Source organism: Lynx rufus, unplaced genomic scaffold (assembly GCF_022079265.1).
Source record: "Lynx rufus isolate CCGP_SWC_20201006 ecotype Redwood Valley unplaced genomic scaffold, mLynRuf1.p SCAF_22, whole genome shotgun sequence".
Taxonomy (NCBI): Eukaryota; Metazoa; Chordata; class Mammalia; order Carnivora; family Felidae; genus Lynx; species Lynx rufus.
Window position 1 is genome coordinate 2,555,964 of NW_025814837.1, and position 144,179 is coordinate 2,700,142.

Sequence of the window (144,179 nt, forward strand, 5' to 3'; positions counted from 1 at the left end):
AGTTAGTGTCTTAAAGTTCTTCTTATGATGTTCACACAATTCTGTCTTGTTCTCCAGGAACATAGAGTGTCATATATAATTTTAGGGACAAATATGGTTGTCATTATTTGGGACACTTTTTTTAAAAGTCAAAGGGAATCTAATATAGGCATGCTAACAAAAAATCATTGTCAAAGTATAGCCTTCATTTAGGAAACCTCACTCTATATATTTGTATGCAAGAAGTTTATAAAGCAATGTAAATTAATGTGTGACTGATATATACATTTATCCTCCCTTTACTTTTCGAAACTGTGATCCAGGAATAATCCAAATGTCTTCTTTATAAGGCTTTATAATCTTTCAAAACCACTGGAATCTTTGAATTTGCTACTTAACATTCTTAAAAAGGAACTTTGATACCATCTTGTTCTAATTTGTGTATGTGTGTGTATAACTTAAGTTTTATTTCCTCACTTGCTCTCTAAGCTTGCTGAGGTCAGTGACCATTATAAGAATTCCCCTTGTATACTCCACAGGGCACTCAATATGAATACACACTTTCAAAATTCCTTTTTTTCAGCTGCAAATTGAAAAAACAACAGGCATTTATATTCACAAAACCAGTAACCACCTGATTAAGTTTTTATGAAATGCTATAATATCATATTGATAAATATGTTTTGCTACAATATTATATTGACAAATCTGTGAATTATAAAATATGCATTTGAAGATAGGATGTTTTATTATTATCACAGTTATTTCTTATATTAAGTTTTAACATATAATATTTCCCTTAAAATTATTGGTATAATTAAGTTATTTTTGTAGTGTCCTTTTTAAGGTGTTGTTACCTCCTATCCTGGTCTTCTAGGAGCTCAACATTATAGAATAGTTTTCAATTTTTTCTTAAAGGAACTCTATTCAAAGAATTTTACTCAGATGTCAACTGTATGAAACAGTTGAAAATAAAACTCTTTTGCTTGAAGAAGGAGTTGGGCCCAAGAGCCCTATTTGGCTCCCCAGCCTCCTCTAAGACCTGTGAATGTAATATTACCACAATTTAAAAATTGCTGCTCTGTGTCTTGAAAGGACTGCTCAAATTAGTTACCTGAAAATTACCTATTGAAACAAGAGGACTTCTGTCCTGGGCTTTTATATTCACTACATTTACTGGTTTATTTTAATACACAGAGTGACCACTCAATGGTTTTTTGAATAGCTTGATTTAATTCTTTCTCCACCACTTTTTTTTTTCTGCTCCAACTTTTCTCCTCTTCTATCTCTGAACTGTCTTCCTGAAGTCCCACCAAACATCCACATGCACCCGTGCTAACACACACAGACTCACACACATCCAAGTGCACAGCAAACAATCAGCTGGGTCACTGTGTCTATGATGAGAATTAGTTGTTCGTAAAGGAAACCAGAAGTACTTATGCACATTGCTTTGCAATCTGGTACTTTCAGTTGTTTCAACCATAGATCATATCAACCTCTGGAAACCCATTCCTAGGTTATCTGCCTACAATGGTCAATTTTGAAATCCAAACCAACAGAAAGGCTGAGAATAGCCATAATCACAGCATACTGAAAAATGAAAGAGCAGTAAATGCTCATGTCAGTGAGACCAAAGGCATTTGATTCTGAAAGAGCCTGAGAAAATTCAAAATAAAAGCTAAGAAAACCAGTATGCTATGTATAATTAGCTCTGATTAGTTATCACTGAATTGTCATTGAAATGACTGAATGGAATTTCTGAATTTGTCATCACTGAAATATTTTTTAATAACTTAAGGTCATTACATGATTAAGGTTGTTCATACCTTACCTAATATATTATATTCAATATATTTAAACTCATATTTTTAGGATTGAATGTGAACATTATGAACTTGATCAAGCAAACCAATCAAATTAATTGAGCCTTGAAACTTCCAGTAATGGTAGCAAAGCAAAGTGGATACATGGATACTCCCACAGATAACATAAAATTTTGGATAGAATATTTTATAAAACTAAGGCTCTGAAAAACATTTCAAAGCAGAGTAAAACAAGAGGAGAGTTGACTCAAAAAAAAAATGAAAATGGAAGGGAAAAGCTCTACAGGTCATTTCTTTCTTATTTGAGGATGTTGTCTATCCCCCAGCTTCGCTTTGGCGTAAGTAAAAAACTTCAAGCAGTTGCATGCTATTATCCATAGCCTCAAATTATCTCCCTAAGTATTTAATAAATACTATAGTGTTTTTAACATATATGTCCAATTTTTTTTATATACTTCCTTCCAGAAAGTGGAGCTTAAATTCAACTTAATTCCCCTTCTTTTGTAAATGTTGTCTCATTTACAAAAAATGTAGTACAGAAAGAGAAAAACAATAACTCTACAGTGGAGAAATCTTGTGGACATCATTTCAACCAAGTTACAAAGTTAGTGTCACCAGTTATAAGTCATGTTTGACATTTATTCATTCAAACGATATAATGAGAAGGGTGCTTTAACTCTGTGGTATTCTTCCCTAAAATCCATAACCCCAGTCCAATCATGATAAAGCAATAGACAAACCAAAATTAAGAAACATTATACAAGATACTTAGCCAGTAATCTTTAAGTGTCAAGGTCACAAAAAAGAAAAAAAAATGGAGATACTGTCACAGGAGGAAACTATGAAGTCCTAGCTGACATGGGGAACAAAGGCAAAAGAAAAAATATTAAATTTCCTTGCAACTAACAGCCCACTGACAAGTCCTTGAGACAAGCAGAGTGACCTTCCTCCAGGAACTCCAACTGCCTCAATGTTAGTACTTTGCTAAGGGCAAAAGGAAACCTTATCTTAATATTAACCCAACCTCCGGGATCCTGTAAGTCTTCTTTAACATAAAAAAAAATTCCCTTGGAAACTTCCTTTATCTCCACACCCCGAAGATATATATTAGCAATCATCCTCCAAGCATATGGCCCACCTATTACATCTGAAGGGTCTCATGACTAAGGTTTTATTAAACAATAATAAATGACCTTTTCCTAACAATAGCTAACTAGCCCCCTCAAGGTCCTGGAAACTATGCTTCCAAAATTCCTTAGAGACTTATATTATCTATAACCCCCTCCCAACTTGAAAATACATAATCACTACCCCTCACAACCCCCATGCACCTTTCCGCCTACAGGTCCTGTCCCATGCTTTAATAAAACCACCTATTTGCATTGAAGACACCTCAAGAATTCTTTCTTGACCAGTTGCACTCTACCCCAACATTTTCACATCACTAGCAACTGAATGTAATTTGAGTTCCTGGCTTTGATTTGATCCTGAAACAGAAAAAAGACATTAGTAGGAAAAAAAAAAAGTAAAATGCAAATACAGTCTATTGTAAATTAATAGTATTGTACCAATATTATTATTTTTTAGGTTTTACCATTGTACCATGCTTTTGGTAACATCCCAAGAGGCTAGGTGAAAGATATACGGTGAAGCTCTATACTATTGTTGCAACTCTTCTGTGAGTCTAAAATTTTAAAATGGAAAGTAAAAAACCCCAAAACATCATCTTTTATCTCATGTCACACATTCTGAATGAGCCGAAAACCCAGTGCTCTTACTAATGTCTCAACTGAAAGCAACCAAAATTAAGTCCATTACTTCTGGCTCCACATCTGCAGAAGGAGCAGATGCTATATGGGGTATCTGAAAGTCCCAAAATATATTGTTGACTTGATTTTGGATGGGATATTTGCAGCTTCACAGATAGGCTAACATCTTGACCAGTACCAGAAAAGGACAAGATTTAAAAACTAGCAAAAGAATAGAGAAAAGCATGGCTATTTTCTGATTGGTCAAAATAGCACCAGATGAGAGTGAGTGATAAAGAATTTTAGAAGGTTAAGAGTAATTTGACCTAAAAAAGAATCCAAATAGGACAGGCAGATTTCTTCCTTCAGACCCAGATAGTTGTGCTCTCTCATATTCTCCTTTAAGTAAGGAGCCCTATGCCACTTGCCCTGAATTCAGGGAGGCTCTCAGCTTGGCAGGGCTGAAAAAGGAAAGGGATCTGTATTTGACTTAGTCTCTGAAAAGCAAATCCTTTTTGGAATGCAGGGGCCCTCTGTCTAAGGAAGTCACGGAAAGGACAAACTCTTATTAAGCAATACAAAATCAAATGAGCAGATACATTCTTAGAAATTTCATACAAATGTATTAGCATAAGAAAAATACTTTTAAAGAAGATAGAGCAATTGAGGCAGGAAAGTAGGCAAATAAAAATACAGAAAACTAATCCTCTGTTATTTGTTGAGAAAAAAAAAAACAAAAGCAAATCCTAATCATAGAATTTTTTAGTTTGATACAATCACAAAGGGTGGCTAAACCTCATCTATGTTATGGGTATTTCTGTATTATAAGACATAAAGGAAAGCTAAAATATAGTCAAGTCTATCTGGCTTATTGGGGAGATGAAAATTGCCAGTTGTGACTTCCCTTAGATCATGCAATCAGTAAATTATGGAGCAAGTTCTCTGGTCTCGGTTTCATAACTTGGTTAATGCTAGATAATGTTAGCCTAGCTTTCACATTAAAGAAGAATAAAAAATGATTGTTAATAAGCACAAGAATGTACCATTTTTACTATTTCCACTGTGTATTTTTCATATGGAAATAGCTATTTCTAGAGTTTTCCAAAAGTGTTTGTTCTTTTAAGTAAATATTCTACTTTACAAACATTTTTTTAAAAATTCCTATATTTAAGATAAATCCAGTTCACCCCATTCCTAAATTAACACACAGTCTAAATAAGCAAAGTCTGAACTTTTCTGATTTTTAAAATTTTCTGATAAGGAGGACAGGAAGAAAAATAAGAAAAAGGAAAGGAAGGAAGAGAGGAAAAAAGGAGTAAGAACAAAAGGGGGTGGAGAAAAAAGGAAAGGAAGCAGTTATAAAGGAAGTAGATGTAGTTTTTTAAGGATGACTATCCATGTTATATGCACATACATATTAGCTGCTTTCTTATTCTTTTTATTCAAAATTCAAAAGTATACAGACCAAAGATATGCTTTCAAACTGTGGTTTGAAATCTCTGTTCCCCAAAGAGGATGAGATAATGCAAAATGAATTAAAATTTCCAAATACTCACTGGCCCTTTATGTAGAGTTCTAGTATAATGAATCCAGAATATGCCACCTCAAAATATGCCTCTTTGGCATAGGGATTATTTTGAGCTAATGGCCATTGAGAATCAGCAGAGGCAGGAAAAACTAAAAAACAGCAGCAAGTTTTCCTTTTGTAAAGGAAATTTCCATTCATAAAAGAAATTTCCATTTGTAAAAGCATCTCTTTCACCCTTACCTAGAAGAGGAAGACTCTTAATAACAATCATCAATGGAAAAGGCAATGATGTAAATTTGCACAACAAACCTTACTAAACAACCATAGATTACCATACTATTCTTGTCTTCTTTCCTTAGGTTTCATCCCCAGTCCGGAAGCCCAAACCTCTTTTCTTTAGTTTACTGTAAAGTGGTAGATAAGCCCAACTCTAAGAAATTTTTGGGCTACTCATCACTGAGTGCTCTCATATGTCTGTGTGCGTGTGTGTGTGTGTATGTGGGGTGTGTGTGTGTGTGTGTGTGTATATATATATATATATATGCATGATGAGCATGTTAACTTTTTTCCCTTGTTAATCTGCCTTTTGCACTTTAATTTATAGGACCCCAAGGAAAGAACCCAAAATGGGTAGAAGAGAAAGGTTTATGTTTTCCCCCCTACAACATACAACATTCACAATATAATTTAGATCATGATTCTCATTTGAAAGATGAGGAAACTGACAGATGAAATTCCTGGAATATAAGTAATAGAACTTGTTAACATAAGATTTTCATGTGATATATTTTCAGTGATAACTACTGCTGATATTACTAGAATTTACGTAATGGGGATGTCGTCAAAGATTCAGGTTGCTTCTTGTTTGTAAAATATTTTAAAAATAAAAGTAGCTTATTTTGGAATTTGTAATAAACTGCCAGTAAATCATTATGACCAACTATGAATTTTAGTTAAATTGTTACGGAACCAGGCTGGAGCGCTGGCTGAAAAACCAAGCAGCACTCGGAGGTCTTGGTGAATCGGAGATTTATTTAACACCCACAGGCTCAGAGGAGACCATTTCTCCAAAGATCTGAGCCAAGAGCACAAGCAAGGGAGACAATTTATAGTCTGTTACTTCCGCATTCCTCATTAGTAGTAATTTGGCGCACTGGCAAGCAGGGCAGGAAAAAGAACCTGAAAGAGGGGTCTCTAAGCTAGAAACTAGAGCTTGTTTTAGTCCCATGGGCCATCTTATGGTGCAGAACTTTACTTATTTTCCCAACAAAATTAACTGTGTGAAGACATTCCCAAAGTAATTATTTTTTAATACATTTACTTGTGATTCTTTTTTTCCCTAGATTTATTGGGGTATAATTGACAAAAATTATACATATTTAAGGTGTGCAATGTGATATTTTGCTGTATTTATTATGAAATCAGGCTAATTAATATACCTGTCACTTCCCATAATTGCCTTTTCTTGTATGTGTGGTGAGAATACTTGAGATCTACTCTCAGCAAATTTTAAGTACACAGTACATTGCTATTACCTATAGTTACCATGATGAGGGAGCATAAGGCAGGCTGACAGCAAAGTACAGTCTAGCAACCTCCCTCTCCCTGCTTCCAGGTGGGATATGTGTGATAGTCCTCAGGAACTCCAGGCTGCCCAAGGATAAAGGACAGGACAGAAAACTAATGGTTAAACTGATTAGAGTCTCCATCAGTTTACAAATATCTTAGTAAATTATAAGAAAAAGGCAATCTTATTAATAGCCTAATCTCCAGAAACCTATAGACTTGGTTTCCTAGAGCCCCAACATCACCCTCCCCTCCATAGTGATGTGGGAACAAAGGCAAGAAAGAAATGACAGATAAAATTGAATTTCCTGATAACCTGCAGCCCATTGACAAATACTTGAGGCTGGCAGAGTAAAACATTTCTCCAGGAACTCCCTACTGTCTTAATGTTAATGCTTTGCTAGAGGGAAAAAACAACCTTAGCTTGACAATAGCTAGGCCTCCAGTAATCTGTGAGTAGTTAGCATATGGAAAATCCCTTTAAGAAACTTCCTCTTGACTTTACCTCCCCCAGTCCCATGGTATATAACTAGACACTCTTCACAACCCCAGTGCAGCTCTTTCTGTCCACGGGTCCTGTCCCGTGCTTTAATAAAATCACCTTTTTGCACCAAAGACATCTTCAAGAATTCTTTCTTGCCCATAAGCACTGAACCCTACCACCACCCAAAACTTCATCAACCATGCTGTATGTTTGGTTCCCAGAATTTGTTATAACTGAAGGTTTGTGCCCTTTGACCAACATGTCTCCTTTCCCACACATTCCACATCTTTGTGATTCTAATTATCTCTCCAACACTTCTTTCTCCTCACTACTTTCAGAGTCTGGTAGGTTACGGGTGACAGTGTAGAACACTATCATTAGTGTGCTGTTTAATCACTGCATGGATATTGTAATATTCCTTACACATCCCTACCTAGGTCTCTCTCCATTTCATATTTCTTTGCTTGCCTAGGTATTCTACCACATGGGTTTTTGTCGTTGTGGGTTTTTGTTGTTGTTGTTGTTGTTTTGTTGTTTTATTTTTTACTATTTCAACCCAGAGGAAGTTCTGCTTCTTCAAAACCTCATACCGTGTCTAAGATCTTCATTATTGCCAATTAATTGCCAATCAATTAAGATTGATTATTGCCAATCGTGTATAAAAATGCTGTCTATACATTGCAGACTAATCAGACTTTGAGATCAGATTGATTTTCTTTGTTCATTGGACAAGCAAGATTAAAAAAAAAAAACTGTTGTCACTATCTGTCATCTACATAAAGTAATAACAAAGAGTTTAACCTTTCCAATAAACATGGTGAAAGCATGAGCTTAGTAGTTGGTGGTGATGGTGGCGGTAATGGATATCATGAGGATGAATTGCAATTTTCATGTCGGCAATAAAATTATATATGTTTCATTTAAGTAATTAAAAGGTAATTTTCATAGCAAAATTTAGAGGCTGTGTTTAAATTTTTCACAGCTTAAACATAGAAGGCATCACTAGTTTCCCTGATGCAAGAGGCAAAGAACTAGCTTCTCCTCTCAACTTCAGTGAGCTACATCATTAATGCCACACATCAGACTTTAGAGTCATTTCCCATTCAATCTTCCTAGCTTTTCCTTATAATTCCTCCCCGCATTTCCCACTTGAGCTGATATTTTATATTGCTTCGGCTCAACACAAGAAGTTAACTTGGGTACAGGAAATGTTCATTTTTTTTAAATGAAAGTATTTTGCTTAGAAGGATGATTTAAAAAGGGCTCAGATGGATTCAGAGAGAGTATATGCTTTGATATGTTGAAAGAAATCTGCTTCACAAATAAGATGAGATGTTTTTGAAAAAAATGCAAATGACCTCATACTGATATATGTTGCAGTGAGTATACTATTGGATGCTTTTTAAAAGAATTTCAGCATGGAAAGAGAGATCTGGAAGGTAGTAGAAAGCCAAGGAATCACACAAATGCAATTCTAATAATCCTTAGCCTGAGAAATGTGGGAATCATGATTCAGAAATAGAGTGCCATTTCTAGAAGTAAAAGCCATTTACTTCAAATGCTTCATATTGCATATAGGAAAAAAAATCACAAAAGCCAACACATATTCTGCCACTCCCACTCCAATAAACATGGCAGATACAACATCAAAAAAATGTTTAGTGCTCATTTGCAGTTAATCCTTGTCTCCATCTCTAGCTGTAGAAAACCACCTATCTGCTTACTCTCTACATACAAATTTGCTTTTTCTGTTCATTCCATAAAAATGAGATGATGTAATCTGTGGTCTTCTACCCCTGGCTTTTTTCACTTGGCATAATGACTTTGCAGTACATCCCTGTTGTACATGTCAGTAGCTTGGTCCTCTTTTTGGTATATTGTATTCAATTATATTAATATAAAACATTTTGTTTATGCATTCATCATTTGATTGACATTTGGATTCGTTCTAATTTGGGGCTATTATGAATAACACTCCTATAAATATCTTTGCGTGGATATATATTTAATTTATCTTGAGTAGATTCCCAGGTGTGGAATTACTGGGTCATATAATATGTTTGTGTTTAATTTTTTTAAGGATGCCAGGTTCCACATTTAGCATTCCCATTTAAACATTTAACCATCAATCTGTGAGGGTTGTAGTTTTTCTACATTCTCCCCAATTCTTCTTCTTGTCTATATTTTTGAGTATATCTATTCTAGTTGGGTGTGAGGTGGCATCTCATTGTTGCTTTAACTTCCATTTCCATGTTACTAAAAATATTGCATACCTGTTAATGTGCTTAATATATATTCCTATAATTTCATTGTTGAAATGATTAGACAAATCTTTGCCCATTTTGAATTTGAATTTTTGTCATATTATTAGACTTTAAAAAATATTTATGTATTCTCAATGCAAGTCCTTTATCAGATATATGATTTGCAAATAATCTCTCCCAATTTGTGGCTTGCCTTTCTTTTCCTAATGGTTTCTTCTGATAAAATCTTTTATGAATTTATTCTTTTATGGATTTTCTTTTGGAATTGTACTTAAAAACTCCATCAAATCCAAGCTACTAAAGATTTTCTCTTTTGTATTCTTTTAGACATTTTATCTTATTAACTCTTCATTTAATCAGTGGTCCACTTTGAATTAATATTTATGTGTAATGTAAGGTAAGGGTTTAATTTCATCTTTTCGCATATAGATATACATTTGGGTAAGTATTTTTTGTTGAAAAGACTTGTCTTCCATTAAATTGTCTTAAGATCTTTGTCAAAAATCAATTGACCCTAAATACAAATACTTTATTCTGGTCTCCCAATTCTGTTTCATTGATTTATGTATCTACCTTTATGCCAATATCACATTGTCTTTATAGGGTAAAAAATACAAGAATAGTAAAAATTAAAACCAGATCAGTAAAATAGTATTTAGTAAGAGTTTGTTGTATGCAAAAAAACACTGTGCAAACTGAGTCTTCAAATCCAAAACTGGTATGAAGACCAGAGCCTGATGTTACAGGATGGCTTATAAAATGAAAATGAGAAAGTTGTTTAACCTTTACAATGATTGGTTATTACAGTAGGGTTTTCTAGATGGCAACAGATTGGTTAAAGCGATTATCTTGCACCATTTTAGGAAGAGGACTTGTTTTGTAATTATCAGAGCTATTTCCAAAAATAAACTAACCTAAGTCTCAGTTATGTTCATGAAATATGATAGGCTTAGTTTGCTTGTAGGGCTTACTTAATTTTGTCTGCTTGGGGATTTTCAAGCCTGGCCTCCATTTTATTTTATTTTAACAATTGTAAGTTTTGAAACCAGATATGTAAATTCTCCACCTCTTCTTCTTCTTCCTCCTCCTCTATCCTTCTTCTTCTCCTCTTTAATTTTTTGCACCACTTCAAGATGCTTTTCATTTGTCTTCTGTCCTTATGTTTTTTTTACCTCTTGTGACAACTCAGACATTTATTTTGTTTCTTGTATATATGTCTTTTTCTCTGAACACCTCCAAGATTTTCTCTTCAGTGTGTGTGGGTGTGGGTGTGTGTTGTTTGCTTTTCAACCAATATTTCCTGTGGTATTTTTTTCATCCCATTGCCTCTCCTTCTCATTCTGGGTCTTTAGTTATGAAAATTTTAGGCCAATTTATTTATCAAAAATATTATATCTGTTTTCCTTTTTCCTTTTTTTTTGGATACTTTTCACTGCTTTATCTTTGCATTTACTGATTCTTTCAAGTGCTATATACATTCAAGCCCATTAAAATTATTCTTCATCTCTTTTGCCATTTTTTAGTTTTACATTTTTAGCTGAAATTACTCATTGTATCATTCATGTTTTACATATTTTTGTTAGATCTTTTATTATATTATTATAATTTTAATGTTCCTCTTGGATAATTTCAACATTTGGGCTGCTTCTACTTTGATGATGGTTCGCATCTTTTTTTTTTTTTAATTATCTCATAATTTGATTGCATAGAGGCATTACGTGGAAAAGAATTAGAAAGAATTAAGTAAATAATATTGTGTCTATACAAGTTCAGAGCTCTTTTGTTCACCCTGTTATAGAGGCTACTCACCCTGAGAAGAGGCTACTGAGTCGATCTAGTCTATTGTTGAGCTTGGTCTGGTCTTTGAGTTACTGTATGGTTGGCTTGATCTAGTCTCTATTCTCTCATTAATTAGGTTCAATTCAACAAATAATTCAAATGATTTGAGGGTAGAATCTTAACCTTCCATTTAGCAGGGGTTGGCATCTGAGTGCTTAGAGGTTTTGTCTCCTTTCATGTTCTCTACCTTCGGCATTCAGTTGACCCTGTGTACCCTGTACCTCAGGCTGTTCTCTAAACTCTGCCAACTCTTCTCAGCCCTGGGCTACCATGGGCTAGGTCTTAGTGTAAGTTAGAGAGCACCTGGAGTGATTTTCTCTGTCCTCATGCTCTTCTCCCAGGCTCTGTTTAGTACCCTGGAGTACCTGCTATTTAGCACATGGTGACAGAGGTGGTTCTCTCTTATCACCATCCCCCACTCCTCACAGATTGTTACTATCTTGTACTGATTCTAAATACCTGAAAGTTTACCTGAATATTGTGTACAACTCCTTCAACTTTCCTACATTTAAGTCATTTGCAATCATCTTTATAAGCATTTATCAGAATATTCTCTCTTCCCTCTAATTCCATAACTAGTTCCTTAATGTAATCTTTGCCTGCCAATAAATATATACATGTATTTACTTAATCATTCAAGTTTATTAAGTTCTTCTTCCATGTCAAGTTCATGTTAAATACTTTTGGTACATTGATACATAATATGCAATATCTAAACCTAGGAAATCTGTAGTCACATACTTGTAGAAAAAATATTTAGGTAAATACTTATATTATAGTTCATAAACACATACCAAAAAAACTCTCATTTTGGGGGATGCCTAGGTGGCATAGTTGGTTAAGCATCTGACTCTTGATTTCAGCACAGGTCATGATCTCACTATGCATGAGATTGAGCCCCAGGTCGGGCTCTGCACTGACAGCATGGAGCCTGCTTGGAATTCTCTCTTTCCCTGTCCTTCTGCCCCTCCACTGTGCATGCTCTTGCTCTCTCAAAATAAATAAATAAAGTTAAAAAACCTGTCATTTTGTATGTGCATGTCATTTTTACTGAACAAGTTCAAAGTGATTATAAAGTAGAATACTTAAAAAATTTTAATTTGATTTACTTATTTTGAGAGAGAGAGAGCATGAGCAGGGGAGGGGCAGAGAGAGGGAGAGAGAGAATCTCAAACAGGCTCTGTGGCTTTAGCACAGAGCCTAACGTGGGGCTCAAATTCACACACCAGGAAATCATGACTTGAGCCAAAATCAAGAGTGGAGCCCCTAACCCACTGGGCCACCCAGGCACCCCTAAAGTAGGATATTTTTAATAGAACACATACAGTGTTCCCCCCATACTCTTGCAACATCATTATTGTGTTCTGAATATAGTAGATAATTATGGAATAGATAAATACTTCTGAAGTCTGGTACAGCAGAACTCTCACGGTCCTGGAAGCTTTATGTTTTGAAAACCAGGTAATCTTCAATTATTGAATGCTTCTATCTACTAAAGGTTGCAACATATATTCAAAAGGTAGATGTTGCCGCTGTTACCTTTCAGTTGTATTGTAAATTGGCAGATTAATAACGGTAGCACAATAAAAATTTTACACTTTCAAATCCAATTCTATATGTTAAAACAGGAAAACTGAGGTCTAATTTATGTTTATCCAGAGATATATAAGAGTACTATTAAAATAATAAATACTAAAGTTTTCTTTGTTTTGTATTTTAAGTGTTTATTCTACTAGGGCTATTCAGGAGCAGAAATTAAATCAACAACTAAATCAATTAAATTAAGAATTACTGATATTACTACATTTTGTATAATGTATACTATACCAATATATAAATACCCTGGTACTACTTGCCACACCTCGTATATATGTAAGAAATGCCAAGACAATGTAAGACCATATATAAATTCTGTTAATCATGAAACAGTAATAATAAAAAATATAGGAAATAAGAATATAGATTAAAAATATGCTGTCTTAAAAGTTGGATATTTTATAATCATATTATTGTTCTCCAGAAACTCATTTATGATGCATAGAAGGTATCAGTCTCATGGATTCTTGGCATTACATGATTTTCCTATATTAGTTCATTATAGCTTGACATGATTTCCTAAAGTTGTCCTCTTGTGATCTTCAGCCTTCTTGACTCCCTAATTTTTACTTAATAATCTGACCTTTTCTACTTAGCCATCTTCCACTAAATAGTCAGTATTTTACTCTGAGATACAGAAAATGTCACCATATGCATACTGTTAAATGGCTGAATGTATAAAATAATACTGTCTCTATCTGCTATTATATATATGGCTTCATTCAGAGAATTATATTTGAAAAAAGAAAAGTTCCTGAAAGACTGTCAGTCATACTCTGAAATTATTCACATTTTCAAGCCCAGAACTAAAAACGTGGTCAGTACTCAATATCTACTTTTGAAGGGGTATGGACAGAATGGACATAAAACCTTCCTTTCCTGGAGTAGAAGATAACTGCTCCATACATATTCAGTTTAAGAACCATTGTATCAGAATAGAAAAATTTTCATGCATTGTAAAATTCATTAGAGTGGAATTATTATGTCTATTGATGAATTAAAATCTACCACACTAGTGATCTGAAAATATGCCTAAGCCTAGAACAGTTTTTCCTTTTGCTATAGTAAGTTTACCCATTTATTTATTTTTTTGTTCAGCACCTTCTCACTCTTCAGACCAGTTTAAATGTCACCCTGAGATGATGCTTTTCCTGCATTTCCCAGGTAGTTGGCATGTTTCCACTGTGATTCCCAAGTACTTTCTTCATCTATATATTATTAGCCATGTAATGTGCACGTTGTGTTGTGAGCCTGTTTTTTAATCTCCTCTATCATTTTTATATCTTTAATACCTTCAAATATGCCTAATAAAATAAAGTGATACAGAGAAGACTCTTCATAATTTTTGCTGAATTACTGAACAGATACAAATGGAATAACTATTCAACAGGCTCTAATTCTTTTTGTTGTGTAAGTTTCAAAAATTCAATTTTATTAGTTTGCTCCTGAGAGCTAACCCTGGACTATTAGACTATTAAGATTAACAACCTAATTTGAAAGATGTATCAAAACACAATTTGGTCATTGATAAAGAGAAAATTTCTGACACCATTTACATGAAAAAGAAAATTTCTTCTGACTAATGAGTAACTCATCCCACAAAGTCAAAACAATATATATGTGCCTGGAAAGCTACAGTGAGAATTCAAGAAAGTCCTGGAGGAGGAAGGGGGAAGATGGCGGGGTAGGAGGACGCTGGGCTCACCACGTGTCCTGCTGATCACTTGGATTCCACCTACACCTGCCTAAATAACCCAGAAAACCGCCAGAGGATTAGCAGAACGGAGTCTCCGGAGCCAAGCGCAGTCGAGAGGTCCACAGAAGAGGGTAGGAAGGGCGGCAAGGCAGTGCGCGCTCCACGGACTGGTGGGAGGGAGCCGGGGCGGAGGGGCGGCTCCCCGGCCAAGCCAGCCCCCAGTCTGGCTTGCAAAAGCGGAGGGGCCTGATGGACTGTGTTCCGACAGCAAGCGCGACTTAGCGTCTGGGAGGTCATAAGTTAACAGCTCTGCTCAGAAAGCGGGAAGGCTGGAGGACAAAGGGAGGGAGAGCTGCTGAGCCCCCGGACGACAGAGCTCAGTTTGGTGGGGAACAAAGGCGCTCGCCAGCGCCATCTCCCCTGCCTATCCCCCAGCCAAAATCCCAAAGAGAACCAGTTCCTGCCAGGGAACTTGCTCGCTCCACGCAAACACCTAACTCTGTGCTTCTGCGGAGCCAAACCTCCGGCAGCGATCTGACTCCCTCCGGCTGCCCCAGGGCCCCTCCTAAAGTGGATCACCTAAGGAGAAGCGAGCTAAGCCTGCCCCTCCTGCCCCCCGTGCACCTTGCCTACCCACCCCAGCTAATACGCCAGATCCCCAGCATCACAAGCCTGGCAGTGTGCAAGTAGCCCAGACAGGCCACGCCACCCCACAGTGACTCCCGCCCCTAGGAGAGGGGAAGAGGAGGCACACACCAGTCTGACTGTGGCCCCAGCGGTGGGCTGGGGGCAGACATCAGGTCGGACTGCGGCCCCGCCCACCAACTCCAGTTATACACCACAGCACAGGGGAAGTGCCCTGCAGGCCCTCACCACACCAGGGACTATCCAAAATGACCAAGCGGAAGAATTCCCCTCAGAAGAATCTCCAGGAAATAACAACAGCTAATGAGCTGATCAAAAAGGATTTAAATAATATAACAGAAAGTGAATTTAGAATAATAGTCATAAAATTAATCGCTGGGCTGGAAAACAGTATACAGGACAGCAGAGATGCTCTTGCGACAGAGATCAAGGGACTAAGGAACAGTCACCAGGAGCTGAAAAACGCTTTAAAGGAAATGCAAAACAAAATGGAAACCACCACGGCTCGGATTGAAGAGGCAGAGGAGAGAATAGGTAAACTAGAAGATAAAGTTATGGAAAAAGAGGAAGCTGAGAAAAAGAGAGATAAAAAAATCCAGGAGTATGAGGGGAAAATTAGAGAACTAAGTGATACACTAAAAAGAAATAATATACGCATAATTGGTATCCCAGAGGAGGAAGAGAGAGGGAAAGGTGCTGAAGGAGTACTTGAAGAAATCATAGCTGAGAACTTCCCTGAACTAGGGAAGGAAAAAGGCATTGAAATCCAAGAGGCACAGAGAACTCCCTTCAGACGTAACTTGAATCGATCTTCTGCACGACATATCATAGTGAAACTGGCAAAATACAAGGCTAAAGAGAAAATTCTGAAAGCAGCAAGGGGTAAACGTGCCCTCACATATAAAGGGAGACCTATAAGACTTGTGACTGATCTCTCTTTTGAACCTTGGCAGGCCAGAAAGAATTGGCACGAGATTTTCAGGGTGCTAGACAGCAAAAATATGCAACCGAGAATCCTTTATCCAGCAAGTCTGTCATTTAGAATAGAAGGAGAGATAAAGGTCTTCCCAAACAAACAAAAACTGAAGGAATTTGTCACCACTAAACCAGCCCTACAAGAGATCCTAAGGGGGACCCTGTGAGACAAAGTACCAGAGACATCACTACAAGCATAAAATATACAGACATCACAATGACTCTAAACCCGTATCTTTCTATAATAACACTGAATGTAAATGGATTAAATGCGCCAACCAAAAGACATAGGGTATCAGAATGGATAAAAAAACAAGACCCATCTATTTGCAGTCTACAAGAGACTCATTTTAGACCTGAGGACACCTTTAGATTGAGAGTGAGGGGATGGAGAACTATTTATCATGCTACTGGAAGCCAAAAGAAAGCTGGAGTAGCCATACTTATATCAGACAAACTAGACTTTAAATTAAAGGCTGTAACAAGAGATGAAGAAGGGCATTACATAATAATCACAGGGTCTATCCATCAGGAAGAGCTAACAATTATAAATGTCTATGCGCCGAATACCGGAGCCCCCAAATATATAAAACACTTACTCATAAACATAAGCAACCTTATTGAGAATAGTGTGGTAATTGCAGGGGACTTTAACACCCCACTTACAGAAATGGATAGATCATCTAGACACATGGTCAATAAAGAAACAAGGGCCCTGAATGAGACATTGGATCAGATGGACTTGACAGATATATTTAGAACTCTGCATCCCAAAGCAACAGAATATACTTTCTTCTCGAGTGCACATGGAACATTCTCCAAGATAGATCATATACTGGGTCACAAAACAGCCCTTCATAAGTTTACAAGAATTGAAATCATACCATGCATACTTTCAGACCACAATGCTATGAAGCTTGAAATCAACCACAGGAAAAAGTCTGGAAAACCTCCAAAAGCATGGAGGTTAAAGAACACCCTACTAACGAATGAGTGGGTCAACCAGACAATTAGAGAAGAAATTAAAAAATATATGGAAACAAACGAAAATGAAAATACAACAATCCAAACGCTTTGGGACGCAGCAAAGGCAGTCCTGAGAGGAAAATACATTGCAATCCAGGCCTATCTCAAGAAACAAGAAAAATCCCAAATACAAAATCTAACAGCACACCTAAAGGAAATAGAAGCAGAACAGCAAATACAGCCTAAACCCAGCAGAAGAAGAGAAATAACAAAGATCAGAGCAGAAATAAACAATATAGAATCTAAAAAAACTGTAGAGCAGATCAACAAAACCAAGAGTTGGTTTTTTGAAAAAATAAACAAAATTGACAAACCTCTAGCCAGGCTTCTCAAAAAGAAAAGGAAGATGACCCAAATAGATAAAATCGTGAATGAAAATGGAATTATTACAACCAATCCCTCAGAGATACAAGCAATTATCAGGGAATACTATGAAAAGTTATATGCCAACAAATTGGACAACCTGGAAGAAATGGACAAATTCCTGAACACCCACACTCTTCCAAAACTCAATCAGGAGGAAAGAGAAAGCTTGAACAGACCCATAACCAGCGAAGAAATTGAATCGGTTATCAAAAATCTCCCAACAAATAAGAGTCCAGGACCAGATGGCTTCCCAGGGGAGTTCTACCAGACATTTAAAGCAGAGATAATACCTATCCTTCTCAAGCTATTCCAAGAAATAGAAAGGGAAGGAAAACTTCCAGACTCATTCTATGAAGCCAGTATTACTTTGATTCCTAAACCAGACAGAGATCCAGTAAAAAAAGAGAACTACAGGCCAATATCCCTGATGAATATGGATGCAAAAATTCTCAATAAGATACTAGCAAATCGAATTCAATGGCATATAAAAAGAATTATTTACCATGATCAAGTGGGATTCATTCCTGGGATGCAGGGCTGGTTCAACATTGGCAAATCAATCAATGTGATACATCACATTAACAAAAAAAAAGAGAAGAACCATATGATCCTGTCAATCGAGGCAGAAAAGGCCTTTGACAAAATCCAGCACCCTTTCTTAATAAAAACCCTTGAGAAAGTGGGGATAGAAGGAACATACTTAAAGATCATAAAAGCCATTTATGAAAAGCCCACAGCTAACATCATCCTCAATGGGGAAAAACTGAGAGCTTTTTCCCTGAGATCAGGAACACGACAGGGATGCCCACTCTCACCGCTGTTGTTTAACATAGTGCTGGAAGTTCTAGCATCAGCAATCAGACAACAAAAGGAAATCAAAGGCATCGAAATTGGCAAAGATGAAGTCAAGCTTTCGCTTTTTGCAGATGACATGATATTATACATGGAAAATCTGATAGACTCCACCAAAAGTCTGCTAGAACTGATACATGAATTCAGCAAATTTGCAGGATACAAAATCAATGTACAGAAATCAGTTGCATTCTTATACACTAACAATGAAGCAACAGAAAGACAAATAAAGAAACTGATCCCATTCACAATTGCACCAAGAAGCATAAAATACCTAGGAATAAATCTAACCAAAGATGTAAAGGATCTGTATGCTGAAAACTATAGGAAGCTTATGAAGGTAATTGAAGAAGATTTAAAGAAATGGAAAGACATTCCCTGCTCATGGATTGGAAGAATAAATATTGCCAAAATGTCAATATTACCCAAAGCTATCTACACATTCAATGCAATCCCAATCAAAATTGCACCAGCATTCTTCTCAAAACTAGAACAAGCAATCCTAAAATTCATATGGAACCACAAAAGGCCCCGAATAGCCAAAGGAATTTTGAAGAAGAAGACCAAAGCAGGAGGCATCACAATCCCAGACTTTAGCCTCTACTACAAAGCTGTCATCATCAAGACAGCATCATATTGGCACAAAAACAGACACATAGACCAATGGAATAGAATAGAAACCCCAGAACTAGACCCACAAACGTATGGCCAACTCATCTTTGACAAAGCAGGAAAGAACATCCAATGGAAAAAAGACAGCCTCTTTAACAAATGGTGCTGGGAGAACTGGACAGCAACATGCAGAAGATTGAAACTAGACCACTTTCTCACACCATTCACAAAAATAAACTCAAAATGGATAAAGGATCTGAATGTGAGACAGGAAACCATCAAAACCTTAGAGGAGAAAGCAGGAAAAGACCTCTCTGACCTCAGCCGTAGCAATCTCTTACTCGACACATCCCCAAAGGCAAGGGAATTAAAAGCAAAAGTGAATTACTGGGACCTTATGAAGATAAAAAGCTTCTGCACTGCCAAGGAAACAACCAACAAAACTAAAAGGCAACCAACGGAATGGGAAAAGATATTTGCAAATGACAAATCGGACAAAGGGCTAGTAGCCAAAATCTATAAAGAGCTCGCCAAACTCCACACCCGAAAAACAAATAACCCAGTGAAGAAATGGGCAGAAAACATGAATAGACACTTCTCTAAAGAAGACATCCGGATGGCCAACAGGCACATGAAAAGATGTTCAGCATCGCTCCTTATCAGGGAAATACAAATCAAAACCACACTCAGGTATCACCTCACGCCAGTCAGAGTGGCCAAAATGAACAAATCAGGAGACTATAGATGCTGGAGAGGATGTGGAGAAACGGGAACCCTCTTGCACTGTTGGTGGGAATGCAAATTGGTGCAGCCGCTCTGGAAAGCAGTGTGGAGGTTCCTCAGAAAATTAAAAATAGACCTACCCTATGACCCAGCAATAGCACTGCTAGGAATTTACCCAAGGGATACAGGAGTACTGATGCATAGGGGCACTTGTACCCCAATGTTTATAGCAGCACTCTCAACAATAGCCAAAGTATGGAAGGAGGCTAAATGTCCATCAACTGACGAATGGATAAAGAAATTGTGGTTTATATACACAATGGAATACTACGTGGCAATGAGAAAAAATGAAATATGGCCTTTTGTAGCAACGTGAATGGAACTGGAGAGTGTGATGCTAAGTGAAATAAGGCATACAGAGAAAGACAGATACCATATGGTTTCACTCTTATGTGGATCCTGAGAAACTTAACAGGAACCCATGGGGGAGGGGAAGAAAAAAAAAAAAAAGAGGTTAGAGTGGGAGAGAGCCAAAGCATAAGAGACTGTTAAAAACTGAGAACAAACTGAGGGTTGATGGGGGGTGGGAGGGAGGAGAGGGTGGGTTATGGGTATTGAGGAGGGCACCTTTTGGGATGAGCACTGGGTGTTGTATGGAAACCAATATGAGAATAAATTTCATATATTAAAAAAAAAAAAAGAATTCAAGAAAGTCCTAATGGAAATTACTATATCTTCAACATTTATTGGAATGAAAGTGTTTAACCTTTCTATCTCTGATATGTAAATATATGTGATATAAATACATATGTAACATAAAATTCAGTATTGTTCCTATGCCAATGAGAAAGTATCTTTCTTTTGTTTTAGTTTGGCACACACATTTATTGCCTTAGCAGTTTGTATTTCTCTTCTTCTTTGCTTCTTTCCTTCTTTCCTTCTTTCCTTCCTTCCTTCCTTCCTTCCTTCCTTCCTTCCTTCCTTCCTTCTTTCCTTCCTAATTTTCTCCATGAATACTTATTGAGAAAACATAGATATCAGGATCTCATTTCTATTCTTGTAATTCTACTCAGACAAGGCTCAATAATGCAAAGAATAAAGCCTCTAGTGGGGCTTTTAAGGTGTCAATTTAAAAGACACATCTTCTGGGGTGCCTGGGTGGCTCAGTTGGTTAAGTGTCTTTAAATGTCCGATTCTTGATTTTGGCTCAAGTCATGATCCCACAGTTTGTGAGTCTGAGCTTTGCATTGGGCTCTGTGCTGGTAGCATGGAGCCTGCTTGGGATTCTCTGTCTCCCTCTCTCTTTGTCTTTCCTCCACTCACATCCTCTCTCTCAAAAATAAATAAATAAATATGTAAAAAAAAAATAAAAGTCACTTTTCCAATTTTTTTTTTTAAGAAAGAAAGAGCACCTTAGCAGGGGAGAGGGGCAGAGAAAGAGAGAGAGGGAGAATCTCAAGCAGGTTCCACACTCAGCATAGAGCCTGATGCAGGGCTCCTACCACCACCCTGGGATCCTGACCTGAGCTGAAATCACAAGTTGGACACTCAACCAAATGAGCCACCCAGGCACCCCTAAAAGTCACTTCTTCAGGTAAAATCATCCATTTTTTCATGAACGAGGTTATACCTCCAAGTATATGTTTTGGGGGGCTCAATAATCATCTATAATTAGCACTTGCCACAAATGAATACTTGGTGAAATTTTTTATGTAAAATATCTGTTTCCTGCAATAGCATGTTTATTTTCTCTGATATGAACTCAGGAGTTTTGTTTTGTTTTGTTTGTTTATTTTTTATCATTTATATATTCTCAGGATCCAGTACAGGAATTTGATATCAGAAAGCTAATGTCGTACTATAAAGTGTCCTTAGTTTCCTGAGACTGCCATAATAGAGTACCACAAACTGTGTGGCTTAAAACATGATAAATTTATTCTTTTATAGTTTTGGAGCCTACAATTCTGAAATCAAGATGTTGGTAGAGTCATGTTCCTTTTGAAACCTCCAAGGGAGGATCTGTCCTTGCCTCTTCCAGCTTCTATTAACACTAGGGATTCCATAGTATATGGCAGCATAATTGTAATCTTTGCCTTCATCTTCTCATGGTCATATTCTCCCTGTGTGTCTCCACATTGTTTTGCTTTTGTGCATATCTGTGTCCATATTTCCTTCTTCTCATACAGACACCAGTCATATTGGATTAGGGGTCAAACCTCCCATATCACTTCCTATTAACTAATTACATCAACAACTCTATTTCCAAATAAAAGTCATATTCTGAGGTACTAAAACATGGAATTTCAGCATACCCTTTTGGAGATACAATTTACCCCTAACAGGTGTGTTTCTGAACTATCACTGTTCGTTTTCTTTCATGTGATGTCTACTTTACTTCCCAAGGGAAGACCACTCTGATAACTGCCATCATTCTCAATTAGGTCAAAGCCTAATGTTCTGTGCTTCTCCATAGAAAATACCACCACAGTGGGAAAGAAATCTTTGGGATTAATTTCTTAATACATTTGATCATTTTTATTCTCCCTATGAATGAAGGATCCATGTCCCTTTTGTAAACACAATTTCACAGGACTCAGAACAGTGTCCTAACTATACCATACTTTGAATTATCATGTGTTCAGTGAACAGTTCTTTTTTTAGAGGATGAATCCTCTTTAACTAACCTGAGTCACTTTCAAATGGCTTTCTAAAACCTAAACTGTGCTTCTTCTTGCTTAGGGCCTATTGGTCTATTTCCACTTGTTACCCAATGAAGGCCAAACCCTGCTGAGGGCTATATGAGTATCAGCTGCTATTTTTAATGACAGCCTTCAACAATAGCTAAGAGCAGATTAGAGCCCAGAGCTCTTTGAATGCATGAAAGGTGGAGGAGAAAGTGTCAATTGATATTAGAAATTACAATCCTCATCACTCACCAGCTTTAACACCATTTCCAAAAGCATCACAGCTTCAAATGTTAGCAGAGTTTTAATACTCTGCCATATACTTTGATATCAATGATGACAATAAGAGAGAAAAGCGAAAACCACAGAAAAGAAAAATAAAGGGTAAAAAGAATGTACTCTGTAGTTTCTTCATCAACCATACTACCCATATTTTCTGCAGAATGATTTTTACCCCAACAATATAATAAATATATCCTTCTCAATAAAGTCTCCTGGGAAACCTAATTTGCAAATAAACTAAGAATGTCAGTGAGTTAACACATTGTTTCCCTACTTTAATGGCTTGGCATTAGAATGAAAGAGTATTACACAGTGCATTCTCTCTCCCTTCTCGCCCCTCCCCCCTTCTCTTTCTCTCTCACATTCTCAAAGAAATGTGGATATACATTGAATTGTTTCAGCTATATAGTATCTACTCTTTCTATTTAATAAATCCAACCACTGTTTAATGTTCCATACTTTTGAACAAAGAGAGATTAGGTCATTGTTCAAAATAACTGTAACAAACACATGGATATTCAATCACTTTATTTTTCCTGAAAATTGGAAATATTCATTCAGTTTCCTTAATGCCTTTTAAATTGTAACCACCTTCCTTGACATTAACTCATTAGTTGCTCTTTTACCTGTGTGAAAACTAGTTGATTTAAATAAACGTTGATGGATGTGAAATGGTACATTTGGAATAAAATTCACCTGTAGAGGAAAGATGAGTTTTTCCTTATGTCTGCTCTTTGCTCTCAAACTTAGAATCAAGACACTTATTTAGATAATGTAGGCATAAGTCTTAGGGCTTTGAGTTGAGCTGAATGAACTTTATTATGTTATTTTTCATTTGTAATTGGGTTTCTATTGTCTTGGTATTTTTTCTTTTAGTTTGAGCTTTTGAGTCTTGGAAGTGCTTTAAATTAAAGTCATATTTTAATTTAATTTAATTTTTTAAAATTTATTTTGAGAGAGAGAAAGCACACATGAGCAAGAGAGAGGAGACAAAGAAGATACCCCAGCAGGCTCCACGCTCAGTGCAGAGCCCAATGAGGGGCTCAGTCTCACATCTGTGAGATCATGACCTGACCTAAAATCAAGAGTTACAACCAACTGTGCCCCTCCCAGGCACCTCTAAATTAAAATGATAAATTGAGCATTACAAACATTTATATTTCACCTCCTGCTCTATATGGAAGTATGCTTGCAAAAAAAGGGGGGAGGGGCTAAGTTAAATCCAGTAAGACATGACTCTTTCTTAAGATAATAATACTAAAATTATTTCTACTCATTCTACCTCTATTTTCCATAATGTTTCTAGTTTTTGGCTTAGTCCAGATTAGCTCCTAAGTCCTTTTTGGTCTGAGTTTTTATTCAACTCTCCTTATGCTGTTTGTTCAATGCTCTCCTAGACTTAAATTCTTCCCATTTCAGTCACTTTAAGGTTCATTACTTCGGGCTGCCTTCTAATTCTTCACCTCTTACCAGGTAGCAATAGCCATGTACACATAAGAATTCAGATTCCAGATTTGAAACAAAACTGCAACTTAAAAGGTGGTTTTATTTATACCATTTCATTCATTGTCAAATGGCTAGAATAGTTTATGAAAATGAAAATTAAGATTCAGGAAGATCAAATGATTAACTAGGTAGGTCAAATGACTAACCACAATAATAGAACTTCTAAATATAGGACTGGGTCTGGGACTAAGAATTTAGTATTTCTCAATCCAAACCCTTGTTTATTTTTTATTATATTATAGTTTTCTTACAACCAGATCATCACTGTGTATACTGCTAATATACTTATGGCTGGTGGGTGAAGATGATTTCAGGACATGAAAGGAGAAAAAAGAACTGATTTCCTATCACTGAGTCTAGGATAGCAGAGCTATCCTTACACTCTATTATTTAATACTGGGTAATTTGATTACAAAATAGAAATGCAAATCAGGGGCACCTGGGTGGCTCAGTTGGTTAAGCATCCGGCTCCTGCTCAGATAATGATCTCATGGTTTGTGAGTTCGAGCCCCACGTCAGTCTCTGTGCTGACAGCTCAGAGCCTGGAACCTGCTTCAGATTCTGTGTCTCCCTCTCTCTGTGTTCCTCCCCCACTCACACTCTGTCTCTCAAAAAAACAAACATTAAAAAAAATAAACATCTCATTAAAAAAAAAAGAAATACAGATCAGAAAACTGACTAGAAAAGAAGACAATGACTGGTTTGGGAAAAAAGAAATACTTGGAAAGACGTGGAAGTGATGAAAAAAAATTGTAAAATTTCCCTCTCTTACCTTTCTGAAATTTGGAGAGGCTCTACATGTTTTCACCAATGCATTTTTTTTCTTTTTTTATTTTGTTTTGTTTTGAGAATGAAGAATGTATGTGAATGAGAAAACTCATTTGGCCATGTGGACCAAAGATTTCCACAGGTGGACAAAGTAACCTAATTACTTTTGGCTCAAAAAGGCAACTACCTATTGGGAGACCTTAAATGGAGGAACTTCTTTCATGTTCATTCCTTGCACACCAGTGGGCAACACATGTAAAATCAGGGACATGTCCCATGGCACAACAACAAGCAACAAAAAATATTTGCCAGATTCCTGTAACAGCCATTGTATTCATGTCAGTTACATGTGTGCATGCACATACACACACATTTGATTACATTTTCTAATTTAATTCTTTATCCGTAGTGTCCCTAAGACTTATGTAATACTCTCCTTCCCACATGGATTAATGTGATGGATATTCCCCAGTATAATATGTACGAACAAATGGGATATTTATAAGATTCTCATTCAGAGTTCTCTGTGCCTGCCTCAAGAGGGACAGAGGTTACACTGGCAATTTCATGTAGATATTCCCAAAGGAAAGAAACATTGAGGGCATTCAGATATCCTTGCCCCTCGTGTTCTTTTTTCTGCCCTCATCTTTGGCCTCAATGAAAGTGAGAAATGGCTTTTTTATTCCTCAGAAAAGGTTGCCTTGATATTGAAGAGAAATCAACTTACAGAACTTAGAGAAGAGTTTGTTGTGCCCTACATGAATGAACTAAAATCTACTTTTAGAATCATTTTCTCCATGATACTGTTTCTGATTTCAATAGCCTAAAAATAAAACCTTTCTTGTGAATATGACTCATTTGGAGCCAATGTTCTAAAGACATATGAATGTGAGTGCCATTGAATAATTTAATGCGAATGTGCAAAGCAAATAGAGCAGTTAGAGTCCTTGCCAGTGGAGTGGAGAAAAACTGAACACATGATGCTTAATCTGCACAAGTAAACTGTCCTACTCAAACACGTACAGAAAGAATCAGACGATTAGCCAGCGGCTGCTTTTTATATATAGCAAACAAACCCAATTACATGGGGAGGAATATTCGAGCACGGCATAAAAAGTTATCAGAGGGCCTGCAGAGATTCCCCCTGGAGCTTCCAAGCACAGATTCAGTAGCCAGTAATTTCTACTTTCTTAGATAATGTGCAAGGACCATGGTGCTGATTAGCCCTTAAATCACACTCTCTCAGGAAAAGTAAAGCCTCTAATTTCATTAATGGGCAGAGACATGTCCCTGGTTTCCTCTTTTTCACCTTCAACACTTTCCTGACAGTTGTAAGACACAATGTGAGGATGTGTGTTTTTGTGTCTGTGTGTCCATCTGTGTAAGAAGCACGTTGAAGAGTTTGCTCTTCTGAGATCTATACTAAGACTCTTTATTAAATTAGTAAGAAAACATTCTTCATTAATTTCAATTTGGAATCAGTCTTTGAGTGAGTGATGGGGAAAACAATATTTTGTTTTTTTTATTTGTCATCCATAACTAACCTCTCAAACCCTGCTTATATATAAGTCCTCTGTGGCCTACATGGCAGAGGACAGAGGAAAAAGGAAAATAAAGTTAATTGTTGACATGTCTATCAATGTTATATTGATGGGAGCCTCTTGATAGAAGGTTCTTGCCTTGGTTGCCCATGAATAACCAAAAGCTATCATAATTCCCACTGTCTAGTAGATACTTGATAGAAACATGTTTTACTACTCCCAATTCAGGAAGAAGAAAAAGTGTTCAAACTATAGAAGTGAAGGAATAAGTCAAAAGGAGAAAAGTTAACAATTTGACTCAAAATTTTGTACATGAAAACTGTAAATAAAATAAAGAATAATGGGGCCCCTGGGTGGCTCAGTCGGTTGAGCATCTGACTTAGGCTCAGGTCATGATCTTGCAGTTCATGGGTTCAGGCCCTGCATCGGGCTCTGTGCTGACAGCTCAGAGCCTGAAGCCTGCTTTGGATTCTGTGTCTCCCTCTCTCTCTGCCCCTTCCCTTCTCGTGCTTTGTCTGTCTCTCAAAAACAAATAAACATTAAAAAAGATAAAGAAAGAAAATAAAGAATAACCTAGGAGCAATAATTACAACAATAAGACAAATGTTTTATCATCTTAATATATAATGGATCCACAAAACTCATTAACATCTCAGTGATATGAATGAATAATCACAGGGGAGATAAAAATAAACATAAAAAATCCTCAGCCTCACTATCAATAGAGTGTCATTTTCATTTTTCAAGGTAGAGTTACCATCAATTGAGATATATCAAGTTAACATACCATCATCTGACATCCCACTAACATATGGGCAAATATAAGTAAAAACTGTGACAATTATCTACAATTTGCAAAGAAATAACTAAAGGTATTAGATATGGTATATGGCCACTAAACAATGTCAATTATCATATATTAATATAAGAGATTATAATATTTAAAAAAAATTTAATGTTTATTTTTGAGACAGAGAGAGAGACAGAGTGTGAGCAGGGGGAGGGGCAGAGAGAGAGGGAGATACAATCTGAAGCAGGCTCCAGGCTCTGAGCTGTCAGCACAGAGCCCGATGCAGGGCCTGAACCCATGAACCACAAGATCATGACCTGAGCGGAAGTGGGATGCTTAACTGACTGAGCCACCCAGGTGCCCTTTAATAACTATTTTGATAACTGTTTTTTCACTTATTTCCAACTGGCCTATAAATTCACAAATTTAACAGACATATTTATTTTCCAAGGGTTTAAATTCTTCTCATGGACAGAGATTTGTCTTTCTCTGTCTCTTTTTCTGTCTCTCTCTCTCTCTCTCTCTATGTAATTATAGATTTCATTATATATATAATCATTTGTATGTATAAAACATATAAATAAAAATAAATAAAAAATATAAAATAGCTTCACAGATACATCTGCCTTTCTTCCCTCACACTGAGCATGGTCCAGTTACCTGCATCTACAGAGAACATTACTGAGAACTTAGCTCAGGAAAAATAATAGAGTGAAAACATATATCAAGTCAGCCCTCTGGAGTTTTCATGGTCTATTTCTTTGCTGGAAGCAAAGATGGATAAAAGTATTTACCTCTTAAATGTTTACCTAATACTGTATGAAGCAGTGACCTTAAGTGGTCTTTACAGCTCATAGACCACACACACAAAATTATGAATGAGCAATTTTTATTCCCCTGAAACTAATGGTTCTGGCACTCTCTCCTCCTCTTCTCAGGGATTGCAAGTAATATTCTCTGGTCAAATTACTATAATTCATAGATGGCAGTGACCAGGTTTCTGAATTTAGGCTAAGCTGGGAGATGTAGAGAAGTAAATAGCAAAGATAAACGGTGAGAGCTTTATTAGAAAAGGTTGATTCAGTTGATTTGGGGCTCTAAACTTGACCTTGGGTAATCAATCAACTAGCAAATATTCAAATTTTCAGCCAGGGCCTCTTATATGTGAGGATATAAACTCATACTCCTTTGGGTGCTACGTAGTCAATGAGATGAAGTATGGTAGGTATTTCTACTGAAGGCTTAGTAAGTGTTCCATAGACAGATAGCAGCAGTCAATCAACTGGTTTTTCTCCCCCCTCATGTAGGAGTAGATATAGGTCCACTGATGTCATAATGTCTGAGTTTTAAAAGAAGTAAGAAATTGAAAAAAACATGTGTCAAATATCCATTAAAATAAACTTTGGAAATAAATTTATTTTTTAAAGTTTATTTATTTATTTATTTCTAGCATGTGAGTGAGTTGGGGAGGGGCAGAGAGAGAGGAGCGTGAGAGAATCTCAGGCAGGTTTCACACTGTCAGTGCAGAGCCAATGTGGGGCTCAAATTCATGAACTGCGAGATGGTGACCTGAGCCGAAGTTGGATGCTTAACCGATTGAGCCACCCAGGTGCCCTTAAATATGCATCAGTTAAATAAACCAGGTGTATTGGTAGAATTAGCCCATAGTTTTCCACTTTCAAATTTTGGATAAGGCACTGTGGTAGATATTTTGGAGAGACACAATGAAGTATAAGATTTAATTTGGGGGGCACCTGGGTGGCTCAGTTGGTTGAGCGTCCAACTCCAGCTCAGGTCATGATCTTATGGTTTGTGAGTTTGAGCCCCGCATTGAGCTCTGCACTGATAGCTCAGGGCCTGGAGCCTGCTTCGGATTCTGCGTCTCCATCTCTCTCTGCTCCATCCCTGCTCACACTCTGTCTCTCTCTCAAAGATTAAAAAAAATTTTTTTAATACTTAATTTTTGTAATAAAAATCTCTCCCCAGAGACAAAAAGGGCATACATAGAAAAATACCATAAAAAATACAGAACTCCTTTCTTTCTTCCTTCCTTTCCTTTCTTTCTTCTTTCCTGTCAAATTGGCATCAGTGGGGCCCACAGGAAGATAAGACCCTGATGCAATTAACCCCATTTCTAAACTGGTTGGTAGATTGTGGTTAATGGGAATCAAGTACCTCATTGTTGAATTTGGGAGTTACAAAAATGGAAAAGGGGGACCATTAGAATGAACCCAGGATATTGGATTAGAATTAAAGATAATGGTGTAATGTCATGCTTTAAAAAATATATCCATATTCTTCTGTTTAAATATGGATATGAGGATGGGTTTACAAATAAGTATAGGTTTGTGTGTGTATATGTGTGTGTGTGTGTGTGTGTGTGTGTGTGTGTGTGTGTTTGTGTATGCTTATTTCCTAGCTCTCTTCACTGAAATCACTGGAAATAATTACATTTCAGTAGCAATGAGAACAATGAATGTTCAGATCTTGGTTTCCATATACCATTCCCAGTGGTAGAAACCAAGGGGAGGAGAGGGAAACTACAAAATAAGCCTGGAAAATTTTGCTCAGTCAGAAAAAACATGCTCAAAAAATAAAAGAGGTAAGTTAAAAGGAAGAAGAAGCTATCCTGAAGAGTGTATTACCAATTAAAGCAATTTGAGAATCTTCTTAATTTTTATTTTAAATAATAGGATGAAAAGGAATAAGTGGATTGAGAAATACTGTAGAGGGGTTCAACAACAAATGAGGCAAAGCAGAATAAATGATAATTGAACTTGAAGAAAGAGCAGAGGAACTCAGCCAAACAGAGCATCATAGAGAAAAAAATAATGAAAAAAAATGAAGATAGCTGACTTATGAGACAACATGAAACAGATTAAGATTTGCACTACAGGAGTCCCAGAAGGAAGGGAGAGAGAGAGAGAGAGAGAGAGAGAGAGAGAGAAATGAGTAGAAAACTTATTTGAAAAAATAATGGCTGAAAATGTTTCTAACCTGGGGAAAAAAACAGACATCCGGATCTAGGAAGCCCAGAGCGTTCCAAATAACATGAATGTAAACAGGCCAATGCCAAAATACATTATAAATAAAATGTCAAAAGTTAAAGACAAAGAGATAGGAGAAAAGCAACTTGTTACATTTAAGGGAACTCCCATAAGACTATCAGTAGATTTTTCAGTGGAAACTTTGCAGGCCGGAAGGGAACAACATGATATATTCAAAGTGCTGAAATAAGGGGGTGAAAAAAAGACAAAACTTCCAACCAAGTGTACCTTAACTGGTAAAATTACCATTTAGAACTGAAGGAAAGATAAGGAGTTTTACAGACAAGCAAAAGATGAAATAATTCATTACCATTAAGCCAGCCTTACATGAAACATTAAAGAGTCTTCTTTAAGAAAAAGATAAAAGGTGGGGTACCTGGGTGGCTCAGTCAGTTAAGTGTCTGACTTTGGCTCAGGTCATGATCTCGCAGTTTGTGAGTTTGAGCCCCATGTCGGGTTCTGTGCTGATAGCTCAAAGCCTGGAGCCAGCTTTGGATTCTTTGTCTCCCTCTCTCTCTGCCCCTCCTCTGCTTGCACTCTGTCTGTCTGTCTGTCTGTCTCTCAAAAATAAATAACATTAAAAATGTATATAAAACTTGGCAGTTATAACAAGAAAACATATGAAAGTATTAAAGTCACTAGTAAAGATAAATATATAATAAAGGTAATGAATTAATCACATAAATTATTATGAAGGTTAAAAGATGAAAGTAGTAAAAAATAACTGTAATTATACGAATTAGTTAAGAAATACACAGGATAAAAAGATGTAAAATGTGATATCAAAAAGGTCAAACATGGGAAGAGAATACAAATGTGGAAATTTTGAATAAATTCAAGTTGCTATCATTTAAAATAGACTGTTATAAATATATGTTGTTCTATGTAAGCCTCATGGCAACCACCAGGCAAAATCTATAGGAGTTACTCAAAAGATAATGAGAAAGAGATTTAAACATGCTACAAAAGAAAGTCATCAACCATAAGGGAATAGAGCAATGGAAGAAGAAAGGAACAGAAGAACTACAAAACAGCGAGGAAACAGCAAAATGGTAATAAGTACATACTTATCAATAATGACATTAGGTAAAAAAATGATTTAGGTGTAAATAGAATAAGTTCTCCAATCAATGTACATAGAGTGGCTAAATGGAAAATAATCAAGACCCATCTATAAGATTTGTACAATTTACATGAGACAAAATAGACTTTAAATCAAAGACTGTAATTTGAGACAAAGAAGGGTATTATATAATGATAAAAGTGACAATCGAACCAGAGGATATAACATTTGTAAATATTTATGCACCCAACATAGAAACCTCTAAATATAAAAACAAATATTAACATACCTAAAGGGAGAAACAGCAATACACTAATAGTAGGGGACTTTAATGTCCCACTTACATCAGTGGATAGATCATCCAGACAGAAAATCATTGAGGAAATTTTGGCCTTAAACTATACATTAGACCAGATGGACTTAAGATATATACAGAATCTTCCATCTAAAAGCAACAGAATACACATTCTTTTCAAGTGAACATGGAACATTCTCCAGGAAAAGTTGCATGTTAGACTACAAAACAAGTCTTAACAAATTTAATAATACTGAAATGACATTAAGCATTTTTTCCAAACACAAAGCTATGAAACTAGAAAACAATTATAAGAAGAAAACTGAAAAAATCACAAATGTTTGAAGTTAAACAACATGCTATGGAATAAATAATGAGCCAGTTAATGAATCAAAAGGGAAATCAAAAAGCACCTTGACAAATGAAAATAGAAACAAAGTATACCAAAACTTATGGGATGCACCAAAAGCAGTTCTAAGAGGGAAGTTCATAGGAATTATTGCCTACCTCAAGACATAAGAAAAAACCTCAAATAAACAGTCTAAATTTACACCTGAAGGAACTAGAAAAGTAGGAGTAAACAAAGCTAAAGATTAGTAGAAGTAAGGAAATAAAAATATCAGAGTGGAAATAAATGAAATAGCAAAAAGACGTAGAAAAGATGAATAAAACCAAGAGCTTGTTCTTCAAAAAGAAGAACAAAGTTGATAAACATTTAACTAGACACACCAAAAGAGAGAGAGGACTCAATTAAATAAACCAGAAATGAAAGAGGAGACTTTACAACTAAAACCACAGAAACACAAAGGATCATAACAGACTACTATGAAAAATTATACACTAAAAATTTTACAACCTAGAGGAAATGCACAAATTCCTAGAAACATACAACCTTCTAAGACTGAAGCATGAAAATACAGAAAATCTAAACAGACCAATTACTGGTAAGAATATTGAATCAGTAAGCAAGAAACTTCTAACAAACAAAAGTCAAGGACCAGGTGGCTTCACTGGTGAATTCTACCAAATATTCAGAAAAGAATTAATACCAATCCTTTTCAAACTCTTTCAAAAAATATAAAGAGGGGAATGCTGCCAAACTCATCTTACAAGGCCAGCATTACCCTGATGACAAAATCAGACAGGGGTGCCACGAGAAAAAAATCACAGACCAATATCCCTGATGAACATAGATGCAAAAATTCTCAATGAAACAAATTCAACAATACTTTAAAGACTCATACACTGTGACCAAGTGGGACATATTCCAGGGATGCAAGGCTGGTTCAACACCTGCAAATCAATTTCTGCATTAACAAAATGAAGAACAAAAATCATATGATCATCTCAATAGATGTAGCAAGAGCATTTAATCGAATCCAACATCAATTCATTATCAAAACTCTCAACAAAGTGAGTATTAGTGAGAATGTAACTCAACATAGTCAAGGCCTTTCATGACAAGCCAACAGATAACATCATACTCAAGGAAAAAAGACAAAGATACCTATTTTTTTTGTTGAATATTTTATTCAACATAGCATTGAAAGTCCTAGCCACAGCAAATTGGCGAGTAAAAGATGCCCAAATTGGAAAAGAAGTAAAACTGTCAGTATTTACAGATGACATGATATTATATATAGAAAATTGTTAACACTTCACCAAAAAATGTTAGAGTTAATAAATAAATTCAGTCAAGTTGCAGGATACAAAATCAATATGCAGATATTTGTTTTGTTTCTGTACACTAATAAAAAGTGATCAAAGAAAGAAAAGAACAATCCCAATTGCATCAAAAAGAAGGAACTACTAGGAATAAATTAAACCAAGGAGCTGAAAGACCTCTACACTGAAAACTGCAAAAAGTTTACCTCTACACTGATAAAAAGAAGTTGAAGAAGACACCAATAAATGGAAAGATATTTTGTGCTCATGGATTGGAAGAGTTAATATTGTTAAAATGTCACAGCACCCAAAGTGATCTATAGATTCATTGCAATATCTATCAAAATTCCAAAGGCATTTTTACACAGAGAGAACAAACAATCCTAAAATTTGTATAAACCCACAAACGACTAAATCAAATCTTGAGAATGAAGAACAAAGCAGGACTTATGATGCTCCTTGACGTCAAAATATATTACAAATCTATAGTAATGAAAATAGTATGGTATTGACAGAAAAACAGACACATAGATCAATAGAACAGAATAAGAACCCAGAAATAAACCCGCACATATATGGTCAATTAGTTTATGACAGTGGAGCCAAGAATGTACAATGGGGAAGTGACAGTCTCCTCAATAAATGGTGTTGTAAAAACTGAACAACCACATATGTAGGAATAAAACTGGACCACTATTTTGCAACATATACAAAAAGTAATTAAAAATGGATTGAAGATGAGTGTCAGACCTGAAAGCATAAAACTCAGAAGAAGTCATAGGCAGTAAGCTTCTTGGCATTGGTCTTGGCAGTAATTTTTTGAATTTGACACCAATGGTAAAGGCCGCAAAAGCAAAAATAAACAAGTGGGACAACATCAAACTAAAAAGTTTCTGTGTAGCAAAGGAAGCCATCAACAAAATTAAAGGCAACCCACTGAATGGGAGAAAATATTTTTAAATCATATATTTGATAAGGGGTTAATATCCAAAATATGCAATGAACTCATACAAATGAATATCAAAATGAACAATTTGATTAAAAAATGGGCAGAGGATCTGAGTGGCCATTTTTATAAAGAAGATATACAGATAGATAACAGTTACATGAAGAGATGCTCAACATCACTAATCATCAGGGAAATGCAAATCAAAACCACAGCGAGATATCACCTTAAAACTTGTCAGAATGGCTCTTATGAGAAAGACAAGAAATAACAAACTTTGGTGAAGATGTGGAGAAAAGGAAACTTTGTGTACTGTTGGTGGCAATGTAAATTGTTGCAGCTACTGTGGAAAACAGTATGGAGGTTCTTTTAAAAATTAAAAATAGTGGGGCACCTGGGTGGCTCAGGTTCAGGCCACAATCTCACAGTTCATCGGTTTGAACCGCATGTCAGGTTCTGTGCTGATGGCTCAGAGCCTGGAGCCTGCTTCAGATCCTGTGTCTCCCTCTCTCTCTGCCCCTCCACCACTCGTGCTTTGTCTCTCTCTTTTTCTCAAAAATGAATAAACATTTAAAAAATTTTAATTAAAAACAGAGCTACCATATGATACAGCAATTCCATTTCTGGGTATTTATCCAAAGAAAATGAAAACATTAATGCAAAAGTACACATGCATTCCCATGTTCACTGTAGCATTATTTATGATAGTCAGATGTGGAAACAACCTAAGTGTCTACCAACACATGAATGGATAAAAAAAAATGTGGCATACATGTGCAGCGGAATATTATTCGTCCATAAAAAAGAATGAAATCTTGCCATTTGCTACAACATAGACGAAACTTGGGGATACTATTGCTGAGTGAAATAAGCCAGAGGAAGACAAATACCATACGATCTTACTTATACGTGGAATCTAGTAAGAACAACAAAAACCAAGCTCATAGATATAGAAAACGGATTGGTGGTTGCTAGAGTTGGGGAGTAGGGCATGAGCAAAATAGATGAAAGAAGTCAAGAGGATCAAATGTTCATTATATAATAAATAAGCCATCAGTATGTAATGCACAGCATGGCAACTATATTACTGTATTGTATATTTGAAGGTTGCTGAGAGAATAGATCTTAAAAATTGTCATCAGAAGGAAAGAAATTCTTGACAGATGTTAACTAGACTTATTGTGTGATCATTTTGCAATATATACAAATAGCAAATTATTATGGTGTACATCTAAAACTAATATATACCAAATATACCTCAATTTAACATTTATTTCATAAGTAATCAGAGATATGAAAATCTGATGAAGTACATCACTTCTGTAATACTGATGCCAAAATCATAATATAAGTCTAATTGTGAGGAAACATCATGTACATAATGCCATTAATAGCACCTTTTTCTTTTTCCCCATCTTCAAATTCTCTTATACAGTAGTTTAAATGTCTCTTTCTGTTGCCCTTATTACTTTCTCCTAACATACTCTTCTAAGACTAGCTCCTCCTAGCCAATGTTTTTATCATCCATCATCATGACTTTGATTTCCACATTTGATTCACTAGCTCACAGATTCAGACCCACATGTCTGACTTTCTACTGGGCAGTTTCTCCTGGACATCTAATGGAGGGTTGAAGGCCATTTCTCTCTGTCTCTTTTTTTAAGTTTATTAATTTATTTTGAGAGAGAGAGCATGAGCAGGGAAAGGGAGAGAGAGGGAGAGAGGGAGAGAGAGAGAGAGAATGAATCCCAAGCAGCCTAGTGCAGAGCAAACTCACAAAACCACAAGATCATGACCTGAGCTGAAATCAAGAGTCAGTTCCTCAAACTGACCGAGCCACCCAGGCACCCCAGGCCATTTGTCTTTTATTTTGTCTCATAGGCTGTATGTCCTCCTGCCTTCCCTATTTTAGGATATGGTACTACTCTGTCAGTTGCCTAAGCCTGAAACCTCATCCACTTTGGAACTCCCACACTGTTATAACCACAATGCAACCAATCACCATGTCTTCTACATTTTCCTTAATACCTATTGTAACTACCAGCTCAAGTGGATTCCTTCAAAACCTCAAATCCATTCTCCCTGCTTAGAGTTTTGCACCTCTCTGATCCATTTTCTACCCTATAACCAAGGTGACATTTCTCAAAGGCAATTTCCCCAATAACTACCCCCATATACTTAAAGTACAAAGTTAAACTTAATAATTGATGCTATAAGACTTACCTAACACTCCTATCAACCCCACATAATATGTTCCACCCTGTTCCCTTTATGCTGTGGTTTTTCACAAGCTGATCTTTACCTCCTCTTACCCCTCCCCGCCCCGGCCAACCTTTCTTTCCTAACTCTAGTATCACTTTTACTAGAGATCTTTCCCTAATTCTCTAAAGCTAGATCAGGTTTCTCTTCTATAAATTTATCTGTCTCAGTAGACTGCCTTTCTTAAGGTTTTCTAATTCTTCTGACTATATCAGGGATAAAATTTATAGTCAATAGAAGTTTGGCTTGGACATTTAATAATATCTGTATTTTTAAAGGCGTGGCTCAGGAACAAGCCATTTACAGGGGAAGCAGCAGTCACTGAAGGACACGAAATATACTTGGACAGGGTTAACACTCTGGATTGAGGGCTGATTCCTAAGGCAAATAGCACTTACTCCACATCAATGTCCAAATAATATACAACTTAATGTTTTAAGAACAATTTGGAAAAAAATATTTTCATGTCTGTATGAATGACTTTTATGCATCTTTAGAGTCAGATAATTCCCTGAACTCCATGGTAAAATAGAAAAGCTTTCTCATTTTGAGCAAACAGAAAGCACACATGAGATGATACAATTTTTAAATTTCTATAAATGTTGCTTTTTCTAAGGGACCAGTCCAGCCTTTCTGATCACACCTTGAGTCAATAGTATCTTAGCATGTAGATTTTAATCATAGCCTATTCTGTATTGTTACATATTACATGTATCATTCACTGGACATGTTACCCCCATGTCATTCTCAGGTCTGTTATCCTGAAAAACTCCAACTAACTCAAGTGTCAAGTTGAAAGGTCAAATCTCTGTGCTTGACTCTGATTTGTCCCTCATTCCAATTACTTCTCAGTACATTTCAACATAGTATATATTCTATAATGAAAATTAATAAATAATAACAGGTGTATTTGTTGCTATCTTCTACATGATTGTGGGCTCATGAAAGGCAAAAATTTCAAATTTATCCTTGCACCCATTGGTTGCCAGTAATTGCCTGGCATATGGACAGCAATTTAAAAGTGTTTATCAAATTAAGGAGTGCCTGAGTGGCTCAGGCAGTTGAGCATTGGACTTTGGCTCAGGTCACGATCTCTGGATTCCTGAGTTTGAGCCCCACATTGGGCTTTGTGCTGACAGCTAAGAGCCTGGAACTTACTTCAGATTCTGTCTCCCTCTCTCTCAGCCCCTCCCCCACTCATGCTCTGTTTCTCTTTCAAAAATAAACATTAAAAAAAATGAAAAAGTGTTTATCAAATTCAAGTTGAACTAAAATCTTATTTGTGTGTATCCAGTGATACACTGCTCTCTTTTTAGGTAGCAAGTGTGCTTATTTGTAACAGTTTTATTAAGATATACTTGATATATCGTACATCCACTCTCTTAAGTATACACTGCAGTGGTTTTTAGTGTATTCACAGAGTTCTATAATGACCATCACTATCAAGTTTTCTAATTTTAGCACAATTTCAACATCCCTAAAATAAATTCTGTATACTTTACCAGGTACATTTCATCCCTCTTTGCTCAGCTCCTGAAAACTAATTATTTACTCTGTGTCTTTATGGATTTGCTGATTCTGGACTTTTCTTATAACTGGGTCAATGCAATATGTGACCTTTCACGTCCAGCTTCTTTTACTTAATATAATAGTTTTTAGGGTTCATCCATGATGTAGCATGTGTTAGTATTTCATTCCTTAAATGGCCAAATAACATTCCATTGTACGATATACCACATTTGTTCACCCCTTCATGAGTTGATGTACATTGGTGTTGTCTTTACTTTTTGGCTATTATGAATAATGCTACACGAACATTTGTGTATAATCTCTTGTGTAGACATACATTTTCCTTTCCTTTGGATATATAACTAGGAATATAATTTCTGGGTTATAGGGTAGCTCTTCATTTAACATTTTGAGCAGTTGCCAAACTTTTTTTTTTTAATTGCTGTACTATTTTTCGTTGATACCAATGATGTTTAAGAATTCCAACTTCACGGGGTGCCTGGGTGGCTCGGTCGGTTAAGCATCCGACTTCGGCTCAGGTCATGATCTCACGGTCCGTGAGTTCGAGCCCCGCGTCGGGCTCTGTACTGACAGCTCAGAGCCTGGAGTCAGTTTCAGATTCTGTGTCTCCCTCTCTCTCTGCCCCTCCGCTGTTCATGCTCTGTCTCTCTCCGTCTCAAAAATAAATAAACGTTAAAAAAAAAATTTTAAAAAGAATTCCAACTTCATATCTTCACCAAAACTTGTCCATTTTTTTACATGGTAGACATCCTAGTGATGTGAAGTGGTATCTCATTTTGGCTTCAATTTGCATTTCAATAATGATTAATATTGAGTCTATTTTCATGTATTTATTGGACATTTATATATTTTCTTCAGAGAACTATATATTAAAGTCTTTTGCCAGTTTTCTGAGTTTTAACTAGATTGTCTGTCTTTTTAATATTGAACTGTAAGTCCTCTATATATCCTGTATATAAATCTCTTATCAGTATTTCCAAATATTTTCATTGATTCAGTTATTTTATACATGTACATATATTTATATTTAAAAACATATAATTATAATATGTATTGCCATATAGAAAAGTCTTGATTAAGTTAAAACTTCACAAAGGGACCCCTTTGTTTGCCTGATCCTAGTCTCCAACTTGCTTTACTTGCCCAAAGTTTTCACCTCTTCCAAAAATCCCCCTATTTTTAACCATCTTATGTGAATCTCTATAGACTATTCAGAAAATACTATCATATATACACAGTGACATTGTCACCCCATGATTCTTGCCCTCTATACAACAGTAAACTCCCTGAGTTCTGAATCATCTAAGGATGTGGCAAGGAGCTCTCAAAAGAAAAAATGCAACTAGATTTTGACAAGCTATATTCTTCATAATATTTTGAGTTTGTCTAGGTTTATTTTTTAATCTTACAAGATGACTAAGGATAGTTATGGTCTCTCTGAGTCTGATCCCGGTTGGCTAAAATGGTCAGGATGGTTTGCTTATTTTTTCAGATATTTTGTGTCTGAGTTTTGGATATTTAGTCCAAAAAACAAATATGAATCATCAGAAACATCAAAATCAAAACCTCAGAAGGTATTTTTCCAACAGAGTTATCATCTGGCTATCCTCTCCACAGAGCCCTATAGTTGTGCAAACATATATTTAGTTCAAATACTTTATTTCACTTCTCTTGAGGTATGTATCTTTAGGTCCATTGAAAATGATAAAAGGCTTTCATTACTGAGTGATATACCTATTAATGCCCATTGCTTTAGATTATATTCAGAGTGAAATGCCTTTGTTTAATTTTCCATTTAGTTTTAATCTTTTGGTTATACTTGCATCTTCTGCTGACTATAATGTGGACTGGAAGACATAGCAGCTGATTAATAATTACACACTGACTTAAAGAGATGTCACAAGAATGAGATTTTCCTCATTTGTTTAAATCTCATCGTTGTGACTGTCCTTTAGATTTTATTAATGAGAAAACTAGTCTTGGGCAATTTGTAAAAAGAGAAAAGTTCTTCTTTGTTTGGTTTTATTTTCTGTTACCTTTCTTTGCCGTTAGCATTTTGTCTTCTTATCTAAATTCCCACTTTTATAGGTGGTGCCTTCCCATTCTAGTGTTCAATACATGATATCATACAAAAATTTTGGTATATGTTATTTTGAACCATTTTCCCAATATTTATTGTCAGTTCTATCATTCTTACTTTTGCCAAAATAATAATTGTTATTATTATGGAGAGTGAACTACCCAGAAAGAATTTCCACAAAACAAATTTGATGAAGGCTGACTCCTGAAGATGATTTTGGTGACTTCCAGACACTTTTGAATCATAATTACCAGATTATTCTCTGATCCACCTTAGCAAGGGCCGTGCCCTTTTAGTCTAAAGTTGCCACTGGATTCGTTGAGCTTGGCACCTTTTGGCAAATGATCCCTCAAAGAACATGCCAGGCAGAGGGTTCAGAGAAAATTCATCTACAAACCACACATATAACCCTGCAGCTACTTTATTTGAGGACTTTGACAAGAATCCTTTTATGGAAGAAAATCTACAGTGTACTTTAAAAAAAACCTTTTTTTTCTCTGCCTCTTTCTGCTCTCTTCTTTGATCTTCTTTGCTTCTCATGTTTCCACAATTTTTTTGCTTCTTTCAACCTATGGAAACAGTAATGAATACTTATGAGAGGGAGCTTAGACTAGCTCAGACCTTCATTTTCAGTAAATTAGCTAAGAGGACACAAGTCTGGTAAGCTCTTGGGTGAATACTGGGTTGGATTTGTATAAAGAATTCTCGGACTGTGTTCAGAGAATGGAGGTTTTTATCCCTGAATGTCAATCTCTAAGAAATGAGGGAGGAAAGCACTGTGCAGTGATTTGGCCAAATTAGTTAATCTCTTTACTTCTCTAGTTATTCACCAACAAGTCAGAAGGCAGTGATGCTTTGATCACTGATAATGGGGTAATATGTTATCTTCTTTAAATGAATGAGAATATTTACTAGCTGAGAAATAATAATTAAGTAGTTATATAGAAGACAGACATATTGAGTGCCAATTTAAAGTTATAGTTCATGAGTATAAATTATGATATGTTAAATGATTTTAGAAATTTGGAGACCTACACATCATAGTTAATGCACCAGGATTCTTATATTTCATAATAACAGCTCATATGTACTGAAAATTTAATTTTATGACAGGTATTTAAATTTAATTCCCAATACTTTGGGGTAAATACTATTATTTTCACTATATATAGTTGAGGAAACATAGGCTCCTAGATTTAGTAATTTGTTCAATCTCACACATTTTGGAATTTAAGAAGGTAAATTTTGAAACAATTTAATTCTTTTCCTGTTTTAAGGATATCCAGGATTTGTTTTAATGAAGTATGGTAAGACACACAAGTATAGAAGTGACTGCCATGAATGAAGAAGTTTCCCTACAGTGCCCTGGAAACAAGAGACATGGAACTCCATGCAAGGGGACCACATGGCCCAGAAGCACCAGAGTTAGTCAGGGGGCAGGAAAAGCAGGGGGAAATGTAGGCAACAGCCTATATTGTAGTTTCTTTGGGAAGGAATAGATGAAGCAGGCCAAGCCAGTTTAAGATTGTCTAGTTTGAATTATTTCATCACTCCCTACACACAGGGGTTTTCCATATGTCTGGTGTCAGGCCTCTGGATAATTGAGGCAGGTGGATAGTGGCCTGAGATGTGACAGTCTGGTAAAGAAAGTTGTGGCATATGGGCTCTAAATTGGCTGGTTTTCACTTGAAATTCATTCTCCTAGGAGAGTTGTTTATAATTTCAAGGAATATCTAAGACCCTGGGAAGGATAGTCCCTTCAGAGTCAGTTAGAATCTAGACATCAAAGTATCAGAGTATGGAAAATATAAGTCATGCTTAATATTTCCATTTCCAACCTCCACAGTGCTGTAAACTTCTCATATCAAAACCCAGTGTCCATGGGGCTCCTGGGTAGCTCAATCAGTTAAGCATCTGACTCTTAATTTTGGCTCACGTCATGATCTTATGGTTTGTGAGACTGAGCCCCACACTGGGCTCTGTGCTGACAGCTTGGAACCTGCTTTGGATTCTCTCTCTCTCTCTCTCTCTCTCTCTCTCTCTCTGCCCCTCCCCTGCTTTCACGTGTGTTCTCTCTCTCTCTCTCTCAAAATAAATAAACATTTTAAAAAAGTGCCTTGTCTTATTTATCCTTGGCCTTTTGAATAAATATCTTCATTTAGGTGGAAAACTTTGATAGATCACTTAAGTCCACCTTGCTGTGAGATTACACAGTAAAAGTCTTAAATATATGGAATATATAAAAGGAAAACAAAAATTAAAACAATATACATTGAAACTATACACACATTTTTACACATGCTTATTTCTTATTCATAAGTTTGCTTAGCCATTATTCTCATTTCATGGAAAAAAGAAAGGTCATAGAATATGGTAGGATAATGTTTCCTCCTCAGGTGTTCCCTGTGTTTGTGTTCTCAGCTAGTGTCAATATAATGTCCAGTTAAAATAATCAGTCTTCTTTGCAATGCTAGTTAAAACTTTAATCTGCTCTCTCACTAATAGCCAAAGTTACTTGAAAGGGCATTCCTACATGAGTTGAAATATTGCACTAGATCAGTGGTTTTCTGAAGAAATTTCAGAAAGATTTTCTTCACAATATCTTACTCAGTAATTTATCATATAAAATACGTAAAAGCAAAATTATTCATACTTAATTTTGAAAATAAAGGGGAAGCCTAGCTGCTTTACCTTTTTTAGAAAACTGTTCCTTGGTGGATGTGGAGGAAGATATTTCCCAAGAAACAGGTTGGGGTGAAAGGCACTCTCTGGGAGATACAAGTTGCAAACCATTAGAATAGATCTTTAATAACTCATCCAACTCTAAATTCCAGGATCTTCTTCCTAACTTCTTGGTGTCAATGATGGTTAGTGACTGTAAAAAACTAAAAAAATATATGGTAGAGGAGGGAAATGTAGACTTAGACAAGTTCTAGAGGTCATTCTGGGTTAGTGGTTTTAATCAGTAGTGACCCCAATACTACCTTAGCTTTGTCATATGAGGCAGCCTGTCTTCCCAATTTATATCTTGGTGCCCTAGATCTTGCACAAACCTCAAACTAATTCTAATCAGCTTCTTGGTCTATGGTACTAAGAGACATATAATCAAATTTCTACTTATCACTAATCTCCCTTGGTGTTTATAAAGGCAACAGATAAATTAGGTGTTATATAAACACTTTAAAATTATAGATATAACCAAAATGCTTAATATAAATGTGCCAGGTATCAAAATTACATTTGGATAATGTGCAGCATACTAAGGTAGTTATGGACCACATTAAGTCATCATCTTAGAAAACCTCATGTGGACAGCCCTTAGTAGGTTTGCGTTACTACTGCCAAATAAAAACACTAAGTTCATACATTTTTATGAAACTAAATCTGTGAGCATTCTTTCTTTCAGAATTTTACCATAACAACACTGGCATTCTTTTAACTACAGAGTGAAATGTCTATGCAAATTTCAATACAGTTAGCTTAAGTAAAAATATAATGAGCCGTATCAGATACAATGAATTTCAGTTATAAATATGTACCATTCTTCATCAAAAAATTGGGAAAATATTTAGCCAAGTAGACTTAATCCAAAAGATTTTGTCCTTTTATTATTCTGTTTGGGTACCAATAGCTGATGCTCTTTAAGATATCTATGTTGATCTGGGCTGGAAAGAGCACTTAGTGTAGCAATTATAGAGAACTGTCAGTTAATTCTGTTTGCAGTTCTCTGTGCTTATTCTTTACTTAGTGCATTGCTAACTTCTGTTTCTCTAGCTTTACCAACCACACTCATGTATGAAATGCCAGAGTTTAGAATTGGCCGTTCATTAATATTTTAATTGCAAAAAAGACAAATGCTTGTTTTATTTTTGAGAAGCATTTATAGAACTTTCTCTGTGATTCTGGAACTTGCTCTGTTCTCCCTTTCTGGGATGCTGTACTTCTCTCTCACAAGCTGATAGATAGATAGATAGATAGATAGATAGATAGTTAATTTTTCCTGCTTCTCTGTGTTTTCACTTATCTTTCTCTTCCCACTTTTCCCCACCTTTGCTCTATGGAACATCAGTTAATTTTAGAACAGATGGTAAAAATCCCTTACTGTTTGGAAGCAGACAGTAATGTACAGTTTGAAAAAGACACCCTCATCTAATACAAAAGTCTTTAAATTATAGCATACATTATTTATATTCCTCTCAATACTCCCTCTGCTTGTTGTGACATGGGATAGTCCATACTTCCGAACACATAGGCCATCTGTACCCCTTAATTGTCTTTTATTGATGTTAATACTAGCTCTCCGGAATTTTATGGGTTTTTTTGATATTTGTTTATTCTGAGAGAGAGGGAGGGAGTGTGCATGCAAGGGGGGAAGGGCAGAGCGAGAGAGAGGGAGAGAGAATTTCAAACAGGCTCTGTGTGTGTGCTGTCAGCACAGAACCCAATGCAGGGCTCACTTACACGAACCCTGAGATCATGACCTGAGCCAAAAATCAAGAGTCAGACTCCTAACCCACTGAGCCACCCAGGCGCCCCTGGAATTTTCTTTCTTTGAAGCACAGAAAATTAAGTTTCAATGAAGCTCTTAATTTTCCAAAGCCTGTATCTTGTCCACTATTTAGCATTGTACTGAAACACCCAAATGTTTACTACACTGAATATGGATTTTGGTGTTCAAATCAATACTACCCACCATTTCCAGTAGTTTTCTAAGCAGGAAAAAGGTGATCAGATAAACCTGGGAATAAGAAGATATGTATGTCAGGCACAGAATAGAAAAGAAAAAAGAAGGTCTTCAGAGTAAGAGGGAAAGAGAGGTAGATAAGGTAATAGAGGTGAGGGCTGAATTGTTCAGTCTCGGTGAGCTACAGAATGAAATCTCTGGAAGCTAAGGCTGCCTCTAAGGGAGGGGCCGTGGCTGAAGATGGATATTCTCCTGGTGGACAGTAGTGTAGCTCTGAAAACAACAAGGGGTCTACTGTGTCCACCTGATTATGAGATGGCTTTGTATTTGCAGGTCCTTTGGAAGAAGGGAAATTTTGACCAGGGGACCACTAGGACTTGGGATGAAAATAATTAAATTAATGTCATAGAAGAATTAACAGGACCTGAATTATAGGTTTTGTTGTAGAGACTGAAAAGAAAGAATGGATGTTTTTTGTTCCAAGATCACACTATTTATAAAAAGCACAGGAAGAAAAATGAACCCATTGCTAAAGGCTGATTAAATCCCTTCTGCCATCATCCTTGGTCTGCTGGTGACCTGCCCTTTTTATTGCAGCTTTTAATGATGACTCTCCAGTTTAGTAGGGAACACTACACTGTGTTTGTGTGGTCATTTAAGTTCTTCTTTGCTAAACACAGCATGCTTTATACCCATAACTACCAAAGGGGTTGCTGCCTGGCAGCATTTCTTTTTATAAGTCATTTAAAATGTCTTAGGTATCATTTTATGACAACTTTACAAGGTTTTCCTAGGTGACCATAGTCATCCCCTGAAGATATAACTAATGATTTTACTTCCTAATCCTCAAATTTCTGTGGATTCACATTATAATGAAACCTATAAAACTCATAAGATTTGTAATGAAAGTAACCCTGGTGTTCTAGGAAAAAAAAAATCCAAATGTCAAGATAGAGTTGGTGGGACATTACAATACTGCTGTGTTATAGTTTCTCAGATATTCATGTAGGCTGCCAATTGCATAGAATTCATAAAATCGTAAATTATCATTAGGTGGATAGGGTGAAGAAAAATGGTCAGGAGACAGTGGCTGGCTCCTTAGAGGTGAGTAGTGGGTCAAATCTCAATCATGGTGTCTTGAAAGCAAGTAGAAAGACCATGAGGCATAAATTCTTATGTGATTCCACTTACGTTGCCAATCACTAATCAGGTTTTTCATGGAAAATTCCAGGAACAATTATGTAATAGCATACAGTTTTTTGGGCTATATGCTAGGCTCCGTGAGGGATGCAAACACAGTTTAGAGTTGGAAATATAAATCTAGATGTATTATATATGACTCAATCATGGGAAGTAGAAAGCAATGAAAGAAAATATATTATGTCATGTTAAATTGAATCCAATTGACAGGAAAAGGTACAGGGATTGAACAAACTAAACATGAATTCTGGTTGCAGATGAGCTACTTTCTTTTATTGTCTTTGACGCATCACTTTATTTCAATTTTCTCTGTTATTAAAAATAAGATGAAAAGATCTGGGATATTAATACAAAATAATCTAATAAGATCTTTTTGAAACAATAATATTTTATTTTTCACTCTTCATAATTAAAATTATTGATAGAATAGCATGGATGTATAAACATTTGTGTCCAAATTAATGCTAGGCTACTTGTGCATATATTTCAGAACTCTAACTATATAATGGCATAACTTAGTTTCTGACTCTAAAGAACAGGCTATATAAAATCACACCAGTTAGTAAAAAATGACTATTTAATATGACTTCACATACCTGGTCCAAGTATATGAAGCTGACTTAACTTCTTTAAAATACAGTCCCACAGTTGGATGATGAATGGCAATAAGAACATGCATGTTGTTGAATTTCCTTGTTCCTACAGTATTATACTTCATGGCTTAGAATCATTATGTTCAATACAGAAACCAGTGAAGGAAATCTGTTGACTAACTTAAAAGTAACCAATGTTTCATTCAGTGGACCATTCTGAAGAGTTTTAGTGGATTGACAAGAACACTCAAGAACTTCTCAACAGTGTTTTAACTGATTAAGAGAGTGATGTGGACCAACTGAAAAATGATATAATCTGGTACAAGCAAAAAAAAAAAAAAAAAGACAACAGATGGCCTGGTAGTAGTGTCTTTTTGTTAATACATGAAGTAAAATCATTTGTACATTGTTTCTAAAGCAATCAGGGGGTATTCGTATCTCTAGGATTATCTAACAACCTTTTCATCAAGACAGAGAGGAAGAAACTAAAGGAGTAAAATGAACTTCTAAGATACTTTTCAGGTTTCAAATTTAAAAAAAAGATTTTTTTTCTCAACCGCATCATTTACGTACTGAAGTTAGATCCAACATTATCTACAAATATACAAACCTCCAATAATGTGTAATCATAGAAATACTGAGAAGGTTGGAAAGGCATTGCCCACAGTCTTCTCATCACAGTGACTAAAAGTCAGCCTTTCAAGAATAATCCTTTTGAGTTATTGATTTATGGTAATAAATCCTAATTAGATTCCACATTTCTAGAAGAATATAATCCATATTTTATCAGCTATGAACATTTTAGTGTAGGTAGAGTGAGTTAAAGAAGATCGCGTGTGTTTCTTGCTTTGATAGAAAGCTCATCCCAAGTACCTGCACAAGAAGTTACAGGATAAAGTCATCTCATTGTTAGAGATTATGTGAGAAAGAGAAGGGGAGAAAGAGGACCACAGGCAAAGTTCTACTTGTTGCCTACTAGCGTTGCTACCACAGTGATAAGTCATATATTCTCTTGCCCCTGGATCCACCCTTTCCACAAAAAAACATTGTATGGGAGAGAATTACATCCTCATCATGGCAGGGGAAGGGCTTTCTCCCATCTTTCTCCCAAGAATACGGATCTTGACAATGACCCACAGACAAGAGTGTCCTGTGGAATTCCAGGATTCTAGCAGAGAAGATACAGCACAGAGTTGGAGAAAAAAAAATCGAATTGGATGCATTGATTTCAGTAAGAAGAATAGTTTTATTTTACCCACAGCATCACTACTTAGGGTGGCACAGTTCAGTGCCAAGAGGAACTTTCTTGGCCTGCAATTTCTCATACAGGGAAAAGTAAGAGTATTTGAGTGAGCTCCCTCGGCTGTGGGTGTGGGGGACAGGGAAAGAGACCTGAAAAAATAGAGATGACTCAAATAAATAAAATCAGCAGTGAAAGAGAAGACATTACAACTGATACCACAGAAACAGAAAGCATCCTAACAGACTACTATGGGCAACGGTGTGGCCTCCCAAAAAGTATAACCTAGAAAAAATAGAAAAATTCCTAGAAACATAGAACTTTCCAAGGCTGACTCATGAAGAAATAGAAAATCTGAACACACCAATATTGAGTAAGGAGATTGATTCAGTAATCAAAAACCATCCAACAAGGAAAAGCTCATTACCAGGTGGTTTCACTGGTGAATTCACACAAATATTTAAAGAACTAACTCCAATCATTTTCAAACTCTTCCAGAAATGTGAAGAGGAGGGAACATTCCCAAACTCATTCTACAAGGAAAGCATTATTGTGCCAGAATAAGACACTACAAGAAAAGAAAACTACAGGCCAATATTCCTGATGAATATAGGTGCAAAAATTCTAAACAAAATACTAGAAAAACCAAATTCAACACACATGGCCAACAGGTACATGAAGACACTCAACATCACTAATCATCAAGGAAGTGTACATCAAAACCAGGAGATAACACCTTACACCTGTTAGTATCAAAAAGACAAAAGGTAACACATGCTCATGAAGATGCAGAGAAAAGCAAATTCTTCTACACTATTAATGGGAGTATAAATTGATGTAGCCATGTATGGATGCTATGAAGATTCCTCAAAAAATTAAAAATACAACTATTATATCAATCAGCAGTTCTACTTCTGGGTATATATTCAGTGGAAATAAAATCACTAATTTGAAATATCTGTACCTCATGCTTATTGCAACATTATTCACAACAGTCAAAACATGGAAACAACATAAGTATTTTCATTGAAAGATGAATGGATATGGGGCACTTGGGTGGCTCAGTCAGTTAAGCGTCCAACTTTGGTTCAGGTCATGATCTCACGGTTCATGAGTTTGAGCCCCATGCTGGGCTCTGTGCTGAGAGCTCAGAGCCTGGAATCTGCTTTGGATTATGTGTCTCCCTCTCTCTCTGCCCCTCCACTACTCTCTCTCTCTCAAAAGTAAATAAACATTAAAAATATTAAAAAGAAGAAAGATTAATGGATAAAGAAAATGTTTGGGTTGTGTATACAGACACACACACAGTGGAATATTATTCAGCCATAAAAATGAAAGAAATACCGCCATTCATGACACTATGGATGGACCTTGAGGGCATATGATAAGTAAAATAAATCAAACAGAGAAAGACATGTACTGTTTGATCTCACTTATATAGGGAATCTAAAAAACCTGAACTCACAGAGACAGCGTGGAATAGTGGTTACCAGGAGCTAGGAAGTGGGGAAAATGAAGAAATGCTGATCAAAGGATACAAACTTCTAGTTATAAGATGAATAAGTTCTGGGTATATAGTATGTAGCAGGGGTGACTATAATTAACTATACTGAATTATATACCTGAAAGTTACAAAGACAGTAGATCTTAAATGTTCTCATCACATGCATACACACACACACACACACACACACACACACACACACACACACGTAATTATGTGTGATGATGGAGGTATTAATTAACTTTGTTGTGGTAATTATTTTACAAGATATACTTGTATCTAATCATCACATTTGACACCTTAAAAATTCTGCAATGTTATATGTCAGTTATCTCTCAATAAAGCTGGGGGAAATAGAAGCATTGTGTGGGAGCTTAGCCATCTGTATAGAACATTCTTTACTTTAAAAGTCAAGGTTTTAATATAGCAAACTTATTTACTATCTCTTGGGGATGCTATTAGGGTGACTTAGAAATGGTAGCAAGCTTACCCATTGTGAGTTAAATTGTTTCTATATATTGTACACTATAGGACATACTTCTCAATCCATAGCAATTTTATTTTAATATCTTGCCTATTATAGTGATAATGAGCACACAAGAGAAGGAAAGACATTTGTGCACACGAAAATATATTATTGTCTATTAATTACAGTAGTAACATAGGCATTGCAAAAGAAGGATGCATCTTTGATATCTTGCTAACAATTCAATAAAATAAAAATTCTATTTGTGTCACGTTTTGGTGTACATATTTTTATAATATCCTAGTCAAGAAGAAAGTGGAAAACACTATGTTCTGCTGAATTCTGAAGTTATTCTTCTTTTGCTTGGCCTCAAATGATTTGACTTTACTGGTAACCCAGCAACTTGATAAATCTATTGACTTGTTGGTTAGAGTCTCACATTGTGAGATGGTGTGACCTAAGTTAAACCTTTCTGCTCTGATCTTTTAGTAATCATCTGAGTTACTAAAGACATGAAGAGACTGAGAATTTTAATGGAATGTTATGAATTGTTTAAAATTTAATTATTAGTGGGCAATTGTTTTAATATCATCCTTCAGGGGTGCCTGAGTGGCTCAGTCAGTTAAGCATCTGACTTAGGCTCAGGTTATGATTGCACCGTTCGTGGGTTCGAACCCTGCGCTGGGCTCTGTGCTGACAGCTCAGAGCCTGGAGCCTGCTTCGGATGTTGCGTCTCCCTCTCTCTGCCCCTCCCCTTCTCATACTCTGTGTCTTTCTCTCTCTCTCAAGAATAAATAAACATTAAAAAATTAAAAAAATATATCATCCTTCAGTAATTGTGTTGCATACACAGATTGTCAATATAAATATTTAGCCTACTTAGCATGGAGTAACTGAGTACAGTATTATTTCATTAATATACACAAATCAGAGATGATCTCATCAGACACTATCTCCATTTTCAACTTAGTGGGTGAATTTAATGTGTGCAAAACTCTCTCATCTATTATACTTTTAAGTGTAGACATGATTTTTTAATGTGAATCCCAGAGAAATCAGAAATTTGCCTTGTGAGATTAGAAACTTCTTTACAGTAGAGGAAAAAAGGAAACTAACATCATTTGATTTTATTCCAGAATCATATTGAATCATATTGGAACTGCACTTCAGGGAGGCTGCGCCAGGTTGGACATGTTCAAAAGAAAAACATCTTGTTTAGAATCCTTGGACTTGTTGTTTGGGTGAAGCCTGTTGGGAGTAGGTAGATGTAATTGAAAAAGAGAGACTGAGCTATACTTTTCCCCCTGAGTTCCTTCACCAGGGAGAAGGAATTAGACCAGTATCTTTGGGAATGGAGTTACCTATTGGTCAGAGGCCAAACAGAATGTTGCTTTGGAGAGAGACTTATATTTGTTAATTATCTCCAGGAGAGTTTAAAAATCAGGTAGACAAGAATTCATGTTTTGACTGTTGCTTACCATGAACAAGGACATCTTCTCCGTGTGTGTGTGTGTGTGTGTGTGTGTGTGTGTGTGTGTGTGCATTATGATTTTTTTTTTAACTGCTTACAAAAACAACTCTCTTTTAGGCCTTTAGACATTCTTTTCCTTACCCCAAGCCATTCTTTTTCTTTCTGAAATAGATACAATTATCCTGTCATTATTTATTTTTAAGTTTATTTATTTTGAGAGAGAGAGAGAGAGCGCACACAAGCAGGAGAGGAGCAGAGAGAGAGGAAGACAGGGGATCCCAAGCAGACTCTGTGCAGTCAGCACAGAGCCTGACTCAGGCCTCGAACCCACGAACTGTGAGACCAAGACCCGAGCCAAAACCAAGAGTCAGTTGCTTAAGTGACTGAGCCACCCTGGGCATCCCATATCCTTTCATTATTTTTATACTACTTTTCAGTGTGTTACAATTTTATTGTGTCATTGTTCTAGTTGAAATATGCTAACTAACCATGGTTCAGGAGAATAGATGGGTCATACCTGGAGCATCCCTCTGCGTAAGAATATTAGGAGTTATACTGGGCTCTAAGTCGTCACGACAGGCAATAAGAAATCAATTGGAGAAAATATGATTGGTAAGCCTGATGCTGAGCTCTAAAGGTTAGTGCCCATCAAAACATACATAATTCCTCTCAGCTTGCTCATTTTGAATTTATCAAATATGAGGAGGGAAAATTATTTTCAATCATTTAATTTTCGACTTATAAAAGCACTGGACATAGTGAGTTCTATATACTCCCCCCACTGTCTCCATCGCCTTATCCAATTTGAGGAATGACTCATATGGTTAATTAAATTCAAATCCAGTTCATAGCATGTTCCAGTGTAACCTGTTTTAATAGAGTGATTCTGATTTTTCTTCAGAGAGGGGTTCCTGATACTGGTGGGGTGGAGAAGAAGAAAAATAAATTGATTGTTGCCATAAAGGGTTGGTACTGAAGACTGGATACAATCAGACAGACCTTCTCAGAGAATGAGTGACTTTAAACTACTTCATCACTAAAATATTAATGAATATAAATTGATTAGGCTGTGAACTTGGAAAGATAGAAAAGAATTTCTTTGAAGTAAAAAAAGGAGAAAAGGGGAATAAACAAAAAGTCAAAATTAATGAAATAGAGAATAAACATTTATTAATAGTATTGTATTTTAAAACGTTTTTAAATTAAATCATAAAGTATAAAATAATGGTTAATTTAATGAAAAAAAAGGGGGAAAAGTAAACACACACTACCCGCTATGCTGATAGGGGAATAAACTCAGACACACATTATTCAATATGGAGAATATTTTAATCAATAATATGCAAAACTTTAAAATCTATAATGAAAATGAATCATTTTGTAATGAAATATAACTGACCAAAATTAATCAAAGAAAACACAGAATCTCAAATAACTATTGCCATTTAAAATTTAAAAATTGTTTAAAGAAAGAAGGAAGGGAAGCAGGGAGGGAAGACAAAAGGAGCTACTACTCCTTCCAGACAAAACAAACAAATAGATCCTGATGGGGCTCCTGGATGGCTCAGTCAGTTAAGTGTCTGACTTCGGCTCAAGTCATTATCTCGCACCTAGTTTGTGAGTTCAAGCCCCGTGTCCGGCTCTCTGCTGACAGCTCAGAGCCTGGAGCCTGTTTTGGGTTCTGTGTCTCTCTTGCTCTCTGCCTCTCCCCCACTCATGCTCTGTCTCTCTCTTTCTCCCTCTCTCAAAAATAAATGAACATAAAAAAAATTTAAAAAAAAAGATCCTTGTAATACATTCACTTCTGATTACTAACAGAAATGTCAAATAGTTTAAACTTTAAAAGAGAAAAAGAATGCTTTGGTAAAAAAGGATTAACATATGCTACCCAAAAAACTGCATAGCAATGTAATTGATGAATATCAAGCAAATATTAAGCACATTTTAAAATTCTGCTGAGAAACATAGAAACACTTGAAAAAAATGAAAAAAAAATTATTTCATGTGCCTGGATTAGAAGCTTAGTATTTTAAGGGGTATAAGCTCCTTGAATTACATTATAAACTTTTAATATTAACAATTAAAAGAAAAAAACAAAGATCACTGTGGGCTTACTTATGGCCATGAAGTAACAACAGAGTCTGGAATTACATTTCCACCGTAAACAACCAGGAAACTGGATGAAATATGTAAAAAGCATTGTTTCATGTCTTGGACAATGGGAAAGCAAAATTGTGATCTATGAGAAAAGAATAACCAATCAAGTATGCCCAGAATTGGCTCAGTTTCCTAAGAGATAATTTCTATATTATCAGAGGGAGTTTTGCACAGTCAAGACCAATATACTGAAATCAATTGCATTTCAATCAGAATAAGTTATTGAAACTTAAATTACAAAAAAAAAAAACACCTAAGAGTAAATTTAACAAAACATTTGCAAGATATGTACTGATGAGTACAAAACCCTGACAAAGCAAAGATTTGCATACATAAAATGACAGATATAGTATTTTCATGGATTATTAGCCATCTTTAAAATTTTTTTCCCAAAGTTATTCATACATTCGAAGTAATCCCAAATAAAACTCAACAGTATTTCTTTAGAAATTGACAAGCTGCTTTAGAATCATATGGAAATGATAATGGTCCGAAATAGCGAAAACAATATTGGAAAGGAACAAAGTTGGTAATTTTGCCTTCTCTGAAGACTTAAATAAGTCAAGAGTAAATAAGACAATGTATTATCGAAGTAAGAACGCATACATTTATCAAGGTAACAGAATAGAGACTCCAGAAATCCACCCACCAGTATGTGTGAGTCCACACTCAATACATGATCAATTAATTTTCAGTAAAAGTGCCAAAGTAATTTAAATAAGGAAGAGCATCTTTACAACAAAGAGTGCTAGGATTTCTGGATATACGTATGAAAAATAAGGAATCTCAAGCTTTATCTCCTCACATAAATGAAAGAAAGTTAAGTCAAAATAAATCTTAGTTCTTAAATGTAAAAACTACTATTATAAAACTTTTAGAAGAAAACAATAAACTGCTGTGTCCTTGTAGAAAGAAAGAATTTCTTACATAGAACTCAGAAAGAACTAATCATAAAATAAAAACATGATAAATTGACCTTTATTCAAATTGAAAATTCTGCTCTTTCAAAGACATTATTAAGAAAATGAAAAGTTAAATCACAGACTAGGGGGAAATGTGTGCAACTCATATACATGACAAAGAACTAGTTCCCAGAAATATATTTTTAAAATCTTCTATAACCCCATACTAATGACACAAACCCAATTTTTTAAATGAGGAAGAGTTAAACAGACACTTCAGAAATAGATATTCAAATGGCCATAAGCAAATGAAATGACACTCAACAACATTAACCTTAAGGGAAATGCAAATAAAATTAATATAGACCTACACCCTTGTTAGAATGAGTAAAATTAAGACACACACACACACACACACACACACTTCTGTGTTGGTGGGGATGTATAGTAACTACACCTCATATAATGCTGGTGAAAATGTAAAATGGTTTAACCAATTTTGAAAATAATTTTATGAATAGAGCAATTATACAATTAAGTAGAAAAGAAATAACAATGTGTCCTTATAAAGACTTATATATGTTTACTTAGAGAAGCTTTATTCCTAATGGCCCCAAATTGGAAACCCTAATATTGCCCACCAATATATGAGTGAATAAACAAATTGCGATATATCATGCAATGAAATAGAACTCAGAAATAAAAGGAAACAAACTATTGGTAGACGATCACGTGATCAATCTATAATCATGTCAAAGAATCCAGACACAAATGAGGTCATGCTGTATCATTCTATTTATGTGAAACTCTAGCAAAGACAAATTTATTCTGAAGTGATAGAAGGCAGAGCAGCAGTTGCCTGGGGCCAAAAGCGGATGGTTTGTAGTTAGCAAAGCAGTTGAAAATGCAAAAAATGAAGAGATGAGAGGTAACTAATAGTACGGGATACACAGTGATAGTGATTACAACAGGTTGAAAGTATGTATGAATGGATCAGAACGGAGAGGCCTTTCACTCCTGTCATTATAATTAATTGAATGAGTGTGTAAATCTTACAAATAATACTGTATGCACTTGACTTCAGAATTAGGTTTTGAGTTTTCTTGCATTATTCAGGGTAAAGCAAATTTGACAATGTTACAGGTACCTCAAAAAGTTTTAAAAAACTAGGGGATATACCCAGGGTGCATTTGTGCTTGCTGAAGAACAAATCCATAAAAATCAGGAATTAGTTGCACATGATAGTCAAACAGCATTAAAAAAAATTCTAGCTGTATAATGTGCCAATATTAAATTGATGCAATTCTTATTTTTATCTCTATTTAAACAGTTTTCTTACTCTGATACTATGGTGTATCAAAACATATTTCTATAACAAGTGAAATTCATATATCCCAGTTTTCCTTTAGGAAAGCTCACTTACCTTTTTAAATTTAGATATAGAGCTCCCTTTAATATTGGCAGTAGTATACACAATGTGAACGAGGTCAAAACATTTTGAACCATGCAAACTTTCAGGAAGACTTGTCTTATAAACTTGCTGGGAGGGGATTGAGAAGGCAGATGACTAAAAAAGTACTGGGCTTCAAGGGGAAAGGAACTAAATTCCCAGTGTTATTATTCCTCTTTGGAAACCTGAATGCATTCTCATGGTCCTGGTTTTTGTAACTCGAGAAAGAATCATGGTGAAGAAAGCTGACAGGATGGTCAAGGTGACAGACAAAGAAAGAAAGAGATATTGACTTCAGAGTTTCAGGCAAACATCTGAGGTTTGCATCCTGGCCTTGTCCCTGATTTTTGAACATATCAGGCACACCCCAGCCTTGGGATCTTTGCACTGGCTGCTCCTGCTACCTGGAAAATTCTTCTCATGGGTTTACATTCTCACTTCCTTCCCATCTTCAACCAATTATCCACCTAGTCCAAAAAGCCTGGTCATGCTACCTAAAACTGCAATCCGCACACCAGCATGCTCCCTCTTCCTCCAGAGCCCATACATACTTGCTATTTTCTGTTCCTGCCTTAGTTTCCCCTTAACATTTTTATGTGCTCTGGCATAATTAGATGAATAGATGGTAGACAGAGAGATCGGTAGATAGGTAGGTAGGTGGGTAGGTAGATAGATAAATTTATATGTCAGCTTATTGTCTGTCTCCCCTTCAGAATAGCTTTTGAGGGCAGAGACTTGCATGTTTTGTCACTGCTCAATCCCAGCATCTAAAATGATGCATGGCATATAATGCTACTTAATAAACATTGATTGATTGACTGACTAACCAAATGAATTAATTAGTGATTGACTGAAGACTGGAAATTAGGAACAGGGCTTGAAGTCTGCAACTGCTATATGGGGTGGGAAGAAAATATATGTGCCAGTGTCATGGATTACCCTACCCAGAAAGCCCTTCTCTAACATTTTTAAAGTAGTATATATGGGGTTAGTAAAGAGTTTTTATTATACACTAGAACAAGGTCTATGTGAAAGTACCTTAATAAAATTTTAGATAAATCAATGAGGACAATGCATAATGGGCCAGAAATGAGTATTTTTCATAAAGCTAATCTCTGAATTGTCACCATGATAGATATTCCTGTAACTCTAAAACAACATCTGATACTACTGATGGAAGCCAATTCTTGGGCTAAATGAAGCATGATGCCCCACTGTGACAAATCCACTTAATCTATTTATTCAACAACATTGATTGACTACTTTTAATAAATAGCATTCCTGGGCAACAGTAGGAGTTACTGTATCAAGAGGTGCTTCTGAAGTGACCTGCATATTCTGAGTTCCAAAATTTGACTTTAGTTCTCAGCAGGTCCTCCTTGGAGTAAACATTTAGCCTCTTGAGATCTTAAGGGTTTGTGAAAACAAAATAAATATAATACAAATCATAACTTAAACTGGAGTCCACAGTCACAAGGAAGATAGCATGAATGGACCCTCATCTGTTTTTATCACGTTGATGCTACGTCATTCTCAGATACTGTCTTTTATTCCACTAGATCGACGTTACACAGAAGTTTGAGTTTGAAAGGTCACTGCCTTATGGCTTTTATGCTGCTTGCTGTGAAGTCTCTGCTGATCTTTAAGTGTCCAAAGTTGAAAAATAAAATAAACTTTGTCAACAGTCGTGGCATAACTTTAACTAATATCCTATTTGTATTTCTTGCTGGATAAATCTTTACTATTAAAAAAGAAAGAAAAAAGAGAAAAGAAATATGAGTAGGCACTCTGTCCTTTAATGTATGTTACAGAATGTCTGCAACACTTAGAAATAATCTAGGAAACGGTTTCCTTTTTTAAAGTTTGAGAGATTATAGGAAACACATCTATTTAATATACAACTAATTTTTTCGAGGACACTATGAACTAAAGTTCCTGGCACAGGGCAAAATCATTTCACCAGTAACACACATTTCATGTGTTTATTTTCATAGAACATCTACCTCCACATTCCAGCTATTTGTTTCTAGTACATGATATACAAGGTAGATAGGCTGCTGAGGCTAAGGAAAAGATGAGTGATACATTGTTTCATGCAAAGGTGGGTTTCTTATAACTTGGGAGAATCTAGGCTGTCAAGACACCTGTGGCAAAAGTTATTTGTGAGGGCTCCTGGGTGGCTCAGTTGGTTAAGCTGCTGACTCTTGGTTTTGGCTCAGGCCATGATCTCATTGTTTGTGAGTTCGGGGCCCTGCATCAGGCTCCTCACTGACAGTGCAGAGTTGGCTGGGGATTCTGTCTCTGTCCCTCCCCTGTTCATTCTCATTCTCTCTCTCTCTCTCTCTCTCTCTCTCTCTCAAAATAAATAAACTGAAAAAGTTATTTGTAAGGACATATTTAAAATATAAGATTTGAAGAAAGAAAAAGAAAGAAAAAGAAAGAAGGAAGGAAGGAAGGAAGGAAGGAAGGAAGGAAGGAAAGAAAGAAAGAGAAAAAAGAAAGAGAGAAAGAAAAAGAAAATAACCCTTTCTGGAACCAACAAATGCCCATGCCTTGAAAGAGATCCTGGCTCTGGTTAGCTAAAACAATATAGTTGAACAAATAACTATACTTGATATAGAGGATGATATTAAGAAACACTTTGGTAGATACCAGGTTAATGACATAAACATTTTGACATATCCACTTTGAAACTTTTGCTTAGGGAAGCAACATACTAGATTCCTCTAGAAAAGAGGAAAAGCCTGTCTCAACACTGATGTGCGTTATTGTTTTTTACTACATATGTACGTATATGGAACAATGTAAAGTATTAGTCTCATATATTTAAAATTATGTAATTGACATCATACAGCTCCTTCAACAACTTTTTTTCAATTTTATGTTTTTGAAATTTATCATTTCATATATGTACCTCCATCATTTTATATGTATATCTATCAAGAATTCCATTGCAAGAATATATCACAATTTATTTATCCCTTCTCCTGTTTATAGACATTTAGGTAGTTTCAATTTTTTCTCTGGGCTGCAATAATCACTCACGTACATTCTTCACCAAGTCATGAGTTATGGTTTCTCTGGAGTATATGCTTGTGAGTGGAATTACTTGGTCTTAGAGGATGAAGCCTTTAAATTTATTATAAATTAACAAACTGCCCTTGTAAGTTGTACCGATTTATATCACAATCAATGCACTGAAAGAGTCCTTGCCATAGTCAGAGCTTCTCCTAGGTGGGGTGGTACATTCTGAGAGTCATTGGAATTTCTGGGGAAGTTTTGGGTGTCATAATGATTTGAAAGTGCTACTGGCATTAACTGGGCAAGAGTGGGGTGGGGGGAAGGGGTCAGGAATGTGTGATGACTAAAAATGCAGGTGACAGACTCATGACAAGAATTGTCCTGCTCCTCAAAGACCTTTTGAAAATGTAACTGGACATTTATGAAGATCAGCAAAACGGAACAAAACAAACCAAAAATCCAAACTTGTGTGTAACTATCAGAGCTATAAATTGGCTTCATATAAGTCCAAAGAATTTTTTGCTTCGTTTTAACTTATGTTGAATTTTCAGTGACCAGAATCACTGTATAAATTGTACAAAGGTATACTGGGTTGTTGTTTCTTTTGTTTTGTTTGGTTTTGTTTTGTTTTGCTGGGAGATCCTGATATGTATAAAAATTGGTACTTAAAAAGCTTTACAAGGCACATTACTAATGACAACAATTCCCATGATCAGGAAATTCTCTACTAAAAAAGCCAGGTTTTGTTCTATACTCTTCACTGTCCTTTTCACCATGATATTGGTGCAAATGCCTAACATTATGCTGTCATGCCCAAGTATTTATGTATTAAACTATATAATTATATTGTACACCACTTCCTTTTAGTCCTTCTTTCATATTTTATAATATTGTATATTATGATACTATGATATATTATTGGGTTTTTCAAAGTATATGTATAGGTAGGTAATATTACCTATGAGTTTTATAGTAGGCTAGTAAATGAGACATTATGCCCAACATATGGTATTGGCAGATATTTTAGGTTTTGTCAGTCAGATGCAGGTAAAATATTTTGTTTTTCATTTTCCTTATAATATTTAGGTTGAACACCTTTTCATATCCTTAAGGAGCTACTTTTTGTCTTTTACGTATCCTATTCATAACCTTTGAATTTTTTGTATTTTCCATACTGATTTGCTAGATTTTTTAAAGATTTTATTTTATTTATTTAAAAAAATTTTTTGATGTTTATTTATTTTCGAAGAGAGAGGGTGGGTGAGGGGTAGGTAGAGAGAGAGAGGGAGACAGAGAATCCGAAGCAGGCTCTGTGCTGTCAGAATGACAGAACAACAGAAGCACTTTAAGCAGGAGATCATGACCTGAGCTGAAGTCGGATCCTCCACCCCCAGGGAGCCCTAAAATATTTTATTTTTAAGTAATCACTACACCTAAGGTGGGGCTCGAACTTGAGACCTCATGATCAAGAGTCACATGCTCTACTGACTGAGCCAGCCAGGTACCCTGCTGGTCCTTAATATATACTGTACAATAAGCATTTGTCACTTGGATGCGTTATAAATATTTTCTTGCCATGTGTTGTCCTTTAACTTTGCTTATTATGCCTTTTCTATAGAGAAGTTTAAATTTTACTGTATTATAACTTAGCATGTTTACACTATTCTGAGACTGTTACACAAAATTAATGCTATCTGGGATAAATCTTTTTTTTTCCCCCCAGGAATTTATAATATATCTATATGTCTTTGGTTTTTCATTTGTTTTTGCTCTTTTGGAGGAAATGCTAATTTTGTGTGGGAAGTTTTGTGTTGTTTCTCCTTTTCCCCATTCTCCCTTTTCTTACCTGTTTTTGTCTTATGATTTTGGCTTTGACCCCTGCTCACTGAACCTCAGTCCTTACAGTTGTGGGTCAGGTGTCTTTCCTGCTGAACTACCCAGGATTTTGCACTTCCCGTCATCCAGCCAGCTATAGTCTGTTGCCGTTTCTGATCATATAGCTTTGACCTTTTCTTCATTCTTCCCTAGATTCTTAAGTTTCTGCTTTTTCAAGCCATCTCAGAGTAGACTCAGAGTAGACCACTGAGCTGCAGGTGGCTTTAAGCAGATGATCCATTACTGAATATCATTGCCATTATCTGTTCACAGTCTTGGAACCAGCAGGCCTGACACCATAGCTGTGCTCACTGTTCTCTGCATCTGTTCCATTTCTGGTCCGTGAAAGTATATCATCTGGTTTTTGAGCCTGCTTAAAGTGCTTCTGTTGTTGCCATTGCTGTTTACTCTTTTACATTATCATGCTATGTATTTGAACCATGAGCTTCACCTCCAGTTGCAAACTTACACCCTCTAGTAGAATTTGCATACACATTTTGAGAAATAGGAAGTGGATTGAGCATTTGGTAAATGCCACACATTAATATGTATGTGTACTATACCTGTGATGAGGAAGCGAGATCCCAGGCTTATGAACAAGCATAACTCCATCCCTTCCTGAGGCAAGACTGTAATTTCTTAATAACAACCCAAGGTTTCAAGTTAATGGAGCTGCCACAGAGGCAGTGAGTATAACTGAGACCCCCTAAGTGTTTATGTGCTCTTGTCTTACCTATTTATTTTCATTTGTGAGTCTAGGTTGAGAGTGATAATTGTTTAATTGTGCATATTGGCTTTTTCATTTTTTAAATTTAACGTTTCACAATGTTTTTAATCTAAAAGAATGCCTCATGCTGTGATAATCAACATGATAAAATGTAAAAATAAATAAATAGCCCACATTTAAGAGATTCCTCTTATCTACCAACAAGCCCTATCTGCTGAATGTAAACTTAATTGCAATATATTTCCTTAATGGTCTCCTTTAATTGGTTACCCTGCTATGGTATCTTTGGAAGGTTGAAGTTCTGTAACAAAGCATTAGTGGTTAGTTCTCACGGAGAAGCTTATAATGATCGGAGCACATCAAAATAACATTTCTTCAACATTTAGACATTTAACAATATTTGTTCTTCCAGTCCATGAGCATGGAATGTCTTCCCAATTCTTTGTGTCATCTCCAATTTCTTTCATCTGTGTTTTATAGTTTGTAGAGGTCTTTTACCACTTTGGTTAGGTTTACTCATAAGTATCTTATTATTTTGGTGCCATTTCTTCAATATCTAACCATTAAGTGAAAATGAATATACTTTGATTTTCCTCAGGTTGAATTTGTTTTTACAATGATATTAAAATTTATAGCAAAAAGAACATGGCTGAAGCAGACTGAAGCTATTTAAAAATGCCATAAAAAACAGAAGACTTTGCCTAGAATTTTACCCTCTTTCAATTTTCTTTGATCAGGTGGGGCTTTGAAACTGCAAACTCTTTGGGGCACCTGGGTGACTGAGCTGGTTGAGAGTCTGAATCTTGGCCCAGGTCATGATCTCACGGTTTGTGAGTTTGAGGCCCACATCAGGCTCTGCGCTGTCAACCTGTTTGGGAATCTCTCTCTCCTTCTCTCTCTGCCCCTCTCCAACTTGTGCTTTCTCTCTCAAAATAAATAAATGAACATCTTTTTAAAGAAAAAACTGCAAACTCTTTGAAGACAGAATGTATCAGTTATCTATAATGCACATTCAACCTAGTGCTCAACTCACAGGGGTCAGGAAACGCTTGCCCAAATAAATGACGAAATTAGCATAGCATTCTCTTCTGCTTGGCTCAGAGACAGACCTATATGGCATCACTTTCTTTGTTTCTTCAACATTTTTTAAAGTTTATTTATTAATTTTGTGAGAGAGAGAAAAGCAGCGGAGGGGCAGAGAGAGAGGGAAAACAGAGAATCCCAAGTAGGTTCTACTCTGTCAGCCCAGAGCAACATGCAGGCCTTGAACCCAGGAGCCATGAGATGGAGATCTGAGCCAAAACCAAGAGTTAGAAGCTCAACCAACTGAGCCACTCAGGTGCCCCTGTTCCTTCAACTTCTTAAACATTATAATTTTCCAAAAATAAAATGATCTGATGGACCTCTAGAAATTAAGCATTAAAAAATAATAATTTGAATATTTAAATCACATGTGATTTCAGTCAAGTTAATTTTTATAGAAATCACCTTTGTACTCCCTTCTCAATACATTCTCCGCCATTGCCTAGAGAACTTCCTATGCTAACGTATTCATAAGCCATAAATTGTTTGCTTTAAGCTTTATATAAATATTCTCATTCTGTTCTTACTATTCTGCAACTTTCTTTTTTCACCCAACATTAAAATTTTCAAAATAAATCTGTATTTATACATTACATGTTCATTCATTTATCAACACATGAAAAAATATTTTTATTTATTTTTTTAGTAATCTCTACACCCAATGTGGGGCTCAAACTCAAACCCAAGATCAGGAGTCAGATGTTCTTCTGACTGAGCCAGCCAGGTGCCACTTAATATGTGAAAATTTTAAATTCTTCTCTCAATGACATTTTCAAGCTTTTGGTATTGCAAAGACATTTACTTTTCTCATGTCGTGGAAACTGGAAGCACTATGCCAACAGTGTGTGATAACTCTTGACTTTCATATCCTTTATAGCCCTTTGCACAGTTGTGCTTCTAAAGGTCAGTGACTAAATTTGTGCACAAAGTCAAGTCCATCCCAATTTATGATTGATAAAGCCTGTTTTTGTATCTTTTTCTTTTCTTTTTAAATTTCTAAACATGTCTGCCTTTGTTTTGTATCAAGTGCCATCTTAGATTTCATAATCATTGAGATAACTGAGCATGCATTTGGATTGTGTGGTGGTATTTCTATTTAACTATTTTTGTCATCATTAAGTGTTTTTTCCTAGATCAATGAATTCTAGTTCTTTTTCTCCTAACCACATCTTTCTGTCTTCTTTTAGGAGTCATCTCCAAATACCAAATAAGGAATATGTTTTCTTTTTGAGTCATCTTGATGGGTGATTAAGCTGTTTATCAACATTTAGCAATATTGCTTTTTGTTGACTTTTTTTGTTTGTTTGTTTTTGATAGCCAACTGGTGACTGGAACACATGGTCCCTCACTAATTTGATGAAATCTAAAGTCTTTTTTTTTTGAGATCTTGATGAAATATGCTAAATTTGACAGAATCTGACATCTTTTGAGAACATGGTAACATATGCTAAATATGTTCTGTTTTTATACACAGGTGGAGATGACATCTTAAACAATCAGCTCCTTGCTCTCAACTCCATGAAATAGTTTAGTTGAAGCTATCGTGTAAATCCCACTGAAAGCAACATACAATACAAGGAGTTGCACTGTAGCAAGTAGAGTGTTTTTGAGATTGAATCCATGTGCACCTTTCCCACAAAGGATCTCCCCTCCTTTTCATCTACGTCTTTATTCCTTCAAGTTATTTTCTTCCTTTTCTCTTGGTAAAGGAGAAAAAGAAGGAAAGTATTCTTCCACAAACCATGTGCCAAAATTAATTATTACTTCTCATTTTCTGCTGATGTTTAGGTGTCTTATATCCACAGTCTTAAAAATTAGGGGAAAAATCTCTTCCCCAGACTAATTAAACTGTCACAGGTAGTCTTCCGTATTTCCATTCACATTGTTATAATGATCAGAATATGGGTATGAAAGATTGAGGGGAGAGGTGGTTTCTCCCTTGTTAGTGAAATGCTGTTAGTTGCTGATGGCAGATTCATAATTATGTGACTGAGAGGATTAAAGGTTAGTGGCCATATGAACAGAAAGTAACTGCAATGATGAAATAAACTGATGTCTGCTAAACTTCATGATAACTGGTTCAGAACAGAAAAATCTAGTCAATAGACATCTGCTTGTTGCCAGTTGCCAAAGTGGACAGATTCCATCTTTTGACCAAAATGCATCTAGTCAATATTATTTCAAAACAGCCTGTCAATTAAATAAAACAATACTGAAAAGACTACATCAAATCTTTTGCTAGACTAAATTTACTTGAGCTCAATAAAAATATCCTTTCATTTTCTCTTTCATCCCATAAATGTTTATTGAGAGCTAATCTGCTAAATTCACACTCAGTAATGAACAAGACAGATGAGCTTCTGCACACACATAGCTTTTGTTCTAGAAGCTGAAGAGATAATGTGGAATATCACCTGTTAGAGTTTTAAACTAAAGGTTGTACAATGGCTGACTTTTAAAAATTGAGTAATTCTTAGTTTAAGAAGGGTAATACAGAACTTATTTAAAGCATCTATAAATATATTGTCTTGTTAGTCTCAGCTTACTTTGGCTGCAACACGTTAACCCTGTAGACCTGACATGTGGGACCCAAACCAGCAGCATCAACAGCACATGGAAACCAGTTAGAAATACAGATTCTTGAGCCTCACCCCAAACCTACTATATCAGAAATTTGGATTCCGATGCAGGCTAAAGTTAGAGGAACAATTAGTGTATATCAAAGTCACCTGCAGATTTACCGTGTTACAGACCATTGAACCTCACACCCAGAGGTTCAGATTCAGTAGGACTACAGTGGAGTTTGATAATTTACATTTTTAACAAGTTTCTTGGTGATGCTGAGCTGGTGGTATGAGGACCACACTTGAAGAACAACTAGCTTATTGGATATGCATCCAATAAGCATATGAACATTACATGAAAATTATCTGGGGCGCCTGGGTGGCTCAGTCGGTTGAGCATCCGACTTTGGCTCAGGTCATGATCTTGGAGTCTGTGAGTTTGAGCCCCACGTCGGGCTCTGTGCTGAGAGCTTGGAGCCTGGAGCCTGCTTCGGATTCTGTGTCTCCCTCTCTCTCTGCCCCTCCCCCACTCATGCTCTGTCTCTCTCTGTCTCAAAAATAAATAAAAACATTTAAAAAAAATTAAAAAAAAATTATCTGCAAGCATCTAAAACCACCAGTGTTTGGACTCTACCCCAGAACAATTAAAGCAGAATCTCTGCATGTGTGCCCAGACTTTGCATTTAAAAAATGCATTCCATGTAATTCTGATGTATATCCAAGGTTAAGGAAGCATGCTTTAAGAAAATCATTCCATCTCCCTGTGCTACCCTTTAACACACAAGTAGAATGCTATCCTTCCTAAAAACCACTGGGAATTTGAAGCAGAACTTATTTTAAGTTGTTTCTACATAATGCTCCCCCGAAAGCAATAGTAAAATGAAAAAAAAAATCAATGAAACATATTATCTAGCATTATCTAGGTCAAAATAATATATTAAAACCCTAGGTATTCTGCAGAATTCAACTTAATAAGCAACTCTCAACTATATTGAAACTTTTTCCAACTGGGACATATGTGTAAATACAACTCTTAACAGTTTTCATTTTTTAGGAAGACATGAATATGGGTCGTGTCATAAACCTTAATCACAGTCTTAGATCTTGGGTTGTGGTGGAGTAGAAATACAAAAAATATTTACTTTACTGATGTACTGGAATAAATGATAAATCCCTTACCTGGCACTGAGGCCATTACTTCTACTAGTCAAGATGAAGTTTGTAACCTGTTCTTGGAGTGAGGAGCAAATGGCAATTTATCTAGGGGAGGTAATTCTTGTGGTGTCCAGGAGAATGTGGCTTCTCTTATCAGGATCTTCTGTTCTGAGGGGAGCTAGTGGGCCTTGGGAGTCTCTTTGTTTACTATCTTAGTCCTTTTCCATTACAATAAGCATCAGGCCTGTAAGTTATTCTGTTCCCCAGACTAGTCTCCTGTGGCTTTAAAGCCCTCCAAATGCCACAAGTTCTCAATACCCCCACCTCCCAACTCCCCTGCAGAATTTTTAAGTGACAAGAAGCTGAAAAAATACAGATGGCATAATTATATATTTTGCAGTTGATTAATCACCACAAAACATTAATCACATTTTGTATAACAATACATAATCAAATTCTTTATAGTAGAAATTAAGTTTCTTTCGGATAGAGAATGGATTCCTTTAGGATATTGACAGGGTTTTTCAGCATCTGTTTGGCTCCCATTCCACATCTGCATTTGATTTTTGTCTGCTTTAGGGCTTAGTAAAGTGTGGCTTAAAGGTTGTTTTATGACTATAAATGAACGTGCTAATAGAAGAATTTGTTGAAAAGAAAATATTTGCACAAGTTAGATACCATAAATATATTTTTTCCAGGCTATAACATGTTTCTTTAGTGAAAACCATTGGATTTTGTTTTCCTAAAGAGTAATCCCACCGAAATCAAATATAAATTATACACTTTTTTTTTCTTAATAGCTACTGAGATAAATTCTTAATCTTGTAATTAGCTTTATATTATTATAAGACAAAATCCATGTGTAACTTTTAGAAATTATGTTTTTATAGTATAAGTGCCTAATAAGTGCCTAATCTGTAAAATAATTGTACAGATGGTATGTTATCAATTTGTGTGTGCATTAGGTGTTCATAATCATTTGCCAAATAACTATAAATGTATACACATCACATATATTATACACAAGCATATACAAACTTAAAGTTGTCACATTCTTTTACCATTTGGAAATTACAAACTAAAATTATCACACCTTTTAGTAATTTCTATCACTCAAAAATGGTTTTATATATCCATCTGTATTTATATCTTTATTATGTACCCAGAAAAAATTACAGAACAAAGATATACATCCTCTCCTTTCATGTGTTTAATCAGAAGAACATAAGCAAATGAAGCAAGGAAATTTTCCAAAGCAACATATTATCAATAATATAATAATTTCATATGTACCTTATTAAGTGTGTGTGTGTTTGTATGTGTGTGTGTGAGAGAGAGATGCTACTTTTATTACACTGTGATTACATGGCCGGCCTGTAGAACTCAAATAGAAATTCACATGATCAAGTTATTCTAGCCTAATATCGAAACTCATACACATCTGTTACAGCATAGGTACACATGTGTGAATATTAATTTATCTCTATAAGTACTACTAAAGAAAAAGTATAAGGGAAACATAAATTTAGTTTGGATTATTTGGATTAGAGAAAGGAATCATGCCATGTAATCTGATTACCAGAAACTCAAGTAAACTATGCTAATAATAATTGGGAAGAATGGTCCCATGGAAAGAAGAGGATAGAAGAGAAAAGAAGATGAGACTCGTAGAGAAAGAGCGAGAAGATAAACCTTACCCAAGCAGAGGAGCCATGTTGAAGAATGGTTTAAAAAAGCATGATTATACATTTTTCTAATACATGACATTTGTATCAATTTTGTTTAAAATTACCTTAACCGCTGAAACTTGGTTACCAAATGCTGCCCCTGGAATGGTTAATACTACATGTCAATTTTCATCCCCCCGATTTGGGTTTCCTGGCAGTGTGTTATCTATGAAAGGCTGTTGGAGAAACTGGCATGTCCCCTTCTTTACCTGCAGGTACATATGGCCTCCCAGACCCCAGGAGCCTGCAGCCTGCATTTCCAAGAGGCCACTGCAGAGACTTCCACAGCACCTCTGTTTGTCTAATGACATGGGCACCAGATTCCACACTTATTTCACATTCAGCAGTACAGCTCTGCACACAGAAAGGTAAGCAGTGCAGGCTTGATAAGCTTGCCTTTTGAACAAATAATTTGTCAGTCTGTGTTGGGAACTGGGATGTTACTAGTTCTGTGAAGCACTTTTAGTGCTGTGAAAAGTGGTATACAAATAAAATGATTGATGTCCTGTCAATAGGAACTTCAGGAAGAGGATCAAACAGAGCAGTTTCTTTTGAAGTAGGGATGGATGTGGGGGGAAAGGTGTTAGATTTTACTTTTCTATCTATCATAAACCCCAAAGCATCATTCCAGCAAGAAAAGAACCTGGTATCTGAACAAGGCAGAACACAATTTCTTAGCAGTAGACACATCCCAGTGAAAAATACAAAAGCTGGATTTGTAAAAATCCATTCACAAGGATTTTATTGTAAATTTTTCCCATCACTGGAATGATGTTGGCTGGAGAGCTTATATATCTTCAGGCTTTTTTCTTTTTGCCTCCATTTTTCATAGGCTTTTAAACTTTCCTTTAAAATGGCCAGATTACCATTTCTAAGAACATTTAGATGTGAAAATACCAATAAGATAATTTAGGAAATTGCTGGATATAAAATAAATATATGCAATAAATTGCATTTCTGTAGAATAGGTATATTAAAAATATAAAATAGAAAAAAAACCTATATGACCAAAACTGAAATAATTAAGTATGATTCTTTTAAAAAATACAGAATTTGTAAGACCCTTCCCTTATGAAAATATATAGAGAGATCTTTATTAGAAGATATTAGAAAATATTTAAATAAATGGAGTCATATACAATGCTTATAGATAAGAGGATGCAATTGTTGAAAAAATGTAATTTCACCCAAATATATTATAGTTTAAACACAACTATGGTAAAAATTCTCACTGGGCTTTTTTTTTTCTTTAATGACAAGTTGATTCTAAAACAGATATGCAAGAGCAAAGTATAAGAATAAACAACATACAGTACATTTCAGACATCAAGAATGGTCAAGACATTACCAAATATCAAGAATTATTGTAAAGTTATAGTAATTAGTCTAGAGGGTCAATGGAAGTGAGATACTGAAGAGAGAAAAAACACTGTAAAGTTAGAAACAGACCCAGGTCTAGGGGGAAGTTGGTAATGACCAGGTACACTGTTGAGTAGTAGGGGAAAACACATCTTCAATAACGTTTTCCACAAAAATCACTTGTTCATAAAAAAAAAATGTATTTGAATCTCTACCTCACACTATTCATAGGAATCATTGAGCTAGGTTAAAAAAGTAAATGTTAATGTCTAAGTTATAAAGACAAAATTACCAAATAATATAAAAAGATATTGTAAAGACCTTGGCATAAAAAAATAATTTCTGAAACAAGACTTAATAAATGCAACCCATGAAAGATAAATAAATATAATTATCTGAAAATTAACATTTCAATCCTCCAAAAGGTTATTCAGCAAATAAAGACATACTACAAACTAGAGGAAGATATTATATACACATGTAACTAGTGAAGATTAGATATATAATATGTAAAGAACTCCTTTTAATAAGAATATGATTTTAAGAGTTTTTCTTTGTTTGCTTGTTTGTTTAGAGAAGATTTTTGCAACACACACACACACACACACACACTATGGCCAACTAATTGGCATTTCTCAGAAGAGGAAGGAGAGATATTGCATAATCATATGAAGAGACCCTCAATTTGTCAATAATCAGCACACTGAAATGTAAAATCTCTGTTGAGCTGTATTATATGCCCAACACACTGGTAGAAAATCAGAATTCAGTAAACACAGGGTCTATCCATCAGGAAGAGCTAACAATTATAAATGTCTATGCGCCAAATACAGGAGCCCCCAAATATATAAAACAATTACTCACAAACATAAGCAACCTTATGGATAAGAATGTGGTAATTGCAGGGGACTTTAACACTCCACTTACAGAAATGGATAGATCATCTAGACACATGGTCAATAAAGAAACAAGGGCCCTGAATGATACATTGGATCAGATGGACTTGACAGATATATTTAGAACTCTGCATCCCAAAACAACAGAATATACTTTCTTCTTGAGTGCACATGGATCATTCTCCAAGATAGATCACATACTGGGTCACAAAACAGCCCTTCATAAGTGTAAAGAATTGAAATCATACCATGCATACTTTCAGACCACAATGCTATGAAGCTTGAAATCAACCACAGGAAAAAGTCTGGAAAACCTCCAAAAATATGGAAGTTAAAGAACACCCTATGAAAGAATGAATGGGTCAACCAGGCAATTAGAGAAGAAATTAAAAAATATATGGAAACAAATGAAAATGAAAATACAACAATCCAAACACTTTGGGATGCAGCAAAGGCAGTCCTGAGAGGAAAATACATTGCAATCCAGGCCTATCTCAAGAAACAAGAAAAATCCCAAATACAAAATCTAACAGCACACCTAAAGGAAATAGAAGCAGAACAGCAAAGGCAGCCTAAACCTAGCAAAAGAAGAGAAATAACAAAGATCAGAGCAGAAATAAACAATATAGAATCTAAAAAAACTGTAGAGCAGATCAACGAAACCAAGAGTTGGTTTTTTGAAAAAATAAACAAAATTGACAAACCTCTAGCCAGGCTTCTCAAAAAGAAAAGGGAGATTATCCAAATAGATAAAATCATGAATGAAAATGGAATTATTACAACCAATCCCTCAGAGATACAAGCAATTATCAGGGAATACTATGAAAAATTATATGCCAACAAACTGGGCAACCTGGAAGAAATGGACAAATTCCTGAACACCCACACTCTTCCGAAACTCAATCAGGAGGAAATAGAAAGCTTGAACAGACCCATAACCAGCAAAGAAATTGAATCAGTCATCAAAAATCTCCCAACAAATAAGAGTCCAGGACCAGATGGCTTCCCAGGGGAGTTCTACCAGACGTTTAAAGCAGAGATAATACCTATCCTTCTCAAACTATTCCAAGAAATAGAAAGGGAAGGAAAACTTCCAGACTCATTCTATGAAGCCAGTATTACTTTGATTCCTAAACCAGACAGAGACCCAGTAAAAAAAGAGAACTACAGGCCAATATCCCTGATGAATATGGATGCAAAAATTCTCAATAAGATACTAGCAAATCGAATTCAACAGCATATAAAAAGAATTATTCACCATGATGAAGTGGGATTCATTCCTGGGATGCAGGGCTGGTTCAACATTTGCAAATCAATCAACGTGATACATCACATTAATAAAAGAAAAGATAAGAACCATATGATCCTGTCAATCGATGCAGAAAAGGGCTTTGACAAAATTCAGCAACCTTTTATTAGGATAAAAACCCTCGAGAAAGTGGGGATAGAAGGAACATACTTAAAGATCATAAAAGCCATTTATGAAAAGCCCACAGCTAACGTCATCCTCAATGGGGAAAAACTGAGAGCTTTTTCCCTGAGATCAGGAACACGACAGGGATGTCCACTCTCACTGCTGTTGTTTAACATGGTGTTGGAAGTTCTAGCATCAGCAATCAGACAACAAAAGGAAATCAAAGGCATCAAAATTGGCAAAGATGAAGTCAAGCTTTCGCTTTTTGCAGATGACATGATATTATACATGGAAAATCTGATAGACTCCACCAGAAGTCTGCTAGACCTGATACATGAATTTAGCAAAGTTGCAGGATACAAAATCAATGTACAGAAATCAGTTGCATTCTTATACACTAATAATGAAGCAACAGAAAGACAAGTAAAGAAACTGATCCCATTCACAATTGCACCAAGAAGCATAAAATACCTAGGAATAAATCTAACCAAAGATGTAAAAGACCTGTATGCTGAAAACTATAGAAAGCTTATGAAGAAAATTGAAGAAGATATAAAGAAATGGAAAAACATTCCATTCTCATGGATTGGAAGAATAAATATTGTTAAAATGTCAATACTACCCAAAGCTATCTACACATTCAATGCAATCCCAATCAAAATTGCACCAGCATTCTTCTCAAAACTAGAACAAGCAATCCTAAAATTCATATGGAACCACAAAAGGCCCCAAATAGCCAAAGTAATTTTGAAGAAGACCAAAGCAGGAGGCATCACAATCCCAGACTTTAGCCTCTACTACAAAGCTGTCATCATCAAGACAGCATGGTATTGGCACAAAAACAGACACATAGACCAATGGAATAAAATAGAAACCCCAGAACTAGACCCACAAACGTATGGCCAACTCATCTTTGACAAAGCAGGAAAGAACATCCAATGGAAAAAAGACAGTCTCTTTAACAAATGGTGCTGGGAGAACTGGACAGCAACATGCAGAAGATTGAAACTAGACCACTTTCTCACACCATTCACAAAAATAAGCTCAAAATGGATAAAGGACCTGAATGTGAGACAGGAAACCATCAAAACCTTAGAGGAGAAAGCAGGAAAAGACCTCTCTGACCTCAGCCGTAGCAATTTCTTACTTGACACATCCCCAAAGGCAAGGGAATTAAAAGCAAAAATGAACTTCTGGGACCTTAGGAAGATAAAAAGCTTCTGCACAGCAAAGGAAACAACCAACAAAACTAAAAGGCAACCAATGGAATGGGAAAAGATATTTGCAAATGACATATCAGACAAAGGGCTAGTAGCCAAAATCTATAAAGAGCTCGCCAAACTCCACACCCGAAAAACAAATAACCCAGTGAAGAAATGGGCAGAAAACATGAATAGACACTTCTCTAAAGAAGACATCCAGATGGCCAACAGGCACATGAAAAGATGCTCAACGTCGCTCCTTATCAGGGAAATACAAATCAAAACCACACTCAGGTATCACCTCACGCCAGTCAGAGTGGCCAAAATGAACAAATCAGGAGACTATAGATGCTGGAGAGGATGTGGAGAAATGGGAAACTCTTGCACTGTTGGTGGGAATGCAAATTGGTGCAGCCACTCTGGAAAACAGTGTGGAGGTTCCTCAAAAAATTAAAAATAGACCTACCCTATGACCCAGCAATAGCACTGCTAGGAATTTACCCAAGGGACACAGGAGTACTGATGCATAGGGGCACTTGTACCCCAATGTTTATAGCAACACTCTCAACAATAGCCAAATTATGGAAAGAGCCTAAATGTCCATCAACTGATGAATGGATAAGGAATTGTGGTTTATATACACAATGGAGTACTACGTGGCAATGAGAAAGAATGAAATATAGCCCTTTGTAGCAACATGGATGGAACTGGAGAGTGTGATGCTAAGTGAAATAAGCAAACGGAGAAAGACAGATACCATATGGTTTCACTCCTATGTGGGTCCTGAGAAACTTAACAAAAACCCATGGGAGAGGGGAAGGAAAAAAAAAGAGGTTAGAGTGGGAGAGAGCCAAAGCAGAAGAGACTCTTAAAAACTGAGAACAAACTGAGGGCTGATGGGGGGTGGGAGGGAGGGAGGGTGGGTGATGGGTATTGAGGAGGGCACCTTTGTGAATGAGCACTGTGTGTTGTATAGAAACCAATTTGACAATAAACTTCATATATTGAAAAAATAAATAAAATAAAATAAAATAAAATAAAATAAAATAAAATAAAATAAAATAAAATAAAAAGAACTTTTGCTGCATGAATGGAACCTGGAAAAAAAATCAGAACTCAGGCAACTGACTTTTACATATTGTTGGTGGGAGTGAATATTGATACAATAACTTTGGCAAACATTTGGTATTTTCTATTATAAGATGATCCTCACACTTTGAGACCTAGCCATGCCATTCTTAGTTATGTATCCTAGAGAAATTCTTACACATGTGCACTTAGGGACATCCACAAAAATATATATAGCAGCAATGTGTGTACTAACCACAAAAAATGTTTGGCCTTTCCTCAAAGAAAATGATAAGTACATTGTCCTACATGAATACAATGTGGTTCTCCAAAACAGTGAAAATAAAAGCATTAAAGGTATGGTGCTGTTTTATCATAGATAGAACATCTGTATCCGTATCACCAACTACCAAACTAGCATACAAATTTATCTATCCATTTATTTCACATGAATATATTTTGGTGCACATGTTTCTCTTTCTGTGTAGGGAACCATGCTGTTTAGCTATGAACTTCAAATTGAGACTCTCCCTTGTCTACCACTATAATGTTGCAAAATCAGAGCAGGACAAGTCCTTGGCTGTCAGCTCTCTGAACCTCAGCACAATGCAAGTATCTCTTCCACAATATTCCTGACTTCTTCTGGTCACCTTCATTCCAGTTTGTCCTGTGCATTCAAAACCTCACAGGATATATTTTTCTAATTGTGAGACATCTCTGTTGCTAATGAGCAGGAAATGCAGCTTGATAATATCCATTCCTTGTATCTTTATATGTCCAATGTGACTTCATTTTCTTAGTGCTAAATCTACTTCTTCTTTAAATATTTTATGTATATGAGATTGGCTGCTTGGTCCTCCATAATCTAAATCATCTTTCTCCTATTTTGGAATCTCTCTAGCTGTCCTTCTTAGAGAAGATACTCAAATCTAGGTCCAAAATTTCAGAAGACAGCCGAGCAGCTCAAAAACCAATGGCAATATTCGGCAGGGCCTTTGATCTGGATGATACAGGTCGTTCTCTCCCATCAGTCATTATACATTCATCTACTCATTCATACTGTTTTATCACAGACAGTTACCGGGAGCTAGACTCTGAACCAGAAATTCGTTTACAGAAAGTTTATTACATAGCATCTTTAGGAACAACAATTTTAAGGGAGTGAGGGAAGAAGAATTGAGTTCAAGGAGAAGTTAAACTCTGATGTGGTTTTAACAGAACCTTCAGCCAACCTCATGGAGAGTTCTGGAGCTGAGATGAGTCTTCAGAGGTGTCTTGACTCAAGGTGCACAGACAGGCCTCTGTCCTCTGACATTGAATAGTCATTGGATGTGTGCTGACCCCAGGAGCAGTGCTAACTTTGAGTGTTAGATTCCCTTCATTGCAGGGAGACTTCAGAGAAGAAAATGCTTCTGGGAGCCAGGAAAATGAGACGTGGGTCTGGCACACCACTGCACTCATTTGCTATAATTTTTTTTTTTTACATATAACAATACATATAAAATAAAAATAGACAAAAAATAAACATTTTTAGAAAATTATGAAGTCAAAAGCAGTGTAAAGATAACTTTCTATAAATGTATGCAAGTTATTCCATGATATGTATAAAACATCCTGTCTTAAAGAATTTCCTTTGTAAACACAACTCTCAAAGTCAAATCTCGTTTCTCTTTGTTTTGCTTTGTTTCAAAGGAACACATTATTCTGGAATGAATTTATGTGAATGTATCATGGGGATGGGAGAGACAGTGTGAAAAGGAATGATACTGGTCTCAAGAAAAAAGATATACTTACTTGATGTGACAAACTTAAAATCTCACTTTAATGGATTTGAAAATTTGTTGCCCATTTGAAAATAATAATTAAGTACCTGAATCTCAGAAATAAAATGATATGAGATTATGAAAAACAGCAAGGAACATTCTAGATCTCTCTCTTACACATCTTTAAGCTAACTAACTCTTACATATCTTTAGGGCTCTGCAATTCAATATTTCCAGGAATTATTTCTTAATCCAACACCAAATATGAGACATCACATATCACCTCTGCATATTCTTGCAGCATCAGGAAAACCATTATCCCACATTTTTGGAAATACCTGTTTATGTTTCTCTTTTCCCCTTTAACTGAAAATTCCTAAAAGATAGGGAGTGTGTCTTTTTCTTTTTCTTTTTAAAATTTTTTTTAATGTTTGTTTATTTTTGAGAGAGAGAGAGACAGACAAGAATGTGAGTGGAGAAGAGGCAGAGAGAGAGGGATACACAGAATCCAAAGCAGGCTCCAGGCTCTGAGCTGTCAGCACAGAACCCAACGCGTGGCTCGAACCCACAGACCATGAGATCATGACCTGAGCCGAAGTTGGACACTTAACCAAATGAGCCATCTAGGTGCCCCAGAGGTGTGTCTTTTTCAAATAGGTAACTACCGCGTGTATCACTGTTTCTGACATAGCATAGGTATTCAGCAAATATTTATTTGGATGGATAGATGAATTCCCTGAATTCCAAATTTCTACATCCAAATGCCCATTTTTTTTTCTACCTGGATGTCTTACAGGCATTTTAAGCTTAACATGTCCCAAACTTATTTCCAATTATCCTCCTTTACCCCAAACCTCTTTTTCCCATAGACTTTAGTCAGTCTCTATAACTGGCAATTCCATCCTCCTAAGGGATCATGTCAAAAATCTAAGTTATCCTAAGCCCTTTCTTTTTTCACATTGTACATTTATGCCATCAACAAAGTCCATTTGCTGCCACTTCAAAATATATCTAGAATCTGACTGCTTCTCCTAACCTATACTGCTAATATCCTGATCCAAATCAATGACACCTAGGAAGCAGTAAAAACTTGGTTTGTGATCCTAATTCATTCCAGAAACGTGCTTGTAATGGAAAGCACTTTTATATCAAAGCAAATTTCAAGAACCATTGTCTTGGTTGTGATCATGTGACATTTGGTGTCACATCCTACTTCTATTGCAAGACATCGCTCATTTATCAATTTAAAATGTATTAGAAATGTTTGCTTGTCTTGTGGAACACTCCCAGAACAAGTTACTCACAATTCAAAGTTTTACTTGTATTACATACTTCCTACCTTGATCTCCTTACTTCTACCCGATCCTGTCTCCCTACAGAGTACATTCAATATGATAACCTGAATGATTTTTGTACAATAAGAGTCAGATCACCCCACTCCTGTTTAAAACTTCCAATGTACTTCACATTTTAATCACCATAAAAACTTCATTTCTTCAGGGTTTTGCTCAAGTGTGATGTTCTACTTAAGGTCTTCCTATATTTATACTAATATACTAATATACTAATAGCATGGCAATCCCTTTCCAAATGAAACCCATTCATCTGTGACCTATATTTTCTCCACAACACTTATCACTATCTTAAATGTTATCGTGTCTCTTAGTTTTATGTTTGTCTTCATCTCTGGACTGCAGTGTTAATAAGAGCAGAGATTTTTGCCTTTGTGTTTACTCCTGTTCCCCATGCCTTAAAAAAACAGCCTGACATATAATAAGTGCTCATTAAATGTTTATTAATGAATGAGTGAATATATAGATGAATGAATAGATGCATAAAAAATTATTCAACAAGTATAAAATGCCAATTATGGGCCAATTTCTCTGGAAATAATAGATAAAAGCAAGGAAATATCACTCTCCTATTGGAGCTTAAATTCTAGCTGGGGAAGACAGGTAATAAATAAGTACACAAGTGAATAAACAAGTTATATAGGTAGTGGTAAGCATTATCTATATTATAAAGGGAAGAAGCACAGTGATCTAATAGAGATTAACTAGAGTAGGATGTTGGCTGATTTAGAGGGGGTCTTCAGGGAAGTCCTCTGTACAGTAGTGATGTTAAAGTCCAAATTGGAAAGATAGCAGGGAGAGCATCCCCACACAAGAGAGAGGAAAAGGGAAATACAAAGAGATCAAGGAAGGAGCAAACTAGAGGAGCAAGATGTCCAAAATGCATGGATGTGATAAGGAAGGTGTCCTGAAAGGATTTGAGGAACATGGGAGGTGGAAGGGTTTGCTGGGCAATAATATTTGCTTCTTCTTCACCGTTTAACTGCAGTGCTTTGTAACCAACTTCAGTTAAAGCAGAAAATCCATTATATAGCAATTTTGTTATTTGTTTAGTTTTTCATCTCCACACTTGACCACAAGCCCCTGGTAAACAGAGCCCATGTCTCCAACCACCAGGAAATATACCCGATATAAAGTCTTACTCAAAAATCTGTTGAGTCAATGTGATGGGTAAAATTTCCGAACCAGGTAAGAACAATATATACATGAGGCAAGTCACTTGAGGTAAGGAGCAGTTCTGTACAATTAAGTGATAGATTATCAAAATAGTCCAAAACGTTTTGTTCCATATTGTGTTTTATGACATAGGAACTGAAAACAATCCAATCTAGTTGCACTGTTGCTGCTATTCTTTTTTATTTTGTTTGATGGTTGGTCACTGGTGGTATATTTTGGCTTTAAGGGTGTTGGTAACTATGGAAGGAACAAAGAAATAATTCAGCAAAGAATCCATTAACCCAATGTATAATGTGCTAATGATTTTAATTGCTGTTTCCCCAAGTTTTAATAGGAATTTCAATTCAGATTAATAATAATTAAATCCACTTTTTCTAAATACTAACTAAAGTTGAAATGTTAACAAAAAAGTAGTGAAATAAACTTATACACAATAAAGAATATAAAACAGATCGGCATGTTAAATTAATTAAATATGGAGGCCATTAGACCGAGGTGACTCTAATGTCCTTGGGGCCTACATAGGCAAAACAAAATCTAAGCCTGTACATGCCTGAAGTTTACAAACTCAAAACGCTGAGGACAACCAATCACAAATAACTAGGCTTTCAGATATAGCCAATCAAGAATTTCCACCTTTTCTCTCTAAAAGTATCCAAATGTCTTTCCCTGAGCTCCTGTCAGCGGAGGGCACCTAACCTCTTCCAGTTTGGTGCTGCCTGGTTGATTTTTGTTCAAATAAACTCTTAAAATTTGTAATATGTCTCAACTCATCTGTTAGCAGTTCACATTGAAAAATCCACAAAACATCTTCTCAATTAAGATTTTCACATTTTATTTGGATTGTCTTAGCTATTTCTTTTTGTTTTGAGAAGTTTTTAATATTTTTTGAAATTTTTAAAGGTTAAACACTTTTAGATTTTATTCTCTTATTCTTAAAATAGCCTATTAGCCTAGCTGTTATATTTCTAATGATCAGAATAATACTAAATTTAATTTAGTATTTAAATTTAAGTATTGGATTAAAATAAAGTAAAATTAATGTTGATGCACAGCTAAATTAAGATTTTCCTTAAATATAAAAGAATTTGAACAACTGAATTTTAAATTATGTGAAAATAAATTCAAACTTAAAATTTTACCTGAATTTAATTATATTAAATTTAAAATTCATTTTGCTTTATATTAAATGTTAAATTAAATTACTTTTAATTTCAAAAGTATTTGAAAGAAATAACCAGGAAAACTCTCACAAGTTAGAATGAGTTTTAACTCTCACTAAGTTTTGGATGCCAGCAAAGACAGTTGGACTAATTTCATTTAGTATTAGTTCACATTAAGCTCCAACATAAGACATTTCAATCATTCAAAAGAGGAAGCAAATATATTCAGAAATAATTACTATATCCCCCTACATGATTACAACCACAAAGTTGAAATATTTTAAATATAAATTCAATTTTTTAAAGTACTGGGCTCTTTGAAAACGATAATTGTCATGCTAAATGGGATAGATTGGCAAAAAAAATGAATTAAAAGATTACTAGATACTATTGTAAGCTAAAAAAATTCAAAGGAAGAAAAACACAACGAAAATGACAACATTTTTATTACTGATGACAAAATATACTTTTTTGACTGTGTCTATTATTGAATATAACTAGTAAAATTTTTACAGATTTTTAATCTGTTAAAAATTTGGTGAATGGATTAAATTTGGGAATTTAATCATTTTTGACGAATCAACTTTCAGCTAATTTTTTTTTAGTGAATTGACTCTGAGTCAAATAATAAAAGCTTAAACAAAGGTAATGAAATTGGAATATCATGGAAAGGAACAGAGTTGTGAGACTCTGTTGTGAGTTGTGAGAAATCCCAAAAAGGAAAAGGAGCCTATTAAAAGGTTTCCAAGGTCTCCCAGCTAGTTAGTGTTCAAGCCAGAACTAGAATTCAGGCAGACAGCTTTCTCTTCGTCTGTCTTTTCGCCTCTGAAGTCCTTGTTACAGGAACCGGAAAGAGGTGTAACAACGACAGCCACCAATGTTCATTTTGTTAAAAATGACTATAAATGTCTCCGAATAATAACAGCGGTTATGTCTGGATGCAGGACGATAGATTATTATTTTTATTTTCCTCTTTGTGCTTTCTTGTATTCCATAATTATTTTTTATTTACGTGCATTATTTTCACGTTAAGAAAAATCAGTGCAATTTATTAATTTAATATAGAAAAGTACTAGGAATAATACCCTGTAGCAACATATACTTACTTCACTGATTTGTTGAAATCTACATTATAGGAATTAAATTATTTGCCTGATGGTAATGTGCATTTTTGTCCATTTGTATACACTGTGATTCCAATGAAATTTTAAGTGGCAGATTGTTATCATTTCATTGTTCTTAAGTATTACCCAAATAAGATGTATTAGTGAGAATAGGCTAAGTTTAAACTGATGCAATAAATAACCCCAAATCTTCAGGACTCCATATTTTTCTTTTGCACATATCTGGCGTGTGTGTGCACATGTGTGCATGTGTATGTGTGTGTTTTTCTCTCAGGGCAGGGATGGCTCTACTCCATAGTACCCACTTTTGCTCACTTTTCATAACCCAGGACAATCCACAAGGCTTAGGTCACAGCAAGGAAAATGAGAAGTATAGCCTTTTTGGTTTAGGAAAGAAAGAATGGTAGGCTTCTGGCAAACAGTAGTAATCAAAGAAAATATTTTTCTCCCCACCCCCCCTGGGTTATACAGGAATTCCAAAGCTGGATGCCATCTTGGAAAATTGCTCTTCTATACTTTCAATCTTGTAACCCTGGTTTCCTCCTCAAATTAAAAAAAAAAAAAAAAAAAAAAAAGACCTTCCTTTGATTCCTTTGACACCTATCAAACACGGAGGATTAGAGGAGGACAAATGAGAGATAATGTATGTAAAGCACTTTGACTAGCTCAGCAGGAAGGAGCCATCTACATTCAAGGCACTTTAAAAAAATATGCTAATGAAACAAAAGCCCTAGAAAGTTAGAGCAAAAGAGAAAAGGTACAATTGTCACACACCCCCTGCCGGCCCCCATCAATTTCCCAAGGACCAAAAAGAACAAACTTTTTAATGTTCAATGTTGCCATCTCATGGTAATCCATTTCCAGAGTTTGGTTTCCAGGGCTTCAGCACCTATGGTCCATCCCACTTAGATCCGTGGTACCACAGTGACAGACTCTACCTCTGACACCCTTAGGACATTGGCAAGGATATTGTCTGCCTCAGTGACTTTAAAAGTCCTCATGATTAGCATCTCCTGTGTGTAATCAGTGTCCACTCTGCTGTTGACTGGGTAGATTTGCACATGAAATGCGCCATACAAATAGGTGAAGTCTCTCCTTGTGTTTACGGAAAATTAGCTATTGGAGAATAAAAAGTCTCTAATCTGAAGAGGTGAGATTTTGAATATGGAGTGGAGATACAAATCTGGCAGTCTGTGACCGTGTGAATAAATTACTTCATGGAGAATTTCTGTAAGAGAGGAGGAAAACAACAAAAAAACCCTCAATAAGGTCAGGGCTGCATGTTTACCCAAAAGCTCATGCGACCTTAGGAAGAGCTCCTTCGCTTGTATTATTGTCTCTCTTCTTATTTTCTTAAAAGAAATGACATCTGATTTTGTTTTAGAAAATCCTATAGGGGCACCAGGGTGGCTCAGTCAGTTAAGCATCTGACTCTTGATTTTGGCTCAGGTCATGATCTCATGGTTCCTGGGGTCGAGCCCTGCATCAGGCTCCATGCTGACAGGGAGGAGCCTGTTTGGGATTCTCTCTCTTCTTTTCTCTCTGCTCCTCCCCAGCTGGCTGTCTCAGTCTCTGTCTCTCAAAATAAATAAATAAACTTTTAAAAAATATTTAAAAAAGAAAATTCTATAGTTTTTTTAGGACTCATTTTTTTATATCTGTATGTGAAAGAATTCTACATTATGTCCTTAAGTGATCAAACACCTTACATTCATACAATCACAATAAAAAGACAACCAATATCCCCAAATCAAACAAATGTTTTGGTTGCTTTTGTAGGGGTCTGCCACATTTAGAGGGCAGATTTATGCTTCAGGATAAGCTTTCTATTTTGAATATGATGACACAATGTCTTCCTAAATTATGTGGTGATGTTTAGGAATTTTATAATAATACCAAGAAACTGTCTTCCTGTTGTGATTCCCTGACACAACAAAGTTTCTCTAAGAAGTAGATTCTCTTATTTTCCTTTTCTTTTTTTTAAGTTTATTTATTTATTTATTTATTTACTTAGAGAGAGAGAGAGAGAGAGAGAGAGAGAGAGCGCACAAGTGGGAGGGAGCCACAGAGAGAGGCAGACAGAGAATCCCGGGCAGGCTTTGTGTTATCAGCAGGGCTTGAACTCAAGAGCTGTGAGATCATGACCTGAGCTGAAACAAAGGGTTGGAGCTTCACTGACTGAGGCACCCAGGAGCCCCAACTAACAAATAGATTCTCGGGAATGATTAAGTGCTCTCTACATGTCAGACTGAATGTCAACATGACTTAGGAAGAGGCATCGCCACCCATGCTACAAAACACAACAAAACTTTCTGAACAAGGCTTATATAAAAATGAAAGAAAGCCGGTGCACCTGGGTGGCTCAGTCAGTTGAGCAAATAACTTGATTTCAGCTCACATCACGATCCCAGAGTCATGGGATGGAGCTCCGTATCCAGCTCCACGCTGAGCATGGAATCTGCTTGAGATTCTCTCTCTCCCTCTGCCCCTCCTCTGGCTCACTGTGTGTACCTGTAGGCACGCGCTCACTCTCTCTCTCTCAAAAATAAAAACAAATGAAGAAAGCAAAACAAGATGGATTTCTTCTCTCTCATAACTTCTTCCTCCTTCATAACTGTTTCCTTGGTCCTAGTCCAGGGAGTGGGAAATGTGTTACTAAAAGAGACCAGAGAAACCAGATTGGTCATTTGATATCCTGCCATATATTCTTCTTCTGACTTTTGTATTACATGATAATCACTCAGTGTGAATAGTGGCATCTCTCCCACATGTCAAGATCAATCAGATGACTGTCATGATTATGTAGAGTTGGTTGCTCTGTTTAATAGAAAAAGCAGTGTGGCATTCAGGAGAATCATGGATAATATTATCTAGACCCCACAAACCCAGTGAAGAGCTCAAATTACCCCTAACTGTGATTGAAGCTAACAGGTAGCATTGAATTCTAAGAATTAATTAGTTGATTAAGATGAAAGCGTTCTCTCTCTACTGCCTCATACACATCCCCCCAAACATACATACAATTGTCCCCCTTACCTTTTGGAGTTACTTTCCAAGATCCCCAGTGAATTCCTGAAACCACAGATAGTACTAGGCCCTAGATATACTGGTGTTTTTTTTTTTATCCTATACATAATTACCTATAATAAAATTTAATTTAGAAATTAGGCACTGAAAGAGACCAACAGTACAATAATAAATTAGACCAATTATAAAATACACTTTAATAAAAGTTAAGTGAGTATGATCTCTCTCTGTTCCCCGCTTTTTCTCCCTCAAAATATCTTATTGTCCTGTACTGACCCTTCTTTTCCTTGTGATGATGTGAGATGACAAAATGACTATGTGGTGGGATAAGTGAATCATGTAGGCATTGTGACATAGTGCTACGAGTCTAATATTGACTTTCTCCTGTTATGTCAGGAGGATCATCTGTGTCTGGAACACGGTTGACCTTGGGTGAAATACAGATAGGGCAGGACTACTGCCTCTCTTTTTACTTACTCCCATTGATTGTTTTTCTTTTCTTCAGTCACTATTAACTTTTCTTTTTTACTTGCTCTTTAAAGAGGGAGACTTTAAATAGTTTAGCAGTTAGCTGACTGTTTGATTGTTAGTGGAAAATAATGCCTCTAGTCTTAAAATAAATAGATAGATAAATAAATGAACAAACAAAACAAATAAAAATAAAGCTTCTAGTCTTTTCCAAGTCCTCAGATCTATAGAAAGGTGGATCCCAGGGCATCAGAGTGCTGGCTTGGCTTGTGACAGACTAGTTCTGCTCATATTCTCTTTCCTTTTACCCCAGGAAAGGACAGGGTTGCACTATTGGGTGGAGAGATGGGGCTACATGATGATAAAAAATAAAATATTGGGGTGCCTGGGTGGCTCAGTCGGTTGAGCGTCCGACTTCAGCTCAGGTCATGATCTCACAGTCCATGAGTTCGAGCCCCGCGTCAGGCTCTGTGCTGACAGCTCGAGCCTGGAGCCTGCTGCGGATTCTGTGTCTCCCCCTCTCTCTGCCCCTCCCCTGCTCATGCTCTGTCTCTCTGTCTCAAAAATAAATAAAAACATTAAAAAAAATTTTCAATAAGATATTAAAATTCAACCCCTATACAACATACTGGAGAAAGCTAAATTGCAAACCTTGAAATCAGCAGATCCCCATTTTTCTTTCTTGAAGATAAAATACTTAGTTTTGCTTTCAGCCCCATTTTTTTCTAACACTTCCTCTAAAATAAAACATTCTTCTTATTCTCTCTAAATCTCACATATTTTAGTGTTTGTTTTCATTGAATAGATTAAATGTAATTTTGCTTTAAAAATTCTACTTTCCCACTTGAAAAATATTAAAGACCTCCCTTGAATGTGGCTAATCAAAGGGTGGGGCCCGCTATTGTAGAGCAGGTAACCACCCTGGATATTTAATCAGTAAAATACTTCGTTTTCATGTAGGTATCAAACAAGAATGATCTCTATCCAAGGTTTCTGTTATTTATTTTTAGTTACTTTGTTTTCATAATATATTTTCAAAATTACAACTAGTTTAGGTTCTAGGAAACTCTGGCTCACTCACTTGACACACTGTTCCTTCCACTGGCAGGCTTGCTGTTCCGTGTTTTCATATTTAAGCAGCAATGTTTTCTCAGAATGATGTGCCCTGCAGTCTTTACCACAGGACAGAAGTGCACAGACTGTATAGTCATGAAAGCACCGCCTTCCTTGGACACAAGTGTGCAAAATGAAATTGAGTAAAAACTAACAGTGACCTGGTACTTGTCTCGAAATAGGACAGATCCTTCCCCCTTGATCTGTCAGTAAAATAGTAAATGGGCACATTTGTTACCCACATCTTCCTCTTGTGCTTGAAGTTTCTATAGAGCTGCTAACTGGTACAAGCCTAGTGAATGACTGAGACCACTTTGATGGGCAATTGGGAACAATTAACTTCTCTTTCGCAGAAATTGTGTCCTTAAATATTCCTTTAGTTTTAGCTTTTTTCTCCCTATGTTTTGTTTTGGTGTTTTTTTTTTTGTTTTGTTTTTTGTTTTTTGTTTTTTTTAAGGCACAGATGGTAGTAGAATGCATTTTAAGATAGTAACACTTTAGAGCAAAATGTTCTGTAGAATGACGGGAAATCCACGAAATTTAGAACTTAAAGGAACTTCAGAAATTGTGCTATCATGTCAATTTTAGGATGGGTTTCTGCAGAGCTCAGGAGCTCAGCTAGGAGAGGGCAGGATGCTGAGTAATGTGGGCTCCTCATCTTGCCCCAACCTACACACCTCTGCTTCTGTCTGTTCAACACCTGGGGATGTGTGAGAGATAATTACTTTGAAAAGAAAAATATTCTACCACTAAAGGTATAAGCTATAAACATATATATGTGTGTATGTGTGTGTGTGTATACATATATGTGTGTGGGCGTATATATATAATATATATGTAATATATTATATACATAATATATATTATATATACTATATATATTTTAATATATTATATATAATATATATATAATATATATAATGTATATATTATATATATAATATATATATATATATTTTAACCAATCTGTTCACTTAAAAGTTGAAGAAACAACGCCCCAATAAGGTCTAAATAAGCATGTAAAAGCCAAGACTAGAAATCTGCCCTCCTGATTCCTAATTTTTGTTTGTTTTCCCATATGACACTGCCTTTGTCACTTGGCACTAAGCCAGGAAAGAGTGGGCTGGTGGGGCAAGCCGTTCTAAGACAAGGAGGAGGGGTAAAATGGAATGGTAATGGCAGGGAATGAGGATCCTAATACTTACAGCATCCAGAACACTGTTAAGTGTGGCAGAACGACCATCTGACGGAGGGACATTTGCCTCACCCAGATGAGCAGTGGCCACAGAAGGAATGAATTACTGTCCCATAGGTGAGAAACAGAGCACACAGGGAAGGGTTTCTTCTCAGTCAGTGTTGTTGCAAGAGAGCAAATGTGAATGGCGAGCAGAAGGGAGTAGGACCCGTGGCAAGCTGATGGATAAACATGGGGATTCCTAATCTTCGTCCAGATTCTCCCTCACCATGGTCTTTCCCTTCTTCTCTGTATTAATAAACACTTTCCATTTATATCAGATTCTTTAACACATGTATATATAGTATATTTTGTCTCCTACATTTCCCTATTCAAATTTAGTCACTTGATGACCCATGTCCTGAAGGAGGGGCAAATTGTCACCTCCTGTCTTCTGGGGCACTTCTCACAGTTCTTGTCACTACATGGGTGCTCAGAGAATGCATGAAAATATTCTCCAGAATTAATTTTACCGTCAATGAAATTAAGGGTGGACAATTTAAACAAACAATTATGTTTCAGTTGTGAAGAGAGGAGTGCAGAATTCTCAGGGACAGTTGGCTTAAGGACCTTTTTGACAAAGCCAGTTCGATCTCAGAGGAAATGGAGGTCAGCCGCCTTCACTGCTCAGGGAAGGGAGCCATGTCCCTCCGTTTCATCGCCGGCAGCTCCTTGTTTGCTCTCCCCGCTCTGGTGAATGCTTCGGTTTGCAGCAGGCCCTATAACATTACCATGCATAACAATCTGTCACTATTATTCATGGCTTTTCTCCAGTCTCCATACTTTTGACATTGCCATTAAAGAGATTCAGTGTGCTTAGTAGCTCTTTAAAAAATAAATAATTGAAAGCTAAATTATATTAAACCGGGCCAAGGCTGACCCCTTCACCTCAGTCCATTGCTATCTCCTTAAATGTATTCCTTCTTAAATCATATTGTAATTTGAAGATGCTGAAGTCTAAGTTTTTTGACTCAAATGCAGTTTCTTCTGATGCATAATTCATTTTCACTTTGTTACTGGTGCTGCACACGCAATCGCTTTTTTGGCAGCTAAATGCAGAATGAAATCAACAACTCTGTAAAGGGTGAGGAATCGGAGTGGACATCTTGGCGGAAGAAATATTAAGCATGTCACAATGTTTTGTACTCTGTCTGGTGAAATGGAGACAAAACCCCCACCAACCCTCAAGTTAATGCGAGACAATGGCATTTTACGGCTGGAAATGATCTACCACTGGTGTCATGCTGGTGTTGCATTTAATTATTCTACACATCACAGAAGACGATGACTTTTGAATGTTTTGAAACCTCACAATTATTTGATGAGCATCTTCTTGAAGTTCAGCTGTTGTTAAGAAAGAAAATCTCCCTGGTTTTCCTGTCATTCTTATATTCCCTAAGGGCTCAGGATTCCCAAGAAGACACATGCCCTTAAAACATGGGAAAACTAGCCTGGAATGTCTTGGAGTGAAGAGGTTGTCAACATAGACAAGAATTTGAATGTCTGGAAAATTAGGTAAATTTAGACCTACAGCAAAGACACCTAAAATGGTTAGCTTTAAATGATGAAACAAAATGACCAAAATGAGCAAACTCAGAGAAATGCCATTTTATTAGATCTCTAAAAAATACATATTGTACTGTTTCCTTGAAACAGTTGCAGAGGGGGTCCTGGGTGGCTCCGTCAGTTCAGCATCTGACTTTGGCTGAGGTCATGATCTCACGGTTTGTGAGTTCAGGCCCCGCAACAGGCTCTCTGCTGTCGGCATGGAGCCTGTTTTGGATCTCTGTCCCCCTCCATCTCTGTCCCTTACCCATTTACATTCTCTCTCTCTCTCTCTCTCTCTCTCTCTCTCTCTCAGAAGTAAATTTAAAACACCCACAAAAAACAGTTGTGGAATCAGAAAGTTTGCTTCTAGGGCCTTCACACTGCTTTTTTTATTAATTAAAAAAATTTAAACATATCAGCATGTAAAATTTAATGTCATTTGTGATAAATAAATACGAGAACACACTTTAAATGATTAATATTTTAAAATGTATTATGGGGCGCCTGGGTGGCTCAGTCGGTTAAGCATCTGACTTCAGCTCAGGTCACGATCTCGCGGTCCGTGAGTTCAAGCCCCACGTCGGGCTCTGGGCTGATGGCCCAGAGCCTGGAGCCTGCTTCCGATTCTGTGTCTCCCTCTCTCTCTGCTCCTCCCCCGTTCATGCTCTGTCTCTCTCTGTCTCAAAAATAAATAAACTTTAAAAAAATAAATAAATAAAATAAAATAAAATGTATTGTCATAAGACACTAGGGATCACCAACAAAAGGAATGTTCTCCTATATTCCATACCCCTACTTCCTGTCCTCTTTCCTATCCCCTGGGAAATTCCTCCAGCAACTCTGCCCTCAACATCCACCTGTTTTGGCAAGGCATTCTTAAGGTACTAATCACTTGATCAGAGCCAGGAGGTGAGCGTTCCAAATGCATGAATATCTATCTATTGGTCAGAATTTCATAATGGATGACCATGAAGAAGACTGTGTGTGTGTGTGTGTGTGTGTGTGTGTGTGTGTGTGTGGTCAGAGTGTGGGAGGGGAAGGATAGATAGTATTCCTCATATTTATACTAATGAAGTTACCACTTTTTTTGGTCTATTTACTGGACTATCCTATTGTATTGCTTTGGCTCTTCCTGAACACCTTACAAGAAGACAGCTGAAGACGAATTTTCAGAAATAAGGGGAAAACAACCCAAAAGGTTAACTGGTTAGAGGGAGTGTTAGATCAAGGCTGATTAAAAGAAATAAATCTTGGTAACTTGATGCAAGGACAGTGAGTGACTAAGGCAGGGCACAGAGGGGTGCATGGTCCTTTCCCTTTCTCATGTATTCAGAGTGACAAATTTGAGATGGAAAAGATTTATGAGGCTCAAGGGTACTTTGGGGATAAAATTTAATCACTTGGTCAACATATCTCCATTGGATCCCCTAGCACAGACAAGCCCTGTGCTAGGCACCAAAGGAATACCAGAGGGCTAAGGGACTGCATGAAGCATGGGTTGAATTTTTTTAAATGATTACAACTCAAAGTCCTGAAAGAGACCCTGAATATACAGTATCACAAGTCTCAAATGAACTTTTGTCAAATTACCTATCCCATATTGCAAGAATAAGAATCCCTCGAGTCACACATGACCACCATTATTTCATCATGCCCTTTGAGGTTCAGTAATATGAATTTATAGTTTTTTTCTGTGTGGATATGTTTCATCAAGCCAAGAAAATTGTCCCCGCTGGTTGGATCTATGTGGCAGGTTTGTTTATTCAATAAATTAGGAAGGAAAATTGTTCTTACCAGATCATTCTTTTTTTCCCTGAATTTCACAGAAAACAGCACATTTTCCCAGGTAGTAGAATGATTGCATATTATCTTTGACCCAGTTATTTCAATAGCTGTATAGGCAAAAAAAAAAAAAAAAAAAGTATCCCTTAAACATCATGGCCCCTCCTGGGCTTGACCTTCCTGGGTATCAGTATAGATTTATGGTACTTAGTAGTCAATAATCCTGTACTAAGAAATGAAGATTCTTGAAGGAAGCCCAATCAAGCAAACTTTTAGAAAGAGATTTTTTGTTAGTTTTTCCCACTCTTTTTTCTGGCATTCGTGTCCCCCTCTCTTCTCTTTTACTTTGTTACATTGTATCTTCTGCACATCTTGTTTAAAATATTTGCCAGCTAATATGACTAAGCCAAGCCACAGATACGTGGGTTATGGTGTTAATACCTTCCACTGATATGCATTTGCAAAGACAAAACAAAATCTTTCAGGATCCAAAATAGTCACTTGAGAAGAATGGAGTGCAAGAGGTGGAAAAGCACCTTGAAAGGTCATCTCATGACACAACTTTTTAAGTACACAGCCTTACTCATATGTTACTCACTCATGAAGTCCAGTCCAATTCCAAGTCAACTCAAGATGGATTTATTCTCTAAAGGGGAACTATAAACACACTCTACTTGATTTGAAAGAAAATAACAGACACTTGGGATGAGTTAAGTCTTTGTAAAAGGCCAGGGATATACTGACCCTATTTGAAGTAGAAGATAAAAGTCACACTTACAAAACAGAACAGTTAGAAAGTGATTGCCTCCAAAAAGCAATGTTCTGGTAAAATTATTCCAAGATCACCAATTTTGCCTCCTTAATTTTTAGGAGTGATGATTCATCATCTCTCCTGAGTCTTCTTGACTTTTTTGCAGAATGAGAATACATTCTTGTTTCTCTCTTTGGTCTCTAGTACAGGGATCAGTAAGTTTTCTGAATGACTCCAGCTAAGATTTTCTTTTCTTTTTTTTATTTTTCTTTTACATTTTCTGAGTGTTGTAAATCAAACAAACCAAAAGAAAAACCCCAAAGATACTAGGCAAAGGACTGACAAAATTAAAGAAAAAAGTGTAGCCCATGAACCCACAAAGCACAAAGTATTTCTTATCTGGCCTCTTTTAGAAGTTTGTCACCCATTGCTTTAGTAAAGAAAGCAGAAATGAATACAGGAGGACTCTGGTTCTCAGAGAGTCATGGAACAGGAGACACTACAAAACAATGATTTCAGTCGTATCATTAATGACCTGTGTTTGTGGTCCTAAAACCAATGGGAAAATACCAGAAGTTGTGAGATGATAGTGTTCAAAGGACACACTAACCCAAACCTCTACTCTAAGCACAGGATGTTGGACTGAGAATCTGAGCCAAATTCACTGCCAAAACGGGCCAAAGACCAGGGAAACCCATGAGTCAGGGCTGTCAAATAAGGAGACCAAGAGAATTGGTGACTTTGAATATAAGCCCCAAAGTTAAACATGGGCCCACTGATTGCATTTAAAAGGAACTCAAAAGAAAAGGCCGAGACTCCTAATTCCATCTCTTTTTCTTACCTTAAATAGCATCACTCCCCATTGACTATGCCATTTGGAATGTTTCCATTTATGTCCTGCCAACATCTAAAATGCAACACTTCAAAATTTAAATTATTACCTTCTTCTAGACCTTCAGAGACAAAATTCCTTCTGTCCATTACCACCACCACTTCCAGATGTAAATTGGTATGTGGCTGACTCCCTGCAGAGTCACCTTGACCCTGCCCTGAGTCCAGCACAACCGAACAGCCGCCATTCTGCTCAGCCCTGCCTCAAATCATTCTAGGTAAAAATGGCACCTTCCTGTCTGCAACATTAGGAAAGCAAAGAAAGGTGACCTGGTGTGATACACAGCAAATCCCCCCGCCCCCATAAACCCGCACAGAATCAACAAAATCAAGGCATATCAGAAAGAGAAAAGGGAAAATATATAAATTAAAATCTGCATTAGTTGACTTTGACAGCTATAATACTACAGACTGAATTAATGTTCCATAAATACATGCCAGGCTTCTCCATTACAGTGATGTCAGCTCTCATTCCCAGTTGAGCAGTTGCCTAGGTAGTAAACTGCATGTGACTCTGAGGTAGAGCTTTTAAAGAGGTGTTTGGGTGGGCTGACATGGACCATAGGGACACTGAGCATCCAGGTCCCCAGACAGGAGGGAGACGTATGAAAGAAATAAGAGCATATCATGTATGTTCATTAAAGAGCCAATGGGAAACACCGCTGAAGTGGGCATTACTCACTTGAGGAAACATTTCCCTTTAAAACGTATCTCTTCATGTAATTATGATACATGGATTGATACCCTGCCATGGCAACCCTTCTTATTCTACCAGTCAGGATTGAAATTTTGTCTTGTTATTTCACGGATCTGAAAGTCATAACCTTTTTTTATACTCAGATATTATTACGCAGCTTAGTCATTCACCTTCCTCACTTAACTTCAGGTGATTTTACTTTTAAAAAAAAAGATTAATCCTGGGACCTCTTATATTAAAAAAATTAAAACATTCCTCTTGACCCTGTCATACCTTATGTGCAAAGAGCATTGTATGCTAATGTAACCTATTAGAGAAAATAAAATGTAGATTCTAGTATTTCTTTTTATCTTAAAAAGAGGTAAATGGTGCAGTTCTTGTGTGTAGGCACAGGAAGGAATTAAGGTACATGTGCTGTGCTCACAACTCGAGAATATCTTTTTTCTCATAGGATATGGGCTCTAAAATTCTGCCCTTGGAAATCTGTCCCTCTATGTTATGTTTTTAATATAGATGTTATGCTATCTTTTTAAAGGTTCAAATGTCTCCAGACATGTTCTCAAACATAATATGTATACTTTCGTAAGAATGATTTTACTAGATCCCTTCCTCTCATTATTGAAAAAATCATGATACTGACAGAATACTGCTTATCCAAAGTGAGAGAAGATGGGTCATGGGAGAGGTGTAAGACAGGACATGGATTTTGAAGGGATGAGGAATTCTAAAAACAAACTTCAGTGACATCACAAATTTAGAAGTGTTCATTCTGAACTCTCCAATTTTGGTTGTTCTTCCCTCACCTCTCAGAGATTAAGACTGGAGGCTGATTTTCTTTGCTTTTTAAAATAGAGTTCAGTAAACACCACACATGTGTGGAGTATGAAAGGAGAAGAATGCTACAAGCTCTCGAAGGGGTGGTGGAAATTATAGGTAGCGAAAATGTAATTATCCAACTTGGAGTTTTTCCAGGCTGGATCCACCTGATCAGAGACATTAGAGCAAATGCATTACACTTTTAAAAAGTCCTCCTGCCGGGCTCACTGAATGAGAGTAATATCATATTGCCTATGGTTCTGGTAAATAAAAAGCATCATTAACAATAACACAATGTGAAGAGCCTGCTGAAATGATATACTGTATTTAGCCATGATGGTGCATCAAAATCATGATCCTGGCTTCGGAAATGGGCGGACGCACTGGAGGGGCAAACAGTGATGATTAAAAAATGCAGTCAGAGCAAGAGCAAATTCTTTCCAGCTTCTTCTTACAGAAACTTTGCTCTTCAAAAGCAATCATACTCGGAAACTTATTCCACTTGAGAATAGGAGAGCCTATTGTACTGAACATGTGAATAAAAAAAGTTCTTTCTATTCTGGCACAGTGGCACAATCACCAGACCAATGGCAAATGTATTTGCAGTGATGGGTCACTGGTGGGGTGCAGATATGGCATAGCTGGGAATGAAAAGAGGGCTCAACAATGGTTAGAGAGCAATGTATGTGTCATTCCACATTCCTAACAGATTCATTGTAATAAAATTCAACTAGTATATTCAAGCATCTTTAATATATAGGTATTGCCCATGAGATTACCAGTTATGAAAGAAATGTGACATAGTCCCTGTTCTCAAAATGATTACAATCTACTTGGAGGATGGTGTATGGGAATTTTACTATGGGAAATAGATTAATTAAAAAATGTTCCATTATCAAAATAAAATAGACATATAAAAAGGTACTATGAGAATCCAGGGTGGGAGACATTATGAACAGTGGATGGTATCAATAAAGACATCAAAGAGGAAGTGTTTTTTAATATAGACATTGAATTTAAATAAATACTGGGCTGATAACAGCTGGGAGGCACAAATATGGCCTCCCCAGTCGTTTATGGCCACTTTCCTTCTGATTGGATAGTGTTGTAACTGGGTAGACAGCTTAGATTTGCACACATAGAAAAGAAAGCAGGAACAGCATGTGTACTATGTATATCTAATATGTTATATGCAGAGGAAGAATCAGATACTATGTATAAAGATCTATATCTATCAGTCATATTCATATAACTGTACTTATCTATTATACAACTATAATATGCACCAAACTAGCTCATTTATTGTGTGCCCATTATGCATACTTATGTTATCTTTGATTTTCAGAACAGGGCTTATAATTCTCATTCCCAGATGAGGAAACAGTATCAGTGTGACTGCTCAGAAACCTCCAGGTAGAAAGGGAGTGTGGCAGGATTCTTTCTTCTGCTGGGCTCAAAAACTTTGACTTTCTCCTACCACTGTGTTACCCAGATAGGCCTGTCAAATAGAGAAAGCAGTTGTGAGAAGAAACATTGAGAGAGATGCATGAATCATATTCTGTTCACAAGTAGTGTGCTTGCATGAGAATTGGCTGGAGTTTTATATCATAGAAAGGAAAAGGTGAAAAATAACTAAGTACCAGCATTGTGTCTTAAGGGAACAGGGCAGGCCACTTGCCTTTAGGTATCTTTCTTTCTCTATGACTGCAGGCTAACAGTAATTTCTGTTATCAAATCCATATCTTAAAATAAATTTTTCTCTAGGAAAAGCCAACACCAAAAGTAAATACACCTTAATGGGAATGTGTTTGTCAAGTCCTTTTTCTCCATGACCAGCATGACTTCAAGTAGCATGAAGCATTGACATTCCTAGATGTATATACCTTCTCTTCTTCAGAGTGGGTCTGTGTGTGACCTATTCTGGTGATGGTGATCTACTTTTTCTGATTGCCCAATGTTGCTTTGAAATATAAAAAAATCTAATCAATTTTGACCACCCTGAGTAATTCAGCAAACTACAAACAAGTCAGGGACATTTCTCCATCTTTAATCATGCCCTTAAACAATTTTCCTTGAGTGGATTTCCTCTATCTCTTCAATTTTCTAAGCCAACTCTTTTTCCATTTAAACCTTCCACCATCCCAGAAATCTACAAGATTCAGCAAGAATGGTATCACATCTGGTAGTTCTTTCCTTACCGTAACATCCCAGGTTCATTCTCTACCAAATTTTCATTAGGTTCAGTTATCAATCGGCAAATGCTCAATGATGACGGTGAGAGGGCTAAAAACAGTTCAGGCAATAACAATATTCAGATATTTATACATAAATACTTACAAATCATCATTTAATATATTTGGTCAGATAACTTGGTGTATTTCAGTATATTTGTGGGCTAGGTGTAATATGTGTTTGTGTGTGTGTGTGTGTGTGTGTGTGTGTGTGTTTGTGTGTGAGAGAGAGAGAGAGAGAGAGAGTATATGATGTATAATTTTATTTTTTTCTACCTGTCTTTAGATGCTTACAACCTAGTATAAAAATATTTAAATATACTTGGGAAGCTTGTACAGAGGGTTCAATTCAACTCGGGCAGAATCTTAAAACTCTTCCATTAAAGATAACTAATATTATAGAAAAATTTATTTAAAATGTGAAATGTTGAACCTATCCTGGAACTGACAAGAAAATGAGTGTTCCTCAGTGTTTGGGAAGACAATGGGAAATGAGAGAGAAAAGTGAGCAAGGTGGAAGATTGTCTCTTGGTGAGCATTAACCATGCCCAAGAACTTATTTGGTTCAAGTCCTTTTGCTCTTTGGTGTGTTTATTAAATTAACAAGGCCAATATAGCAAAGGACAAACTGCTCAAAAGGACAATGAGAGAGTGATTAAATTTTGGATGAGCAGTCATCTGGGAAGGTATCTCTAAGGAAGTTACTGGAAAGGAGGCCTGAGAGACGAGATGAGGCAGCCATGTCAGACAGGAGGGGCAGTGTTCCTGGCAAAGGAACATCTGTGAAATCCATCTGGTTGGAAGGAAATTGACTCCTTGGAGGATCTGAAAGAAAACCAGTGTAAATAACACCTCCAGAGTAAAAGAAAGTGGACTGTGTAGAGGCTGGTCATGCAGGCTTGAGTCAGTCCATGCAACATTGAGTTCTAACCATCATTAGTAGTTTATGTGTGCAATGTAGTCAGTGATGGCTTTTTCACATAACTGGTTCTTTTTTTATTATTTTAAAACATGACAGTGCTGATTTTGTTTATGTGGCTTTTATATTTAAAAAAATTATACTTAAATTATACTCAAAAATTAATTTATTTACATAAAAAGTAAAATATCAAGTATATCCTAATGTGAATAGCATATTTTAGTGAAAAGTTACTACATTAAAAAACGAATCTACTGAGAAGTGTATTATCGTCTTACATTTTTGCAAAAATATTTAGTGGCTGATTGAATAGAAGATGGATGGATTCTCATATGTTTCTACCTTCAGTCTGTCACAATATCAGAAATCATGTAGCCTCTGGAAAATTCCACTGTACATTTATAAGACAATGAGAGTGAAAAAAGAAAAAGAAAGATAGTTTTAATGTGAAAATGGTTTTGTTCTTGATGATCACCTGAAAGGGTCTTTGGGGCTCCCAGGGCCACACAATGCAACCATTAATCTCAATGAATCACTCACAGATTTAGCTGAATGCAAAGGGCTCCATGATCTGTATTCTTCCAAAGGTATCTTCTACTTGTCAAAATTTCCCTCCAACACAAGCAGAACCCAAGGCTATTGCACCAGGAGGGAATATGGGGCTTAAAACAAGACTTATCCTCAGGCTATGAAACATACAGTTGAAACTAATTTGAGTTACAGGGTCCAGGGGTAAAACAGAAATCAGCAGCCAGGTGACGGTCCTACAGATGCATCAGTCTGCTTGAGACATCAGGTGGCAAACAATGAATAGGATGCCAGAGACCTGGGTATCAGACAGGTGAGTTGGAGACTGGCCATCCTCCTGATAATTTTGGAAAAGAGCGTTAGAGGAATTTCCTGAGCTGGTAAGGCAGAGCCGCAGGAACTCTTGTAAATATTGGCAGCACAGATATGATTGGCAGAAAAGGTATTTTAGGGACAAATGTATGTCAAATATGTATCCTTTAAAAAAATCAGTGAGAAAAATACCAATAGTCCAAAAGAAAAACAAAAGATATAAGTGAGCATACCAATATAAATATGAAATAAACTTGCAAGATCATCAGTGAACACACATGGTGAAATAAAACATCAGTTTCCATGTTTTACCCATCGCAATAATCAATCTTAAATACTTGAAAATATAGCTAGTGGTGAGGAAGCATTTTAATATACTAGAAAAAGGAGTTCCAAACCTTGCTTTTCTGGAAAACAACTTGGCTGAATTTCACGCACTTACTTCAAGAATCTCTGCTTGCAAGGTTACCCTAAGAACGCACAAAGCGCATTGTCAAAAACATGTATCTATGAAGTAAAAGTCCGTGATTCCTTACTAATAAGGAACACATAAACTGATGCATAAATAAGTAAATACAGTGAAAGGGAAACTTCCTTACAGGGAAATGCCTACTAATCAATGTAGAAGGGACAGTGGAGGTAGAAAAATCACCATTTTGTAATTATTCTAGATTCAGATGAGAATTATCAACAAATGCAAACATTTCATGAAAAACAGGAAATTTAGATAGATTCAAAGTATCTCCTTAGAAAAGCATTTATTCAGAAAGAAAAACAGTAACTTTAAAGTGCAGTAAGCATGGTAGACACACCTTAGCAAATGATCCAAGTTAATACCACTAATGGTGGAATAAACCAACATTCTGAGTGATGGACTGTATTCTTGCCTAGAATGAATAACCTGAGTCTAATGGTAAGGAAATGCAAGTAAGGGACAGTCTACAAACTAGTCTGTATTTTTCAGACTATTTCATAAAAGACATAAAAGATTTGCAAAACTTTCAGGTTAAAAACTGTGTGAATCATTCCATGGTTACTAAATTCAATGCCTAATTTGAATTGGATCCAAAAAATAAAGTTAGTGTATTATTGGGACCATTTGTGAAATTTGAAAATGGACTATAAATTAGATGATATTCTTTTATCAATATTAAAATTCCTGAATCTATTACCTGTACTACAGTTATTTCCTTGTTTGCAGAAAACATACTCTAAAGAATTTAGGATTCAATAGCATACTTTTTGCAACTTTCTTTGCAATGTATAGAAGAAATAAATATATGTACATAAAGAGAGTGATAAAGTAAATGTGGCAAAATTTTAAAAAATGGTGAATCCGGATGAACACTCTTCAATACTTTTTTTGTACACTTCTGGAAGCTGTTCTTGAAATATATCTGTGCATTTGAAAATATCTAAGTAAGTTTGAAAAAAAAGTCACATGCAGATTTTCATTGAAGCCTTGTTTAATATGTACATGAAAAGGCATAAAGATCCCCCCAAGTACTACTTTATCTGGATTCCATGGATGTTGATAAGTGGCACTTCTATTCTGTCTAAATAATTGAAATTTCCATTTTGATTTTGTCCTATTGAGGAGTGTTAATTACTTTCTACAGGTGTGAAGTTTTTGTGGTTGTTAGTGTGGATGCTAGTTTTCTTTCCTTTTCCTAACAGCCTCCTTCTGCTCCTCCTTTTCTCATTTTTTTCTCTCCTTTTTTTTTCTTTACTGTTTTAATGTTGATTTCTAATTTACTGCAGATTGATCACTTGATGAGGTCTATAGAATATCAATTAGAAATTATTGAGACTTTTATGGTCACCTAGGATGTAATCAACTTATGCAAATGCTCCATGTGTATTTGAAGTATTTTAAAGGAGTGTGTATACTGAGAGACTGAACATACAAACAAACAATGGCCAGATCAGATATAAAAATAAAATTCTGATCCACAATCTGCAGCAACCTATCCAGGAAACCAACTCCTTATCTACAGTAACCCACCAGGAAGCCAGCCATTAGTCAGAATTGCAGGAAGTCAGACTGCTATCTCTAGGAACAATCCAAACAATAATTTCTAAAGTACTTGGCCCAAAATGTCAGTCAAGACTTGATTAATAATTGATAGCTTTTCTAATTTTCTTCTCTACTTCCAACTTAGGACCAACCAGAGAAAACCAATACATGTGCTCCTAACTAATCACATAAGATGCCCCTCTTCTAGTTAATTCACCTATGGCTTCCTCATGTCAACTACTTCCAGTCAGGTCTTAACATCTGTCTTTTTTTCCCCCACACTAATGGTTTTCCACTTCTCTGCTTGCCTTTGAGTCTCTGCCAAAACACAAGTGATGGTGGCTGATTCCTTTGCTATCACAGGCTCTGAATGAGTAACTTTTGCTTTACTTATTTGGTTAGTCTTTGTTTAGTTCGCAATATCTTATCTGAGGTCTTTATCTCTCTGTGCCTTTCTCTGGTTCTGTCCCTGTGTCTCTGTCTCTGTCTCTCTCCCTATGTATATACATATATAAAAAAAAGAAAAAATATATATAATATAGAAACAACAGAAATAGGAAAAGCTCTGGAAACTAAGTAGAAGTTACCCTTTTGTAAGAGACACTTAATTTATAAAGGAAATCTCCATTTATAAGGCTGTCTTCATTTTTGTACCAGGAAAAGGAGGATGACTAAATTTCTAGAGATTTATCAATGGAGATGACAGGGACTTAAATCTGCATAACAACCATACCCTTGTTTACTGTTTAGTCTAATAACCTCCCAGACTGGCTTACCCCACCCCCCAGTATCTTCTTTTGTCTTCAGCTGAAGATGATATTTAAGGTAATGTCTTGGGCCAGTTCAGGGAGTTACTCAGTTTTTCCTGGGTATCCATGTATATAGGAAGTAAACGTGTTATTAAAACTTCTGTTTTGTTTTCTCTTGTTAATTTTTTTTATGGTAGTGCAGGGGGTTCTCTACCAGGAATCTAGAAGAGTAGAGGGGAAACTCTTTTTCCACCCCTACAATATATATAGTCATACACACACAAACCCACACATATATTGCATAACCAGAAACAATTCAAATGCTCGGAAATGGGAAGATAGTTTAAAAATGAAATATGAGCCATCTGTACAATAAATAATTAGGTGCTTCCATTAAAAATTGTGCTGTCCAAGCATAAGATAATGAAGATGTTCTTTCCTGATATAATGGAAAGGAGTTTTCTAAAAATAAACAAATAAAGCAGTATATATTTTTAAAAAGCAAGATACAAAAATGCATAGATTATGAGCCCAAATTTATAAAGCAACAGCAATAAGTTGTTTGCTTGTGAAAATAAAAGCCAATAAGATTATAGCAATATAGTAACACTAGATTTTTGAAAGTAGTAATATTATAGGTAATGTTTATTTTCATAGACTCAAATGTAACATAACTATAAATTTGTATTATAAATTTGTATTATAACAGCAAGGGGCGCCTCAGTGGCTCAGTTGGGCAAGTGTCCGACTATTGATTTTGGCTCAGATCATGATCCCAGGGTCATAGGGTTGAGCCCCACGTTAGGTCAAACCTCTCTCTCCCCCTCTCTCTGCCCCTCCTTTGCTTGTGCTTGTTTTCTCTCCCTCTCTCTCTCTCTCTCTCTCTTTCTCTCTCTCTCTCTCTCAAAAAAAAAAAAAAAATATATATATATAGGCAACGACAGCAAAATATCAACAAATGTCCTTTTAAAAACTGCTTAATGAAACATAGGCCATCTCTGAGAAAGTTAGAAAGGAAAGCTTAAGGCTGTTTGAGACATAACTGTACCTACATAGCAGAAGATAAATTTAGTTGCAAAAATTCAATCTCCAATTTTAAATATATTAATTATTGCTAGTACATACTAAAAATGTATACCTAGTGGGTTAATGACCTAGACTAAGGAAAATCTGAGCTACCTGTCCTGAGATAAAATGGAATAAAATATACGGAATCAGATAAGGTGAAATGCACTTGCACTGGCAAAAAGTGGTAAAAATGTCACAATAATTTATCCTATGAATTGAGCTACTCACTTTCGGTGGTTGTGGTGGGTGGGGAAAGCTGCTTTAGAGAACACATTCAGAGGTTCATATCATTTTCTTTTTAATCCACATTCTTTCTGTTAGCAAAACCAGCAGTATTATTTTGAAAATCTATTTGAATCCCCCTATCTCAAAGCTCAAGGCAGTACATTCTCTATAGTGAATTCCTTGTTATTTGTTTACTCTGTTTTTAAATAACAATGCTAACAATAATCCTCCCCTGGGGTCCAACTGCCTTCAGCCCCCACCTACAACAAATCCAGGGATTACTATGGAGAACACACTTGTGGAGCTCAGTGCCCATAACTCCTCAAGGGAGACCCTTCCACCAAAATCTGGAAGTTAAAATGTGAATATTAATTTTTCAAAATCCAAATCATTTGAGTGCAGATTGCCCAGCTTTAATGTCACATCTCTATGACCTTCACAACACCCAAGTCCTAAATTCAAATCGCTCTAACATATATTGTTTAAGCACCTTATTCCTGACAAATTTTCATTTCATAATACTCATGTTGTTTTATTTTATAACCCATTCTTCTTAATACTTTGAATTTAAATGTGTACTGTAAATTTTTTTTAATATGAACTCTAAGGCAATTTTGTTGGGCTAAGTACTTTCTTCATATTATAAAATGCACAATAAAGAAAAATATGAAATAATAATTATTTTGGTTACTTTAATTAAATTTTGTTATTATGAAAATAGTACAGCTGTAATATCTAGAAGATATTTAAAAATAGAAAAAAACCCCAAACTATTATAATTTCCTGTGAATGGACACATATGCTATTAGAAATTGAATTTGTTTGTCCATCATTTCCTTGGTTTTAACATTAATATTTTTTTAAATAATAAGAGGCAATATGTGGTTGAACTAACAACAGCAGCAATAATTTAAAAGCATTCAAAATGCAAAAACAAAGATGAGACTTCTATTTAACCTGTTAGATCAAACGTTTATATCTGCCTCTTTCTAAATCACATCACAATAAAATAAAGGTAAATCCATGAGGACAACCAGAACAAGATAAGAAATGACTCCAGACAAGTGATGTCAACAAAATGTTGGAAAATGAGAAACAGATGGACAAGTGGTGATTGACTAAGTAGAACTGGGTGGTGGGGGAGGAACAAACCTGCAGTACTGCTGAGGGATTAATTTAGGAAAAATCAAGCATATTTGGACTCCACGAGACTGGAGAAACTCAGGGTTTGAAGATACCAAGTACTTTTAAAGGCGAGGGTAGAGAAAGGCTAGAAGGATCCCTCTACCCAACACAGTTAGGATACAGCCTCTGCTATTCTGCAGCAAGAGAATGGAAGCCAAGGTCTGGAGAAATCCCACAGAATCTCTGGGATTTAGACACTAGGAAAGCTGAGAATTAGTGTCATGACATCCCTGGAACTACAGTACTCTATGGTAAACCATGGCATCTTTGGAATGATTCTGAGAATAATGTAAATTAAAGATTAAAAGAGACTACAAGGTTATTTGACTAAAAACCTAAAATGTAGCTGGAATGAGATGATTTTGTTTTTAGAAAAAAAATAGAGACAAAAGCAGGTTCAAGATTCATAATAGGAGAAATAAGTTAATATTTTGTTTGAGCAAAGTACAATAAATGAGGTAAAATATAGCTTGATTGAGATGCTAGGCTCGCTTGTTATTGGATTTAAACTCTAAGATGATAACATCCATAGATCAAGGCAAGAGAAATTGGAGAAACCATTCCTACTTAATAACTGCTCATCTCTTGTGGTTATAGAATAGTAATTCAGGAGGAAACATTCATCTGAAGTGAAATATACAGAACAAAATACTTCTATTACATAGTCTCATAGATTTAGATTTAGAAAATGAGAAAGGATCTTAGATATAATTTACACCAAAATCCTTTCTAATTGAGAAGTCCTTTCTAAAATATTCCTTACAGCTTGCCATTCAGAGTGTATTTGGTCATTTTTAGTCTGACGAGGTTTCAGGTGTTGGTGCCGGTTCATGGAGTTTGGAGCTGACAGCCCAGAAAGAATTCTTTTTTTTTTTTTTTTTTTTTAAATTTTTTTTTTTCAACGTTTATTTATTTTTGGGACAGAGAGAGACAGAGCATGAACGGGGGAGGGGCAGAGAGAGAGGGAGACACAGAATCGGAAACAGGCTCCAGGCTCTGAGCCATCAGCCCAGAGCCCGACGCCGGGCTCGAACTCCCAGACCGCGAGATCGTGACCTGGCTGAAGTCGGACACTTAACCGACTGCGCCACCCAGGCGCCCCCAGAAAGAATTCTTGAAAATGTTTTTGGTACAAACAGGTGATTTTATTAAAGCACAGAGACTGGACCTCTGGGCAGAAAGATCTCAGCTGTGGTTGTGAAGAGTGACTGGTTATAACTATGGAATTGGGGGAGATAAAGACAAAAGGCCTCCAGAGGGACTTTGATATGCTAAAGAGAACTCCTAAAATAACTGAGGACTTGCTATTGTCAAGGTAAGGTTGTTTTCCCTCTAGTAAGACATTAACATTAGGACAGTAGGGAGTTCCTGGAGAAATGTCAATGGGCTTCAGGTTATAGAAAAATTTAATTTTACCTGCTATTTCCTTCTTGCCTTTGTTCCCCACATCACTATGGAGGGGAGAGTGATATTAGGGGCTCCAGGAAACTGAGTCTATAGGTTTCTGGAGATTAGGCTTTTGATAAAATTGCCTTTTTCTTATAATTTACTAAGATATTTGTAAACTGATGGAGACTCCTATGTTGCATGACTGTGATCTCTATCAGTTAATCATTTGTTTTTCCCTTTCCTTTGTTCTTGGGCAGCCAGGAGTGCCTGAGGAATGTCACACATATCCCACCTGGGGGTGGGGGAAGGATATGCTAGCTTGTGCTTTGCCCTCAGCTTGCCTTATGGTCCCTCATGGGTATCCACCATATTATACATCAGCCCTCTCTTATGTGGTTGGTAAATACTATATATATATATATATTCTTATTAGTACCATTTGTGTCTTTGTAATTTCTATCACCAAATTCTAGTTTTGTCCTAAGGATGTATTAAAAAAAAATACATTACTCTCTTAGTGCACATGTTCTACTCTTTTTCATTTTCTTACTTAAATGTTTGAAATTTCTACGGTCTCATACAACAGGATTTTCAAACACTTTACTACCATACTTTACCTCCCCTAAATTTTTCTTACTTGTTATTGTTTTTTTTTAAACTGTGGTGCTCCAAACAAAATGAAAACTTCCAAATTGATCTAAACAATGTAGTTCATTTTCCCTTGTTTTGGACACTGAACTTTACCGTTATTTATACAGTTTAGGATTTGATTGGCTAATTTGAAATAAAAAAAAAATCACATTCTAACCTCCTCTAATCTCGGAGTCACCCAAAACTTTAAGACCTCAAGAGAAATCTGCTGTATTCAGTTTTAAATAGATTTCAAATTTACATTTATCCCTATTAACTATTTTGCTCTCAGGTGTGATGCCTCATTCTAGCCTAACTTTTAAATTTGAAGTCTCTGATATGATGATTTAGTTATACGTCTGACTTTGTAAAGTCTACGGATTTAATAATAACCTTCTATTTTTTCCACCCACTTTTTACTGAATTAAGTCAAACTTACATAATCTCCTTGAAGGCAACGGAGAGTTTGTCTTTGCCAATCTCAACCTTGCTCACTGCTGTTTCTTCAAATTTTAGGACACATCAGGCACTTGACATGTATGTGAAGAAAAAAACAACACAGCTCTAAGACTTCTCTCTGGATTGGCATTCATCCTTTAAGAAGCCGGGTTCAACCAACATTGACTTCATTTAAATGTTCAATACATGTTCATTTCCCCCCATCTTCTTTTATTTTTAATGTCTTTATTTAAATTTCAGTTAGTTAACATACTGTGTAATACTAGTTTCTGGTGTAAGGCATAGTGATTCAACACTTCCATTCCTCTCCGATGCTTATCACAACAAGTGCATTCCTTAATCCCCATCACCTGTTTCACCCATCCTGTCCACCTCCCCTCTGATAACCATCAGTGTGTTCTCTATAGTTAAGAGTCTTTTTTTTTTTTTTTTTGGTTTGCCTCTTTCTTTTTTCCCCTTTGCCCATTTGTTTTGTTTCTTAAATTCCACATATGAGTGAAATCATATCATTCCCTCCCTCCCAACCATCTTCTTCAACGTTTTTATTTATTTTTGGGACAGAGAGAGACAGAGCATGAACGGGGGAGGGGCAGAGAGAGAGGGAGACACAGAATCGGAAACAGGCTCCAGGCTCTGAGCCATCCGCCCAGAGCCTGACGCGGGGCTCGAACTCACAGACCTCGAGATCGTGACCTGGCTGAAGTCGGATGCTTAACCGACTGCGCCACCCAGGCGCCCCCAACCATCTTCTTAAAAAGAGAAAAATTTCGTTGAGATGTAGCAATACTGTTATTGAAACTTCTGATTTTCCAGTCTGACAACAGGATCAAAAAAAGAAAAAAAAAAAAAGAAATAAGATTACTTTAGCATGAGTTATTTTTTTTGGTGAAAATACATTGCACTTACCACTTTTCGTTTTTTGAATATGAGCAAATCAGTGATTTAATAATTAATTCGACAGTTTTATGAGTTATCGATGCCATGCCCTTGAGCTGTAATTTTCACAATCCACCTTTTTCTCCTTTTTGAGAGCTGGTGAGATTTCTGCGCTTGCTTTCTAGCACTTCTCTTTTCCATTCCCCCCTGATTATAATTACCGCAGGGCTCTGAAATTATATTTGCAGGCTTTTCTTATTTAAAATAACCAGGTTTATTCTTATAATTTTTTGGTCTTCAGTAGGTTGCAATTTTTTTAAGTCTGATTATTTTGTCCTTTAGAGTTTGAATCTGTTTTTCTTCTTTAATAATGAAGATGGAAAGAGACGTTCTTCTTGGAAGTAAAGATTTTCAGAACATAGAATGTGTCACTAAGAAAGGTTTTGCTAAGAAACAAAATTCAACCATGTGAATTTGAAGATCTAATTGCCTTCACGAAAGAATTCATGAGGGCAGAGTCCTACATGAGGGCAGAGTCCTGAGTTATACAAAACAGTAAGTTTTTATAGGAAGAGAGGTGGGACAAGAAACTTATTAGCAAAAGAAAAAGATTATTCCAGGCAAGGGTGCTTGATCTTAGGTGAAAGAGCAGGGAGTCTACAGATTTCCTCATTTTCCATTAGGGGGATGGAGAGGGCCCCTGTGGCAGATCCTTTGGCACTGAACAGGAAAATTCCTGACTGACTGGTTAAGACTGCATTTTGGGGGGAGTTGGAACCCACGATTAGATTAGGTATTAAGCCCTGGTTTGGGGACTTGGCCTCAGTGACACCATTTTGGGCTTGTGGTTTGCATTTTAACAGTTACCTAATGTCATTCGATTTTTTGGAAGATCTGAAAAAAGAGGGCTAATCCTAATTAATTCTGATTTGTAAGTCAGGACCTGCCGTGAGCAGACATACGGTTTGATGACCTACTGGCATTCCTACAAGTGGCTTTCGTCCCTACGACTAGCTCCCTTCACTTCCTCAGAGCACAGTCTTGCACCTTTCTCATTTAAAAGCATACGTCCTTTCCAAGCGTGGGAGTTCACTGAGGTATGAACAGCCGTGCAAAAGTCTTCGGCACAACACCAAGATATTTTCCCTTGACTCATCATTCTCCTTTTGCCTTCCCAGGTGATTTTCTTTCTGGAGCTCAGAAAGATTTGATAAGACAAAGGTTTTCCTAAGTCTCCTTTGACTGAAATCTCTGGCTATCTTGCTTCTGACATCGTCTGTGTTGCTGTGCTACCTGATTACCTGGACGAATAGCGTTTGCATTCCCAGTGCCCCAACAGCTTTCACAGGCAGGGGAGTTTGATCTATTCCTGATTTTGCGGTTATATTAGATGAGATGTCCCTGTAAGCTAATTACTTTGGCAACCAAGGGGGCACCAATGATTCTGTCAGGCATCCATGGGGGCACCTTAATGGTGTTTTAAACAATGTGTACAGAAGGGGTTACAAGCTACACAGAGAGGAGCAGAGCCTGAGGGGAAAGACACTGCAGGTGTGTGGTTAACAAGGAACTAATTGGGTAACCAGGAAGGAGGAGAAGGAAGCATAGAGCTGGTCAATGTGCTTGTGTAGAATTCCAGCAGTTAGCTAGTGCCGAGCCCTTGAGAAGTTGAAATAAAGACAAGTTGAATCTGGAGTCTATTTTTTGCTGTGATCTTTACTAGAAACTGCAAATTGGGACTTGACAGCTTTTCTCGCCGCCTGTTGCTTTATTTCAGGTGGTATTGTTTTGAACGAGCTAAGAGCTGACATTCTGGATGCCTAGCCTGGGTGTCTTGCATCCAGACAAGAATGTGTGTCAACTTTTCAAGGCACGTTACTCTTTTTTCTGTTCTTAATGATCTCTGGGTATTGTGAGTGATGGTAAATAGTGAAATAAGTGTTGGCCTAGTACACAGAAGACGAGCCTAATCCCAAGTGTGCAGTCGATAGCATCAGCTTGAGCCGTTCACCCTGCCCCCCAAGTCTTCACTGCCTTCCAGGCTATACACAGAATGAGATTTCCCTGTGTCTATTCAGAATCTTTTTGAGTCCTAAGGTTTTGTTTTTTTTTTTATGTTAAAAATTGATTAGTTTTCTGTATTAAATTTTGACCAAGTGCCTAAAAATAGACTAGGCAATACAGAAATACACCCAGAGTAGAAGGCATGTTTCCTGTCTTCACACAAAAAAATCATAGGAGTGCTACAGATGGATGTGAAGACCTTCTAGGGATGTGAAGACCTTCAGTATGGGGATGTGGTCACCCACTGAGCAGTGCAAATTTAACAAAGAAGGTGATGAGATGAGCCTTCTGAAGAGCAGGCTTTGAGGTGATAGCCAACATAGCTTTCTAAGTTGGTGGAATGGTGTGAAGTATGGCTCAGGATTGATAATAAACCTATGGGGAGAGGTGGTGCAATAAAGAGATTGATCAGACTGAAGGAGAGACCAGTTAGTGGGGTATACTCTAAATAGTTTTCTTAGCAGGCGCCAAATTGTGGATAGTCTGAAATGATAAGCAGGGAAGACTTGGAGGAGCAAGGGGAAACACTTTGGATTTGGGAATATTTTGAAAAACATTATTACAGAAATATTTTGTTGAGTAACATACAGAACTAACTCAAGTTCAATTACATTTGCCTTTACATAATAATGACATATATAATAAGAAGGAAAAAAAAAACTTGCTAAAAAAATAAGTTCCCAGACCACATTAAAATGTCTTTTCACTAATGTCATTAAGCTGCTTATTTTAGTCCAGGATAAAGGTCTATATTTTCACCGAGCCAAAGTGAGTTGGCATAAAAAGAAATAGAAATAAACAATTTGACAATGGTTTTATGAAGAACCTATTCTAATTGTTTTTCAGCATAAATACCAAAGGAACTAAAATGGGCGGTGAATTGAGTATATCACCACCACAGGTCTTAAAGTTGAGAACTCAACTTCTAATGCATGAAATATATGTAGTCACTGGTCAACTCAGATATGGGCATGTACCTTGTGTCAGCTCCATCACTACCTAATTGTCTCACATCCTTCCCACTGAACTCATTACTGTTGCCTTTATGACCCAAGAGGTCACTTCCAGGTATAATCCCTGATTAGAACTGGCTCTGCCATTGTGTGAGTGAGATCCTTGCTGCCTGTGTAAACTCTCTGTCCTCTAGATTCACATTTGGAAAATGAGGGTGTTTGACTAGAGTAGATCTAATTTCCCTTTTATTTCTAAAGTTCTGCAATACTTAGCAAGAAATAACATTTTTCTAACATGATAGTGTGATATGACAGTTTGGAAAGAGGGGAGAAAGGAAACTTTCAAAGACCAGATTAATGGAATGCAAATTGCAACCATATAACTTTTATTTTAAAGAAATTACCTCGTTTGTGCTGATTTTCTGAAGAACCAAATCACAATTCTTAAAGGAATTTGCAAAATCAGAATCTTAATTCCTGGCATGTCTTTCTCCTCCCACCTCCATTCAAGTTTCAACTTACAAGGAAGAAAGAACATTTTTAAAAGAGCTTAGAATTAGGCTCAAACAGCAAGTTCTGTAGTTTGAAGACATTTTGCCCATTTTAACAATAGCTGTACTAATGCTTTAGCAATTCATTGAGATCAGCGATTCCTTTAAATTAGCTACAGAAAAGTTCAACTTCTGAATAAAACTGACTGGTTGAAATTTTTATATAAAAATGGAGCTATTATACAGAATTTATAATATAGTATTTCAAATTCCAAATTTCTGCTTCTTAATGGACAGTGCCATCAAGCAAAACTGACATTTATATAAGTTGAGCACACATCCATTTTATTTCTATAACTTACTCTTGATTAATCACTTTCTTGTCTTTGATATAAGTTGAAGCTATGACATACAGCTTTCATATGCCACCAAAGACTCATTTTTCTTCTCCTTTTCTCTTATCTAGCCAAATTCTTCAAGTTGGATTATTCATTTCTCAAATTTGAATCTCTAAAGACTACTGGAATAACAAGCATTCAATTCTCTAATTAAAAGTCCTCTTTCATTCAACTTCCATTGTTTCTTTGCATTCTTTTAATGGTTGAACAAGAAGGAATGCAGAAATAAAGGACTGATAATCATAGTATGAGTGGTGTCCATAGTGATACAGGGACAGGTTACATTGGGATACCATTATTCTCCTCCATATCTGTCATATCATGGCCTGAGGATTAAATGATAATTGCCATTGATGGTGAATTTGTGGTTCCATTATTGAAAAAAAAAACTGTTTCCATAATTAAAAAAAAACAACCCATGACTCTAGACTTGAACCCATGAAGTTCTAGACTTATATACTCATGCCTCTGCCCCAATTTTCTCTACTGCTTTGAATATACTAATGATAAATGCAAACTTATATCCTCCTCCATCTTTCCTACTATTCAAGAGAAGCTTTAAAATATGTTGACATCTGACATATTGAGCCAATAATTATAAAACTTGAATTTATGTGATGAAATAATCTCCTAGGAGCAAACAGCCATTCATTTATTTATTCAGTCTATATTTATTGAGTATCTTTCATATGTCAGACATTGCACGTGGAGATGGCAGTCTATAAGACAGTCATGGTCTTTGCCATTTTAGAGTTAACATTATGCACATAAGGAGTCATATAATAGACAAGTAACTTCTATAAAATAATTTTGGAAAACTGCTATAAAGGAAAAACAGAGCTCTGTGGTAGAAAATAAAGAAATAATGTTGCAGTAACAGGGGCTATTTTTAGACTGGGTGGTCAACAAAGAGAGGTATCCAAGAGAAGCCTCAGTGTTGGAAAGGAGTCATGCAAAAGATAAGGAAGATTCTAGAGAATGGCATGGTAAAAACCCAGAGGCAGGAAAGAATTTGGTCATTTTGAGAGGAGACCAAGGAATGACTGATTTCTAGGAGGAGCTAAAGCAGAGTGTGCAAGGTAGAAAGTGGTATGAGAAAAGATTGGAGAGGCTGGATGATATCGTAACAGGAGAAATCATATAAGTCATGTTCATGAGTCTGTACTTAATTTTGAGTGAGGTTAAAGATTTTCAACATTTTATGTTTGAAATGACCTCCTTTCTCTTCTGGTTGTAGGGAATGGGTTGGTAGAGAACAAGATTAAAACCCTGAAGTCCAGTTAAGAAATCGTCCTGGAATGCAATTGTGGAGGCTTGGGCAAAAGTGATTCCACTAGAAATGGAAATGAATGGTCAGGTTAGGAAAACATTTTGAGGCAGAAAAATAGGAATTGCATACAGATTGTCCTGAAGAAAGGCATCAAGGAAGTCTCTTAGGTTTCTGACTTGAGAAACAAGGTATTGCATGGTATGGTTTGCTGTAAGTTTGCATGGCAAACAAGTCTGTGTTTATGTAAGTGGGCTTATGTGTGTATATCAAGGATTATAGTTATATTTAAGATGTCCATGAAATATCTTTCAAGTAAATATGTCCAATAAGAAGCATGATACAATAGTCTCAAATTTTTGATACGTTATGTCCTAAAGATTTAACTTTGGAAGTCCTTAGCACATAGACTACTTTTGAAGGCAAGGATGCTGAAGCTATCTTTTGGAGAACTTTTCTTTAAATAGTGAGGGAAATAGAAACTAAGACAAAACCTGTCATGTACACATGTGGCTGGACATGAAAGGACTCAGGAAATTTCTAATGAGAGTTCTTGTAGGAAACTATTGGAGAATATGCTGCACCACAAGCAAAAAAAAACCAAAACAAGAACATGACCAAAAAGTAAAAAAGAAAAGCAAAAGGCACATGCACAATTTTAAACACTGTAGTAGGCATATTAAGAAGTAAAAGAAACTGGTGAAATTAACTTAATACTATATTTTACTAATTCACTATAGTAAAATTATCATTTTAAAATGTAAAAGATATAAAACAATTATTAACACTTTACTTTTTTGTATTTGGTAAAAAGTCTTTGAAATCTGCTGTGTATTTTACACTTCCATACATTTCAATATATAGTAGCTACATTTCAAGTGCTCTATAATCACATATGGTTCCTGGATACAAGACTAGATATCAGGGGCTTGCATGCTTTCTAAGAATGATCTGGTACAGAGAAACATGGGATAAAGGAAATATCTCCTCTAAAACAATTGTATCTCTCAAGGAGCAAGGATACCTATGATACTTAGATATAGGGCATAAAAGGGGGTTAATCTTTGAAGGATTGGCACTCCCTTAAATGTAACAGAAAAATTTTTAAAAAAGGATGCAGACGCTGATAGAATTGATTTTTTCATGAAAATACTAGAGTGCAATTCACAAAATATTCTATTGCCTTCTTGAAATATGTTGCAAAGTCATTAACCGAGTGAGATGATGATATGGTAACCTGTTCAGAGAACTTTCTAGAATATTGCCTATTGCAACTTCATGAATGGAATCAGTACTTAATACAAGGGGCCAGATTAATGGTACAAGTTGACCGTGTCAGAATTCCTCTGTATAGTCCTTCACCTGAGATGTTGAGAGGACATTGAAGCCTGCCTGTAATCTCTTCCTCACTCCTTTTCTTTTTATCTGCTAGTCAGTATTCTTCGAATTCAACAGCTGGCTTTTCACAATGCACTGGGGCATTGCTTCAATTTGAATTGGGCAAAATGTCTTATTTTGTCATTGGTAGTTTTTTTTTGTTTTTTTGTTTTTTGGGGTTTTTTTTTGGCAGGGAGGGGTGTAGGGAGGTTGTTTAAACAAACAATGCAATGTGTGCTATGGAGACACGGTAGCCTGTTATTAGCAGATCATGTTATAGGCATGAACTCAAAATTCATAGTGAATGGCTGCATGATTTCACAGCTTCTCTCTCAACCTTAACCTCCATTTCCCCAGCCCTACGTCCATGTACTTAAACCTCTGTGAGTAGAGAAGAAAGAAGTCAGAAAAACAGGAAATATGGGAACGGCAGGAAGGTCATATGGAGCAAGAACACGATAGATGGCTGTCCTGTTGTGTTGAGAAAATAAGACAGGAGTTGAGAAGTCAGATTGTATAAAAGTTGCTGCTTTGTGCTGTGGGAAGGAGGAGGGGGAGGGGGAGAGGAAGGAGGGGAAGGGTTGTGCAATAGAACTGCTCTGTTTTCAAGAATACCAAGGCTTTTAAACATAGGTCACTCCAAATCAATCCACCCTGCACTTCCCCAAAATAAGGAAAACGCTAAAACAGCTCTTGATGTAATTTATTCTTTCAGATCTTGTGGCAGAGAGTTTTCTAAACCTTTAAGCTGTGAGTAGTTTTCTTCCTTTTTTTTAAGCTATATATCCCACTCACTTAACCCACACTTTCTATTTTTAGTTTTCTCTTTCTGATGAAACCTTGCAGATCATGAAGATAACATTCTCTGAGCAAGATTGGACTATGTGAATCTCAAGATTGCTTCCTGTTCAGCATTCTCTTTAGTTGTGTATTTTTTTCCTCTGTATATTTCAGTGTTACCTCTTGGTTCTGTAAATATTGCACAGACTTCTGCTATAATTTCTGATGTACATACAATTTTAGGTGTGGGGAAGGATACAGAGACATTTTTGTTACAAGTGTGCTGAAAAGGGGAAGACCAAAAAAAAGTAAGATTGGGATTTTATATTAAGTCTTTTTAAATGAAGTTTGTTTATTCTTTTCTTCTCCATTCTGCATGCGCTTTATATTTGTACTTAAACGTGTTAGGTTTGTTTCTGAGAATAAGGCATTTTTCAAATTGGTTTCCCCTTGCTTTTCCCCCTTGCTGATGAGACAACTTGTCATTGAGGTACTATTCAATTTCTATCCCACTATGGGCCTTCCAGGATATCCAACCCTTTTTTGTTTTCTGAACCCTTGTGTCTGAAGGAGTCTGAGAACAGGACAGGGGGGAAACTATGAATAAGAGTCTGGATACTCAAGCAGTCAGGCCTCAGTTTGAATTCTGGTTCTAATTCTCAAAGTTATACCACTTTGATAAGTAACATACTGCCAGATTCATCATTTCTAAAATCAATAATTTCTCAAAGTAATGCTACAAGGAGTAAATAACATGTTTGCAAATTAGTGTGCATGTAGCCTCAATTTTAGCTAATATAAGTAAATACTACTCCATAAATTGTAGTAATGATGACAATAGCAAGAAATGGAGGAGAACTTAAACATCATTGGATATGTTTTTTAACTAAGTATCCCGAGGCTCACAATGTTAATTTTACCATGACCAAAGGTAGCAATGGAGCTGAAACTAGAATTAACATACTTGGACCCCTAATTCCATGTTCCTGGATTATCAGTTTGAGAGGTAGTAACCCACAATAGATAGAGTACAACCCTTGTAGTCCACAACTTGTAAAGTTAAATCCTGCTTCCAACACATATAAATGTGGGGCTGCATATAATTTACTTCACATTTTTAGCCTATTTCTTACCCTTACCTACTTCATAGGCTTGTTTGGGTTTTACACGGCACAGTCCATAAAAACCAGGGGTCAAGTCATGACACATACAAGGGGCCAAAATTACTGAAAAGGCAGGAGAGGACTCTTTGGACCCAAAGATTATGAAAAGGTGTGAGAGAAAAAGAACATAAGTTAGAGGTGGGTGCAATTTGGAAACCTAGTGATTTTCTTCTTGGCCCATGCAGAAGCCCAGTACCAGTTTCAGCTGGGGAGAAACATGCTTAAGATACATCATGAAGAAGGAAAGGATCCCAGAGAACAGGAGCAAAGGAACTTTTATATGATAAGATTGTGTTCCTTACTCTTTTTTAAAATGAGTTTACATTTCTATTTAGAAAATGACATACAGTAATGAAGTTTGTAATTCTGCCAAAACTTTAAATAGAATGTGTTAAAAATAGCCTATAAAAGTTCAGGTTGCTTTCAATTCTGCAAAGAAACAGTAGACATCCCGTGTGTGTGTGTGTGTGTGTGTGTGTGTGTGTGTGTAACAATTCCACTTTCTATGTGCCAACTCCACACTAATAGTATTTGTTAAAAACAAAACAAAAAGTTTTTAACTGCATGGCATTATGTTTCTGTTTTCCACCAAGTTCTCCTTTTACTTTTTATTGATATGTAATGCACCAGAATTAAGCATTTGATTTTTAACTGCTTAAAGCTTCATTTCTCTTTCTCTCTATTTTCTGTGTCTTAGAAGCATTTTCTCTATTTTCACAAGCCAAACACAGTTGACTGTTAATGTCTCCCTGAAAGACATTGGAAGATGGCTCCCAAAATTAATGTTGTAAGACAAGCTTACAAACTGCCAGGCTTTGAAGTGAAAATTAGTGTGTCATCTTTATGAAAAAAGCAGAGCACAGAACTGACTGCTCTGTTATGAGAATCTCTCAAGGCAAAATGTATGTTTTAGGTGAGAGGACAAAAATTAAACAAATGTTTTCTTCCCCACCTTACTACCCAAATTCCATCAACATACTTACACACACACACACACACACACACACACACAACAGGGAGGATTTCCCAGCAGCACATTCTTCACTGTTCAAAGAAATCAATAGCTATAGGAATTACACAATGAGAAATCATAAAATTCCACCTGACAAAATGTTATGTTGACTAGCATAATTGGAGAGGCCCAGGTGGGAAAAATCTGGGGACTATGTTACTATTTTTTTAACTCCTTAAAATAAAAAAAATGTTAATGTTACTCAAAATTTGATGGCCACTTTGAGGAAGAAGTTTCAGAAAGATGAGATAACCTTTTCAAATAAAGTCAAGTGTTGGCTTTATTTTCAGGCTAAAATGCCACTGTCATTAAAAGCTCTATCCCAGCTGCCGTCCTAGCGTCCAGGATATTACAGCTGTAGATTCTTCAAAACTTACAAAGCACAACTTTTTCATTGTTTGAAGTGACAGAGGATTTGGGGTGCATATTGTTGGGGTTAGGAAGATTTGGTCTCCTTTTCTTTTTAATGAAATCATGAACAACTTACTTGATCTCCTTGAGCCTCATTTTTTTTTTTACATGTTTATTTGGAGAGAGAGAAAAAGCAGGGGAGGAACAGAGAGACAGAGGAGAGAAAGGCTCCCAAGCTGGTTCTGCACTGTCATTGCAGAACCTGATGCAAGGCTCAAAGTCACAAACCATATCATGACCTGAGTAGAAACCAAGAGTTGGTCGCTTAACAGACCCAGCACCCAGGTGCCCAGAGCCTCAGTTTTATATAGCTATACATCGTGAATAATAATCCCAATTTAAAGATCTAGGAGAAATGGAAGGGTTAAATTATACAATAGATTTAGAGCACATGACACATTCTTTTTTTTTTTTTTATAAATTTTTTTTCAACGTTTATTTATTTTTGGGACAGAGAGAGACAGAGCATGAACGGGGGAGGGGCAGAGAGAGAGGGAGACACAGAATCAGAAACAGGCTCCAGGCTCTGAGCCATCAGCCCAGAGCCTGACGCGGGGCTCGAACTCACGGACGGCGAGATCGTGACCTGGCTGAAGTCGGACGCTCAACCGACTGTGCCACCCAGGCGCCCCCACATGACACATTCTTAAGGTTGGTAATCAGAGATGGGTTTATGCTGAGATGAGGAAATAAAGACTGTCATCATGGAAGTAAAGTATTCTTAGGGGTAGAAGTGGAGTCTTCTCTTCTGGAGTAGGTTTCATACTGGTGAATACCTTTGTGGGAGTACACAGTCTTTCTTGGGATAATTGGGCACCAATAATTTTAAGGAATATATTTCCATATCCTCAACTTTATGTATGCCTTCTTTATTCTAAAATTGATCTTCCCAAGAAAGTATCTGAGGGCAATTCACCTATTTGCTCACTGTTCTTCTCCTGCTGGAAAACTATACATCTCAGTGGATCATCACACAGAACATAAAAACTTCTAGACATATTCAAAATATTGTCATCCCTAAAGTACAAAAATAGACTTTTCTCGTTATCACTGTCTTATATATATTTCTGTCTTATATATATTCTATTAGAATATAGGAGGGCTCCTGGGTGGCTCATACAGTTAAGTGTCCGACTTCTGCTCAGATCATGATCTCGTCCTTCCATGAATTCGAGCCCTGCATCAGATTCTGTGCTGACAGCCCAGAGCCTAGAGCCTGCTTCAGATTCTGGTCTACCTCTCTTTCTCCCCCCTTGCCCACTCATGCTCTGTCTCTGTCTCTGTCTCTCTCCCCCAAAAATAAACATGAAAAGGACAGAGTATGGCATTGGAAAGGGTATTTTGACTTGAGTTGAAATGTTCTAAATTTTGATATGTTATAGGATGGGGGGTGTGACGTAATTTTCATACTGTGACCTTCACTCTTCCGTCCCCAGTCTATCTAAAAGAGCACCTGGCTGCTAAAAGGCAGGTCCTGAGAATCAAGCAAAGAAAATTTAAGTGAAGAACTGAATGCAGTGGGCCTTATTTCATTCAGACCAAAAACTCAAGTCAAAACTTTATGACTTCATCTTTTATATATCTGTCATCCATTAATTTATCTATATCAGTGAAAATCCAGAATGTGATGTTGTGAGGTTGAGGTATGTATGAACACTTTGTTTTAAATTTAAAAAATAAAGTTAAACTTTTTCTAACAAAACGATGGTTCTAATGGGCTAATTGTTTTGACATTGACCTTTTTATATATTAAGTCCTGCATTGCCCATTAGGTTAAATAGTACTCACATCTTTTTTAAAGGATAGTAATCAGGGAAATTGATGATAAGCACTATCTCATGGTAGCAATGAGTAGAATTCATCCATGAAATAGCAGGGAAAAACTACCTAGATCCATCTATCTCATTAAGAGATGCTATTCTAATGAACTTTTGTATTTTATGTTAAATATTATTAGTTTGTGATTTATTTATATTATTTTTATCAATTGTGTATTAATGATAATTATTGTAACTTGATTGAGAAGAAATTTTTGATTCTTAGAGCTTTATAGTCAGAGGAGTAAAATATTAAATACATTTTACATGCATAATTGTGTTTCAGACGAAGATGATAGGATAATCAATAAAAAACTTTTAAACATAAAAATGTATTAAAGGCTAAAATTCTTTGGGGGATGTAGAACAGAAACAAATTCATGGAGGAAAAAAGAAACTGAAAATTTAATATTGCAAAGGAAATTCATGTCATCTACTGTTTTCATAATGATGGCAGCTTTCAAATCCTATCCAGTATTCAGATTCCATTAGATATATTTAATAGAATGATTTAACAATTTTATATTTAAATGTCAACATTTATAATGTATTTATTTTGTAATCTGTATCATAAGTATGAGCTTATGATGAAAATTTTAATGTCAACTTAAAAGTACGTGACAGAGTAAATTAGTTTTTCAAAAGTCTTAGTGGTACATGAGCAAAAATGTTTGAAGACAACTGCTGTAAATTATTTACTAAGAATCCTATAAGGCCACAGCAAATTCTTTGCACTCTCCCTCCTGCTTGCTTCAATAGAATCAAACATGGCTTTATACATCTATTTCTTTTTTCATTTAAATTTTTTCTTTAGACTTATATAGAAAAGTTTGTATTTTTTTTCTAGCTGCAGCTATTTAAAATAACATCAACACATCTTTTCATAATAGGAAAAAAATATCGGTAAAATTGAGTACATGATGAAATTATCATAGCGTCACTGTAACCTGAGAAGTTATAAGGAACAGCATAAGAGCAATCTCTATATTTCTCTGTAATTCCCTTGGTCAGGTACCCATGTCTGTTTTTAAAAAAAATTTTAATGTTTATTTATTTTTGACAGACAGAACGTGTGTGTGGGAGGAGCAGAGAGAGAGGGAGACATAGAATCTGAAGCAGGGTCCAGGCTCTGAGCTGTTAGCACAGTGCCTGATGTGGGGCTTGAACTCATGAACCGAAGTCAGACACTTAGCTGACTAAGCCACCCAGGCACCCCCTCATGTCTGTTAATACAAGGAAATATATTCTAGGTCATGCCAAAGAGCAGCTCCAGAGTAAAGTCTGTAGGAAAAGCAAATCTACTAGTTTTGTGTCTTGATAGGTCCTCTGTTTTGGTGAACTATACATTTATGGAATTTTAATATTCATTGTCATCAATTCTTCCAAAATATGTTCGAACCATTTAAGGTTCCTAGTTATGTCTAGGGCTTTTTCCTCCCTACCCATTGTTACTGAATACTATATTAGAGAACCTCCCTATAACCTCTAGGTGAAGTTTAACAGAGTCTCTTTTCCCTGACTGAACCTAGCAGACTCTGTTCTTTATTCATTTTAGTACCACCAATAATTCTAAAACTTTATCAGACCCTAATTGTTCCCATAAGGCTGCTTCATTTACATCATTATCTAAAATTCTACTGTATCTCTTCATAGAACTATACTGTTTGTCACTTCTTTGCTTCATAATTTTATAAAGGGTTGTACTTCACCCTCCCCCTAAAGAGGGGGAAATTAAAGAAAGAGGTCATTTCAAATATTTTAAAATATTTTTTATCTTTCATAATATTTAAGGCAGGAGGCATTCAATAAATCCCTAATGATGCATTGCTTGATCCAATTTGCCATATTCCTTCACTGAACCTCCCTGTAGTTAATTACATCACTTCCTCTTTACCTATCAGAAACTTCTTAAAATGAATCATTTAAAATTAAACTACTATGGATTATAATTTATGTCTGCTGTCCATTAATAGCCGGGTTTTCAGAAAGATACTTTAAATCCAAATAATGTAATTAGAGATGCTTCAAATTGGAAGTAGTATTGCACAAAATCAAATCTAACTTCCTCATTTTCTGGATGAATTGGAGGCTTTATGATTCATAGCCCCAAGGTCACATAGCTGGTTAGCAAGGACTAGATTTAAGACTAGAACTCAGGCTGCTGACTCGAGATCAAGTGTTCTTGCTGTAATAACTTATTGTCTTTTATATTATAAACCAAAGCTGCTTTTTTTCATGACTGCATTCTTGAACATATATATATACCTTTGCAGTCACTCATATACCCCCCGCTAATTTTGGCTTCTCTGTTAGTAATGAAAAACAAATTGTGGATTTGAAAACCTCACGGCATCATAATCAGTTTTAAGTAACACACATATGGAGCAAGTTCACTATCATACCTTGAGAGTTGTGGTGAGCTTCCTTCCCTTTACTTCCTTTTCAATTTCCTTTAGCTTATGGAAGACCTCCAAACATAAATTGAGACAGTGTCCTTTTATGTAATGTCTTTATTATGAAAGATCTAACCATCTTTCTTAAGGAAAATACCACATTTTATACCAAGAGACCATCTTCCAAACAAAGTGACAAATCCCATATTATAACAGTTAGGGCATAGAACTATTTGACAGTTAAAGAAATAGCAGTGAATTTTATTGATGATGATAATATACAGAGTAAAGGAGAAAAAGAAGAATGACATTCAACAGAACATTAATGTAAAAAGATTGCAAGAGACTTGTAATTGAAGTAAGAATGTAAAATTTTAGACTAATATTAAAGGACTTGCAGTGCCTAGGCATAGTCTTAGCTGCCAAGTATGGTTCATGAAGTAGAGGGAAACCAGATACCTTTTGCAAGATGAAGAGTAGGTATGGACGGGATGGTGACAGATCCAGAGAGTGTAGTGAGACTAACTCACAGACTCCAGAGTAATTCTGCAGGCTGCATGTTAGTTTCTAGGGTGGCCTTTTATTCCCCGTGCTGAGGTGAAGGCCATGTTGTCTTTCCCTCATACCACTTCCCAGCAGCCTCTGATGAGCTCAGGGAGTTCTAATGTTTGTGCTGTTCAAAAAGGACTAGAGGCAATTACAGGAATGGATACTCCCTCTGACTATATTTTCCCAAATGTGTGTCTTCTTTACAAAATTTTAAGGTGCTATGTGAACACAATATCTGTTTGGATATAAAAAATACTTTATAAGAAGCAAATGGAAAGACTGTGAGACATGATAAGAAGGTAATCAAAATGAGACACCCTTTTTTTAAAAATCTGCTTAAAAAAATAAAAAAAAATAAAAAAAATCTTGCTCCCCATCAACTGATGACACACGTTTCACACCTAACCTTGCCTCTCACCCCTGAAATGCTGGATCTTAGCAAAGCTTCAAGGTTGGGATGAAAGGAAAGCCAAATTCTCTTCCAATGCAATGATTTCAATAGCAGTTTTTTATCACTTGTTCATGTTACCACCTGCTCGGATATCTGGCATTCCCTAGAGAAAGTGGAGAGGCTCTTTAATTAGCAGTTTACAAGTCTTATTACAGAAAATGAGTTGAAACTCTAAAAAAAAGAGGAAAAAATATGGAAATGGTTACTCAAGCTTCTGAACAAACAGAAGAACTTCAATCTAATAGGGAGAAAGAATCTTTCCCAAGAGTGACCAAAATGAGTGGTTTAATATTGCAGAAAAAGAAAATACACTTTGAAGGCTTTGCTTAAAGGCAACTTCTTATTTATTTTTCACTTTTCCCAAGGGCCTCTTACTCAATGCTCATCTCTGATGTCAACAATTTTGACCATGGGGGGAGAAAAAGGCTCAAAGAACATACTCCTTTAGTTTGGGACATTATTTTTTCTTTTGAGAAAACTGAACTTACAAAGAAGGGGCAGAAAATCTAAACTCAGGTACAAAGGCAAAGGTTTATAAAGAAAATACACATTCTGTACACAGGGAACTAATTTAATAAGCAGTCTCTCCCTGCTAGCTTGCGATTAAACTAAATTGCCAGCCTAAACTTTTCTGTGCAGAATTTCAAATGTCAACACATTATATTGCGATTCCTCTTAATTTCTCACAAAGAAAATGCAAAATGAATTCATTATGCTGGAGTAAGTGGAAAAAATGATGAGTTTCTCCAGAAGAGTATGCAATGGGGAGAGATTGGGCAAGACGATTATATTGAGATATTTGAATAGCTGGCCATTAGCTAGAGCATCCCCATTACTCTGCTGATAATTATATCTCTTCTGCTATGACTTCCCAGTGGAATAATAGAATGTTCCCAGTGCAGGAGATAATGAAAAATACCATTCAGGTGGTACATATATGCCAGGAATAGAATGCAGTATTTCTTTCCTTCCTGGCTTTTGCTCTGCCTTAGCCCCCATCAGCCCCAACTGCCTGTACCTTGTCACTCTAATGGCGCACACCTACGCAATATATGTTAATATGTGTTTGGTTGTTCTATGCTGTGTACAGGGAGAATAAATGTATCTTGAAAATGGAGATGGCAATGGAATATCATTCTTCCAACATAATTATCTCCTGTGTTTAGAAAGCCCAGTGTTTTGCTGAGTACATTTTTGTTAGCTATTATGTAAATGACTTTCAAAACCCACTATGGTGCAGAGTGAAGGCTTTGGATGGGATCTTATAAGGATAAAACTTTTTTTTTTCTTTGTAAGAAAAATAATGGTTCCATGTTCTTCTAATTAATCCATCATTTTGCAGACACTTTTCATTTTAGCAATCAAGTGAAATTAAACAAACAAAAAGAGAAAAAACGAGATCAAAGAATAACACCCACTTATTTTCAATAACACTTTCCTTCCCTTTCTCCTGCCCTTCTCTCTCTCCCCCCCTCCCCCCTTTCCTTTCTCATTCTAACAATTCATAAAACCTCTTATGTGTTATTGCCACCTTATCATACTGTGGAATTTTTGTTGTTGCATATTTTCGTTTTGGGGAAATCTTGCTGGGTACTATATGTCTTCACAAATTCATTAATTTTACAGAAACCTCAGTTTGCATCTCTTGCACCCTCCTTTGCTTTGCCACTGCTGTTCTAAATTCTGGATCCTTGCTTGAGAGTTTCATTTTGAAATTATGCGCAGAAAAGAAAGTTCCACCCAAACAACTTATATTTGCATCCTGTAGAGGGCAGTGAAATGTTACAATGGTTTTACCCTTCATAAGGGTTAAATTCAGAACTGCTCATTTTTCTGAGTTTTGGCACTCACTGGAAACCAGGACAAAAAAAAAAAAAACAGCCAAATTACCCAAGGATACCATTTTTCTCCTATTAAAATTGTACTTATGTTTAGAGTCAGAGAGGTATACTTCATCATATGAATGTTTTCTGGTTAAAATATTTACTAACAATGTATTCTGAATGCATAAAGGTGCAATGTGCATAGACAAGTGGCTATAACTCAAGCCATATGGAAACAAAGTATGTGTGTTCATGGTGTCCTTGTTAGGATTCATACTCAGTATTTTGTTAATATCAACTCTAGTCAAAGGACTGATTCAAATAGTCAATGCTTGATGGTGATCTAATAAGAAATTAGGACTGTTTTTAGTATGGAAGTTTTAATTTACAAATTCCAGTCACACACCCAAAAAATTAAAATCACATCTCATTATTATAATTTGCGTGTTTTATCATCAATGTCAAACATTACTAAGTAGCTTAAGGTAATCGTGAACAATGTCTTTTAAAATTGAATAAATTATTTGTGCATAAATTAGGAAATGTCCAGTTCCAAAGAGAATTTAGGGTACTTTAGTCTGTTTATCTTTAAACTAAACAAAATTTGAATTTAGAATAACACAAAGTACATGGATCTGTGTGTGTGCGTGTGTGTGTGTATATATATGTATATATATATTAAACACTTTATTTTTAAGGGTTCTCTATACCCAATGTGGGACTCAAACTCACAACCCCAAGATCAAGAGTCATATACTTTACGGACTGAGCCAGCCAGGTGCCCCACATGGCTGTGTATGTTATGTATGTATGTATGAATATATATATATATACTGTGTTTACTAATTATGACATATAGTCAATATACAGTATGTTCTAAATATCTTAACATTCATAAAGATCTTATTAATTATGTGATAGACTTACAAAATACTTTTTTTGAAAATATTTTATTTTAAGTAATCTCTACAAACAACATGGGGCTCAAACTTACAACCCCAAGATCAAGAGTCACACACTCCACTGACTGAGCCAGCCAGGTGCCCCAAAATACTTTTGTAATCAATACCTAATGAAAAAAGCTATGATCTATCTAAATGCTTTCCCAAGTCTCAAATCTGTATGATGAAATCAATGTCACTAGTGATGGATGGAAATCTATATACCACACTCTGGTATGTATTTGGAAATAACCCCTAAGTTTAATAATAGTGTAAGTGACAACACAATCCTAGTTAGCTTTACTCTGGAAAGGACTACCTTAGTTTTTTCCTGTTTGTATTCTCCTTTCCCACTCCCAGTGACTTTTCATTACTTTCCAAATTATTTTCTTTTCTCTTTGAGATGTCAAACCCTATGATCAAGGTTTTGACCATTTGCACCTGAATTCTCCAGTTTCCTTACCATGTGTATGTTTTTGTTGTTGTTGTTGTTTAAACGGTTTACAATGATTCCATTCTAGACTCTCGCTTCCTTAGCCTCCTGTTGTTGTTCCGAAATTTGAATTTACTAAATTCAGCTAGTTCTGGCAAAGGGTGAACTTCCTCACTGTAATCTCTCCTGCTTAGGAGCAAGGACTCCCCAAGGAAGATATTCTTTCTCATTCTAATCTCAGGTGCTTGTATAAACTTTCTAAATTTATTAGTTTAGGATAATCTAATATTGGTTTTTGTAACCACTTGTCTTTCTATTTTTTTTAAGTTAACTTCTTTTTCCAAGCTTTTGAATCAGAATTTTATGTTGACCTACAGTTAGGTATGCTATTGCCTCTCTGCTCTAAGTTGTAATTATGCCAGTTTGAATTCACATTGTGCTATAAACGTTCATACCTGAGGTGTTCCTGCCTTGAGGTTTGTCCCATGATGTGGGAGCCCACTCGTCTCTCACTAGTGTAGCCTGGAAGTGCAAGGATATTTCTTCTAGGGTAACCTTCAAGCAGTGAGTATATAAAAACTCTCATTTCCCATCCTTTAGAGAGCCAAAGTTTGTGTGACATTTTATATGTTTTACAGGTATTCCCAACCCTTGTGGTCCACAGTGGTCACTTCAGAGGCTTACGCTTAGATTGGCTTTCCCGCTTTTCCTAATTAACAGTCCTTGATCCCTCACTCCTATTCCCTTGATCATCTTCTAAATAAACTACTTGCACAAAAGTCCTTTACTCAAAGTAAGATAGAGAGAGAGAAAGAGAGAATCCAAAGTAGGCTCCTAACTGTCAGCTTGAGCCCAAGTGACTTAGGGCTCCATCTCAGGAACTGTGAGTTAAAATCAGTCCATATTTCCATGCATGTTTTAGGATCTACTTGTTAATTTCTACAGAGTATGTTGGGCCTCTGTTTAGAATTTCATTGAATCTATTGATAAATTTGGTAAGAATCAATATTATAGACGTATTGAGTTTCAAAACAAGGATAGGATTTAATTCTCTATTTGTTAAGTTATTATTTACTCTCATTTAGCAATGATTTGTACCTTTTATTAGGTAAGTTATGCACATATATATTTTTTAATTTTTAGGTATTTCGAATGTTTGTAGATTTAAAAAATTATTTCCCTGTTTTTGCTGCTAAAATATAGAAATACAATTGATTTTTTATATTCATCTTTGTAAATATTTTGCTAGACTGATAGAATCCTTAATATTTTTAACCAAAATAATAAACATCACTGTTTAAAGATAGTTTTACTTATAATTTTTTCCTTACCCACTTATTTTTCAAAGTAGAACCTCCACTGTAGTGTTAAATAGAGGTATGAAGGGTACATCTTTGTGTTTTTCCAAATATTAGGGACAATGTATACAAATTTTTATCATTAAGTATGATGCAAAGCGTAAGTTATTTGTAAATGTTCTTGATTAGATTGTTGAATTTCCTTTTATGCCTAGCTTGCTGAGAATTTTCATTATAAATGTGGGAAATCTTGCCAGATACTTTTTCTGCATATATTGAGAAGATCATATAAATTTAATCATTTATTCTGTTAATGTTTTGAATTACATTGAATGATTTTCAAGTATTAAACAAACCAACCTTGCATTCCTCTGAGAAATTTCACCTAATCATGAGCTATCTCTTTATATTTCATTCCATTTTCTAATATTTAAAAAACATGCTTATATTATTTTTGGTCTGTATTTTTATTGTAATGTTTTTGTCTGGTTGTGGCTTCCAGATTGTGCTGACCTCAAAAAATGAGTAAGAATTTCCTCTTCCTTTATGTTTGCTGAAAGACTTCCTATAAAATAATATTATTTTGTCTTTAGATACATGTTAAATTTCAACAGACAAGCCATCAGAAACCTAGTTTTTCTTTATGGAAACTTTTTTTTATTATGAATTCATTTTCTTTAATACACAGAGCTGTTTAGATTTTCTATTTCTCCTTGACTCTCTTTGGTACTTTGTTTCTTTTTAATCCATTTCTTCCAAGTGGTGGAATTTATCGGCATAAAATTAACCATAAATTTCTTTATTATAATTTTAATACCTACAGAACCTTTAATGATACATGTCTGCTCTTTCATTCCTACCATTGTTCATTTATGTTTTCTCTCTTTGTTTTCTAACCAATCTCAATAGGCAGTATAATTTTATTCATTTCTCTGCTGTGCTTTGCTTTCTACATCATTGATTTCTGCTTTCTTCTAATTAGTTTTTATCTTCTACTCACTCTGGATTTAATTTGCTCTTCTTTTTCTAGCCTGTTAATATAGAAGTTTACATCACTGATTTCAGTGCTTTATTCTTTTCTAATATAAATATTTGCATATAAAAATGTTAATCTAAACATTATTTTAACTGAATCACACAAACTGGTATTTTGTTTTCATTCATTTTGTTATAATTATTTCAGAATATTTTCTAATTTATTTTGCACTTCTTCTTTGACTTAGATTTTTTATAATTTTCACACACTAGGGATTCTCTAAGCATTAAAAAAATGTTTGTAACATCATTATGTTTTGGTCAGAACACAATTTGTATTTCCTTGTTTTTTGCTATCTGTTCTTTTGACTAAGAATATAGTTTATCTTATAGAATACTCCATGTATATTTGAAAAGTCTGACTTTGGCTTTTTTTTTTTTTTTTTGGTCCACTATAAATGTCCACTTAGGTCAAATTGTTTATTAGTGTTGTTCAAGTCTTCTATATTCTTACTCATTTTGCCTCTTTTTCTATCAATTATCAAGAGACAAGAGACACATGTTAAAATCTTCAAGTATAATTATGTATTTTGTATTTCTCCTTTAAATTATTTCAGATTCATTTAATTTGAAATTCTGTTATTAAATGCATAGACATTTAGGATTATTATGTTACCTTGATTAATTGATGCACTTATCATTATACATTTTTTATTAAATGTTTTTTAAATGTTTATTTATATTTTAGAGAGAGAAAGAGAGAGAATGAGAATGAGAATGAGAATGAGAATGGGGGAGGGGCAGAGAGAAAAAAGGACAGAGGATCTTTGAAGCAGGCTCTGCCCTGACAGCAGAAAGCCTGATGCCAGGCTCAAACTCAAGAACCAAACAATGAGATCATGACTTGGACAGCAGTCAGACACTTAACCAACTGAGCCACCCAGGCACCCTTGGCTATACATCTTTTTTATTGGTTATTTTCCTTGTTTCAAAGATGACTTTATAATTCATTATTTGAGCTTTCTCACTTTCTTATGATTATGATTTTCATGATATGTACTCCATACTATTACTTTCAAGCTAACTGTGTTTTCAAATTTAAAATATATATCTTGAAAATAACACACATTTTAGCATTACCTTTTTATGCAGTCTGAGAATTTCTACTTTTTATTTTTATATTTAGTCTAATTGTTTTTAATGTAATCATCAATATGGCTTTGTCATCTTGCTGTTGGATTTCTATTAGTTCTTCTGTAGCTGTACTTTTTAGTTAATTTTCTACATTATGAAAATTTCAAATTCCAAAAATAAGAAACCTATAATGAATCTTGGTTGTTTTACTGAATCAAAATTCTCTTCCAATAAATACCTTTCCTTTCACAGATAAATACATTGTGAGAATCAGTTTAATAACTTAGTAATAATGTCTCATAGTTATTTTAACTGTCTCTTAGCTTTATTCTAACTAGAAGTTTATCAACTACCTAAAATAATTCCATGAATAGAATCCCACAGGTATTTACCAAATCTCACACTAACCTTGTGCCTCAGAACAATCCAGTCAATAAATTAAACTTTTATGAAATCTGATTGCTATTGCAAGTCATACAGATTTGTCACCCATATCATATTATTGTCATGTACTGTTTCTTATGTTTTAAGAAGAGTATCTTGGGACACCTGGGTGGCTCAGTTGGTTAAACTTCTGACTGTTTTTGGCTCAAGTCATGATCTCATGGTTTGTAAGATTGAGCTCCTCATCAGTCTGTGCATTGACATCACAGAGCCTACTTGGGATTCCCTCTCTCTCTCTCTCTCTCTCTCTCTCTCTCTGGCTGCCCCTCTCCCACAAGTGCTCTCTCTCTCTCTCAAAATAAATACTTTTAAAAGTTAAAAAATTAAAATAAAAAACCCAAATATGATGGATTTACACTACCTGATGTAAGGAATTATTAGAAGATAATAGTAATCAGGAGAGTGTGATATTTGCTAGATAATAAAATAAATCAATAGAATAAAATAAAGAACACAGAAATTGATCCATACATGATTCTCGACAAGGATATCACTGAAATCCTATGGAGAGTAGAAAAAGCACTTCTGTGGTAACTGAGTAGTTAAAAGAGAAGGAATATAAATGGCCATAAGTACATGAAAATATTCTCAATGACATTAGTCACAAAGGAAATAAAAATTTAACACAATTAAATATCTCTATATACCCACTAGAAGGGCTAAAATTAAAGCGGTCACAATACCAAGAGTTAGGGAAGATGTGAAACAATTAGAACTTTCAGATCTGGCTGATAGGAGTGTAAAATGGTATAATTATTTTGTGAATTGGTCAAGTATTTTCTTACAAAGTTAGATGTACATTAAACTTATAATCCAACCATTTTATTTATAGTCATTTACTCAAGAGAGATAAAACCATATGTACACACACACACACACACACACACACACACAATGTATACAAGAATGTACATAGCAGCCTTGTTCAGAAATAGCTCCAAATGGAAAAAGCACAAATATTTTTTGACCATAGGATTGCTGAATAAAGTACAGTATAACCATAGAATGGAACACTACTCGGCAGTACAAAGAAACAAACTGCTGGTCCATAAAACAAAATAGATGAACTTCAAGTTATTATGCAGACAGGGAAAAGGGTATGTTTACAGTGGAGAAACCAAACAACCACCACCTGAGACAGCTGATCAATTTGACATCATGATTAACCATTTGATAGTTTGCACCCTTGATATGATATACCAAAAATGTCACTTTACCTCTGTGGTCTTCCTCCCGAAAACTTATAATTCTAGTCTATGCATGAGAAAAACATCAGACAAATTTCAATTGCAGAACAGTGTACAGACTATCTTACCACTAACCTTAAAAAATGCCAAGGTCATCAAAAACAAGGAAAGTCTGAGAAACCATCATAACCAGAAGCCTAAGAAGACATGATGACTAAGTTAATGTGGCATCCTGGGTGGGACATTAGATAAAAACTAAGGAAATCTGAATAAAGAATGGATTTCCCTTAATAATAATGTATCAGGGGGCACCTGGTGGCTCAGTTGGTTAAGCGTCTGACATTGGCTCAGGTCATGATCTCGTGGTTGGGGGGTTGGAGCCCTGCGTTGGGCTCGGTGCTGACATCTCAAAGCCTAGAGCCTGCTTCAGATTTTGTGTCTCCTTCTATCTCTGCCCCTTCTCCACTCGCACTCTGCCTCTTTCCCTCTCAAAAAAAATGAATAAAACATTAAAAAATATTTAAAAAGGGTATCAGTATTGGTTGTTTAATTGTAACAAATTTACCATATTAATGTTAGATGTTAATCAGAGAGGAAACTGGGTATGGGATATATGAGAATTTTCTGTATTATCCTAATAGTTTTTCTTTAAATATAATACTGCTTTTTTAAAAAAGTCACTAAAAATATTGTGATAAATGAAAAAGCCAGAAACATGAATGCACATGCTGTATGATTTAATTTATATTATATTGTAGAACTGACAACACTAATCTATGATGAAAGAAAGAATCAGAGTACTGATTGCCTTGTGGCAGGAGGGGTATAGATTAACTTTCCAGTCAAGGGAACTTTCTGGGGTAAAAAAAGTGTTCTATATCTTGACAGGGGTCAGGATGATATGTGATCATTTTTCAAAACTCACTGAATTGTGCACTTAAAACCTGTGCATTTAATGATATGTAAAATACACTTCGTTTTTTAATGAAAAATGTGCAGTTACTGAGAGGCAATAATGAAGTATTCAAAACCTATCTTTATTCTGCCCTCTTGTTTTTGATTTAGTTGTCGTCCATCTGAAATGAGAATGGGTGCTCTTTGCAGCTTTTTGCCTGGTGAGATCTTTGTACAAAAGCCACTGAGTAAGTACAAAGACTCATTGTGACTGTGTAGGATGACTCATTGCCAAGCGAACTTTTAAATAGGGAACTTTACTTCCAAATCTTACCTTCCTTTGTTTCTTGATCTGAATACGTGCAGACATTCTCTCCTTCCTTGTCCTATTTAAAATTCTCAAAAAAAGAAAAAAAAAGAATGAACTCTTTCTATAGTCAGGATAAAATGTTCTCCTGGTTATCATTCTAAAAATAATACTATTTACCCAAATTTCATTTATGATTACTTGTCACTCTATTTGTTACTCAAGTGTCCTTACATTTGTTCACATTTTTGTTCATATGAAACAACTGTTGTGTTGAACTCCAAATCTCTTATCTTTACATGAGTGCTACAGATACACCTTCCTGTCATTTAGTTTCCATTCTCTTTAAAATTTTAAGTCCCTATTTAAGGGCAAAAAATTAAATGAAAGGAGACAAGAGGAGGAAGCAAATGAAGAGGGTAGGTAAGGAATGAAGGTAAGACTTTGAAAGGTAAAGAGGAAATGCGACTTAACCAAGGTCTCTAAAACAGACACATAGAGCCATCTGTGAGCTATGTGCATAATGGTATTCCTTAACTTACCCATGTCTGCTGTTTCCCTTTAAGAGTTTTTCCCCCTGAATTGAATGCTATGTGGCAATGTTAAGGACATATTAATACAGGCTTATAATAATGAAAATATGGTATAAAATTTGAGAGTGGCATCTTTTAGAATTCCGATGAACTCCATGACTTAATTTTTACACATCATGATCTATACCTACTGTATTTTATAAACACGTGTTTTAATGTAAGATAAAGACTTTTGAGACTTAAAAAATCCAAGGCAAGCTACAAATATATTCCACAGGGTTCTGAACAGAGCTTGCTTATATAGGGTTTTAGTTTTTATTATATCCAGATTAAGATGTTTATTATACAGTACAAACATGGAATAGTAATTCACTGAGGGTTAGTATACTGCAACTATAATTAAAATTATTATGAAAATAATAGTTTCTCTTTACAGATCCCAAATGTATATATTGCTATTTATATAAGAAAATATCACCAATAACTTTAAATATAAGTTCCTGGAGGAGTGCAAAGTGCCATTTAATCAACAGTTTCTGTTAATAGAATGTCCAGCAACTGAGAACTTGCTGCATTTATTTTCTTACCAAGGATGTAATGAGTGTTTAAGATATCCATGGAACTGTCCTAAATAATGTTAGCTATAGGGGCAGAACTCTAAGCCATGTGGAGATAGCCACACAACAAAGGGTCTGAGTCAAAGGGATAAAAGAATTTCAGGAAAACAGCAATTATCAGGGGCAGAAGAATCCTCTTCGGTAAGAATTCAATGAAGGTTGATCAAGTGCAATGAATAAGCACAGAACTACAAAGTGTCTTGTCAAAGGAAATGTGGTACAGCAAAGCTTCCAAGTATGGGATTGTCATGGAGGCAATGGATTAGTGGAAGTTCATCCAAGGGAATTGCATCCAATACAAGGTGAAGAACTAAATCATGGATTGATCTCACAAAGGGACTGAAAAGACTAATTCTGGTCAATAGCCTCCAGCTAGTTATTGAAATGAAGATAAGGAAACTATTCTGCCAATTATGAATGTCAAATTGTTGGAAAAGGGTAGAAAAGCCCAAGTGCTGAAGAGACCACAAAGAATAGCACACAGTAGATGCCCTAGCTTTCTCTAGATAGGGATAGAAAAAAATTTGGATAAGTAATCCCTAATATACATGCCTTGAGACCATTTCTAATATGTATCATCATAGAAAGATAGGACTTCAGATGTTTTTGCCAAACAGTATCTTCATGGTTACAGAAGTAACTCTATATCCTGAATACATTTGAATGGCCATGGAAAACTTCTTCATGAGGTATGATTAAATCATAGGCTAATATTGCTAGATACTAAAGAAGGTATAGAATTAAGTAAAAAAAAAAAATCAGATACCTTACTCTAAGGGCATTATTAGATAAATATTCACCACAGTACATGAATGTAATATATGATATGTGGGTGAAAGGTAAAGAGATCACAGGTAGTAAAGAGATCTTAAACAAAACAAAACAAAACAAAACAAAAACAGAAAACAGAAAACAGAAAACAACCTGCCAGATGTAAGGGAAAGTGCCAGGGAAAAAGTCAATAAACAGGCTTAATCCCCAAATCCAAGAATTTTCAAAAAAGGGCAGGGAAGGGCAGGAGAAAGGCATTTCTGACAAGAGAAATAGCATAAACAGAGGCTTACACTCCAGAAGCAATATATTCCAAATGTGAACTCTTGGGAGGTCTGACAGGAGACCTCACAGATCTGCAGTAGAAGGTTTTTACTGGAAAATAGGGACAAAAAATAACATGATCCAGGCATTATTCTAAGCCCCTTTTATATAAAACACAAAGACTTTAAATAATTTTCCCAAGGTCATGTAGCTAATAAGTAGTGGAATTCAGAGTTTACCACAAACTGGTTCCGAAATTTATCTCTTTTTAAAAAAATTTTTTATCATGTTTATTTATTTTTGAAAGGCAGAGAGAGACAGAGCGTGAGTAGGCGAGGGCCAGAGAGAGAGGGAGACACACAATCTGAAGCAGGCACCAGGCTCTGAGCTGGCAGCACAGAGCCCGAGGTGGGGCTTGAACTCAGGAACTGCGAACTGCGAGATCATGACCTGAGCTAAGTCGGATGCTTAACTGACTGAGCCACCCAGGTGCCCCCAAAATTCATTTCTTAACCACTGTGTTATACCAAATCTTCATATTCATTAGGTAGAGTTTCAAATCTACAGTCTAACTTTAACAAGTTTTCCAGATCAATAGGAATATGGTAGAAGTTATTCATGACCCAGTGAGTAAATATTTCTTCAGTGAAAAGCCTTGCATACCCTTGCCTGCCTGGCTAGTGCACTCTGGTAGGGATCAAGCAAGAGTGGATCCTCTGAAAGATCAGAAAGGTAAAATTAACTCATCCCATTACCTCAGGAACAGCAATCCATCTCAAAAGAGGACCTGAGCCTCATTCAATCACCCTCCTTAAAAATGGGTACATCATCTTTGTTTCATTAGCTATTACCAAATTGGAGTCATAAGGAAGAGAATGGCCAATGAGGGTCTTTCCTTCAAATAATCTCAGCTTACATTTTCAAGGGAAAATTTTAAACAAGCAAAGAAACAAACAAAATTCTATTATTTTTGTCACATTTATTTAGCTCCAAAAGCTGTGGCATTAACACTCATAAAAGCATCTAATTTATCCCACAAATTGTAGAATGTGATTTGTCATGAAGGGAATTTACATGCAAAGAAGAGGTGTCAAATTGACTCAAGCTGCCTGGGAGAACCTTTATGTATAATTTCTTCTAGGTTTCTATTGGGGTATTTAACCTGCTTTGGGAAAATGCCACTCATACTTATTACTTCAGTCTTTCTTGCCAAAGAGGCTTCAGTTAATGCCCCAGCAGGGATTGCACCACGAGCCCCATTTTTCAAGGGCTTTCTAACTCAGTCATAAAAATTGGATCTGGGTTCAAACTTGTCCCAATTGTGGTGCACTTTCTAGCTTGTTTGTTATAACCAGATGTATTTAAATTTTGTTCAGCTGCTTTTGAAGGTGGAAGGAAAATGACATTTTCTGCTTTTCAGATGAATTTTGGCAATGCTGGGAATCTGAAGGGAGTCTGATTTTAAAATTAAACATGAACTTTTAGATTCTATTAGGTCCATACTTTTGATCTGGGGCCACTGCCTATGGGCATTTCTATTAACAAGCAAACAGAAAATAAAACCCAGTGGAAATCATGCGGTTAAAAAGGAGCCTATAATTCAGTTCCATCCCAGGCCTTATGCTAATATTCAGCCAATTGTAGAATGTCTTGACCTCTGAGGATGATGCATTCTGACTCTGTGGAACATCAGATTGGGAGTTTGGGCCCAGATACAATTTTGGTTAGAAATTGAGAGGCAGGCATAATGAGAAAGAGGAATTTTGATCACAAAAGAAATATACAGGAGGAAAAAAATTACTTTCAACCAATAGACATGTTGACAGCCTACTGTGTGTTCAAAAAACTGACAAGAGGCTTCTTCAGAGAGTGGGCATCCATATTATGTTAGATGCAAACAATACAAATAATGAATGCAAACACGAAAAAGATGGCTAGAAACCAGAACATGTCAGGGAGTGCTGCAGACAAGTATCCAGGGACAGAAGGACTCACTTTTACTGTGGAAAAGATGCCATGGGGTGAGGAGACTCCCTGACATCTTTCTGTTTTTGTGCAGCAAGGGGAACTTGAACTAGCCTCTGGAGGATTTGGCAAAGAGAGGAAGGTGAACTGCATGAGGAGAGATACAGAGTGAGAATGAACCAGGCACTTTTAGAGGATCATATTGGCAAGACCATAGGGCTAGACTGCAGAGAGTCTTATATGCAAGAATAAAGCTTATTGTTTGTTTGTTTGCTTGTTTGTTTATTTGAGAGAGAGAGAGAGCGAGAGAGAGAGAGAGAGAGAGAGAGAGAGAGAGAGAGAGAGCAAGAGCCTGTATGCTTGCTTGTGAGCAGGGGAAGAGCAGAGAGGGGGAGAGAATCTTAGGCAGGCTCTATGCTCAGTGTGGAGTTGGAGCTCAATGTGAGTTTGAATCCCACAACCCTGGGACCATGATCTGAGCCAAAATATAGAGTTGGACACTTAACTGACTGAGCCACCCAGGCACCCCTATTTGTTTATTTTTAATAAGGCTTACAAAATAAATGAAGGTTTTTTGAATGAAGGGATACTTAGAATGATTTAGAAGATCCAGATGGTTTTAGTAACTAGGAAGAATGGAGTTTAAGCCTGGAGAAAGGGAGGCAGAAAAGTATATCAGTTAATAAGGATCTAAACTTTTGTGGCTATCAGAAAAGAAGAAAAAACTAACTTGAACTCAGTGTCTTGTTTTGTGTGAGGAATGGGAGGAAGAATATAAAGGAATAAGAGGCAAAATATAAAAAATGCCAAGGAGCATAGTGCCCTAAAGGCAATGGCTTTAAGCTAGGGTTCTTCTCTCTGGAACCTCAGGTGGGAGGTCTCTTCAGGCACAGAAACTTCAGCATAGTAATATATGTTAGGGGCAGAGTATATGTCCTCAGTCTTGCTGTGTTTTCAAGCATACAGATCCTGGAAGACTGCCTCCTAAATAATTAAGCAGTTTATGGTGCAGTTGAATTTGGTACTTAATTTCCATTCTCTTTTTCTTTACTATGAATGTGCCCAGGTTAAGAACAAACAGTAAAAACAACAATATCAACATTAACAACTTATTTTCTTAAATTCCTTTGCTAATAATGAGGCCAGTGAGATGATTTTTCCCCAGCCTATTTGAGGTATAATTGACAAATACTATTGTATATATTTAAGGTGTGGTAGTTTGATATATGAACACATTGCTGAAATGAACCGCTATCAAGTTCATTAACACATCCAGTGAAATTTAAATGAGAACCATTGGGTAAGATTTAAGGAAAGCTATTTAAAAGGAGTTGACTTCCTTGAAAGCAAGTGATCCTTTCCTCACATCTGCTTCTTCCAGCTTGTTGCCTTGAACAGAGGTACGGTGGCTGGAGATCCAGAAGCAATGTTATGTCATCAAAGAGGATTGGAAGTGGAAGCCATGCATAAGGATGACAAAGCAGAAATATAGAGGAGTCTCTATAACTCAAAACCCACTATACCAGTACTGTGTTGCCTAACTCTGGGTTTTGTGTGATAATCTCCTTCAAGGAAAAGAAATCCCTCCTGTCATATTTGAGTTATTACCAGCATCTCATACATTCCTAATGGACAAACATTCATTAAGACTAGATAGAAATCTTGAGGGGCACCTGGGTGGTTCAGTTGGCCAAACATCTGACTTCAGTTCGGGTCATGATCTCATGGTTCGCAGTTCCTGAGTTCAAGCCCCACCTCGGGCTCTGTGCTGACAGCTCCGAGCCTGGAGCCTGCTTCAGATTCTGTGTCTCCCTCTCTCTCTGCCTCTCCCCCACTCATGCTCTGTCTCTCAAAAATAAACAAACATTAATTTTTTTTGTAAAAAGAATAGAAATCTTGAAGATGTATAACTTTCTTGATTAGATGTGCTATGATTAAGAACTGTTGAGGAGGAGTAAGAGAAGCCTAAACTCACCTTGTTCCCCCGGATATTTACACATCAGTGTAAATAACCCAGAAACTGACCCTGAAGACTGGCAGAACAAACCTCCACAGCTAAATGTAGAGAAGAGGTCACACTGCAGAGGGTAGGAAGGGCAGAGAACTGTTCCAGAGCTAAACAGGGTCCAAGGGAAGGAAGGATGCCATAGGTATTGAGAAGGAAGAGAAACAGGCTTTCATACCAGGGAGTCCACGTGGCAGAGATGAATCCCCATAATATTTGGCTTTGAAAACCAGAGGAGCTGAATTTTGTGAGTTCTTTCAATCAGCAGGGCTTACCATCTGGGACTTTAAAAATCAGCAGTATCCTGGGAAAGCTGGGATGGGGAGAAGAAATTGAGTCCCTGACCTGAAAGAGACAGCCCTGAGGAGATACAGCAAAGAAGCTTGTCTCAACTCAAGCCCAAAGTGACCCCAGACTGACCCACTAATAGCACAGGGACCAAATCCTGCCCACAATGGGCAAAGAGAGCCACTGAAGATAACTGGATAAAAGCAAAACCTGCTCAGCCGTAAGAGCAGAGAACATGCAACACCAGGTTCTGGTGAACAGGGCACATTGCACTGTAGGGCATTATAGGACCTCTTCTTCATAAGGCCACTATTTTCAAGAGTAGGAAACATAACTGACTTTCCTAACACATAGAAAGAGACACAGACAGTTGGCCAAAATGAAGAGGCAGAGGAATATGTCACAAATGAAAGAACAGAACAAAATCAAAGTAAGAGAGCTAAACAAAATGGAGATAAATAATATGTTTTATAGAGAATTTAAAGTAATGGTCATAAAGATACTCACTGGACTTGAGAAAAGAATGGAGGACCTACCTCAGTGAGACACTTCACAAAGAGATAGTAGACTTAAAAAAAAAGAGATGGAGAACTCAATAAATGAAACTTACAATACACAAGATGGAATAAGTAGTAGACTAGAAGAAGCAGAAGATTAAACTAGTGACCTAGAGGACAGAGTAATGGAAAGTAATCAAATTGAACATGAAAGAACAAAAACCATATAAAGTGAAAATAGACTTAGGGAACTCAGTGACACCATCAAGTGTAATAACGTTTGCATTATAGGGATCCCAAAGGAAGAACAGAGAAAAAAGGGGGGCATAAAATATATTTTGAAGAAATAATAGCTGAAAACTAACTGAATCTAGGGAAGGAGACAGAAATCCAGATCCAGAAGGCACAGAGAGCCCACAACAAAATAAACGTAAGGAGATCCACTCTAATATACACAATAATTGAAATGGTAAAAAATGTAGTAAAAAAGAGAAATTTAAAGGCAGCAGGATGAAAACAGTTACATACAAGGGAAACCCCTTAAGGCTATTAGCTGAATTTTCAGCAGAAACTTTGCAGGCCAGAAGGGAGTGGCATGATATAATCAAAGTGCTATAAGGAAAAAAAAAAAAAGGAAAAAAAAAACCACACACAGCAAAAACCACATATGCAACTAAAAATACTCTATCCAGCCAGACAAGAAGGAAAGATAGTTTCCTAGACAAAAATAAGTTAAAGAATTTATGACCACTAAATCAGCCCTATGAGAAATGTTAAAGGGGACTCTGAGGGGAATGAAAAGACCATAAATGGGAGTAAGAAAAATAGGAAACACAAAAGCAGTAAAATTAAATATATCTATAAAAATCAGTCTAGGGTTTAAAAAAATAAAAGGATGTAAAGTATGAAAAGGAGAGGGGAGAAGAGTAAAAAATGGGTTCAAACTTAAGTGACCATCAACTTAACGTAGACTTCTAATTGCACAAGATTTATATATAAAACTAATGGTAACCACAAATCAAAGATAAAGGAATCTAAGCATATCGCTAAAGAAAGGCAGAAAACTATGAGTGAAGAGAGCAAGAGAAGAAGGTAACAGGAAAGAACTACAAAACTATCATGAAACAAGTAACAGGATGGCAGTAAGTACATACCTATCCATAATTATTTTGAAAGTAAATAGACTACACACTCCAATCAAAGGACATAAGGTGACAATATAGATAAAAAAGCAAGATCCATCTATATGCTGCCTAGAAGAGACTCATTACAAACCTAAAGACACATGCAGTTTAAAAAAAATGAAAGGGACAGAAAGCACTTATCATGCAAATGGTAGTGAAAAGAAAGCCAGGGTACCAATACTTACATTGTACAAAATAGACGGTAACAAGAGACAAAGTAAGACATTGTATAATAATAAAGGGAACAATCCAACAAGAAGATGTAACAATTGTAAATATTTATGCACCCAACTTGAAAGAACCCAAATGTATAGAACAGTTAATAACAAACATAAAGGAACTAATCAATAGTAGTACCATATTAGTAAGGGACTTTAATACACCACTTACATCAATGGATGGATCATCCAAATAGAATTTCCATAAGAAAATAGTTGCTTTGAATGACACATTGGAGCAGATGGATCTAACAGATATATTTAGAACTTTTCATCCTGAAAATGCAGAATACACATTCTTCTCAAGTGCAATGAAACATTCTCTAAGAATAGATCACATATTAGGTCACAAAACAAGCTCAACAAACTCAAGATTGAAATCATACCATCCATCTTGCCTGATTACAACACTGTGAAGCTAGAAATAAACCACAAGAAAATATAGAAAGAACACAAATACATTAAGGTTAAATAACATGCTACTAAACAATGAATGGGTCAGCCAAGAAATCAAAGAGGAAACAAAAAGATACATGGAGACAAATGAAAATTAATACACAATGTTCCAAAATCTTTAGAATGCAGCAAAAGCTATTTTAAGAGGAAAGTTTATAGAATATGGGTCTACCTCAAGAAGGAAGAAAAATGTCAAATAAACAAGCTAACCTTACACCTAATGGAGCTAGGAAAAGAAGAACAAACAAAACCTAAAACCATTAGAAGGAAGTAAACTTTAAATATTAGAGTAGAAATAAATGAAATAGAAACCAAAAAACAATAGAGCAGATCAATGAAAGATCATCAAAGATCAACAAAATTGATAAACATTTAGCCAGACTCATCAATAAGAGAGAGGGAGAGAGAACTCAAATAAACAAAATTAGAAATAAAAGAAGAGAAATAACAACCAACACCACAGAAAGACAAAGGATTATAAGAGAATATTGTGAAAATTATATGCCAAAAAATTAGACAACATACAAAAAATAAATAAATTCCTACAAACATACACCCTCCCAAAACTGAATCAGGAAGAAATAGAAAATTTAACAGATTTATTACCAGCAATGAAATTGAATCAGTAAACAAACAAACAAAACAAAACAAAACAAAACAAAACTCCCAACAAACAGAAGTCCAAGACCAGATGGCTTTACAACTGAATTATAACAAACATTTGAAGAACAGTTAATACCTATTCGTCTCAAACTATTTCAAAAAATAGAAGAGGAAAGAAACCTTGCAAATTTATTCTATGAAGCCAGCATTATGTTGAAACAAAAACCAAATAAAGACACTACCAAAAAAAAAGAGAGAGAGAGAGAGAGAGACAACTATAGGCCAATATTTGTGGTGAGCATAGATGCAAAATTCCTTAAAATATTAGCAAACTGAATTCAACAATACATTTAAAAAATCATTCACCACAATCAAGTGGATTTTATTACTGGGATGGTTCAATATCTGCAGATCAATCAACATGATACATCACATCAACAACAGAAAGGATAAAAACCATATGATCACTTTAACAGATGCAAAAAAAAAGCCATTGACAAAGTACAACATCCATTCTTTACAAAAGACTTTCAAGAAAGTAGTGTAGAGGCAACATATCTCAAATTATTAAAGGCCACATGTGGAAAATCCCAAGCCAACATCATAGTCAATTCTGAGGAATGGAGAGCTTTTTCCTTAAGGTTAGGAACAAGACAAGGATGTCCACTCTTACACCTTTATTCAGAATAGTACTGGAAGTCCTAGCCATATCAGTCAGACAAGAAAAAGAAATAAAAGACATCGAAACTGGTAAGGAAGAATAAAAACTTACACTATTTTCAGATGGCATGATACTCTTTGTAGAAAACCCTTAAGACTCCACCAAAAAACTACTAGAATTGATAAATGAATTCAATAAGTTCATAGGATAAAAAAAATCAATGTACAGAAATCCATTGCATTTATGTACACTAATAATGATGTAGCAGAAAGAGGAGTTAAAATTAAAAAATTGGAGGTGACACAAACCAATGGAAAGACATTCCATGCTCATGGACTGGAAGAATAAATATTGCTAACATGTCTATACTACCCAAAGCAATCTACAGATTTAACACAATCCCTATCAAAATACCGGTAGCATTTTTCACAGAACAAGAACAAATGATCCTAAAATTTGTATGGAACCACCAATGAACCCAAATAGCCAAGGAAATCTTCAAAAAGAAGAATAAAACTAGAGGTATCATAATCCCAGATTTCAAGATATACTACAAATATCAGTAATCAAAAAGGTATGGTATTTAAAAAAAAGGAAGGAAAGAAGGAAGAAAGAAAAAAGAAGAAAAATACGGTAGATACATAGATCAGTGGAACAGAATTGAGAGACCAGAAATAAACCCATGTTTATATTGTCACTTAATCTTTGACAAAAGAGGCAAGAATATGCAATTGGAAAAGGGCAGTCTATTCAACAAATGGTGTTGGGAAAACTGAACTGAAACCTGGAAAAGAAAGAAACTGGACCACTTTCTTACACCATACACAAAAATAAACTCAAAATGGATTAAGGAGCTAAACGTGAGACCTGGAACCATAAAAATCCTAAAAGAGAGGACTGGCAGCAATGTTTGTGACATTAGCTGTAACAACATTTTTCTAGAAATGTCTCCTGAAGCAAGGGAAACAAAAGTGAAAATACACTATTGGGACTACATCAAAATAGAAAGCTTCTGCACAGCAAACAATCAACAAAACTAAAAGGCAACTTACTGAACGGGAGAAAATATTTGCAAGTGACATAATGGATAAAGGGTTAGTATCCAAAATGTATAAAGAACTTACACAACTGAACACACACACACAAAAACAAATAATCCAATTCAAAAATGGGCAAAAGACATCAACAGACATTTCTCTAAAGAAGACATATAGATGGCCACAGACACATGAAAAGATATTCAATACCACTCATCATCAGGGAAATGCAAACCAAAACCACAATGAGATATCACCTCAGAATGGCTAAAATCAAAACCACAAGAAACAGTAAGTGTTAGTGTGGATGCATGAAAAAGGAGCCCTTGTGTACCCTTGGTGGGAATGCAAATTGGTATAGGCACTGTGGAAAACAGTATGGAGGTTCTTCAATAAATATAGAATTAGCACTAATTACTACCAGTAATTCCACTATAAATATGAAAACACTAATTTGAAAAGAGATATGCACCTGTATGTTTATAGCAGCATTATTTACAATAGCCAAATTATGGAAGAAGTCCAAATATTCATCCATAAATGAATGGATAAAGAAGATGTGGTGTACAAACACACACACACACACACACACACACACACACACACACACACACATACACACACACACACAGAGCGATATTACTCAGCTATAAAAAAGAACGAAATCTTGCCATTTGCAACAACATGGATGGACCTAAGGGTATAATGCTAAGTGAAATAAGTCAGTCAGAGAAAAACAAATACCATATTGTTTCACTCATATGTGAATTTGAGAAACAAAACACACAAAGAGAGAAACCAAAAAAACACTCTTAACTATGGAGAACAAACAGATGGTTACCAAAGAGGAGCTGAAGGGGGGTGGGTGAAATAGGTGAAGGGGATTAAGAGTATACTTGTCACAGTGAGCACTAATAAATACAAGTGTTGAATCACTGTATTTGACACCTGAAACTAATATAACACTGCATATTATTTATATTGGAATTTTAAAACACTGCTTAGAAATAGATTAAATATACTAAAGTAAAAATGATCTTGTTTTTAGATCAGGCAAACAACTGAAACTCAGTAAGTATTTAGGAAATATTTGATGAATATATCAATAAATTAATAAATTTGTTATTTACTCAGTCCCAGTGTGATTAATTTCATCCGTCTAATCTCTGATGTTTGGCATTGACACCTTTGCATCTCATCTCTCTATCGAATAGCAAAGAAAGAGAAAGGCTCACATCAGTGAAATATTATTTATTTTTAAGTCTTTAATATCTTGGTAGATTGGAAAGTTTAATTTATTGGATATAATCATCATATTAAGAGATCTTAGAGATACATAGATAAAAATTAATGCCTAGAAAAGCTAGGCAAGGTCTAATATGTAAAAAACAAACAAACAAACAAATAAAAACTTACAAATTTATGACAGGAAAGGCCTTTACCAAATAGGAAATGAAAGGACTTAAATAGTGATCTCACAGAAAAAGAAATGATTTAATAATATGGAATGGCATTCAACCTCACAAACTATTAGACATCAGCAGAAAAGAAAAATAATTCCCTTCAACTTTCAATATTCAGAATAACAAATAACAAAAAGTTGGTCTGGAAGTGGGGAAACATTATCTCCTGTTGGTAGGAGTACAATTTGGTGTCACCAATTTGCTGTGCAGTTTTGCAGCTTCTACCAATACCCAATGTCCTGCAAATTCCATGCAAAGGACTTTATTATACAAATATATTTGCACAGATGCACAGGGATGCGTATGTAATAATGTTTGTCATCAATGGTAAACATTTTTTAGCAAACATGAAATACCCTATATTTTCACCAAGGAGCTCCCTAGAGCTAGTTGTTTTTCATAATATGAACATCTTCTTTATATAATAAAATACTAAGAAGACTATAAAAGTGGAAGTTCATGTGCTAAGATAGAAGGATCCACAAGATACATTAAGAAAAATAGTGAGCAACGTTTGTGTACTACACCTGTACCTTTGTATGCTTTTAATGCATGAAACAATTATATTGGTTAGCATTCTTTATTTTCCTAAGGTCACAGACTGAAATCTTGCTTTGGGCCAGTTATTTAGTAAAATTTTTCAACCAGAAGAGGGTGTTAGAACGGTACAATGCAATTTGCCCCCACTACTGAAGAAGGAAATTAAATTTGTCATTTACACTGACACTATTCTATCACTTTCTTATGAGGCCCATTGCAAAGTAGTTATTTAATACCTGAGCCGGGAATCCAGTTCACAAGTAGATCCTAGTAATATGAGAAAGCAAGCTCTAGTTACTGATGAATACTTTATCTGGTTCATGGGAAAATTAAATTCTCCTTGCCCTTGGGCTGATCAGATCAGGCCCATGAGATGTTGTGTATCTTTTTCAGCCAAAACACCAGCAAGGTTATTGGTCATTAAATTACCCACCCTGTAGTCCAACACTGTTATTTGATTTAAAGATGTCCTACAGTTGTGAATCCCACAGACCTATTATCACTATATTTAAGGTTATTGCCTTTAATTTGTTTCAAATTTGCCAGCCCTTCTGCATTGCCCCTAGTACCTTATTTTCCTGCTGTACCAAAGTACAATAGAATTTTCCTTCCTCCTGTGCTGTCAGTTTGCTTATGTTACTTTGCTATAGTGCTAATGACTCCATATTTCATGACCTTAAGTGTTCTCACACCCTGTCCCCCGTTTCCTTGTTTTAGTACAGGATATCTATCTTTTGGAAGATCACTTTAAGTTTCAGTTGTGGACCTACTTCAGGTTAAATAGTTCATGACAGTGACAAATATGTACAATGATGGGTGACCTTGAAAATGACTGACATTTTAATTTTGCCTGGATATGATCTGAAATGCCAAAAGGCACAAATATGATCTGGAAATTTCACACAACCATGGAAAATTTTTTATTGTTTTTTTTTTCTATAGACAGATGTCTAAGAGATAAAGTAGCATAGTAGAGGAGACAGAAAAAAAGAAACAACAACAACAACAACAACAAAAACAGGCTTTAGAGTGAAGCAGGACTGGTTTTGAAACCCAGCCCTGCTGCTACCTAACTGCATCACC